The 101271-nt window shown below is 36.5% G+C and overlaps 11 protein-coding genes across 14 annotated transcripts; 4 read left to right on the top strand and 7 right to left on the bottom strand.

Annotated features, from left to right (window-relative positions):
- Positions 1-1574: 1574 nt before the first annotated feature.
- LOC112495569 (protein argonaute 5-like) lies at positions 1575-8910 on the bottom strand. The gene is made up of 22 exons (XM_052432361.1): positions 7891-8910; positions 7471-7688; positions 7234-7383; positions 6907-7040; positions 6686-6789; positions 5905-6008; positions 5426-5561; positions 5223-5339; positions 4986-5096; positions 4824-4895; positions 4306-4428; positions 4052-4202; positions 3850-3971; positions 3439-3576; positions 3224-3366; positions 3089-3151; positions 2953-3016; positions 2704-2839; positions 2493-2566; positions 2265-2359; positions 2130-2161; positions 1575-2013 (listed from the first exon to the last, which is right to left on the bottom strand). The coding sequence occupies exons 1-22, from the start codon at positions 8353-8355 to the stop codon at positions 1838-1840; spliced, it is 2928 nt and encodes a 975-aa protein (XP_052288321.1). The 5' UTR covers positions 8356-8910; the 3' UTR covers positions 1575-1837.
- An 11363-nt stretch (positions 8911-20273) lies between these two features.
- Positions 20274-24097, top strand: LOC102630970 (uncharacterized). The gene is made up of 4 exons (XM_006484877.4): positions 20274-20792; positions 21385-22368; positions 23185-23232; positions 23350-24097. Exons 1-4 carry the CDS (start codon positions 20592-20594, stop codon positions 23767-23769), a joined length of 1653 nt encoding a protein of 550 aa, XP_006484940.1. The 5' UTR covers positions 20274-20591; the 3' UTR covers positions 23770-24097.
- A 668-nt stretch (positions 24098-24765) lies between these two features.
- Positions 24766-28572, bottom strand: LOC102631272 (uncharacterized). Of its 2 annotated transcripts, XR_371276.4 has the most exons (5): positions 28099-28572; positions 26955-27920; positions 26113-26160; positions 25300-25956; positions 24766-24961 (listed from the first exon to the last, which is right to left on the bottom strand). XR_371276.4 is itself a non-coding variant. In XM_006484878.4 (4 exons), exons 1-4 carry the CDS (start codon positions 28297-28299, stop codon positions 25537-25539), a joined length of 1635 nt encoding a protein of 544 aa, XP_006484941.1. In that variant the 5' UTR covers positions 28300-28572; the 3' UTR covers positions 25072-25536. The 2 variants fall into 2 exon arrangements, 1 of the variants encoding a protein (XP_006484941.1); XM_006484878.4 differs by lacking the exon at positions 24766-24961 and having other exon boundaries at positions 25072-25956.
- A 482-nt stretch (positions 28573-29054) lies between these two features.
- On the bottom strand, positions 29055-37295 carry LOC102606894 (magnesium transporter MRS2-11, chloroplastic). 2 transcript variants are annotated; one of them, XM_006484879.4, is made up of 14 exons: positions 36811-37291; positions 35922-35994; positions 35633-35703; positions 35174-35259; positions 34967-35057; positions 34538-34606; positions 33362-33442; positions 33110-33275; positions 32953-32998; positions 31198-31278; positions 30615-30697; positions 29879-29922; positions 29648-29766; positions 29055-29558 (listed from the first exon to the last, which is right to left on the bottom strand). In XM_006484879.4, exons 1-13 carry the CDS (start codon positions 37132-37134, stop codon positions 29671-29673), a joined length of 1311 nt encoding a protein of 436 aa, XP_006484942.1. In that variant the 5' UTR covers positions 37135-37291; the 3' UTR covers positions 29055-29558; positions 29648-29670. The 2 variants fall into 2 exon arrangements, 1 of the variants encoding a protein (XP_006484942.1); XR_008051296.1 differs by lacking the exon at positions 29055-29558 and having other exon boundaries at positions 29711-29766; positions 29879-29949; positions 36811-37295.
- Positions 37296-41979: 4684 nt separating this feature from the next.
- LOC102607177 (uncharacterized) lies at positions 41980-49326 on the top strand. Its single transcript, XM_025100925.2, has 11 exons — positions 41980-42161; positions 42552-42929; positions 43473-43538; positions 43683-43822; positions 44473-44599; positions 45345-45496; positions 46360-46495; positions 46970-47054; positions 47168-47430; positions 47665-47801; positions 48607-49326. The coding sequence occupies exons 1-11, from the start codon at positions 42066-42068 to the stop codon at positions 48635-48637; spliced, it is 1611 nt and encodes a 536-aa protein (XP_024956693.1). The 5' UTR covers positions 41980-42065; the 3' UTR covers positions 48638-49326.
- Positions 49327-49612: 286 nt separating this feature from the next.
- LOC102607469 (uncharacterized) lies at positions 49613-51098 on the bottom strand. The gene is made up of 3 exons (XM_006484881.4): positions 50730-51098; positions 50556-50617; positions 49613-49822 (listed from the first exon to the last, which is right to left on the bottom strand). Exons 1-3 carry the CDS (start codon positions 50959-50961, stop codon positions 49709-49711), a joined length of 408 nt encoding a protein of 135 aa, XP_006484944.1. The 5' UTR covers positions 50962-51098; the 3' UTR covers positions 49613-49708.
- Positions 51099-51731: 633 nt separating this feature from the next.
- On the bottom strand, positions 51732-53705 carry LOC102607758 (GDSL esterase/lipase At5g22810). Its single transcript, XM_006484882.3, has 5 exons — positions 53384-53705; positions 53163-53293; positions 52835-53068; positions 52456-52711; positions 51732-52357 (listed from the first exon to the last, which is right to left on the bottom strand). The coding sequence occupies exons 1-5, from the start codon at positions 53622-53624 to the stop codon at positions 52164-52166; spliced, it is 1056 nt and encodes a 351-aa protein (XP_006484945.1). The 5' UTR covers positions 53625-53705; the 3' UTR covers positions 51732-52163.
- A 1316-nt stretch (positions 53706-55021) lies between these two features.
- LOC102608065 (putative phospholipid:diacylglycerol acyltransferase 2) lies at positions 55022-60008 on the bottom strand. 2 transcript variants are annotated; one of them, XM_006484884.4, is made up of 6 exons: positions 58999-60008; positions 58409-58631; positions 57639-57922; positions 56988-57318; positions 55966-56231; positions 55022-55875 (listed from the first exon to the last, which is right to left on the bottom strand). In XM_006484884.4, exons 1-6 carry the CDS (start codon positions 59475-59477, stop codon positions 55392-55394), a joined length of 2067 nt encoding a protein of 688 aa, XP_006484947.1. In that variant the 5' UTR covers positions 59478-60008; the 3' UTR covers positions 55022-55391. The 2 variants fall into 2 exon arrangements, with proteins under 2 accessions (XP_006484947.1, XP_006484946.1); XM_006484883.4 differs by having other exon boundaries at positions 55966-56234; positions 58999-60007.
- Positions 60009-68432: 8424 nt separating this feature from the next.
- On the top strand, positions 68433-78727 carry LOC102608542 (uncharacterized). The gene is made up of 14 exons (XM_052432799.1): positions 68433-69637; positions 69736-69900; positions 70013-70185; positions 70501-70711; positions 70798-71035; positions 71341-71491; positions 71587-71889; positions 75562-76690; positions 76813-76947; positions 77078-77253; positions 77374-77584; positions 77688-77925; positions 78047-78197; positions 78297-78727. The coding sequence occupies exons 1-14, from the start codon at positions 68527-68529 to the stop codon at positions 78609-78611; spliced, it is 4707 nt and encodes a 1568-aa protein (XP_052288759.1). The 5' UTR covers positions 68433-68526; the 3' UTR covers positions 78612-78727.
- A 5661-nt stretch (positions 78728-84388) lies between these two features.
- LOC127899417 (uncharacterized) lies at positions 84389-85069 on the bottom strand. Its single transcript, XM_052432798.1, has 2 exons — positions 85000-85069; positions 84389-84756 (listed from the first exon to the last, which is right to left on the bottom strand). The coding sequence occupies exons 1-2, from the start codon at positions 85067-85069 to the stop codon at positions 84389-84391; spliced, it is 438 nt and encodes a 145-aa protein (XP_052288758.1).
- Positions 85070-87790: 2721 nt separating this feature from the next.
- On the top strand, positions 87791-88558 carry LOC102618356 (uncharacterized). Its single transcript, XM_006485081.4, has 2 exons — positions 87791-88076; positions 88189-88558. The coding sequence occupies exons 1-2, from the start codon at positions 87791-87793 to the stop codon at positions 88488-88490; spliced, it is 588 nt and encodes a 195-aa protein (XP_006485144.1). The 3' UTR covers positions 88491-88558.
- Positions 88559-101271: the final 12713 nt, after the last annotated feature.

Genomic DNA, 101271 nt, shown 5'->3' with positions numbered 1-101271 from the left:
CTTTTTGTCTTCTTAACCGTAAAAGGGAATAAATTGATGTTTCATATTTTTGAGGTAAATAGTAAATTGTCATTGTAGTAAACTGAAATTTAACCTTCTGCAAATGTACTTATAATTTTCACCCGCTTTAAGCTTTGGTTTAGTTCTATTTACATTTAACTGTTGGACAGTATGATCTCGCACTAAAGATTACTGAGATGCTTTTGGAAAGGGATCACTCCGAGCTGCTGGCGTTGTTGGATTCACCCTAGTCGTTGGCGGCTAAAGTGGACGAAGCAACGGAATTGCTTTAACTCTCAAAAAGCAAAGAAAGTAATTCAGAAGCCACCGTCCAGGAGTAGAGCTGGCAAAATTTGACACGACCTGATTATCCGACACGAACACGAAATAAATAAATGGGTATGGGTAGTTAAATTTAACACGATTATTAAATGGGTCGGATCCGGATCAACACGATTTTTTTCCGTGTCGGGTTAGAGTTAAAATTCTTGACCCATTTAGCCGATCAATGATCCGATTATATTTTCTATTTTAAAATAATTTACATATTATTATTATTAAAACTCAAATATTAGAGATGATTTTTTTTATTCTTTAAAAGGGTGAATATAAATACAGTGTTGTATTTATAAAATTTTAAATACATTTAGAGTTTCAATAGTGTAAATGTGTAAAAATTGATAGACATGTATATTTTATAATATTATATATATATAATTAAAACCTTAATAGTGTAAATGTGTAATATATTGGTAGATATGTATATTTTATAATATCGATAAATTATGTATTTATGTATGTATGTATGTACATACATACATATATATGATAGAATGTAAATATTTGATGTAACTTTTGTTCAATATATAAATATTAAACGGGTTATTGGGTAACCCGATTATTTTTCCGTGTCGGGTTTGGGTCTCAATATTTTGACACGATTATTAAATAGGTCGGGTTTGGGTCGACTTAAATTTAACACGACACGAAGCTGACACGACACGAACACGACCCGATGACCCATTTTGCCAGCTCTATCCAGGAGGAATAAGGTGTAATTGAAGGAAAAAAAAGGAAGCACACACAGTTCAATACCCTTATGGACTGCGTAATTGTATTTGAATTCAATTCTTTCGTTCGTGCAATATTTGCTCATCTATTTAAACATCTTAATTAAAACAAATACATGTCCCCAACTGTATACATGCACCATTCGCCCAGTCAAACAATTGAGGCAAACTTTAATTTCCTTCCACCGCCCTATTTTTTAATTATAATTTATTATTTTAATTAACTAATTCTCAAAAATCACAAAACTCTTTGATTAATTAATTTAACAATGATCAAAATCTAAATTAATTTCTCTCTGTTTCAATTTTTTTCTTTTTTATCCTTTCTCCTTAATCAACTTTAAATTTTATTTTTGCTTTTTAGATGATTAATATTGTGCCTTTCATCTTGTTCAAAATTAAAATCTCAAATATATTTTTAGAATAAAAACGTTAATGTAAAAAAGAGTGTAATGAGAAAATCAGCGGATCCAAATAACCCTACCCTATAGTAAAACATCAGCATAAACAAAAACCAAAAAACCCTTTCTTTCCAAATACGTGTGGAGTTGTTTTGCATTTAAATTGACAAGGCATTAACTGGGAGAACATGCGGCTCATATCTTTAAGCTGAGGATAAGTAGTTTCTACTCTAGATGTCGAATTTGAAACTACTCCCAAAATAACAGTACGGTCCAAAAATGCAAAACGCTGGTTCTCCGTCTACCAAAATACGTCAAGCCTTTATGAAAACCATGACATAAGAGATAAAAGGCTGAAGACTACTTTCAGCAATAAAACATTACATCTTTCACATTATCCTTGATGACAGGAAGTGGCCGGATAGCCAAATTCCTCTCTGCCGTGCTCCTGTTCCCATCTGTGGATCCACCAGCAGATGTTTCATCCTCGATATAATAACGAGCCCGAAAAGCTGCTAAATATGCATAATATGCAGGAGGCACTGCCATGTGAAATCAACCAATAAAAATTAAAAAATAATCAATGCTTGCCAGAGTAATAAATAATTCGTTGATTGAAAAAGTTTTTAGGAAAACAACGGAAGTACAAGGATCAGACCTATGGAAACGGATCGAGTACACCTTGCGTACCTGAAAATGGGCCATGAGTCAAAACTTACAGAATAACCATTCCAAAGATAATTCTTCAACAATGCAATATTAAATCCAGTTATAGAGAAGGTAAACATATTACGTGTAACACAAGTTATTTGTTAACACTTGTAGGCCATCTGCAGTAAAACGGTTCTCATCATACAATACATGGTAGCGAGTTGGTCGACTGGTTCCCTGGAATAAACACCTTAGTAAGTCCAACGCATTTAAAAATTATAGGTGGAAAAAAAAAAGAAGTGTACAATGTTCATTGAGAGTAAGTTTAGATGGATAAAATTTGGATTGAAAGAGCAAACTTATTTTTTACCTGAATTCCTGCATGACTGTTGAGGTAAAAATCGAATTCTGTAGGATGACAAATTTCAGTATCAACAACGGTTCCTAATACAAGGACATCCCAAAAACAATCGTCAGAGACAAGGTTAGGCAACAACATGGTTCCCACTTCCCAGCTACTGTGAATATTCAAAAGAAGCAAATAGAATATAAAGATTAATAATACAAAGCAAACTTGGAACCTGGCAAAATATTTCCACTCCTATCTGTCAGATCGCATCTGTTGTGCTCAGCAGGAAAAAGGCGAGTACGACACCTTTTCTGTACAACAACAAACGTAACTGGTGGTGCGTATCCCTCCTCAAGTGAGGCACAGGCCTGGAAATAAATCAATTTAGCAAGTTGCAACAAAAGCCATCATAAAGGCATTAACTGAAGCTAGATTTTGAAAATCTCCAAATCATTTGAACTTCAGGACTTATCAGCATTACCTGTCGGATAGCATTCATTTCATGGAGCAAAACCTGACTGAACTGCCTTTCACCAACACCATCACTGGCACATAAATGAAACAACATCAGTAACATTCTACAAAACAAACAGTTTAACATTGAAAACAGCAATTACCGGTAGAAAATAATCCTGTGAGGTTTAAAGTTGGTTGATCTTCTGAAGGCAATTAACAGTTCCCTGTAAAAGACAAACGGAAGCATAAGTTTCTCTTAATTAAGGCACCTGATATGTACTTCCATGTCTACTAACCTGATCATTCCTCCATGAACTAAACCCCACTGAGGATCTTGAATAGATTTATAGAGATCTTGGATAATTTCCTCATGGGGTGCCTGAGCAGAGACAAGCCCTCTGTACTTGGCTACTTCTGGCCAATCCATTGAGGCCACCACCTGTCTCAGTCAATTCAATCTTTAAACAGAGTGAGTTACTAGAAAGCAGAAACAGGATATGAGTGTACATACAGCCGCTATTGAAGGACTAGTCCCGCCCCATGGTTGTGGATGGGTGACATCTGCACCGAATATAATTGTGGGTCTATCAGTTACAAGAGGAATTCTTTTCTGAACAGCATCAACAAGCACAGTGTTTCGTCCCCCAACCTGATATAATTACAAATAGCAAACTGAATCTCCAGTACCAAGGAAGCAAACCTATCAATTTTTACAAGAAATCTTGGCACTCTCAAATTAAAAAAAAAAATTCTTGAACATCAAAATTTAATTTTTTGAAAAAAAAATCACAGTAATTCCAGCAAATCAAGACTGAAATTCAATTGCAAAAAAATCATCTCCTACATGTTTTCCAAATAACCCTTGTATTTGTAAATATTAACCATGATAATGAACAGGCAAAAAAATGGGGGCAAACCAAACCTTCACATTGATTTTAAGAGCCACATTTTCAAAATACTGCATATTGAGCCTTGATGCCTGCCTAGGCTGACAGCATTGTGAAACAATCCCAAGTTCCGTTTCACAAACTCGCTTAATTCTTCCTGCGAGCAGAAAGCCGATAATGTTGAAAAAAACCAAAGCTGATATAAAAGTTTAATCATGGATTAAATTTATCACTCACCATATGATCCGCTAACATCAGGTAAAATAATTATCAACAGCTGAAGCTGTTTCCCTTGCTGTGTAGTCCGATTGTGAACGTCTACAAGAGCCTTCTCAATTTGATTTGGGTTGGATGAACTTATGGGAATGACAGGCTGCGGGTTAAATACCTGGCATGATAAACACAGACCCCCCAAAAGAAAAAAGTCGGTTCAGAGAGGCCATTAACCTGAATCGCTAACATGAATTGCAAAATAAATAACATTACCATACCATTCCCTTGCTATTACACATGTCTACCAACCCCTGACAAAACTGGAATGGCACGTCCCGATTCAAACGCGTGGAGAAGTTCACACAAGTCCAAACTTCCACCCTCCCACCATTGAACATTTTCTGTAAAACCAAAATTACACAAAATAATTCATTGTGAAAAAATAAAAGCCTCTCGTTCAGAAGGCAAAGTGGACTGAGCTGAACACCAAGCACATACAATCCAAATACCTAAGTGAATATCAAATACAATGCTCTTCAAGGACGAAAAAGTATATAACCATATACAAATTACAGCCTGCTAAAATGAAAAAAAAAAAAAAATTCAAAAGTTATGGTTGCAAAAGAAATGCAGCACAACCACATTGCATCAAATGCAGCAAATCAACTTCCAATCCATCCTAACTATCAGTCAGTACACATCCCTCAACCAATTTAAACAAATGGTAACTGTTTCCTTATGCTCTTCCTAAGCACAAATCACCAACTATGGAATAAAATAACAATCGGTAATTCACCTTGTTAATCATGTTCCATTGCCCAAAACCAGGATTCACGCTTGCTTCTTGGCCAGTTTCATGATATTTAAGCTGCAGCATTTCAAGAGGTAAAGTTAATCATACAGAGATTGGAAGTTCCATAATGCTCTTACAGGGGAAAAAAAAAGGACACTTAATTACCATTGGAGCAGGTAGGATTCGAGCATCAACTGATGTAAGATCATCAGCCACTTGAATTCCAAACTCTTTGTTGACAAGAGTATCTTCATTGTAAGCATTTGCCCTAGCCATCTGCAGAAGAATGTCAAACCCAGAAGCAAGAATGAGAAACTCCCTTTGTTCACAAGAAGATAGTTCGTAGATTAATCATCCAAAAAAGATCCACCACAGATGTAAGAAATTTTGACGACGCTCTACCATCCTTATATAGTCTTCACGCTCCCGAGGACGCTGACAAGTTGCTTGCAAAAGAGCAGTTACTTGTCTTTCATTTAATCTTTGAGTATATCTCTGTCCTGCGACAATCCTAGAAAGCTGTAAACAAAAATATTTTATAAACAAGTCTTAAATAAATTATTTTCCAGACACGAAAAATGAAAGTAGTCTTTTGATCATAGAACCTCCATTGGCAAATAAATAGGCCTCGCTTCACTTCCAGCTAGAAGGGCAGGCAATGACGTGAATTGAAGCGCAATATTATATCTTTCACGAAAATATTGAATCACCGACATACTTGTTGCACTGCCATCAGTAAACCTAGCAAATACAATCAAAGGGAAGATATAACATGAATGCCTAATATAACATGGAGGGAGAGAAACATCACTGTTACAGACAATATCAAGTGACCATCGCACTACATAGAAGCCAACTACCATCACATATCAGATTTTAGAAATTGATTTGAGGCACATCTGCCAAAAATTTTACCAAGTAAGTTCATCAATCATACATAAAATACAACATCAAGAATCGGCTAACATAAACAAATCGACTAACATAAACACAACCAAACCACCATGTTACATTATCACACTATGTCACCACAATTGGACAAATTTTTTATACTTGTATATAAGTTAATCACACACACACATACGCTAGTTGGCTCATGGGTTGGCTGGATATTCCGGTGATCCTGTGACTATTGCTAGTCTCCAAATGCGTGAGCACCACCTTTATTCCCTTCAATTCCTTTTTCACCTAAAAGTCAAGAATTAAACAATCATTAATAACATTGAGCACATGTCTCTATCCCATTCCCAACAATAATTTTGAAAATAATTAATGGGCGGTTGTCAATTAACAGCCAAAATAGATCAAAACTAAAAATTTTACAGATAGTTCAAAAGATTGCTAAAATATGTAACAAAATGATAAGAGGTTGACTAAGATAACTGCACAATTGCAAATGAATGCATGGAAAATTCTTAAAACCACCATTTCAAGGTCTCATTTCATTATTATCAGAATTATAGGCCAAATTATACACCAGTATTGTAAATTGATCATCAAACCACATCCTATTCGCCGTACACTTGGGAGCTCATTCTATTTTGATTTGAATGCCCAAGAACAACACACTACTCAGTACCCTCCAGCTCAGCCACAAATCAAGAAATTACCCTATCCAAAATTTGCAAGAAATTTTAAATTTTAAACTACTAATTACTTGCAATAAATTATATACACAACATCTAAAACATTACTGAACTGTTTGCCCAACAAATCTGTGGTCATTCTTTGAAAAGGCTCTTATTACAAATATATTACGGGGCGGCAGATCTCAATTAAACCTTTTAACCGCCCAATAGATAGCTCATTAAATTGATACTAAATTAATTACAACCAGGACATCATGAAAGAAGACTAGACAATACCTTCAGACGCACTTGATCAGAAAGAGGACGTGATAAGTTTCTGCAATAATTCTGAACAAACTCAGTAACTAGAATTGGCTCATAAAAGGAGCGGGCTGAAACATCTGCAACAGCAAATGCAAATATTTATGTAGCAACGTTGCACCTAAAAAAGAAAAATCAAGCTTGCATAATATAAAAGATAAGCAGCATCGAATTATATAAAATATAATGAGAAATACCAATATTAAGAGATAGCCCCATCTGGGTTAGGCGAAGACTCTGAAAATATCCACGCCAATATTCAACGCCATCACCAAGCTGACCAATTGGTCCATGATCTGTAGGGAAAAATGACCTCCCCACAACAGTATGCCTGATGCAGAAGTTCCTCATTTCATTAATGAACCATTCTAAAACTCGAATTGTTCAAGACACAAAATAGAAAATAATAAAATTGTCCCTCAGAAATCAGTTGCATGAACAAGCAAATGCTGGCATGGGCGGGAACATCCTATATCATACATACGAAAAGTGAAACTTTTATTAACACAGTTAAGGTTAAATACTTCTCTGACGAAGCTGCACTGAGAATAACCCCAAGCACTTGTATAACATCGTACGGAGCTTCAAAATGCCTACGGCCTAAGAACTGCTGTAGAGTGTAAAGATCAGGCTTCGACGCCAATCTGATAACCACCCTAAACTGACGCTCCCTTCTGCACAAGAAATCACTCAACACATTAAACCAAGAAAACTCACAATCAACATATTCAAGAAATACACGTGATAAAAGCACGAGATACATCGGCCTGGTAGATGAGCTGGGACGAGGATCACTATCAGGTAACTCGATAATGAACTCCTTCGATTGAAAAGGCAGTGGCCCTGCTGTGTAAATGCTCTTCATACCATCATAGGCAGGTATTCGTCCACCCAAGTCAGTTAGCCGATATAAATTAATCAGCTGAGAAATAATTTGTCTGTTGATTTTTTTTGACGTCACCCAGGGAGTAATTGAAACCTTAAAAAATAAATAAATAAATAAGCTAAAGAATAAACATATTTTTAAAATATCAACAAAACCCCGACACCTTCGAATTCGACGCTCACGAATGGTGAATCTTAAATAAAAATAAAAATTGACAAAAAAAATGAAAAATAAAAAATAAAAACAGTCAAAACGTTTTCAAAAGTAACAAAATTAAAATTAAAAATAGACTTACATCATAGTGATGAATGTCTTTCTCGGCAAGTTGCACCATAAAGTGATTTGCTCGGACAACGCATTTTCTGCCAACAGTTCCGAATCCCGGCCTCACCGGAAGTCTTACCGCCAGCGACGACGAAGGCGGAAGTGTAGCCGCTGCTGGTGCCGCCAATGTCAGTTTCTGCTCCGTTTCTTCGACAAGAGTAGAGACTGAAGACGAAGAAGAAGCAGAAGCAGAAGCAGAAACAGACGGAGACGAAGGAGCCGGCTCCGTCGAAGTCGAAGCGGTGTGCGGTGAGGACGGGGCTGCACCGGAGCCGGAATGCGATCCACGACCAGCACCCCCACGTTGACCTTGACGACCTCGGCCGCGTGGTCTAGCGGCTCCGCCTCCACCCCGCTGGAATGAGGGTGCCGGTGCCTGAGTCGGCTGGTCACGGCGAGAATCCGGCCTACGACCACCGCCACCACGTCGAGACATTGTCGAAAACAAAAGGGTAAAATGAAAGAGAAAACTTTGAGGAACCAAAGTGATGGTCACACAAAAAAAGCGAGAGCGATGACTTGAGGAGAAACAGGGGACAAGGAGACAGAAGAGGAGAGGAAGTGTAATGGAAATAGAAAAATGCTGAGCGCAGAGAAAGGTGAGAGAAAGGTGGGAGAAATTATAATGAAGAAAAAGGAAGAAAAAAAGCGAACAATTTTTTTTTTTTTCCTCTACACCAAACACTACTCGACTCTTTATTCTAATGACGTGTAAATGTAACTGCAAAAATAAACATCAGACGATTGGAGGACAGTGGATGTAATCAGAGTGAAAGAACAGAGGGCGATTGGAATTTGGAACGAGTGAAAATTTCCAAGAGCGCACGTTGAACCAGCAGCCTTTTATTCCCGACTGACTCTAGCTGTGCGGGAATTCTACAGATACGGCTTTTAAAAGACTTGATACGCGTCGAAATGCCCCGGCGAGTAACTCATTTCTCTCGCAGGTACTCCTCTGGGTCTGGGCGCGCATGACGACAAATCAAATCATTAGCTTTTGGGCGGCGCTTTTCCTAAAAATGGAGGTCACCGAGCTGAAGGTGCCCCAGCCATGTCGTTTTGCGGTCCACCTGTGGACCCCATTTACGCAAGATAAAGCCTTTAATTGAAAATAGAAAGTGTTTGTTGTTAAACAAACACACAATAAAACAGTGAGATAACAAATTATATGTTAGCTAATTTAAAAAATAGTGTAAACTAGGAATTGGAAACACTAAATGAAGAACAGAAGAGGCAGAAACTGAATCGAAATAAAAAAAATTGAAACCCGAGGCCTGCACAAACACAGTCTCCTTAAAACAGATTTACCACCTTTACGGAGTGCTTAAGGTTTGCTAGGTATCTGTTTCCCAGGATGCAACGGGTACGATTTTCCAGTCAAGCACAGGCTGGAAATTCCGACGAACCACAACCAGCGAACTCGATCAAAGAAAAACGAAGAAGGATGAAGGGAAAACAAATGTGGTTTGTGCTCGTTTTTGCAAGTGGAAAAAACAGAAGTGAAGGTGCCTTTTTATACTCAAGGGAGGATGTAACAGCTTTTGTATTGAATTTTCGAATTCAATACATTTTAATTATTTTGTTATAACAGCCAAATCAATTTAATAAATTGATTTCAAAATTGAATTCAAACAAAACGTGAATAACAGCTAAATAATTGTAAAAGCTGTTACCAATGCTTTGAATTCACATGAACTGTTACAATAAAAAATTCAAAAGGAATTAAAAACGTGCCTAGCTTGCATGGATGATTTTGGGCTGACATTCGTGTACGCAGGACGCGCGGGCGCACACGAGTTCAACTAAATTGGGCTTGGATTCGCACCCCCCCTGCGCACGCGCGTGTGGAGAGAGCCTCTATCCTCATAATTCTTACTCATGCATGGTTAAGTGTTTATATTTAAACACTAATTCCTAGGCTTCTTTTTCCCATGTGGGATAAGACTCATTTCCTTTTAAATTTCCAACTTCAAGGGTGAACTTTGAGAGACAATTTCTCATTCACCCAAGCACCATTTTGAGAAAATAAAATTATACTATTGAAGTATTAACGGAGTAGAATCCGAACCTCACAATATTTTCCACTTTCGTTAAGTGGGACCCACTCAAAATGTGCTCTCAAAATAGCATGTTATGCTATTTTTCCAACAATCCCCCATATGAATGAAAATTGGCAGTAAAACAAGAAAACCGCTAAATTTTGACGTCAAAACCATTTTTGACTCTTAATGATCGAGTTTATTGGATTGATACCTAGCATAGGATAGGTAGGTGTTATCCTTTGAACCTTCCATTGTAATAGTATAATTACTTTACTAGTTGATCAGTAGACGCGATGTCTTTGAACTGTTCTGCCATTAGTGTAAACGATCATATACTACACATAGGTATTTCTCCTAACACTGTTGAGTTCTCATGATTATGTTCGTTTTGGCCTTGAACATCTGCCTGGTTCTGCAAGAGTTTCTAAGAGCTGAACCCTTTATAGCTCTCTTTGAAGCGGCCCCACTTCTCTCTCACCTAGGTGATATCTTAATTAAGAGTAACCCGCATTACTCCGCTCGAATTTTCGACGCATAAGAATCATTAAGAGCCTAGCTCAACCTTATTCCCCACGGGCATCACTGTTTCATCATAGGAATGGTTAATGAGGTAATCCTCTCAAGAGAATGACCCCCACAGTGATCTATCTTTAGTCTTTAACAAATAGGTTGTCCAATTGAACCTAGATCTTGGGATTTCCAGTCTACTAGGTTTGGTTTTCCTTCGTTATTGACTAATCAATCTATAGGTTTTAATCCCATCCCCCTCGATGATTTTTCTACTAGCTCTCTATTTAACCCTTTGGTTAGCGGATCCGCTATGTTATCCTTTGACCTTACATAGTCAATTGAAATAACTCCAGTAGAAATAAGTTGTCTAATGGTATTATGTCTACGACGTATGTGTCTAGACTTACCATTATACATATTGCTTTGTGCCCTACCGATAGCTGATTGACTATCGCAATGTATGCAAATCGTAGGCACAGGCTTTGGCCATTTTGGAATACCTTCTAAAAAATTGCGTAGCCATTCTGCTTCTTCACCACATTTATCTAATGCAATAAATTCAGATTCCATTGTAGATCTAGCAATTACTGTCTGTTTAGAAGATCTCCATGATACAGTTGCACCTGCTAGTGTAAACACATAGCCGCTAGTAGATTTTGAATCTTTTACATCTGATATCCAGTTAGCATCACTAAATCCTTCTAATACTTCTGGATACCTAGTATAGTGCAGTCCATAATTACGAGTATATCGAAGATACCTAAGTACTCTTACGATAGCTTTCCAGTGATCAGTTCCCGGATTACTCGTATATCTACTAAGTTTGCTTACTGTATAAGCTAGGTCTGGTCTGGTACAACTTGTTAAATACATCAGACTACCTATTATTCTAGCATATTCAACTTGAGAAATACCCTCTCCTCTATTTTTCGATAGATGAATACTAGTATCTAATGGAGTTTTAGACATAATATTATCTTCTTTATTAAATTTCCCAAGAATTTTATCTACATAATGTGTTTGACTTAAAATAAGTCCATTAGAAGCCCTTGAGATTTTAATTCCCAAAATGACATCTGCAAGACCCATGTCTTTCATGTCAAACTTAGACTTCAACATATTCTTGGTAGATTTAATCATGTCATCATTACTTCCAATAATGAGCATGTCATCAACATATAAACATAAAATGACATAGCCATTTTCTGTTTCTTTGACATAAACACATTTGTCACATTCATTGATCTTAAAGCCACTTGTGATCATCGTATGATCAAATTTCTCATGCCATTGTTTCGGTGCTTGTTTCAAGCCATATAATGACTTAACTAATTTACAAACTTTCTTTTCTTGTCCTGGAGCTATAAAACCTTCAGGTTGCTCCATGTAGATTTCTTCATCTAAATCTCCATTTAGAAAAGCTGTCTTTACATCCATTTGATGTATTTCGAGATTGCGCAAAGTTGCAATTGCTATTATCATCCGTATGGAATTTATTCTCGTAACAGGAGAATAAGTATCAAAATAATCAAGACCTTCTCGTTGCCTATAACCTTTAATTACAAGCCTAGCCTTGTACTTATCGATTGATCCATCGGCTTTCATTTTCCTTTTGAAAATCCACTTATACCCCAAAGGTTTACATCCTGGAGGAAGATCTACTAGCTCCCAAGTATGATTTTGTAAAATGGATTCAACTTCACTGTTAATGGCTTCTTTCCATAAAGTGCCTTCCGCTGAAGTTACAGCTTCTTTGAAGCTTTGAGGTTCATTTTCTAGCAAATATGTCAGAAAGTCTGGACCAAAAGACTTTTCTATTCTAGCTCTTTTGCTACGTCTAACCTCAATTTCTTGTTCTTCTTCTTCTGGTGCTTGATCATTTCCTTTATTTTCAAGTGTTGTTTCATGAAATTGTTCAAATTCTCTCAATTCCACTCTAGAATTGCAAGGAAACACATGTTCGAAAAACGATGCATTTCTTGATTCTATTATTGTATTTTTATGGACATCTGGAATTTTAGACTCATGCACCAAAAATCGATATGCATTACTATTTTGTGCATAACCAATGAAAATGCAGTCAACAGTTTTTGGTCCTATTTTCACTTTTTTATTTAAAGGAACCACTACTTTAGCAAGACACCCCCACACTCGTAAGAATTTATATAAAGGTGATCTACCTTTCCATAGCTCATACGGGGTTTTATCTTCTTGCTTTCGGGGTATCTTATTTAATAAATAATTAGCCGACAAAACAGCTTCTCCCCACATATTCTGGGGTAACCCAGAACTTATCAACATTGCATTCATCATTTCCTTTAAGGTTCGATTCTTTCGTTCTGCAATCCCATTAGATTGAGGTGAATATGGAGCCGTGACTTGATGTATGATTCCACTTTGTTCACATAGTGACATAAACGGAACAACATACTCACCACCACGGTCACTCCTTAATTCTTTAATTTTTCTATTAAGTTGATTCTCAACTTCATTTTTGTAAAGAATAAATTTATCCAAAGCTTCATCTTTACTTTTCAATAAATATACATAGCAATATTTTGTGCAATCATCTATAAAGGTAATAAAATATTTATTACCACCTCTTGTTTGAATGGATTTAAAGTCACAAATATCACTATGTATTAATTCAAGTGGTTCGGTGTTTCTTTGAATTATTTGAAAAGATGACCTAGTTAGTTTTGCCTCAACACAAGTTTCACACTTATGTTTCAAATCAATTTGGAAATTGGGAATATGCTTCATGTTAATTAATTTACGCAAAGAATTAAAATTAACATGTCCTAATCTACCATGCCAAAGATTAGAAGACTCAAGCAAATAAGCAGAAGAAGTAGCTTTATTATTAATTGTTGGTTTCAGAGTCATTACATTGAGCTTAAATAGCCCATCATTAACATAACCCTTTCCCACATACATCCCATTTTTAGACAAAACTACCCTATCTGACTCAAACACCATTCGAAAACCATGTTTGTTCAGCAGCGATCCAGACACCAAGTTCTTCCGAATTTCTGGCACATAAAGCACATTGTTCAGAGTCAGTTCTTTCCCAGACGTCATCTTCAAAATCACCTTCCTTTGACCCTCAATCTCAGACGTAGCCGAATTCCCCATGAATAGCTTCTCTCCGTTGCTAACTGCTTCAAATGAAGTGAACAATACTTTGTCCGAGCAAACATGTCTAGTTGCTCCTGTATCTATCCACCATTCTCTTGGATTAGAGCCAACCAGATTCACTTCTGAAACCACTGCAGAGAGGTTTATGTCTGAAACATGTTGAGTGATGTTTTCCACCACATTCGCCTCTCGCTTCTTTTTAGGCAATCTACAATCTGAAGCCTTGTGACCCATCTTATCACAATTATAACATTTTCCTTGAAACTTTGTTTGTTTCTTGGAAATTCCTCCTTTTGGGCCCAATTTTTTATTTTTATTTTTAGGTCCATGTTCAACGAAATTTGCCTTTGCCATAGAAATAGCCCCTCTTTTTTCTGCATTTCTGTTGTCTTCCTCAATTCTGAGTTTAACAACTAGCCCTTCAATATTCATCTCCTTTCGTTTATGCTTCAAATAGCTCTTGAAATCTTTCCAAGCAGGAGGCAACTTTTCAATAATTGCGGCAACTTGAAAAGTTTCACTTAGATGCATCCCTTCCGCAAGGATTTCAGATAATATAATTTGAAGTTCTTGTACTTGACTTATTACAGTTTTAGAATCCACCATTTTATAATCTAGGAAGCGACCAACAACAAACTTTTTGGTACCCGCATCCTCGGTTTTATATTTCCGATCTAAGGATTCCCATAGCTCTTTGGCTGTTTTCTTTCCTATGTATACGTTATACAAGGAGTCACTAAGACCATTCATTACATAATTTTTACACAAAAAATCCGAATGGTGCCATGCATCAATTGCACTTGCAACTTGAATATCCGTTTCACCCTCTTTGGGCTTAGGAGCATCCTCGGTCAAGAACCTCGCAAGGTTCAATGTGGTCAAGTAAAAGAACATCTTTTGCTGCCACCGTTTGAAATTCTGGCCATTGAATTTTTCAGGCCTTTCCGCATGATTAACAGGAATTGCCACAGAGGCTGGTTCCTTGACAACAGTGGGTGCAGCGACAGGGACATACGGAATGTCATCAACTGTATCAGTTGCCATCTCAATGTCAGTAGGATCTGTTTTAAGATTGTTAAACAAACACACAATAAAACAGTGAGATAACAAATTATATGTTAGCTAATTTAAACAATAGTGTAAACTAGGAATCGGAAACACTAAATGAAGAACAGAAGAGGCAGAAACTGAATCGAAATAAAAAAAATTGAAACCCGAGGCCTGCACAAACACAGTCTCCTTAAAACAGATTTACCACCTTTACGGAGTGCTTAAGGTTTGCTAGGTATCTGTTTCCCAGGATGCAACGGGTACGATTTTCCAGTCAAGCACAGGCTGGAAATTCCGACGAACCACAACCAGCGAACTCGATCAAAGAAAAACGAAGAAGGATGAAGGGAAAACAAATGTGGTTTGTGCTCGTTTTTGCAAGTGGAAAAAACAGAAGTGAAGGTGCCTTTTTATACTCAAGGGAGGATGTAACAGCTTTTGTATTGAATTTTCGAATTCAATACATTTTAATTATTTTGTTATAACAGCCAAATCAATTTAATAAATTGATTTCAAAATTGAATTCAAACAAAACGTGAATAACAGCTAAATAATTGTAAAAGCTGTTACCAATGCTTTGAATTCACATGAACTGTTACAATAAAAAATTCAAAAGGAATTAAAAACGTGCCTAGCTTGCATGGATGATTTTGGGCTGACATTCGTGTACGCAGGACGCGCGGGCGCACACGAGTTCAACTAAATTGGGCTTGGATTCGCACCCCCCCTGCGCACGCGCGTGTGGAGAGAGCCTCTATCCTCATAATTCTTACTCATGCATGGTTAAGTGTTTATATTTAAACACTAATTCCTAGGCTTCTTTTTCCTATGTGGGATAAGACTCATTTCCTTTTAAATTTCCAACTTCAAGGGTGAACTTTGAGAGACAATTTCTCATTCACCCAAGCACCATTTTGAGAAAATAAAATTATACTATTGAAGTATTAACGGAGTAGAATCCGAACCTCACAATATTTTCCACTTTCGTTAAGTGGGACCCACTCAAAATGTGCTCTCAAAATAGCATGTTATGCTATTTTTCCAACATTTGTCTGGTCAGTATCCATTACTTTATATTTTTTTAAGAAATTAAAAGACTTCAGTGGAGTCTACGAGGAGTGCGGAAGCAGGCCTTTTGCACGTAAGCGATAGAGAAACAGTAAGGAACCGTACAACGGCGGTTCCTTTGAAATGGCAAATGACGCGAAAGCCAACACGAACCCTCTTCTTCAAGTGCACGTGTCCAGCGAAAAAGGGCTTCATCGGCATACAACATTAATAATTAATAAAGAAAAAAACTGGGCGGCACCGCAGAAAGCTTAGCGTCTGTGGGAGGAACGGCGGAATAGCACGTTGTAGATGATTCCAAGTATACTCATGATGTCATCATGCAAACAACTTCTGAACGAAGGGGCTTTCCGCTTCGTGGTATTGACTATTCACCGTCAATGTTTTGGTTTTTTATTGTTTCCTTGGTGGGGCCCGCAAGGATACCAAATCCTTTTGACTCAGGATTTTAAGGATAAATGGATTAAATGTGTGGGACCACTTCCAAGAGTCTAGAAATGCTGCAGCGGATATGAGGGCGTACTGTACTTAATGATCGGGGTGGAAAATTTTGAGAAAAACACAAGGGATTGAGCTAAAATTTAGTTCATGTCCGCGTAAACTTAAAATCTAGCCTTCTCAAAATTCACTGTTTATAACACACGGTGTCATTTTTATATATTAATATCTCACCGAACTAGAATTTTGGTTCCGCCATTATTTATGTTGTATAAATGACAATATATATATATATATATGTGTGTGTGTGTTGAGCAATTTTTTAATCAGGGATTCCTAACTTTAATAAAATAAGAGATTAGTTAAAAGATAAAATAAATACATACTCTAATACATTATATTTTGTCATGTAGTATATTAAAATTAAATTTTTTTTATCTATTAGTTAATTCTTGACTTTATTAAAGTCATAGATTCCTAATTAAAAAACTACTATATATATATAAAGTAAAAGTTTAGCTGTGTTATCTTCGTATAGATATATTAACAATATCAATTCTATTTTGGTGTTATTTTCGTATGATTTAAGTATCAGTATTCAGTAAAAATTGAACAAAAAATTAGCAAAAATCCTAAAGTAAACATGACTCTCTTGTTTTGTAAGAATTAGTCGAGTAATTTTTAAATAAATTTATTTAACTGACCATTCAAAATTAAATCCTGAATAAGATAGAAGTCAAAAATTTAATTTTAACTTTATCCACTTATATCTCAAAGAAAAGAAAGAGCTCTCTCCAAAATTTACGTAAAGAGTACATATTGACATTGTTAGTGATCAATCTCTTTTATAGATTAAAATGATATGGAAACACCTGGTCACCCTACATTCTAAATGACACAAAAAAGTAAGCTAAGCATCTTCTTCCTTTTATACCTTCTTTTCCCCCCTCTTTCCTTAACAATCTTTTCTTTATACTTTACCTTTCATTATTATGTAATATTTAATTACGCCAGGATCTTTAGTTTAAACTGTTAAATGATGAAATGTCAAATTGAGCCTTTTTTTTGTTTTTTTTCCCGTCAATCGATAATTTGCATGTGGCATTAGGCTCTTTAAACGTCATGCTGGTATGTAGGTCGCAGAGCGCGTTGATACTTGATAGGACCTGTATTTACTTAATTGCGTAGTTTAAAAGCAATTAGAGTTGGACTTGATGTGCAATTATCAACAAATCTTTAATTATTATCCCATACAAAGTAAGGTATGTAATTAATGCAACTAATTCTTTTTCCTTTTTATTTATTTGTATCAACTTCTTAATTTTTTTTATTTTTAAATAAATGCATAAAATTTCAATTAAGCCACGTAATAAGTGATTTAAAATTTGATCAACAAAGGCAAAAGCTAGTTTCGCTCATCCCTATGTGAGTGAGTGCAAGTTTATGAAGGTGTGAAAAGAGAGAAAGACAACTACAACATCGAGGAACGCACAAAGAACCTGCTTCGCTTTATTCATTTTCACAATCGAAAGTGCGTCGTCTTGCTTACATTTTGGTAGGAATCTTACCAATGTTCTGGTCAACACTTTATTTGTTTGTTTAAGGTGGAATGTTCATTACAAAAATAAATAAATAATAATAAATAAAATAGTGGAAGCAAGGGAAAGAAAAAAAATAATTTTATTAGTAATATTATGTATACATAATTCAAATATGTAATGTGTCTTAAATGACATGACATATGACTTGTTATTAACTAATAGATGGTGTAAGATTGTTATTACATTATGCCATAAGCGTTGATTGGTGGCACATTACTTGCCTACAAATTATGAGTATACGATCAGGTTAGGTAAGCAGCTAATTAAGTGCTCATTTAGATATTATATTTTAAGTTAAGTACATGTTTAGTCGATGTATTTAGATATTATAATATGTTATATTATTGTCCTTATTTTTGTTTTTCTTTGACAATAATACCTTGCAATAATCTTGGAGATATTAATGTAAAAATATTAATTCATTATTTTGTTATTAATTATGTTACACCCCTTTCTCTAACATTTTATTTGTTTTTACAATAATACTCTTGTAATAATATATTAATGACAAGGAATATCTTAATTTATCGAATCAACCATAAAATTAAAGTAATAATAATTTAAAAATAAAATGAATAATATTATTTAGTAATTTAAATATATTAAATTATCATAATAAAAAAAATATTATTGTAACAATACAATAATAAGATTTAAATATATTAATTTATTGAATTAACCATAAAAGTAGAATAATAATAATTTAAAAAAATAATAGCATTATTATTATTTTACTTTTTTATGGTTAATATGATAAATTGATAGATATTCATTGTTATTAATGTATTATTACAAGCGTACTATTGTCAAAACAAATAAAATGATAATTAACAACAAAAACATTTTTAGACATATTTTAAAATATAGAAATTAAACGAATACTCACCATCAAAAGTTCGAATCTTTTGCCTTCACATCATAATTTTCTTTATTTCTTCGCCCTACTACTATTATTATTATTTTCTTATTTCCTTTTTGGAAAGAAGAGCGACAACAATTCTTAATAACGAAGCATATGAAGACTTGTATTCAAAAGACCAAGCTTCCAACTTAATTGTTTTTTGGTCAAGACTCTGTCATTTTGTTTGCATTTGAAAGTGAATCGAATAAGAAAATAAATTGTTATTTTTTTCTTTTTGAAAAGAAAGTTACCGAAACTTTCCGAGTCAAACATAAAAAGACTCGTAACAAGTGGGGTTATTTACATTTTAATAAAATTTGATGTGACTAAAACGTTTCAAATGTAATTTATTATTAAAGATGGTTTAATATTACTCAATAAAATGTGATATCTCTTGACACCCATATAAATTATCCATTGAATGTACTTATTCACAATTTTAGATCCAACCCAATATTTGAATGGATTAATATGAATTTATCCATTTTAAAAGACACAAGCTTTTATGTAAAACAACCTTGGAACTGATGATGGGGAATTTTTCATTTATTATTATATTTTGGAAGATGAGAATTTCTTATTACTAAGAGGTTGATAAGTTTGTTTTGAATGTTTGGAGATATTCTTTAAAGAATGAACGATAAATGGATAAAAGAATGTGATAGTATAGAAAAATAATCTCCTTTGAAAGATGTTATAAAGAACTTCTCAAACAAAGAACAAAGCTGGCATATCTCTTCGTAAAATTGATGATGGGCACCTAATTTACAATGTAATGTTTATGAATAATGTTGCATTTCCGTAGTTAATTTGTCTTGTAAATTACATGAAAGTTGATGTACAGCGCATTGTCAGAGGGTGTAAGATTCTCACAATAATGATAAAATTTAAAGTCCACGTCAACTAAAGATGCGTTTGGGATTGAGGTGTAATAACTTTTAAATTACAGTTATTGTGGAAAAAAATTATAATTATGAAACAAAAGTTAGTAATATATAGTAAATATAAATTTTAAATAATAATGTTGACGAAATTATTAAAAATATAATAAATTTTTTATGATACAAGTGAAAAAACACATCATAGTTTCAAAGATACAGCAGCTAGTGTCTACCAAACACTTTCGTGCTGTAACTTTTAAGGTACAACTACCCAACCTCAATCCCCAATGCATTTTAATCCTTATACAAATTGTTTTTCTTGTATCCTTAAGACCATAAGTATATTATTGATCTTCTCAGTAAAAGAAATGAGAAAAAAGAAAGCACAGTATTAATTAATCTCGTGACATCAATCGAAAATTTGCAATGGGCTGAAAGCCTGAGATCAGAGCATCCGTGGTATATACAGTTGAGCCCACGCCTAATTCCGAATGCAGTCAGTGTAAACTCTAACTACACACCACAACTTGCATTTGCCGGGGGTGCACTAACTCGGATTGAGTCTAAGTAGTAACTCAGTGAAAACTCAATGAAAGGATGGGCAATGACGACAGAGTGGCTGTCCTGTGGCTGGCTCCATCTCCAAAATCATCACGCTGAATCGCATGATAGATGATCCATTACCAATGGCCCCACTCATCCCGAGCAAAAAAAACCATCTCGATCGCGCCTGTAAGCGCGTGAGTTACACCCTTCAGCTGCCACTCGCCACGTGTACTCAATTATTTTTGCTTGATTTACTTTAATTTCCCGGCGAAGACTTGAGATACACTCTCAATCAAAAACCCTAATTCCTCAATTTTCCCCCACTACCACCAACCCATCAACCACCCAAATCAACTTCCATCAAAGCTTGTCTAGTTCAAGATTCAATCCGAGTCGTCTTTAATTCTTTTGCTTTGTTAGAAATCTGAAGAAATATTTTGATCTTTATCTTGTTCTTGAAGAAGCCGCCAAAGAGACCATATTTTGTGTATAAACTAATGGCGGAGGATAAGCATGGGGATCCAAGTGAGTTGAGTGATTATACGTCAGAGGATGAGGGAACCGAGGATTACAGGAGAGGAGGTTACCATGCGGTGCGTATTGGTGATACTTTCAAGAATGGTCGATATGTTGTTCAGAGCAAGCTTGGCTGGGGCCATTTCTCTACTGTTTGGCTCACTTGGGACACTCAAACTTCTGTAAGTTTCTTTCTTTTTTTTAATGGGAAATGTTTATTTTAGTTACTTTTAAGTTGAAGAAATTGGATGTGAGTTGATGGAGCATTTTGAGGTTCCATACATATGTATTATTGCTGTTACCATTTTTTTTTTTAGCTTCTTGTGATTAGAAGGCAATGGGAGGTTGACTTAAATTTCAGTTTAGTTGGTTAGAAAGTTGAGGAAATGGCAAGAAATGAAAATAATATTAGGGATTTATTTGGTTAAAGATAGAATTTATTTGGTATTGTATTAGTTTGTTAAATTTAATCTCTCAAGAGTTCTTTGTTGTTTGGTTGTTAAGAAAAATTGAGAAAGGCAAGGGAGAAAGGAAGTTTCTTTCTTTGGTTGTTTATCATTCATCATGCTTGATAATTTAGAGGTATATGTCTATGGGTATATAAATAAGTCTTTGCTACTTTAAGTTTGTTTGATTTGCTTTTTCTTGAAATTAGCTTTGAAGGTGCTTTATATATGTGATTTTTTCAGTTTGGATGTTGAAAGTTATATTAGGTCCTTCTGTCAATTTAAACTGTTCGACTCATTAGCATCATGAGACATTCATTGTTCGCAGCATTATGTAGCTTTGAAAGTCCAGAAGAGTGCTCAGCACTACACTGAGGCAGCCATGGACGAGATAAAGATCCTCAAGCAGATCGCTGATGGAGACCCAGATGATAAAAAGTGTGTGGTGAAGCTTTTAGATCACTTTAAGCATTCAGGGCCCAATGGGCAGCACGTTTGTATGGTTTTTGAGTACTTGGGAGATAATCTTTTGACGCTTATTAAGTATACTGATTATCGAGGGGTTCCTTTACACACGGTCAAAGAAATTTGTTACTATATTTTAGTGGGTTTGGATTATTTGCATCGCGAGCTTTCAATTATTCACACTGATTTGAAGCCAGAGAATGTATTGCTCTTGTCAAAAATTGATCCATCTAAAGATGCCCGCAAATCAGGTGTTCCCCTCATCCTTCCTACCAAAACGGATAAAGTTGTGACAGAATCTAGTGCTTCAAAAGAGAATAAGAGTCTTTATGGGGATCTGACCAAGAACCAAAAAAAGAAGGTAAAAAAGAAGGCCAAGAAGGCTGCTCAGGGTTGTGCAGGGACTGAAGCATTCGATGAAAGTGAAGCAGACTCCAAACCATCTAGTCCTGATAATTTTAGTGTCGATACAATACCAAATGGGGTTTCTGTTGAAGAACGGCAGAATGATTCTGTGGTTAACAATGAATCATCCAGGGATAATGAAGTAAAAAATACTAGCCAAGGAGTTAAGGGTCATAGAAGGCCAAGCCGTGCCACGAGGAAAAATCTTTTGGCCGCGGTTGATGTGCAGTGTAAATTGGTTGATTTTGGAAATGCTTGTTGGACACACAAACAATTTACAAATGACATTCAGACCAGGCAGTATAGGTGTCCTGAGGTTCTTCTTGGATCTAAATACTCCACTTCAGCAGATCTATGGTCCTTTGCTTGCATATGCTTTGAGCTGGCGACAGGTGACGTTCTTTTTGATCCTCACAGTGGTGACAATTATGATAAGGATGAGGTTCGTCTAATACTGTTTGTGTCACATAATTTGATTTTTTTTTTTAAAATCAACTCATCTGAGGTGAATTTGTTATCTTCAATCAGTTAATTTTAACTCCTAATAGTGATTAAACATTTGTGACTTTTCATTTGTGCGAAATTTGGTGCATTTAACAAGAAATTGTTGAGATTTGTGATATTATTTTTACCTTAGTGATTGTTGGGATGGTCTCAGAGTGGCAGTTTGGTTTCATCTGTAGTTCAGCTAAGGTATATCAAGCGTCCTATGGTCCAAAAAATGCATAACATGACTGTCAAGGGAATATCTATTTAAAACTTTTCTCCTCTCTTACCAAATATGTTTGTTGTGTTGCATATTTACTAGAGTAACTGGAACAGTGTGATGCGAAAATCTATATCATGAGATGCCTGATTTTGTAATTTTCAAGAAATTTTCAGGAAGAATTTCAATTCCTATGAGTATGGGTTACTCTCAAAGCTTACTTCAAGTTGCTTACATCTTTGCCCTTGTCAAGCTTTATGATTTTTTTTTTTTGGGCATTAGATATACCTTTGGATTTTTTAGTGGTCAATCTATTTCTATCAGTTTAATCAGTAGAGACAAGTGCATCTATTATTTCTTGCATAACATTCTTTTTTGGTCAAATATTGAACAGCAATGATTAATCCTCTTCTCATCTATAATTTCTGATGATGTTACATATTGTCAATGATTGGTCATGCATGGTTAGTAGTCAGCTAGCGCGATTAACTGTTTTGCAATTTGTTTTACTTTCTCTTCCTTTACTGTCTTTGACTTTCTGGTTTTGTGCAGGATCACTTGGCACTGATGATGGAGCTTCTCGGGATGATGCCACGCAAGGTGAGATTTGTCTGTGTGCTTGTCATGAGTAACAATTTGGAAAATATGTGCTTTTATACCATTTGCCATCTATATATTCATCTCTCCACAAGAATCTTAACAAAATGCTGTCTTCAGATTGCATTGGGTGGTCGCTATTCCCGTGATTTCTTCAACAGACATGGGGACTTGAGGCACATCCGTCGTCTACGTTTTTGGCCTATGAATAAGGTCCTTGTAGAGAAGTACGACTTTAATGAGCGAGATGCAAAGGACATGGCTGACTTCCTTGTTCCAATACTTGATTTCGTTCCTGAAAAGAGACCAACAGCGGCCCAATGTCTCAGTCATCCATGGATGAGTGCAGGACCTCGACTGCGTGAGCCTTCTATGGCTGCTGGTGAGCCACGGGAGACAGAAGGCAGTATACCTGAAAGAAAGAGGAGGGAGCAGGAGGAGAGGGAGGCTATGGAAGTGGGAGTGGGGAATATGGCCATTAATGGGGCTTCAAAGTTATCAAGCGACCAGGAAGCTGCTGCATTAAAGCTTCCCAAGTAGACATTCAGGTTGTGTTTCTCACAAGTTCCTCCAGTTGTCTTTATATTCTTCTCTCACATGATCTTTTGCCAAAATGTTGCTTGCAATATTTGTGCAAAATGCGAAGACTAATGTAATGCCATGGGATTGTGGTATTTTGAAATTGGCGAGTGGCAAAAGTTGAAGTTTGTTTCAAGTAACATGTACATGTCTCAAGCATAGTCTCAAACTATGTTGAACAGATTATTTTATTGTATTGTGTACAATCTAAAGAGTTTCTATTGGGGGTTCCATGTATGAAACTTATTAATTAGGATTTATTTGGAACACAGTTTCACATTTGATTGGATTTATTTCTTGTTTATTTTTCTTCGGTTATAACAGAGCTGGTTTTTGTAGCATCATTCATCTTGCAAGTTAGGCAATTTAGCATATATTTCTTAGTCGTTAGTCTTCAAAGCTTTATCCTTTAGGAAGCATGTATACCTTAACGCTTCACTTATTAGGAATATTGATGGTTCGTTCTCAAACCCAAGAATCACAGGTGAATGTGACAATTCAAGTTAACTACACATGGTAGCTGAAAATATTACCACAGTTCTCCACTACACTGCAATTAGTCTTTTTGTCTGCTAGGGCTAAATTTAGAGCATGGTCTGAAAAACCTAATCATGAAGTAATTATTTACATCTTAACAGTGCTTACAAGTAAATTACCTGTCATTTCTTGAGCTTCAATAGCATTAATTTTTTATGCGAATTCGCCCATCAGGCCTGTGATCATGCCTTCAAATGCAGTTTGCCTCATAAAAGGGGAGGCACCTCTCAATCTAGTGGGATAGAATGATTTTTTTCCCCCCTCTTTTTTCGGAAAAAAAAAATCATTGCATGTCTTAATATTTAAAGAGCATGATTTTTTTCCCCTCTTTTTTCGGAAAAAAAAAAATCATTGCATGTCTTAATATTTAAAGAACACTTTCTAAAACCATTGGTTCAAATCTAATAAAGTCTTGATGTCAAAAGAAATAAAATTAATTCAGCCCGACCAAAAAATTATTTCTGACTACAGCCCTGCAACCATATATACTATTCTCAATGTGCATGCCAAGATATTCTTCATTTTGAAAAGTAGTGTTATTTCTTCCAAAAATACATCAAGCTTTCAGAAAAAGGAACCTCCAGGATTTGAGCGCAAAACCAGCAGAGATGAACATCTGATTGGAGGGGAAAAAAAAGAAAGAAAGAAAGAAAGAGCATCAAAGGCAACAGCGATAATGAGATTAACTACCTAGGTTGAAGGGACAAGAATACTGCGAACATTCAGTTACGGTAAGGAATGTCAAGAAACAAATCCAATAGTATGTAAAAATGTATCTCATAATAAATCCTAATCTAAGTTTAATATATGAAAATCCCTCAAGAGGCAGCTTCTAACTTGTACAAAAAAATTATATTAAACTTGGTCTGCCGAACAATGCTAGAGGCTACAATTAAGAAATGTACAGTTACTTTGAGCAACCTTGAGTGGTATATTACCAGAAAAGGAGCTTACTTTGAGCAAATTTAAGTGGTACCTTATCAGAAAAGGTACTAACAGATTGCCACACCTCTACACCAACAACAAACGTTCTTAGATTGCAACCCCACAGCATGTAGTATGAATCTTCATTGAATGTGAAAACCAACTTCCCTCCAAAAATTGCAAGCAAGAATTGGCAAAGAGTAAATGACAGGAGTTAAAGAACTGAAAAGCTTGTGATAAACACTCCACCCGAACAAGTGACTCTACTTATTTTGGAGGTCTTAGAGTAGCAGCTGCATTGTCTCTAGAAGGCTTTGAAACCCCGTCAATTGCTATATTTCCCACTCGCGCCTCCATTGCCTCCCTCTCATCCTTTTCTCTCCTATTTTTATCAGAAATACTCCCTCCTGTGTCCTGCGGCTGAGTAGCAGCCATAGAAGGCTCAAGCAGCCGAGGACCTACATTGATCCATGGATGAGTAAGACATTGGGCTGCTGTTGGTCTTTTTTCAGGGACAAAGTCAAGAATTGGAACAAGGAAGTCGGCCATGTCATTTGCATCTTTCTCACTGAAGTCGTACTTCTCTGTAAGCACCTTATTAAGAGGCCAAAAACGCAGACGACGGATATGCCTTAAATCTCCATGTCTATTGAAGAAATCTCGGGAATAGCGACCACCGAAAGCAATCTGAGGAAAGTATTTGTCAAGAGACTTGATGGAGGGATGAATGTATGGGTTTTGTTGAAAGCAGTCAAAATGTTAAATATTGTTGCTATGAAAATAACAGTATAGGATCAAGTGTTGCCAGGTTATTACTCTCGACAAGCAGATGTACAATCTTACCTTGCGAGGCATCATCCCTAGAAGCTCCATCATCAGTGCCAAGTGATCCTGCAAGCAAAGACCAGGAAGTTAAAAAGAGAAAAGGAAGAAGAAAGAAAACCAATAGCTAACATAGTTTATACCAATAGCTGTCTAAACTTTGTTTTTGCTGCTTGAACTGAAACAAATTAGATTAAACGATCAAAACAAATTAGATTAAACGATCAAAGTTGACTCAGAAATCCAAAGAAAAATCTATCCAAATAAAGAGCAAACAGTACCAAAATCATAGTACTCTAATAAATAAAAGGTTCTAAATTTACATCACAAAAGCAACCTGAATTAAGCTCTGACAGTCTCTTGAACATTTCCCATGTAAGAATTTGATAATTTCTAGTCGACTGGGCTTGAAAGATTCATAGAAATTGGAAAATATCTTACCACAATCCCTTTCCCAAAATTTCTTGTCAACTCCAAAAATAGCAATCTCATGGCATAGATTCTCTCCACTAAAATCGTTTCAGTCATTCTAATTAATTTTACATATGTGACACTAAATGGAATCACTGGGAGAGACATGTAAGTTTTAAATTCCCTCAAATAATTCTGTTTCAGAATGAATCCTATCAACCATAGGACATATGATTAAACTTGGCCAAAATATAAATCAAAGCCCATATTTTAAGACCAGGCCCAACAAATCAAGTAGAGCTGTTTTGCAAAATCCAACAATATTAAATTAAATACCTTAAATTCTCACGAGAGAGAAAGTCACAAATGTTTACCTATTATCAGGTGTTATAATTAATTGACAAAAATAACAAAGCACCAGATACATGCGGCAAGAAATAATGAAGACAGACCTCATCCCTATCATAATTGTCACCACTGTGAGGATCAAAAAGAACATCGCCTGTGGCCAGCTCAAAGCATATGCAAGCAAATGACCATAGATCAGCTGGAGTGGAGTACTTAGATCCGAGAAGAACCTCGGGACACCTATACTGCCGCGTCTGAATGTCGTTCGTAAATTGTTTGTATGTCCAACAAGCATTTCCAAAATCAACCAATTTGCACTTTAGATCAACTGCTGCCAAAAGCTCTTTTCTTCTGGAGCGGCTTGGCCTTTTACAATCTTTATTAATTCCTTCATTAGAAGTAGCTTCATTTTTTATCAAGGAACCATTCTGTTGGTCTTCAACAGAGTCCCCATTCGGTTCTGCATCAACACTGGTGTGATCGGGACTAGATGGCTTGGAGTCTGACTCATTTTCCTCACACGCTTCATTAGATGAACAACCCTGAGCTGCTTTCTTAGCTTTCTTTTTAATCTTCTTCTTTTGATTCTTGGTTAGATCCCCATGAAAAATCTTACTCTCTTTTGAAACACCGGGATCAAGCACAAGTTTATCTTTTTTGGTAAGAAGCATAGGAGGAGGGCCTGATTTGCGGGGATCTTTAGATGGATCAATCATTGACATGAGCAATACATTCTCTGGTTTCAAATCAGTGTGAATAATCGAAAGCTCACGATGCAAATGATCTAAACCCACCAAAATATGAAAACAAATTTCTTTGACCATGTGTAAAGGAACCCCACGATAATCTGCATACTTAATGAGCGTCAGAAGATTCTCTCCCAAGTACTCGAAAACCATACACACATGCTGCCCATTCGGCCCTGAATGCTTAAAGTGATCTAAAAGCTTCACAACACACTTTTTATCATCTGGGTCTCCCTCAGCTATCTGTTTGAGGATCTTTATCTCATCCAAAGCTGCCTCAGTGTAGTGCTGAGCACTCTTCTGGACTTTCAAAGCTACATAATGCTACAAGCAATGAATTTCTCATAAATGTTAAAGCATTGAACAGCATCAATTAATAAGAAGGGCCTAATTCAATTTTTGGCATTGAACCTAAAAAATCACAAGCACCTTCAATAACAACAATAATATTAATTAGAATAAAAAAGCAACATTTCTCATCAACAACACCCCCCCAACTTACAGAAGTTTGAGTATCCCAAGCGAGCCAAACGGTGGAGAAATGGCCCCAGCCAAGCTTGCTTTGAACTACATAGCGACCATTCTTGAAAGTATCACCAATACGCACTGCATGGTACCCTCCTCTCCTGTAATCCTCCGTTCCCTCATCCTCTGACGTGTAATCACTTACATCACTTCGATCTCCATTACTATCTTCCGCCATTACTCATATGCCAAAATGAGAGTGTTTTTGCTTTCTTTTTTTTGGTTGAATTATCAGATAAAGGTCGATTTTTTATCGATCTTCAGCTGTTTTTGATTGAGTTTGAATTTTATTTTCTTCTAAATTCTCACGATATAGAAAAATTAAAGACTTTCGAGATTAATCTTTTTGGGCAGTTGATTGATTGGTGTACTAGTGGCGGAGGAAATGAGGATTTAGGGTTCTTGAGAGAGGGGTACTCGCCGGAAAAATTAAGCAGCAGCGCAATTTATAAACATGTGGCGGGGAGTGGGAGCCAGCGGTGTATCTCACGTTCTCAGAAGCGCGTGAGACATTTTCGTTTTCAAAAGGCGGCCCTTGTTATCAAGTGACCACGGAAGTCAGTGAAATCAACTTTGGAGCCACTATTTGTGTTTGGTTGTACTCTCCTGTACTCGGTTCCTTTTAACTTAACATAAATCGAGTTGCCTCGTCGCACGTAGCCATCAGGAAAGTGGCTCCAATGCAATTTATGAACTTATAATTTTTTTAATTACCAAATTTAAATCCTCTTTAGATTATGAGTTAATTTCGGATTTTTATTGTAAAATAATTATCTTTAAATCAATTTCATTATTTTTTAAAATCTCAACTTATCTCTTATTATTGTTAAGAGGCAAAAAGATAAAATTTATCAATCCACTCCTATTTTTATTTCTCTTTTAAACAAAAATAAAAAATAACGTGAAAAAAAAAGTAATTCGAAGATAGCGAGAGAAGTGATCTGAAATTTACCCTTAAAATATGAACGAAATGATACTAAAGAAACAAACTCCTTATAAGTTATACACGAAGCAGATTGCTATGGCTTCAACATCGCATGCGGATTTGCATGTTTGGTTTCCAGTTTCTAACAACTGCTTAAAAAGTGAAAAAAAAAAAAAATGGGGGCTTAAAAAGTGAAAAAAAAATGGGGGCAAAAATTATCCCTTAGCAACAATTTTGAAAGATGGCTAATACGCCCAAATCATCCGAACTTGTTGTGCATACACAATCATACAGAGGCGTCCAAAGTTGATGAATTTGTTGATGCAAAATTCAATAGCTGCCACTGCCGCAAGCTTATTCGAGCAATTGAAGAGCTACTTAATGCATACACACAGCTCGCCAAAAACAATCGAATTGAATTCATGGCCTGAAACACTTTGTTACGGAACCTTGTAAATGTCACCCGGTTAGTTAGACGATAACATTTCTTCTATCACTAGTATGAGTATCACCTGAAAAATGAATGGGAGAATAGATACCGATGGATGGTCATAATAGTTTTATGGGAAATTATTGTCCCAAAAGTTAAAAATGTCATTACCTAAACTTGAATAATGATCTCCATTACAGAATTTTCCTAGCCCTCAGATACCAATACGTGAGGCAAAATGCCATCACTGCCCCAACAATTATGCCGGCTGTTGTCAACCAAAAAGCAAACTGCAATCAAGTCAAACGAGAAGATGACGTGGTCAGATAATAATCATCTGAAAATAGCATATGAACAATATACTACAGAAGTATTAAGTAATTAACTCGTAAAAAAAAGTACCACGTGTTCTTCAAGATACGACTTCAAGTTCATGCCAAATATACCTGCGACCAGGGAGTTAAGTCATGACACTGGTTCAAGAATGATAGTAATCAGAACACAAGCATCAACTGATCAATAAGAACAATTTATTCCCAATTTTCAAACTACAGGTCTTGCATTATTCATAAAATTAAAACTCCAGGTCACCGTTTCCTTGGCCTTCAACTGAAGCTAAATTATAACATTATTAAACAGGAATATCTATTTTATTGTCATCATTCTGTTTGACTACCGGTCAATGAATGATTGATTGATTAGCAATGAGAGAAAGATAGCAAAATATTGTTTATAAAACATTCTGCTTGGTAGGATTTCAACGTAAAGTCCCTGATACCTGTTTATAATACAAGTGAGTTTCAGGCCCTTGTCATATCCAACTAATCCAAGAATACAGTATTCAGTTATTGAATTAAGCAACTTGCTTCAAAGTTACCAAGGTGGCTTACATCATCTTAACAGATGTCTATATACTATTAGTTCTATATGCTTGTTGCAGCTCCAACTCTGAAGTGCTATATTATGTAACACAACAATTTATGGGCTTTCACATTGATCAAAACGTATGGTGAGTTAAGACAGCCATATGAGGAGCAATATGTACAATATGGTGGCACACATAATAAATCATTATGCACCAATTAATTCACAGATTATAACACAGTTTGTAGCATACTTTCTTTAAAAAAGGACACACCTGCTATTAGGGCACCAACTGCAACACAAAAGGCCCCAACCTGGAGAAGTAATTCTACTCTGCTAACCTCAAGCCTCCGAGAGCTGATAATTAAAAGCAACCCAACCCCTCTTTATCAGTAAGAAGAAATGAGTACCACAAGAAGCGAGGGAAGATTTAATACTAGAAATAAACATGTTGAGCTATTGCCACAGAGCCCTGACTAGTGATGGGAACGCAAAGGCTTCTGTATAATATAGGCTTTTGTTTTTTATCGTTCTATTTTGGTGGGTGATATGTTGCTAATCTCCAAAAGGCTCTAATGAAATGCAACACATGATTTTATAGAGCCTTCTATGTAATATATTTTCAAATTCCAGGAACTTTCTACCAGATTCCATTTTCAGTTAAAAAATTCAAAGCTAACAAGTAATCAGAGCATGCCCTTGGGTAGGAAAAGGGTGATGCTTTGTATTTCACAAATGCTGATGTCTGAGACAAACTTTCATACTAGTTGCATAAGGTTATTTTGACACCACATCCAAAACAGAAATCATAAAGCTAATAAAGCAAACAATTAAAGAAACTCAAACATCATCCAGACCTTAGATTTACAGCAATAGAATCTTCCATTTCTTTAGCAGAATCAAGAAGCCTTTCTGACTGTCCATGACAAGATTCACATCTGCAAATGACATAAAGTAGTGTAGTTAGTTTCTATATGAAAGGAAATATGATTCTCACCAGCATGTAATACAGTGTCACTGTTGTCATAAAAGTTATAAACATGACAAGCAAACTCAAAACACCAAGCAAGGTTCACCTATTCTTTTAAGCTGAATCAAATTATGAGAAAGAAATACTTTCTTGTTGAACTTGTAAATACCTAATTGGTAAACTGTTTATGTCTTAGAACGAACAACTTTAGAAAACAACAGCTAGTGACACTAGCAAAGTTTCATTGGGTATTAATAATTATTGGGTACTAACGTAGGCATACTTCTATCAAAAGTTGGAAACTATTTAGCTGTTGCAGTTATAAATATTCCCAAACTCCCATATTCTTTTCCGGGGCCGGGTTCCATCTCTGCAGAAAAGTTAGTATGAATGATTAGGACAAAATGACCAACATTTAAATGCTCCAACATGGATTCTTATTGTTCCAGCTTTTTATTCGGGCAGAAAAATTAAGTTGATTACTGGAGCTAAGAAGAGAGGACACAAAATAGAGTAAAACTTGCCATGATATAATTGTCTTTTGACAATTATTCATTCACTTTCTAAAATATAAAATTCTCCAGGATTCTTTTTGGACAAGATATTATTTGGTATCTTGCCTTCAGATGAGCCTTCTTTCTATACTTTCATAATATGATGAAAAGCTTCTCAAAATCCATGTGCCCATTGCTTTGAACATAACTATTTGGACATTCTGATTTCTGACTATTCAATTAAACACTTGACATGGTGCTACATAGGACATTGCTTACTTATACTTATTTCTAGGAAATGTAAATTCTAGCACTCAAAACTCTGAATTGGGAGACAGAGGCTTTTCAGTCACAAATGTCATCAACGCTCTTTCTTAACTTGTACAAGCCAATTTTCAGACGCACATGTAAAGTGTCCAATTTTCACTTATCACGAGTATTACATCGAACTAAAACTTTCTGTCATTCTTTGCAAAGCAGTTGGACATGGTTCATATGTCAACTCAACAAACAATGATTTGTGTATCCCACCGTCAACATTGTGTAGAATTTGGTATGGATACCTAAACTCTAGTAGGCACAGTGCCCAACATGTTAAGCTATTAAGAGGGATTTCTCCATGACCATGACAGCAGATAGTTGTCCTGCAAATTTAGGATTTCTCTTTTGAGGATTACATAAAGTATTGAAAGAGATCTTTCATAAAGCATCACTGTTCTCCATAACTAGAAGAGATTTGTGAAGCACTAATCACCACAATTCTACATCTTGAATTCCTACTCAATAAATGTTCTCATAAATGAAATATCACCATTTCATAAAATCCACAACAGTTGTTAACAATATCCACATAAATAAAACAAGGAAGCAATATATTTAGTAACTTTATCCCATATGGTTAAATTTTAACAAGACAGTTGTTAAGCTTTACTAGTGGTCATAAAATAATCATCTTGCTGCAAATTGGTGCTATCGAACCCAAAAATGATGCAAATTACTTATCTCCTGATTTGATATCTATATAACAAACTGAGAAACAAGGTTGCAAAGTTATAGAAAAAAAAGCACAAATATGCACACAAGAGAAGAAAATATAGAAAAACGAGGACAAATATGCTTTGCATGCAGAAGAAAACTAAGAAAACAACCTTTGAAGATAGTTTTCCAAAAGCATCTCGATTTCTTCCTCCTCTTCTGCAAATGTAATAGTTGGACGTATTAGAATCATATATCAATGAATTGTATATGCATTTACACAAGACCAGCTACAAATATCGTGAACAAAGAAACCTTTGCAGAACATACCCTCAGCAATCTGCTTTTCCAAGGGAACAGAGCATTCCACATCATCGTTCCCTCTTCTCAGAGTGCAGTTCTTACCCATAATACAAATACGTCGTATTTCATGTGGATCCTCCAAAAGATCAAGAAGCATTTGCCGGAGAGCCCCTGCCCTTGAACTCAGTTCAACCTAAAATGAAAGCAATAGATAAAGACTGTATTTTTCAAAATGCAACTCAAGTCATTTTTCAAGCTTCGGTACAAACAGTATCATACCAAGGTTTGCTTGCTTATACGAAGTTGCTCCAATATATCAGCGGTCAAACGGTTGGGCAACACCTCAAGTAGACCTTGAACCTGAAGCAAAAAGATACGAAAAATACAACAAATGGAAAAATAAGTTCGTAATTTCTGAAATTAGCATACACACTAAAGTAATAAACTGATGAACAATAGATATAAACCAGAAGAAATTATCAATTGGTTAGCATTTATCAAAATAGAAGTGAGAAATTTATTTGTACAACTACCAAATAATAGCAGAAAGAAGTGACAACAGAGCTAACATATTAGGACGGAAGCATATCAAGCTTATCTGAAATCAAATTTGAGGTGCAACAAGATAATCAAAATAATGTATAAATCTTCAGAGGGATAGAATTACCATTGTCAAATCAATCATCAAGTACCCTTTTAATATACAGTCTAATCTATTGTTTTGGAGATTAACAAGTTTCAATGAATTAGATTCACAATAACCATGAAATTCAAGCTTTTACAAATAGAGAAACATTTTTTTAACTCATCTAATTTGGTAGTCAACTTTGATTTTTCTTTCCTCCTCTTGGTGTCTTTCCAGATCTATGACATTTCTCCGGGGGGAAAAAAAAGGAAGGAGACTTTTCACCAAGATCAGTAACCAAAGGATGTGTTTCAACTGTTATCCACATAAACAAATTCATACATGAAGTGCCCTTAGTTTATTTATTTATTTTTGAGTTGTAGCCTAATGGCAATCCAGTAACCCATCCCCCCCCATCCATGTGAGTGAGGTTCAAACCCCAGACCTCTTGTTTCCACTCAAGAGATTTTAGCAACTGAACTAGGTGGCACCCACTGAAATGCCCTTAGTTAATTTACACTAAACATGCAAGATCTTTTGATGATTAGACGCCTTCTCCTTCAGAAGAAAAAATATTAATGCATAACTGGATCCATATATTTCCTATCACTGGTACATTAAAAATTCTTAAATGTAATTTCCACAAGTCAAAGAGATCTTCTAGGATACTAACTTGAGGCAGATATAGTGCAGTTAAAATGTCCAAGACATTGGAAATGACAGCTTCAGTTAAAGTTTTGCTTGTTTTGTAACAAGTCCTGATAAACCCAAAAGCAAAGCCACAAACAGGAGAAAAACAAAATAAATACTCACTATGCTCTCATACTCACACGAGGTTCTATATGCATTAGTCTCTGCTCCAGACGCTGGACTCGTGAAAGTAATGCTGCTTCAACAGCCTGAATCATCATGCCACAAGTTCAAAGTAAACAAAGGGAATGAAAATAAATGGCATAATACAAGTGCATAGCTTATGCTAGTGACATTGTTTAATTGCAAGTTCCACTTTTAATTGACATGTAAAAGCATTTCCCTTTCCTAAATCTTTTCAATCTATTCAACTCCTATGCTTTGGCTCCCATGATTGCTCTCTATTACAGGAAAACTAGGTTTTAAGCATCAATTTTTATAGGACAATATCTATTCTAGTAGTCTCCATTAAGAGCTTGATGCTGTTGAAATAAGCCAACATTTGAAGAAAATATTAAGTTAGGCATGGAAACATTAAGTATAAACAAAGATCAAAGTGACAAACTAACCTCAATCATAAATGGCATACATGGACTACCATTCAAGTTTCTGGGATTCAATCGAGGCAACAGAGTGTCTATAAAAGCTTTTCCTCCTTTACTAAAAATGATCAATCAGGCACTAAGTTCAGTAATTTTCACACCAGAAATATATAAGAACTGAAATAGCACAACTAAACAATGAGATGTTTGTGCTGCGCAAGAAGATAAACTTACCGATTGTAGTCAAATATAAAGACACGCTCCTGCATTGTTATTGCTCTCAGTGAGCCCAAATTTAGCAGAATGGCATGCTCACGGACCTATGATACAAGTCACGTAATAAATTGTAAACATACCACATACCACAAACAACTGAAGAATATTTTTTGAATATTAATGTTAATCGTGTCATTACAGTACAAAAATTCATGGGAAAAAAAATGAAGTAAGCAAGTTTAAAACCGAAAGGTACAACTAATGAAAAATGCTAAAGCCTTGTTACAGCATCCAATGTCCAATCTTTAGCTAACATTTAAAGTTAGTTGAAGCATTCAAAAAGGACGACACTTATTTTTGGTATTCTTCTCAAAAGGCATATCATGTCTAAATCCTAGTAATAAAACAAATAAAAGAAGGAAAAAAGTAACATAATATGAACTTCCCACAAATAACAAAGATAAGTTGATATAATACCAGCAAGGATGGCATGGAATTTGTCAAAAACAACGATGGATCAATGCTTCTGATATCTCTTGGACGAAGACCTGGCAATGGGAAAGATTCATAAGAAAAGGTCAGTTTAAAATAATATGTACCTGCATGCACAAACCAAACCCAAATACATCATTCTTGCAGGTAATGTGATTTTCATATAGATATATCCTCATTTAGTTTACATACATTAACATTTGCTTTAATGATTCTTTTAACAAACCAAGCAAAAAGGAACATTAACAAAGTTTTCGAGGAGCATTTTATTTACCACTTGACTTCAACAACTGACGTCTGTTTATCTTCCTAGTAGAAACCACCCCATTTGACTTCACTTCCACCACCTTTAAATAAGATAAAGAAAAATATGAAAAAAATGACGAAGAACCATGCATATAAATCAAAAAACCATTAATTGCTCAAGTGCCAGATCAAAATCAAAGCAAATATAATAAATAGCTAGAGCAAAACAAAGACTCTCAACTAACTTTGTTAAAAGTACGAGGATCATTCATACTTAGTACGTTACCTCTAATCTTATTTTTATTTTTCTATCTTTGTGATTGTGAGACAGTAGTTAATTGCCAAAAAGCCAAATTAACAACCTTATCTTAATTTCTCTCACACCTTTAGAATCAAAACAGTTTCTGGAAAATGGAATTAAATTAATTATGACACATTGTCTCAGCAGAGAAAATAAGACTTCAAGTGCTTTCGTACCTCTAATAGTACTTTCTGAACAATCACATGTCAAGCGCTTCCCCGATAAGCACTCCAACTGTTTTAAATCCTTTAAATAAGTCCTCTATGTTTAAGCCGAACACTACGATAGTGCATCTAAAAGTGCTTTTGGCGCAGACAAAAGCTTGCTCAAACAGGTGAAGGCACTAACTAATTAATTTTAAAGGGTTTGGCCCATATATATGTTTTTTTAACTAACTAGAAGTGCCGTTCGGACAAGCGTTTGATATGTACTAATAGTGCTTATAATGTAGGGGAAGAAAAAAAAAAAAAAAAAAGAGTGCTTTTCGAAGAAGCACTTGAAAAGTGCTTTCCAGAAAGTTTTTGCAAAGTGCTTTGCATGAAGCATAATTTACTAAACACACTCTATTAAAAGCGTCCTGAAAATTTTTCAGAATTAAAAAAAAAAAAAAAAAAACCTCATAAACCGGCTCTCGAATTCCGAGAGATAAAGAATCACTGGACGAGGAAGCAGTCCTCTGCGGCCGCTTCACATGCACCTTCGTATCCTCCCTCACTTCATCAACCGCCTCCGATTCGCTCAACCGATCCTCATCCGTTGATTCTGTCAAACACTTCACTTTGGACGAAACCTTTACTATAATCGGAAACAGAGAAGCATTTCTCAACTTCTGTGAACAAGGCCACGGTTGTGACGGCGAGCTGAAGAGAAGATAATTAGCTGACATTGACCGAGATTGAACGGCAAATTGAAGGATTTTAGGCGATGGAACTGAGGCCATGTTTGCTCGCCAGCTCTGTTCATGGAATTGTACCAGCTCAGATTTATAGCGATAAAACTATTAGTACTTGTTCAGCTTTCGGATATCGTTAAATACTTGAACTTGAGTTCTTTTATTAATTTTTCAATTGTAGAGCAAGTAGTTGACAGTTAATTTTTGTGGCCTATAACTGGTTTGGTAATGTTGTCCTTTCGTGTAATTTTCACACTCGTGATATTCCTTTCTTTATTGGTGGCGGGGGTAGGCTTTCAAACGTAGCGTTTTGACACATGGCAAATGCTTTGTAGTTAACTAAATTCTAATTTTTTTTTTTTTATATCTTTATTTATTGGCTAGCTCTACACTTTTATTGCAGCACACATTCTCTAAGTGAGGTAGATAAAAATAAGTGGAAATTTTCAGATGAGAAGGGAGTCAGTCACCCTCTCCGGTCGTCGTCCTTTATTTTTCCTTTTCTATTATTTTGTTACTCATCAATGCCTTTCTTAGGCCTCTCGATGGTGGTGCGTGAAAGTTTTGTCATTAACATTTTGTTGTTATAGTTTGTATATTATTATTAGGGCACTGTAGGTATTTTTCTTCTTTTTAACAATTTCAATGAGGATATGTCTCCATTAGATTTAATCGCCATTAACCTAAAATAATCTTTGTACATTTCTTCAACAGTCAACTAATTATAAAGAATTCAAATCTCACGCACACACATGTATATATAGATATATTTATGTATGCATGGATACACATTCTCTTTCATCATTAAATCCTTTGTTGCTTCTTTTATCAAAGCCAACACGGTCTCTTAGTTAGCTGAATTTGTGGCTGCAAAACCAAGTAATTTCATCGAAGAAAATGGGGCTGCTTTTGATGCAGAGAATTTGTCAATGGTCGAATACAACCATAGCCCTTCAAAACTTCCCCTTGTACTCAACACTAATGGTAATGGGGTAACCAAAAGAAAAGGAGAATTTGACAATGGAGCAAGTCTCTTTCTTAGAGTCGAGGTTGTAGATAAGAAAGTTAGTACAAATTTATTCATGTGAGAATTTTGAAGACGATGCCGATTAATGAATAATTTGATCTTTTCGAGGGGTAAATTGAAGAATCACACGCCCAAACTAATAGAAAATAACAAATGTTTGGACATAGTTTGACTTAAGGTGGGTTTGGATGGGAGGAGAGAATAGAGGAGAGGAAAGTAATTTAAATTCTCTTTTTATTTTTATTGTTTGGTTTGATAAAATATATAAGAATTTAATTTCCATTATAATTTAATATACATCATAATGTAGAATTTGAATTCCACACCAAGTAATGAAGAATTTAAATTCCTCTTATGTTAGAAACTAAAGTTTCCAAAATTACCCTTAGACTTTTCAACTTGTTTTATGTCATTAATAATTATTATTTATAATTTTATTTATTGATTTAATATTATAAATGGATCACTGCAAGAAAATCGCCGGACTATAGCCCGAAAGTTGCCGAACTACCGTTGGAAAGTTGCCGGGCCACCCTCGGACGTTGCCGGAAAGTCATCGGACCACGCCGGACGTAGCCGAAATGTTGCCAGACCATCGCCAAACGTTGCCAAACTTCGCGGACCACCGCCGGACTTCACCGGAAAGTTGCCGGACATTAGCCGGAAAGTATCTGGACCTTCACCGCTGGCCACCGGACCGTCATTATATATATATATATATATATTAATTACTAATATAAATAGTTAAATATTTAAGGTAAAGGGTAAATTAGTCTAAAGAAAAAAATTATAATTCCTTTCCTTATTAAATTTTATATCAAACCAAACAACAAAATCTAATTTCACTACTTTTCTCCATTCCTTTCTTCTCTCTTCCTTTCCATTCCACTCTTTAAGTTATAATCCCCGCGTTATCAATAAAAGTGTAAAATCTAGAGGGTCACACATGTAAGTTCAAACTCTTCATATGCATAAAAAGAAAGTAGCATATATATATAAAATGCAAAGCAATTCCTTTATTTTAGACAGAAATGAAATTATTTTATTATTGAAAGAAGTTTTAGCTCCATGAAAATTAAGGATGGGCAAATCGGTTTCGGTTTGAACTTCTTGGGTTTTGATTTGGGTTACAAGCTATTCAATTTGAAGAATTCAATTATTTTCTCAAAATTGAACTAAATTTGTTACGAACCAAACTAAACTAAAGAAGAAGAAGATAACCCTAAAATTCATACGAATTTATTTTTATTTTCTTGGAAATTTTTTGAGTTTTTTAGTTAACTCAATCAAGTTGAATATTCGATTCAGAACCATATCGATTTTGTGTTTTAAACCCAAATAATTTCAAAGGATTAATCCAAATTGAACTAAATCTAAAATAAGTTTCTATTTTGGTTTAGTATGGGTTAATCCGATCTTAATGCCCACTCCTAATGAATATTGTACTATTTTTTTAAAATTAGATTTGTACTTTTTTTTTTTGAAATTAGATTTATACTTTTTTTTTGAAATTAGATTACTTCTATATAAATTATGTTCATTTTTAAAATTCTACCTTTATTATTATATGTATTACAAGTTATAAGAGATCAATCAACTTTGCAGCTTAATAAGAGAATCTGCATTCAAAAAGTTGAGGGGCATTGGTAACCTGCATCCTAAAAGTTGAGGGCTGAAGGTTTGAGTCCTACCACTAAGAAAAAGTTAATATTAAGATTTAGGTGGCGTTTGTTTTTTTTTTTTTTTTGAAATCTAAATAAACCTGAATTAGTCTGAATTCTGAATAGATCTGAATGTCTGAATCTAAATAATATGTTTATTTTTTCATCTGAATCTCGGAAAATAAGTATTAAGTTGTTTTTTTTTCAATTTAAAAGGCTGAAAATATGTACTTTTACATTTGTATCCTTATTAAATTTGAATGTCAAATAAATAATATATTAAATACCACAATATTTTAACATTTATAAGTAAAACTATATTCAAGTGAATACATAATTATTTTAGAATTTTAATATATAAAATACCATAAATTTCAAATTTTATCGTATATAATATAAGAAAGAAAAAATAGGGATATTTTTATGTGGGGTAAATGTCTATGGGTGAGTTTTGGGATAGACATGAAAAATAAATTATAAAGCATGAATATTTTTTATATTAGCAAGTAATTGACTTAATTGAGATTTCTCCATTAAGTAAAAAGTCAAAAAAATTGGCTTATTTTATTAAGTCAAAATTATCTAAAAAATTTCATTAAGTTATAAAAACAAATGCCTCTAATTAAGTTAATTAATTAAGTTAAGTCACTTTAAGTCATTAAGTTAAAAAAAAAAACGCCACCTTAGTTTCTCTTCTACTAATAAGTATGAATAATTAAAACTTTGATTTTCCTGGTGTTAATAGGTAGGGTAAGACGGGAGAATTCAAGAATAAAATGGAAAAAGTTACAAGAGAGGAACCTAAGCAAATTCAAGAAAAACGAGGGATATCCTGGTAATTTTGGAGACTACATCAACTTACTAAGTACTTAGAAAAGGCCGAGCATTTTGTAAGAGAGAAAATGGGTTTTTTTAATTTAAATATACTGCATTTGCCCTAACTATCAAATGTATATCCTATTACATACATGTGCCTTCATAAGACGGAGAAAGTAAAATTTATCCTTAAAAAAATTATTTATCTACATTTTCTTCTTCTCACCATTTATTTCTTACGATTTCCTCTTTTCACCATTTTCTTCCTCTCTTATGAGTTATGATTTCATCTCTTGCCTCCAATACAAAGTTTTTTTATAAATATAAACTCTTCAAAAGGTACATTATAAAGAGGTGGATAATGTATATTTGAAAGGTAAACATTTTGTATGCTTAGGGTTTGATTTGATTTCATTACAAGTATATTTGCTGATGATTTATGAGTTTAATCATACATTATTCATTTTTGTGCTTACACATCCACACACACTATTGCACAAAATATAGGGATTTAAAGCATTAATTTAAGTTATGAGCAACTGAAAATCATTTCAAGAAAAAGTCGAGTATTTAATCGAGCAAGAAGTGAAGTAAGGGAGTTCAATAAGTCAAGTATCTAGTCGAACGGGAAGTTAAGTAAGGAAGTGAAATAAGTTTAGTCAGTTATGATGTAAGTCGAGAAATATGTCGAGTAAGAGTAAGTTTAGTAGTAAACTATCCTTGACTCTTTATTTGACTTAATTAAAGGAAATTTTTTATTCAATTTAAGTCGAGTGTTCTCAAATAATTATCAGACTTTCGAGAAAAGTTAAGAATTTTTGCTGATTGAATACTTATATAAGATTAAATAAATGTTGAGTATCCCCAACTTTTTACTCGACTTAATTAAAAGGGATCTCTTCATTTCAATTTAAGTTGAATATTCTCCACTAATTACCAGACTTTCATGAAAAGTCAATAATTTTCACTAAATGAATACTTGGCAAGTTTAATTTAAGGTCGAGTATTCTCGACTCTTTACTCGACTTGCATAAAAAAGTTTAGAATTCTCCAAATAATTTTTTATTTTAATTGAAGTCAAGTATTTTTAATTATTTATTTTACTAACATGAAAAAGTTGAGAATTTATATTGAATTATTAATTGTGCATGGTTCGGTTGAAGTCGAGTATTCTCAACTCTTTACCCGACTTCGAGGATATGGGTTCAATTTTATGAGGATTTAATTAAAGTTATTTTTGTACTTTCTTTGATTTTTTAAATATGTATGTGTAAAATTAAAAAAAGTGTTATAATTTAAGGCATATATTGAGTATTTTGGAGGAAATGAGGTATATCCACGTAATTCTCCCGAGAGAAAATTTGGCTTGTGTTGGGGGGGGGGGTAATTCATTAAACAGAGGAATATTTTTTCGAAGTTAAGAGGGAAACCAATCCAATACTTCGATTGACGCTCCATATTTCTCTTTAAAAGGCATGGCGACTATGACGTTCGAAGATAAAGAAGAAGAAGAAGAAGCAGGAGAAGACCATCATGGACCTTCACATCATCCCCCTGCACCGCCTGATGAGGTTTCAATTAACTGCTCTGATTTCACCCGATTGTTTTCCTTTTTCGTTACTGTCTGCGAACTACTATACACAATCACTTTTTTCCATTTTAGTGTCTTGAGATCTATGGTTTTAGTGTGCTTGTTGTTTTACTATTAGCTATGATTGATAGATTATGGTTATTGATGCTTTTACGGAAGAATTTGTTAGTCCAATTCGACGTTTATGTGGCAGAAATAAACTGGCTGTATTGAGCCCCTTTTTTTTTGGGAGGGGGGGGGGGGCTGGGGGGAATTGGAAATATATAGTTGAAATGTATGTATTTAGGCTTCAAAGGAATTTTTGGCAGTGTTGTTGAATGATTCAGATGCTAATGCAATAGCTTTCAATTTTTTCTTTTTTATTTTTCAGTTATTTGACATTGCGACATCTGTTGATCCGAGTTACATCATCTCGTTGATTCGGAAACTTCTTCCAAATGTGAAGAATGACCACAACTTTTGTGGTGCTGATGGTGACAGTGCCCCAAATGAGGGGTCGAAAATTGATCTAATGGGAGAAAGTGCAAGCTCTTCACCGAAAGATAGAGTTCGAGGTTCCCCTGATCATAATTCTGAGGCCATGGATGTTGTCAATGGCTTTGAAAAATCTTCCTATCAAGATGGAGATGATGAAAATTTGTGCCGTAAAGTTGAACAGCCTGGTGTATCAGCTGGAGAAGAAGTTTGGGAAGAGTATGGTTGTGTTTTGTGGGATCTTGCTGCAAGCAGAAATCATGCAGAACTCATGGTATTTGGGTTAACGTTATGTATACTTTTTATTAATGTTTCATATGGTTCATTTTGATCTTAATTGCACATCAAGTAACAATGACTATATTTCTATGATATAGGAGATTTTAAAATAAGTTGGATGTAGAAAATAAAATTCAGACTTCACAGAACTAATTAGTTGCAGTACAATACAACTATAGCTTCTCCAGAACCTTCGGAATCTTTGATTCCTGCTTTGAACCATCCAAAAATGAGTGGTTGTCATTTTTTCTTTTCGAAAAGAAATTGATAATCTATATTAAATTTTTTTGCTGCATGCTACTTCATCATTTTGGTGTATGCCCAACTTCCTGTCTACTATTGACTTGTGCATGCACCTGAAAGTCATTAATATTTCAGATATGAGCCACTAGAAAGAATAACATTTGCTTGGAGGAAAAATGATGTTGGATGAAGCTGACTTCGAAGCTGTAGTTGTTGTTAATTCTGGCTATAAGATGCCCCTTGCATCTATTGTTACCACAACCTGCATATATAATTTATTTGCTGGACTATGTAGGTGGAAAACTTAGTCCTCGAAGTGCTTTTGGCAAACCTTATGATTCCCCAAACTGTTCGTGTAGCGGTATGACACACTTTCCTTTTATCTCTTGAAATACTTCTGCACAATAAGTAAAATAATTCTTTATGTACTCATTTATTTTTACTATTTAAATGCTTTAAGTAATTGATTGTTGCATGATATGCTTTTCGTTCTTTTTTGATCCAGGAGATTATCCTCGGAATTATTGGAAACCTAGCGTGCCACGAAGTTCTCATGCAACGTATTGTCTCTACACAAGGACTGATTGAGATAATTGTGGACCAGCTGTTTTTAGATGATACCCAATGCCTGATTGAAGCCTGCCGGTAATGTATGAGTTTTAAACTGTTGATTCCTTCCAACCTTTGGAAATGTGAATTTTTAGTGTCACATTTTTGTATCCTACTTATTGATAATGCTTGCAGATAAACACATATTATTTTTTGTTATTCATATTGGAGTTATACCTATTTTCCATTTCTGCCCTGTTGAATGTGTACCTTACAGCCAGCTTGCCTTTCTTGCATGCTGTTTTTTCCTGCCATTGCTTCCTAGGGTCTTATTTTTGTTGCTTTTGAGGATGAGATTTCCTAGTCAGTCTTTTCTTTGTTTCCTCTTTCTACTGGATGCAAGATGGACCAGTTAAATCTGGATGTTGAAATATCTAGTCACATATGCTTCTCTTGGGCCATAAATGTACATGCCACAATCAAAAGGATATGGCATTTTTTTCTTCTTCTTTTGCATTGCATTTTCTTTTTCATTTTCATCCTGTTCCCTAGGAAGAGGCAGTGTGGCTCACCTATCTAATGTTCCATTCTTATTTGTTTAGTTTCATGGTGATTGTGCCTTGATCATGAACTTGATGGTGACATTTTCTATCAGATGCATGTCACCATCACAGTGGTTCGCTCTTGTATTTTACTCTACATGTCCAATGTTGCATAGTTCTCTGACAAATGCTTTTCCGATACAGGCTGCTAACTTTGTGTCTTCAAGGCAGTGAATGTATTATTTGGGCAGAGAAATTGCAATCTGAACATATCTTACAACGTGTTTTATGGATTGCAGAGAATACTTTAAATCCGCAGCTTATAGAAAAGGTGACAAATGAGCTTTTGTGCTGTATTTTCTTATGTGTGATATTCTGGTAAAGTATCAAAATTTATATATGCATACAAATACAACAGAAACACGAAAAGCATGTATGTGTGTATGTGCGCGCGCGCAACTTTTCTTTAGTTATCCTTGTCTTGTTACTAAAACCTTAAAGTTTCACATATTCTGATATGTAGTAGCATTTATGTTGATTTTGTGTTGATGTTTGCTTCACATGATTTTCCTTTTTTTTTTTTTTTGCTTTTGACGTGAAATTATGTCCCTAATATTGCATCCTTTTGATTGGAAATCCCCAATTTTAAGAAAAGATTTCCCAATAGAAATTTTGACTCCAGAAATAGGTAATAAGGAAGACTTCTAAATGGAACTTTTGACTTTTGTATAGATAAGATTAGAGAAATTATTCACAACATAGAAAATTAAGTTCTATCTAAATGCCAAATGCAGCAAATTACAAAGATTTTATTTTTTTTGTTGTGTGTGGGGGGGGGGGGGGGTTTGCTTCAAAATTAAGCTTGACTGAATCAAATGTTATGGTTAGTAGCTCATTGGCATTAATAACTCATATTTTGTTCTTTTATTATCAATACCAAAGATGGTTAAACAAACTCATTACATGTTAGAAAATATTGTTGCTTCAGACTCTATACTGTATTTATTTTTCCAGGTGGAATTGTTGTTTCACTTTTATTCTTGTCCCAAATTAAAGTACTTTTGTATGTTGAACAGAATGTTGGGCTGTTATTGGCCATTTTAGAGAGTCGGCCAGAAGTTGCACGTTCTCTTCACCCACCTTTGATGAAGCTGGGTTTACCGAGTGTTTTGATTGATCTATTAGCCTTTGAAATGAACAAACTACTGCACGAAAGAATACCCGAAAGGTATAAGCTTACTTCAATTCTAGTAAAATTGTTTGTAGATAATTTCAATGTTACAACATAATTGAAGATATTTGCTTTTTTTTTTTTGGGGTATATCTGATTTTTGTTTGTAAAATTATTCCACTCTACCATATTTTTCTTTTTGTGTTTACAATGTTGACATGAGCTTGCATTTTGCCTTCCATCGTCATTTGAGTAGAAATGATTTAATTGATGCTTATGTTTGGATTGACATTAAAATGTCACTAGTTGAGGTCAAAACTGATGTTAGAAAACCTTTATGTTATGTTGACTTCATACGTCTGGTTTGCATATAAAGTTTTAGCATAAAGATCCTACAGTTTACTGCCAAAAGAACAAAGTCATTATGGATGTGAAATTTCAGCTAGAACAATTCATTATGTACTGAAAAGGGTCAGTGCTTGTCAAAAAGGTTTTAGTGAAATAACCTGACCATCAGTTGATTTGATGATCCTAAACTCTCTTACATAGCATACTCTCAAATCCTTATACACAGATGTTTGGTGGTTTTGGACTTCGAATTTTGAGATAGATTGATAATCAAATGCCTTAGGTTCATGGATTGATCCAGTGGCTGGTATGTGAATATTTTTTAGAGTTGTGTCTTGCTTCTGCCACTTATGTTATATGACGCAGAAAATTAACATCATAGGAATTGATCATATGAGTTTTATGAGTTCATGCTTCCATATGCAATTGATAACCATGTGTTTTTGCTGCCTTTGCCCCACTGGGAATTGATAACCATATGTCAAGTTCTAAAAATTTATTTTTCATTCTAGAAACTATTAATTACTTGTAAGATCTTTTTCATAAGATGCTTTATTTATCTGTATTTTTAGGTACCCTGCTCTTGAGGTCATTCTTCGTTCTATTGAAGCCCTTTCTGTTTTAGACAGTTATTCTCAAGAAATCACTTTAAATAAGAAACTTCTTCAATTAGTTTGTGACCTGATCAAATTCCCTGATAAAGTTGAGGTACGTAGTAGCTTGCTGAGAAATGGAAATGCTGTGGTACAAAGTGCATATGTTGTGCTGTTTCATTTTTTGTTTCTAATTTCTAATAGTGCATTATTTGTCGAGTTACTCAAAATCTTAATTGGTAGATAACTGGTCGACAAGTCCAGTGGTTTGGCCTTCTTGGGTGAAATGGGTTGAGGTGCATGTTTTTTTCTTTTCCCTTTTTTGTTGTTGTTTTGGGGGGGGATTATTTAAAAAAAAAAAACTGATAACTGAGTACCATAACAATGTAGATGCTAGAAAGTTCTGAAGAAGCAATATTTTTAATATGATAAGTAAACTGAACAAAAATAGCAAACTGCTAGTCTGATAGACAGAATTATGCTACGCCTATGGTTAATGGTCCTGCTGCTTCTTTTGTTTTTGGCATTGACAAATAAGCTAGGATGGTAATCAACCAACCACAAACATTGATGGTAACATTTTCTGCAGGTTGCCAATTCTTGTGTTACTGCTGTAGTTGTACTGGCTAATATTTTGTCTGACATAGATGATTTAACTTCAGAAATATCACAGGGTAAGTTGTTTCTGCACTTAATAGTAAAATTACTAATCAGTGATCTTTTGCATACGTGTATCATAGTTTTCAAATTTCTACTACAAGTAGAGTGAGCCTTTGTACCTGTCCAGATCTGCCTTTCATACAGGGTCTGCTCGAGATGATTCCTTTTGCGTCAGATGATCTGGAAGCACGGAGTGCACTCTGGAGCATTGTTGCGAGGATATTGGTAAAAGTTCAGGAAGATGAGATGAGACAGTCAAGCTTGCATCAGTATGTATCAGTTTTAGTGAGTTCTTCGGATATGATTGAAGATGATCTTCTTGATCACCAATTAGATGAGACTAGTCACCGTATCCCTTGCGGCTTTAAAAGAAGTGCTAGAGTGACAGCTGTATCCTCTCTTACGTGTTAGTTTATCCAGTAACGATGCTCTAAACATGGTTATGAAAGTTGAAACCTTGGCATATCTCGCATTTTATTTTATTTTCAAAACTTGAATCTTATTACTTCAAAAGATGGTAGGAAACAAGAAGTTGACTTACCTCGAATTGGTTAGGTTAATATAGTTTTTCTTTCTAAGGACCATCTATTGCCATGTTTTTGTATCCCTTTACCTTTGCAACAGATTATAAGAATAATCAGTATCATAAATAAGTGGACTACTTCAAAGGATTGTGTTGAAGAAAATAATTCAATGGAAGATCATCTTGCAGATGATACAAATGTTGGCAGATTGTTGGATTGCTGTCATAAGTATATTGAGTAAGATCCTTTTCTGAATAGATGTGCTTCAAAAGTCTTTAAATGATGTGCGTCATTCAACAGCATTTTATTTTTCCTCTTCATGAATATTTTTCTCTTAATTAATGTCCTTGTAGTTTTGGAATATGGATATTGCTATTTTTTACTATTTTTGAGTCAGGTATTTACCAAGATCTGGCTTGGATTTGCTTATTCCTGTCGTAATACAGTCTGGATGTCTGGGCTTTTCTTGACTCAGCAAGTCTGGATGTCTGGGCTTTTCTTGACTCAGCAAATCATGGGTTTAGCCATTTAGTTAGCCCCTTATGGGCAATAGAAGATTTATTCATGGAAACTAGGAGAGTTTTTGCATAGTTGAATAACTATTTAAACTAAGTTATTTTACTAGCAATGCCTGCACTAGTGATGTCTTCTTTTTCTTACTTTCAGTGTTGAAGTCTTTTCAGTGTAATTTGTATAACCGAGATGCCTTTAGCAGAGGTTTTAGAAAAAATGCTCATCTATTTTTATTTGTTTTAAAGATTTGATTATTTGGAAACTTGAAGTTTTAGGGTTGGTTTACTTGGTAAAAGTATACGACTTATTTTAGAGTGGATTTGGCTTTCTTTTTCAATCAGGACTAGGCTATATACTAGGTAGGCATTATGTTTTGCCTACGAAGAGCACAGAATAATTGTGAAAATAACAGGATTCTGAATTGTTCTCTCTGTACTCTCTATATTATATTTTCTGTTCCAATTCTTTCTCCTTTCGCACTCTCCTCTTTTCATGTCTTAATTCTGTTTTTTTTCTTTCGTTGTAACAGATCAGTTGGTAGATCATATTCCGGAGATTGATTCGGCATCAGTTGTTATATACTGATGCTGAGTATACTCGTAAAATAAAAATCTCTCACGCATTTCACAATCTGAAATCACAGCTGAGAGTAGAAGAGAGCATTGCTGTCAGAAATGTATAATCTGTGGATATTAAGGGTGACCTTATTTATGTCTCTTGCACCATTGATGGGTTTTGGAGTCCATGCACAATATTTGAATGACTGTAGCCAAGTGCAAATTGAAGACAGTTTGATGATCTTTGTGGCAGCTGGAAGAGAATATTTTGTGCAACATGTTTTGATGCTTGATGTGTACTGATTTTTGTGCGTTTTTGCAGAAAAGAAAAAAGGGTGGGATAGAGGTGGTGGCAAGATATGTTCAGCTTATGAATTCTTCTCCTGGTTATTTTTACTTGGAAGTCTAGCAGGAAGTTACATATAGTCAGAACAGGCGAGTGAGGTGATGGCAGTAATTTTAGCATGTGCAAATTTTGTAATGTATGGAAAGAAGATAGCTGTATGTGAACAATTAGATATTTCAATTTGATAGACTTAGGGATATTGAATACATTTAATCTCGTTCAGATTAATTTAAAATCATCGTCTCACTTGTAATATGAATTAGCTTCGGCAGCGCGCATCTAGTTTTGATAGAATAATGTAGAAGGTGAAAAACAAGGACTGGAATCATGATCTTTTTGATAAAAACTCTGCTCATCTGCTTGGCTCTTCAGTTGCTTGTTGACCAGGTTATTCTATCCGAAGCCAAAATTGGTAACTTTTGAGAAGAATTTTTGGACTTCTCTCTATCAGAGATGTAGGGTTCATCCATCAGGTAGATCTTGTTAATACATGGTGTATATTTTCAAGTTATGCTCTTTCTTGTAAACCTATGATTAATGTCAATAGAGAATAATATAATTGCAAACAGAACTTTGATCAAAATTTGAAATGAGCATGATGAAAAGATTTACAAAAGAAATACAAAGAATAGTGAGAGGAACTATTTAGTAGGCATTTTCATTTACTAAAATTTGTGGAGTTGGGTACAAACAGATGATGCAGAAGTGAATGAACTCTAAAGTTGAAGTTACACAAAATCTTCAATGAGAGGTTGATAGAACAGCTTGTAAGCCTCCATAACTTCAAGGTACCACATTGCTTCTCTATCAGGGAATGCTGAAAGATCAACAATCTTGTGTACCTGAAGTTACAAAACAATCAGTACTGGTTAATCTCACTTCAATCAATTCACGCATGCATGATAAATGTACATTAACGAGTATGTTTCAAAGAGTTGATCTGTTATTCAAATAGTAAAATGGCCAGGGTGGACCGATAGTGAGTCGGTGCAGGAGTTTGAGTTATTAAAAAAAAAAATTAGAAAAATGAATCGAACCAAATCTAATCGATGTAGTGAAAGTTGAAGCGATCTAAACCTGTGAATCGATTATGATTCAATTAGACATTTGTTTTTTTTTTTTTTTTATTTTATTTCCAATCAATTTAGGACTAGTTTGTTTTTGTAAGTTATATTTGATTTTTAAAAATTCATATTTGAATAGAAAATGTATATTTTTGTGATTTTTATTTAAATGAAAAAAATTGAATAAGAAGTAGGTATTATATCATAAAATATCTCTATTGCATATATTTATTTTTTAAACTATAAGACGTAATTTCTTTATTTGTTTCGACTTTTAAAAATATAAATATCAAATAATTATATTTAAAGAATTTTTTATTGACATAAAAAAGTCACTTATATTTAAATATTAAAAAATAAAATTATATCCTATTCAAATTTAGAAAATAAAGGCTACTTTTTTTTTCCCCCTTCTAATCCACCCTAGTTCAAATTAAACCGAACCAAAACTAATATCGAATTTCAAACCAAAATTAATCGAAAAAATGTGAGGTGAGATGTGGGAATTTACCTTAATAACAGGGATGTCATCTGTACGGATAACAAACCCGCCAACCACCATCACATACATCCCTGCAATACGGAAACCAAAATTTGCTAAAATGCGCCGCCACTCTCTTTCACAAAATTCAAGAATGCGCATGTCATTATTATTTTGTTTTACAAAAATCAAAAAAGAAAACACCTGTGTTCCATCGACGGATTCGGAAGTCGCCGGAGAGATATATCTGAACGACGCCGGTGCCATCGTCGAGAAGCAGCCTGCCGTCATCGTCCGGTGGCGAGACCAAAACGCCCTGCAGCCAGACTCTTTGAAAGAGAATGCCGCCGAGAGTGACGGCGTTTTGTGAAGGAGACTCGCGAGCGTCCTTCAATTGGACGCATAGCAGCTTCAGTGCTGCTAGACTGTAATCCATTTTTCAAAATTATCTTCCCTCTTTCTGTCCCAATCAGTAAGATTATAAATTTTAAAGACAATTAGACAAGTTTTTAAAGTTAGGGCGGGCGGGTGGCTCTGTATGTTCGAACTTGTTTTTCAAAATGAAAATGTCACAGGGGAAATGTTTTTAAGCAATAATCTAAAAATGAAAATAACCAATTCAAATTTGTAAGATATAATTTATTTTTTATATCTAAATATGAATAATATAAATATAAACTCTTAGATAATTTTTTTTTACAAAAATTATGTGGCATGATTAAATTACTTGAATTAAAAATTCATTATTCTACATAATTTGTTTTGATTATTTTGTGTTTTTATTCAACTAATAAATTAATATTAAATTAAATTATATAAAATAAATTTGTATAAAAGTTTATAACTATATTATCACTCTTAAATTATTTATTTCTTTTGCAATTACATTATACTTTATAAAGTCTTCTAAATTCTCAATGATTAAGACGAGAAGCCGAGAAAGTGCTCACCACTTAATATAAATTTTAATTTTAAAAATAATTATATAACAAGATTAAGGAAATTTATGCAGTAATCATTTACAATTCTTTGAAAAATAATTGGTTGTTTTTCATTTTTCATTGAAAGATTTTAAGAAAATCATGTTAAACAAGTTTTATTTTTTTATTTTTTTATTTTGGAATGGAACAAGGTGTAATATAATAGAAACATATGCTGACATGTCAATTGTAAACTGACTAATCAAATCTTATTGATAGACAAAATTACATCACCATAAACAAATAAATAAAGAGGTAGCATCGGCATTCTTATATAGCAACATACTCGTATACTTCAGAAATTAAAACAGCAGATATAGTAGATTACGGGTGCGTTTGGGATTGAGGTGCCGTAGCTTTTAAACTACAGCTGTTGTGAAAAAAAACTGTAATTATGAAACAAAAGTTAATAATATATAGTAAATATAAATTTTAAATAATAATTTTGATAAAATTATTAAAGATATAATAAATTTTATATTTTACAAGTGAAAAATCATATCAACATAACTTAAAAGCTACAGCAGCTAGTGTTTACCAAACACTTTAGTGCTGTAGCTTTTAAGCTACAGCTGCCCAATCTTAATCCCAAACGCACCCTACGAATTACAAATCACAAATATAAAATTTGAATCTCGCATTTAATAATTTTATGCATTCAAGAAATAAGAGATATGCCGCTGCTGAGCAAATCATCCGCCAAAATCTTGTTAGCAGCCTCAGTTGGATGAAAGCCGTCCCAGAACACGTATTCCGAAGCATTAGCACATGTTCCAATCGATTTCTTGTTGCACAAGATTGAAGTTTCCAGCAGCCCGGTACCGCAACAAGCCCTTCGCGCCTCAACAAACCCTGCAACACTCAAATTGGACATCAAATGAGATCACATCCCTCGAAAAAGTTTTAATGGAAACTTATGATTGTAATGAAATGCGACAATTTATTGTTACCATTTTCAGAAGGCTTCGTGACAAGGTCATGAAGTGGTTGATAAATGTCTAGGACTACCAAGTTGAGGCCAGAAAGCTTGTTCACCAAGCTTTGAGATGTGGCATTCAGCTTGTTGTTGAATGAAACTGCATCGCCATTTATCTTATCCACGCACTCATTGCTATCGGAGCCAAAAACTGTGATGGTTGCTGGCAGACAGCCTAGTGGTGGCAACGTTGACACTCCAATCTTCCTCACTCCTAGCCCGTACAGTTTCTGTCGCAAAACATAATTTTCGCTATGCTCTATTAATCATTCTCTAATGCAGGCACTGGCGTGTTTTAAAATATAGATTTGAGATTAAATAGCAAAGTAATGGAGATTTTGAGAAGGAGAGACCTGAACAAAAGCTGAAAAGGATTCTATGAGAATGTCCGAAAATTGATCAGGCGTGTAGACTTTGTAAAGGAGGGGATTAATGTAATAATTCTGAATAAAGTCACTGCTTCCAGAGCTAACAAGACAAAGTCCGCCAGATATGATTGATGAAGCATTGGTTTTTCCTGCAATGCCTTCCAATTTTCTTTGATAATCTTTGAAGTGCTCAAGCTGCTGACTCAATGGGATTGCATGCTACAAGCACCAAAATCAGAAGAACATAATAAAAAAAACTATATATAGAGAGAAAAAGGGAGAGATTTCGGATATGATTGTAACTTGTTCTTACATATAGCTTTGCTGTGGTTTCATAGTAACCAGAGGCACCAGAAGCAAAGTTGGCACCAATCAATAGGTTTTTTCCTTTGGCTTCTTCACTAAGATAAGCCGGTGGATATGAAGTGAAGCCTATGTTTTCAGCTGTTTTTGACAAAATAAGAAGTGCAAGCACCATTAGAGAATCAAAAAATGAGATGGGTTGCAAAGAAAAGATCGTCAACAATAGTGTACCGGTGAAGTCCGCGGCTAGCTTTCCGTTGCAGAACCTCCCAGTTGGTTTGTGATGAACAAAGTCTCTGCCATAAGGACGAAAGTTTGCTTTAACAATTGTGTAAATGTAGTTGTTGTTGCCTGCATCAACAACAGAGTCCCCAAATATGAACATTGCAGGAACTAGAGGCTGCCCATTAATCACATAAAGCTCTAAGCAAAGAAAAAGGAATGTGGCCAGCAAAGAATTTGATAAGCCCATAATTTTAATTCACTAAGTTCTCAGCTTGGAAGCGAGTTGAAATTTTAAGTGCACTACAATTTCAAAAGACCTACTGATCTTGAGCTTATATAGATTTGTGAGTAGGCCTTGAATGACTCTAATGTGTACACATATTTATAATGTCAACATCTTATGGAAAATGAAAGAGGACTAAATTATAATGATAGTGACTGGTAATATGAGTTATTATGATACCAAAGTGTGACATATCAAAGTAAATTTCGGACTTGATTAGAAGAAAATGCTTTCAAGATGTCATTGTCTGTCTAACTTCACCTCTCATTCAAGTTATGATTCATGTTGATTTGTGCCAAAATATTTGCAAATAATTCACCTGAAGAGCAAAGATAATACAAGGTGAGTTATACCTAAAGGCTATAGAAAACCAGATGTGAGCTGGAGTACAGATTATTTTGCACAACAATGTAATTAAGAAAATCTATACACAAAAAAATTGGCAGTGGTTTCAACTAAATTAAAGTGGCGTGGCGTGTCTTATTGAGGTACATTTTTAGCTGTTCTAGCTTGCAAGACACCTTCCTCAAGACTCTTTTAAAATACCTGTGGCACTTGAATTTAGACATCTATAGCAGCTGACCCTTTCATTTTTGACCTGTGTGCCCCTATTTACTAATGCTGCAGTTCTTCAATCACTATCAAATTCTTTTGCTGGTTTATAAATACTCTAGCTGTAATTTCTATGTGGAAATCCAAAATTGCCCTGCATTGCTTGCATATGGAAAAGTATTTCCACTTGGGCAAAGAAGTCTATTCATTCTTTGATTGGAAAATTTTGTATGTGCCCTTAATTACTTCTCTTGGGGGCAAGAAATTAGTGTAATTTCTTGTTTTTTTGGGCTTAAATCTTGTGAGATTTGGTGGATCTCAAATTCTTCTTTGGCTACTTTAAGCTAATTGATGTCCCCTTAATCCCAATTTAATCTTACAACTATTTCTAAGCATGAATGATGATGGTATTAGGTTTGCCCAATTCAATAAGGTATCAGGGGTCGCTATTAAATAATCATTTATACTTATATATATATTCAGCGTTTGATCTTAATTAAGATATTGGACATGATGATCCCTCCACACTCTTCGCCACGTAACAAAGATGATGTTGAAAAAAAAAATTATGTATATCGACTTTCATATTCTTAGTTGTGCAATGGGGAAAATTGTCCACATGAGAAAAATGCTTGGGTGGGCTCTATAAGGAAGCCCAATAACCCATTGGGCCTTCCGAGCCTTGCTTCATACCTGTTGAGTCTGGCATAAGATTCAGGTTGATGTGAACTTGTGATGTTGCCCTCACAAGAGGGAAGCTCATTGACAACGACAATTATCCCTATGCAACTTAGAAAGGCAACTGCATGGAATATTAATCAAAAACTTTTTTGGCAAAATGAAAGGATTATAAATTAATATTATTTATTACAAACTGAGAACATTGCAAACTTTAGATGAGAAATAGGATATGGGTAGCTCAAATTATGTCAGCCTCTTTATTCTGGTATCCCATATCATACTCAACTAGAGTTACTATTTTCACTTGCTCATGCCATTCTTCTTTACACCCTCCCATTTATTTTTTTCACATAACCAAGCCTTTTTCAGTGGCATGGTGGTTAGTTGTAGTTACTTGTCAAGGGAGTCCAATTCTTGCACCTGTACTCTATTGTTAGTTCTCCTCTCTCACTCTCTTCCGCTGTTTTCGCCTCCGGTTATCAAACATCTCCAACGTAGTCACAGTCTAAGATTTATTCTCTCAGACATTCTTAAGATATCTGAGTAAATCCGGTCACCTCCAATCTCAGAACCGGATGCTCCAGCAGCAACTCGCAGAACATCTTCAATTAAAGCAACATTACCCATAATGTCAACATGTGCTCCGCTTTCTAGACCTCTTCCCTCAAGGAGGCTTGCCGGTGGCTTGTGCTGATACTCTCGGATGAATGTAACAGTGCCAGATGGGTTGAACCTGGTTCTTCCTCTCCATCCTTTAGCACACATGAAGCCAGCACTTAGAACTGGCACGCTCTCGTCTCCATCGACAAAGTAGACTCCACCTTTCAAGCGGCTATTCTGATCTCCATCTGCAGAGGTATCTATCCGAAATGGAATGCTCTTGCACTTATCATTAGGTGAGAGCTTGTAAACATATGATCTTTCAGTTGGAATACCAACACCGTATAAGCAATATATTTCCATGTCCGGGGCATCAGGCAACCTGATACAGGGGGTCAATTTTGCTTCATTAGCTATCTCTCTCATAACTAATGAAAATTGGTCAAATGAATTAAAAGGTTTTCACACTTACTTTGTTTCAAGGGGATTGGACCAGTACTTGTAATGCTCATATTTGGGATCATCAAGATTGTCTGCTATACCATGAGAGAAATGAGTCTCGGCTCGTTGCATTGTTTTTGGAGCCACAAATCGGAGTAGATCAAGAATAGTTTTTGATGTGTAAACTTTATTTTCTGCAATTTTCCTGAAGCTTTCCCTATCCATCTCGTCATATTCAGTCCAAACCCCTCTACATGATGAGTTCACAGTTTCGGTGGCACTTCCATGCAAAAGCTCCTGCTCATGAATGATATTCAGTTTCAAGGTAAAAAGCCACAAAGGAAGAACAAGGCACTTAAATGTTGATAATTGATAAAAAAATTTCCTTAAGTAAGGCTAATAAGCTTACAACAGAACATATGGCTATAACTGCCACACCATCATTTTCTATTATGTTATGCTCTAACCATAAAACTTCCTAGGTCAGAGGTGTCTCCAAGAACAATTTATCATTGCTCCCCGATTACATAGTTGAAGCCAATACCATGAAAAGGCCATACAGGGGATATTAGATGAGGATAAAAGCTACTAGGTTGCTAGACCTAAGTTGTGTTTCACAAGTACTTGAACAACTAAGTTGCTCTACTGAGTCAGTCAATGCAATGATGGTCTCCCAAACTACAAGTAAATGACAAAAAAAGAAAAAAAGAAGGATTTATTATTGTTACTGAAACCAAAGATCTACTGCACATATCTAAATTCCTCAGTAATTCAAAATTTAGATATTAATAATTGTCTGTGTGACTCCTGCACAGGGAAAATCGAACCAAGCTTTGCTACTAATATAAAATGATAGAAACACTCGGTGAACTATCAGTTAAGTCTAACAATTTCTATTGCTTACATAATTCATGACTAAGCATTGCAACCTTTTACAGCGTAAGTTGGTTCACTAGATAAATAAAAGTTTGGTTCAACTAAATCCCAAGTCCTAAATCCAAACAGCTGGGGCTGACTATGAGGAAAAATAGAAAAAAAGAGAAAATATGGTACCTTTGAATTAAGGATAGGGATCTGTGATGACGGTAATTGCGATTCCTCCTTTCCAAAAGAGATTATCCTTCCATACTTCTCTGTCTCTTTTATTTGGAAGCCTCTCATTGCATCAGTATAGTTGTCATTTGGAGAGCACTGAAAGTTTCCTTTCTTTACCAGTTGGCAGGCATGCCCTTCCTCTGGAGACCAATCCAAGTCACCCCAGATGGTCTCTCCACCTTTAGGCAACAATGACACGACGGAATCCCATGTTCGAGACACACGCAGGACATGTTCTAGTGTTTGAAGCCCAAGAATCTCAGAATCCAAAAGACCAGGTGCCATAGCTCTATAGGGCCATACGAAAGAGTCAACTTCATAATGCATTCTAAGTTCACCTACTTTCTAATTCACATAGAACAATTTTTATCCGATCTTATGACAGAATATTCATTGTGACCTCTAGTACGAGCCCTGTTCCCTATAAATAATATAAAGTCCTCGTATTTCAATATAATGTAATTTCCATTTTTTTTTTTTTTTGGCCTTAACGCCTATAACTATTTAATGATTTAATTGATGTTCACATCATAATCTAACAGGGAAATGACAATATCTCAGAATCAATTTTCAAAGATAAAATGCTGAGGGTAAGTTGCAAGGACTAACCTGAGATAAGCAACATCTTTGCCCTCGGCTGAGAAAATGCTACTAACTGCCTTTGGAACACCCAGAAATGCAGGACCAATGTTCACGACTGATTTTATGTGCTTGGCACACCAACCTGGACCACCACCGCCTCCCATGGGAGGAGGTGTTTCAACCCATTTAAGGAAGTGTAGAAAATAGATAACCCCCATGGAATGGGGCACCACCACTACTTTCTTATAGCCGTTTGTTACATACAAAAGCTCAATTTTACTCTTCAATCTACTAAGAGCTTGGTCCCGAATCTGCTTGTTGATTAGAACATATTAGTGGAAAATCATTTGAAAATCATTACATCAATGTATCTATGCTTTGTACTTCATAAAAATGGCCATGGCATCTCAGTAACAAATATGCATTGTGAAAACTATATGGTATACTAGAGGAAGGCATGAAGATCTATCTTTTTTTCCTTGGCAGTTAAAAGCCAGAAAGAGTCATAAAACCAGCAGTCATTAAGAAAAAAGAAGTATTCTTTAGAGAAAAAAGAAAAAAAAAAAGGGGAGGCTTTAGAATTCTAGAAAATATGATTCGTTGAAATCTTTGAAATGGGGGAATTTAGATGGAGTATTGATACTCGGTCCCATCCAAAAGTTTATCCCTTCTCCATAATGGCTTTTTCTCTCAATATCATTTGAGACTATCACTAAATGAACACGATCAATCATGCTGCAATAATTCTACATTAAGAGACAGAGGAGCATTAAAGCAGAGTGTTCACTCTTTTATACCTCTGTATTCTGGAATGATAGCCGCCAATCATATGAAGCCATATACAAATTCTTCCCCTCGTATCCAATCTTTGCCAAATTTTCAATAAGAACGGCCCATACAAAATACCCAGGAGCAAAATAGTCAGCTGCAACCAGCCCTGGAACTGCACGAACTCGAATCCCTGGTGGATCAAGACCGGTCTCATGGTGCAATGATAAGTGCTCCAACCAACACAAAGGCCTGCAAATACCCACACAACTCCGACATCAATTTACAAAACCAAACACATTTTTTGAAGTATTAAGTCAACAAAAATCTCAATCCAAATACCCCAAAATGACAGCACAGAACCCACATGATTTCACAAATTCAACACAAATCCAAAACCATGTCATTGACAAAAGTTGACATCACCCATTCAATGCAAAGGCCAAATACAACTTGCAAAATCACCAAACGAGTCATATTACGTATCCAACACGATAAAAAATCTTTAAAAATTGACATAAATGCAATTACGCTGTACAACAGAAAGTCCTAAACGCCTGCACAACTCTCATAAATTGACAGACAGATATATGTGATTCAATTATGAAATTTCAATAACCTTTTGAATATTTCAGTGAAGCTACCACCCCAAAGCCGCTTGCGAAACAAGCCTTCAGAACAAGGCCTGCCTTCCCAAAGCTCTAGCCCACCAGTCACAATGCCAGGCACCAAAACCACAGGATGCAGAGCAGTCAAGCCGTCGCGCTTAAGCCTCACTCCGGGCGATTCAGGGACCTGAAAGCCAGGCATTGTGGCCGGAAAACAATGATACAGAAAGAATAAAAGCCACCAAGTTGTGCATAAATACCCAATTGCCCAACAACAAGAATCTATGCACCTCCACTTTCTTTGCTGTTTCTTAGGGTACTTTTTCTTCTGATCATCAACTTCTAATAAGTCCTGAGCAGGTAAAAAAACATTAGCATCCTCTTCTTTCTTGTCAAGTTTTTGTTTTTGATCAACTTTTGAGAATTCAAAAGATTGAAGCTTCAGAGGCACTGCATAACATAACTTCCTAAACCTTAGAATTGAAGCCATTGGTTGATCAAAATGAATTTCAAATTCAACTCAAAATTCAAGAACAATAAAAACAACCCATTAAGGGAAAGTTAAATAAAAAAAGAAAAGAAATTAACTTTAAAAGTTGCCTTAAAAAGAGTAAGATCAACGTTTGAAGGGAAAATGAGAGCGAGCTAGCAAGAGGGTTGCTGCAAATGATTATATATAGAAGACAAGAGAAGAGAGTTATGGGTGGAGTTGGTGATGGTGATGGTGATGATAGCCGTTACAAAAAGTGAAACCACGTGGTGAAGAAGACGAAGATAAGGGGCGCATGTGTGTGCATGCAGAGCAAGAAACAAACACACACATACACAGAGACACAGAGAGAGACCCTTGATTGCGAAAGAGTACAGAGAAATATTTATAGCTTTCTTTTTTTCATTTTCCTTTTTAATTGTGGTTCAGTAACTCATGATCAAAGAGACGAAACCGAGTGTAATGTGTAAACACATTACATAAGTTAGCAACCAACTTGTGCTGTTGCTGTTGGGAGAGACAGTTGTCCTGTTCTTTACATGCATGACCTCCCCCATCAGCACACAACTTTGCTAAATCCCAGCGTTTCCGGTGAAAGTCTTGAATTTATTTTCCGATATTGACGGAAATAGCCCAAAAATTGGGTAACTTTACAAAATGGTCCATCCTTCTTCTTCTTCTTCTTCTTTTTTTTTTTTAATTTTACTTTTGCAAAAAGGAATTAGAAGAAATGTAGTAGGACAATTATGCCCTCAGGAATGATGGCAGGCTAATCGTGTTGGTAGACAAGTGATCGATACTGGTAGACACCGTGCCATTAGGGATGGTAAAATTCAAACCCAAATCTAGATCCAACATCGACATTTTGGGATCCGCATCTATTTTTGGATGTGGGTAATATCCATATGGATTTTGAGTATCTCAATCTTCACATTTAAAATATTTATTTGTAAATTTATAATACTTTAACTATATAAAAAACCAATACTAAACAAATCTAAAATAATCTAAAATAATGTTTATGCGTATCTAGGTGTATTATAATATTATGTTTAATGTGTTTTTAGCTTAGGGTTTGTGTTTTCTTATATAATTTGTATTATTTTATTTTATTTATTAAAAATATATATGCAGATTCATATATTTAATTTTTCAGATACAAGTGGATCCGGATCCACATCCGCATTTGGATCCTCTAAATCTTTGGGGATGCTAGTCGGATTCAGATTTGTTTGCCATCTCTACATGCCATCATACTTTAAGGGTATTATCGCTTAAAATATTTTCTTTTGCAACAAAAATAAAAACAATTTTTTTAAGTTGTGTATTCTTTGAATTTCCGATTTAGGGGTTTTATTTTAATTTTTTTTTTATTGCTCTGGCTTTCACATGTCTCTTTTATTATTTTTATGCACTTTAAGCCTTTCACGTTTCTCTTAGACTCTCTTAGAACTTGAAAGAATGGAAATTCTATCAATTATATCATGGTACACATTCTTTTATATCATATTTTATTTTCTTGTTAAAAAAAAAAATGTGTATGTCAATATTAGGTCAACCTTGGCCCTTGAGGCTCCGTAAATTGGAAAATACCCACGTAACCATTCTGTTATTAATTATTAATTGTAAATTTGTTGTTATCGATCACAATTTTTATTACAATCCTCAAAAAAATCATTATGTTTACGAACTTGTTGCTTGTGACTATAAATTATAAACTTAAAAGAAATAAAAACTTTCTAAACTTTATTGGCTCCATCCAATAAGCTTTTATTTTTTATTCTTATTTGTCACAAATTTTGTTGCTACATTTTTCAAGTTTCCCCGAATTATTTATTACACTTTTCAATTTTAGATATCGTTTTAGAGAATTGCACGTATCATGGTATTTTACTTTAATCTTTATTATCTTGTTATAATAGAAACTTTTTTTTTCCTTATTTTTCATTTTTTCTCATCATTTTGTCAATTAGTAAATGGAAATAAGAAAACAAATTATTTTCTTGCTATTTACAGAGCCTAAAACGCTGTCAGGACTGTGACGCACAATGCAGGATAATGGAAATTTTTTCTTTACTTCCAAGGAGAATATGTCATGTGTGTAAGCAAGTACATCAATTTTCCATAAAAAGCGGGTGATCAATTATTTTATGAAAGATTGTTATTTTATATAATCATATAAAATACATGATTCTTTCACGGCCGTTTGATGAAAATCTAACGATTATAAAAATATAAAATAATAAAATTATATTATTTTTATAATTTTTAAATTTTTATTTAACAATTATAAAAAAAATTTTACGTGATCATATAAAATAACTAAAGCCTATTTCATGTATTCAGGGCAAAGAGAGTCGGACATGTGGCTACCATTGAGAGAGAGAGAGAGCACAAAATAGAGAGATACAGAATCCAAAGGTGAAGGGGATAGGGATGGCAATGGGCACCGCCCGCAGCGGGTTTGCTATTACCAAACCCAAACCCGCACAAAATTTAAATTACCAAACCCACCCGCAACTCGCAGCAGATTTTAATGTTTTTACAAAAACCCACCCGCAGCGGGTTTTAACAATTACCAAACCCGCAATGGTATCCGGCGGATTTTTTGCGGGTTTCCGTATTTAAAATCACAAATGTTTAATATATAAATTTATAATAATAACCTTAAATTCCATATAACATACTCAATTTTATATTTAAATAATGTAAATGAAAAATTAAAATTTCCACATCAATTCAACACAAATTCTCAAATTTAAGTATAAATTACACAAATCCATTTAAAAAACACAAACTAGTATCTAAAAATAATAATTACATTTCATATTATCATTTAAAACAAGCTCCAAGAGAAGATATTCATTTCATTCACCACCATAAGCACCCATCCAACACAATGCCTATAATAATAATTAAGATTAATATTTTCAAATACTAATTCGAAGGAAAATGCCTTTAGTTTTCTTTAGATTATGACTTTAGAATATGATATAGGCCACATACACACATACACAACTTTGAGCCTTTGGCTATTTGGTAATTTAATTAATGACATTATTTTCTTTATATATTTTTAGATTAAAATTAAATTAAAAATATTTAAAAAAAATATTGCGGGTTTGGTGGATATCCATGCGGGTATCCACCGGATATAAGGTTAATACCAAACCCACCCGCATCCATGTGCGGGTTTTAATTTATAATACTAAACCCACCGCAACGGGTAAAATTACCCGCAACGAACGAATTTTGACGGATAAATTTGGACGAATTTGCGGGTTTGCGAATTTACGGGTACAATTGCCATCCCTATAAAGGGATGACAGTGCAAATTATACAACGCAATCCCAACTCAAAAATCATCGGAAAAGCTGGCAAATTGCACACATTACAAAAAACACACTTACCCAAGTTGTCTCTTCACGACTGGACCTCAAAATCTACCGAACTTTTTGTCGTAAGAAGGAAAGAAGAAAAAAAGTACATTCTATTATTATTAAACGGACACATGCCTGCAAGGTACAAACAAATATTCATTTACTTCGTCAAAATTTAGGTACTCATGCTATAAAATAACTATGAATTAATATTTGATAAATTAATAATATTTATTATATAATAAATTCACATAATTTTAGGATAATACATTAAATTAATAATTTTAATAAAATAATAAGATAATAATTTTTTTAAAAAAACTTATATAATTTTGTCGCCTTATTCAAATCACAAATTAATAATTTACTGAAATTATAAATGTAGTTGACTATGATATTTTAATTGAATAAAATATGACTCTATTATCACTTATTTACATAAAATATGACTATATTATTACTTATTCGTTTCTTAAAATTTAAATCTAATTGGATCTCAATCTCTTTTTTTTTTTCTTAACACCTAGAAGCTCCGCAGTTGACTTCTCGAATTGTAATAGGAAATTATGAAGTGTCGTTGATATATGTTAATTGAATTATAAATAACTCTGTAAATTAATAAATTATAAATTATTGATTATTTAATTTCTCTTTTAATTAATAGATTTTATATGGTCTTGCCCTGTTAATTTGTAGAGGCTCTACTTGTATATATAATTCACTAACGGACAACACTTCTTTTTTTTTACGAATGATTATTCATTTATTTACTGTATATATTAAAAGGAACGACGTCGCACACTTTATGTAACGCATTTGTATATAGAAGTTAATTTCATAACCTTTCATATTTGAACTGTATAATGTGCCATTACGATTAATCACAATGTTGTTAATGTTGAAAGCTAAAACATTACTTACTACAATATGATAATAATGGACTTGACTAGCTTACAGAATCTGTAAGCTACACACTGCAGCATCAGCCGTTGGATGTGGTTGGATGTGGAGTGAGAAACTAAACAATAGAAGATCGGATGGTGGGATGACGGGAGATGTTTGTTACAGAATCTGTACCATAGACAGGTCCGATAATAATATGTACATGCATATGTGTACAGATATATGTATAAAGTGTGTGCATATAGAGGGCACAACGTTTAAGAAGATGTGGGAGTATAATGATATTCTTTCTTTCTTTCTTTGTACTGTGATGCTGTCATCGTCTGCTTCCTGGGCTAAAAGGGCGGGGGAATCAGAATCTGCAGAAGCATCAGCATCAGCTAGGTTTTTGATGGAGATTTTGATGGGGATGTGTTGTATTATTATTATTGTTATTATTTACACTGAAATACACATCCTGCATTTTTATTTTTATTAATAATTGAGAGATGAATCTCTTCATTTTTTTGTGTATTAAATCATCTGTTATTTAAAAATTATATTGAGCTCTGATTAATTCATATTCGAATCGGATATTAAAATGATAAAATTCTTCTAACAAATATTTTAACGTAACAACATTTTCAAACTTTAAACTGAAAATTTTAATTATAATAGAATAACTCTATATCAACTTATCTACGAACTCATTGATTTAAAAAGAGGGGTGCAATTCAAAGACTTTCCAAGTGATCACTCGTCTTAATACTGCTCCCGTCGTCGAAGCACCCTTCTTCATTGAACCAATGTAAGAGAGCAACGGCCCCTCTTTGGCCGAGTGGCAGGGCAGTGGGCATGTGTTTAATAATTGTTACGCTTTTTAGTTTTTCCATTTATGTAAAAGACAAAATGAATGAAGCGTACATATCAATTGGAATTGAGTGATGGTTTCTTGCTACCCGCTCGTACTTTTCATTCCTAAATTTATTATGACTTGTGGGACTTTGCACATTGAATTCGCAGAACCAATTGACAATTAATATCGAGGATTTATGTAGATCGTACATGTCATTGTCGTGTTTGGGTTATAATTAAAACATGATTAAGGACTGAACGATCGAGCAAAAGATGTGCACATGACAGTTCCATTTTCTAATTGATTCAAAATCTTTTATTGATAAATTTATATGAATCATTTTGAACGAGGGTTTTTGTCAAAAGAAGAAAACAAAATTTGGAATTTTTTTTATGATGATACGATTTGATTAAGATTCTTTCGGCATAATTAAATTCTAGAGATTTCTCTCACAACTCACAAGTCCATCATACGAAGTGGGTCTCCTTAACTATAAAGCTCATATTGGAACCAAGAATCTTGGGTTTATTTATTTAAATATTTTAAGATTAATACACGTGTAAACATGTTACTAATAAGATTCACATTCACTTTACATTGCCCTTGCCTTTTGATGCCTTTAAAGAGATTATGATTTTCTAGATGACTACTCATTTGTTTTAATTTTATAATAAACAAAATTGTTAGAAATCGAATCGTCAATATTATAGTAATCAAATCCTGACCAACGCGGGATTAATAATAATAATAATAATAAACATCTCTAGAAAATCTTCTATTAAGGATTGTTTTAAAGCAAAATGCTCCCTTGTTATCAATCATTGCAACTTCCTAGCGAGAAGAAAATAATTACCATGTGAAAAAAAAAAAAAATATCGAAGTTAGTGCATTAAGTCTAAATCTAACTTGCCATCATTCAGGAGTTTACTACAAGAGTAGTTATTTAAACATCTTTCACTAATAGGTGGCATATGGCATAACATATTTGTTATGTAATAAATAAATAAACCATCATTTACCAGATGATAAGTTATTAAAAAGGCTTATTTTGCAGCGTGCAAGTATATCATCATCAACATTTGGGTCCGCAAGATGGAGACCATGTGTGCAAAAATTGTTATGCTTCCAAAAGTGGCCTATAATAATATACGCAATAAGGACGCATCAGGATGCAGGAATATGGTGGATGAAAATGACTATTCTTGAGAAAAATAAAATTAAAATTGAAGCAGCAGCCGTCACAATTGAGTTGGACATTCTCCTTGAAAAAATGACGGGGACAAATTAAGCCAGAATTGATGATAAATTCAAGTCATTGCAATTGCAGCCTTTTTTTTTTTTTTTTTTAAAGAAAAATTTAATTGGGTGGGCACGCTTTATGTCCTTGAAGCTTTAAATTCTTTTATTTTTTAATGGAGCTTCCCATGCTGCATGGCTCAAAGCTCTCTTTAGTCTTTATTGCAATAAGCCAATAAATAATAACAAACAAAGAGGCTTTGCAAATTGCAACGGCAAGCCAACTGTATTGTGTCATTTCATTTATTGATATATATATATAACTTTTAGTTTGATGCAATGCATCCAATGGACTTTCATAATTGCCCATTGGCCCAAGTTTTGGATTGTTGAACAGAATATAAAGATATAATTTTTTTTTTGCAAGAATAAAAAAAAATTGGACTTTCAGTTTGGTCCAATGCATCCAATGGACTTTCATAATTGCCCACTGGCCCAAGATTTGGCTGTTGAAGGAATGACTTTTTGTCAAAGAAATTCTAAAAAGCCCAACCTGACACAACCTAGCAGAAAATCGAAGATAGACTATTTGGTTTAATCCCTAATAAATGAGAACATTCCTCCCTCTTGTAAAATGTGAGTAAATTTCACGGTTATTAGTGGAGGTGCGTGAGTTATGCTCCATAAGTGTTTGGATTATATTATTATTGTATAGCTATATAGTGACATAGGATATTTATGTAAGATGAGTAGGATATTTTTTAAGGTCATAACTTAATTTACAAGAGTTTGTTTAAGACATATAATATATTGTTTTGAAACTTGCGGCGAGATGAATCTAGTACAATAAGGCTATATGTATCGGCCCCATGGTTTAGCAAAAAAAATTATTTCTTTCATGGTCATTTTGCAAGTTTTAGTTTATTTTATTTTTTTTCTATTGCTTTCATGATTTTTATCTTTATTTTTTAGACATCGAATTTGAGTGTTATTTATTTTGTTTTCTTATTTCCATTAGTAAAATTTTATTGTGTAATAATATTTCGAGTTTGCTTAATTTGGTAAATTCACGTTATTTATGGTTAGTCTAGAAGGACATTAAAATCTTAGTTTTCAAACTTTTAGAGATTTTTTTTTTGAAAATGATTCAAATTTTCTTTATTTCGTAAACAAAATAGGGTTTTTTATATTCTAAACTTTTGCTATTTGTTGCAAATTTATATATATTTAATCTAATAACTAGAATTTACATTTTTTTTTAATTTTTACCTTTTTACTAATTTTTCTAAGCATTCAAATTAAGTCAAGAACTTGAATGAAACAAAATGTAATTAGGAAGGATTTATGTGATGCTTCTTTAAATATCTTTTTTTTTCTTTAATAAAACAAGGACTAAAGTAGTGACAATAACCCTTTTTGAATATTTCTTAAATGGATTAGAATCTTAATTAGTCCGATAACTACTTCTGTGTTAAGAGGAAAATTATCTGGTTTGATCAAGTCTTTCTTAACTACTTCTGAGGTGCATTTACACGCATTAAACATGTTATCCTTTTAAGATGACTACGGCTAGCAGACTCAGAGAAAAAAGGGGATGGATAATAAATGAACGCACTCGAATGAAATTCAACACGGGCTCAAAAGACTGCAATATTACCTTCAACATGCACATAAATTTAATTTTTTTTTATTTAATAAAACAATACTGATATTTGTAGCCCGAAATATGTCATCAGTTTAACCAAATGTCAATCAAAACATTATTTTTCTTCATGAAAAGTCACCTAGGCGATAGAAGAAAATCTTAGTTCTTAGGCAATGGTCGCATCGCCTATCATCTTCTTAACATGCAATGTGTGTGTCCCTATCAGGAGTACATAAGATTTTTTTTGGGCAACGAAATGAACCTATACGTTAATAGTATACATAGGGTGTGTTTGGTTATAGTATTAAGGGGGTATTATAACACTGTTCACATTAACATAATACCAAACCTATGTTTGGAACAAAATTACAAGAGATTAGGGTGGGAGGCTAATGCGTCAACTGACGCATTAGCTTTGTTTTTTATTTTTTTATTTTGCTTTTAACTTTTGCTTTTTGCTTTATTATTATTATTATAATATTAAAATAATAAATAAATATAGTTTTTAATTTAATATAATATTTTTATTTTATTTATTTTTACATTATAATTATTAATATAAATTAATAAATAAATAATTTATCATTCAATAATAGTATATTTTTTATTTTTACATTATAATTTATTAATAAATTTATAACTTATTATAACTAATAAAAATATTTAAATATGAATAAATTTGAATAATATTAATTTAAAATTAATAATAATATAAATAATAACATAAAATATTAATGCAATTTAAATATATTAATATAATATAAAACATTAATATAATATAATATTTAATTTAAATTAATTAAAAAAATAATACAGTACAGTGTAGCACCAAACATTGTATAACATTATTATAATACAGTGCTAATACAATACAACATAATACAATACACTAACATTAAAATAATACAATACAGCATAATACAATGCAGTGTGCCAAACGCACCCATAAGAACTTAATGAACTGTGAAACTTGTGTTTATTTAATTTCTCTTAGTGTGCATTCATTTCCATTCCCATCGAAGTGGTAATTAAGAAGCTTAAGCCTCTCAAATGGCATCCATAATTATCAGCATCATCTTCCACATGTTGTTCTATTCAGAACTTCATCCCGCGAAAGCAAAACCGTGGATCAGGGTCGGTTACTTGTATTCAGGCGAAGTGTCCGCCATTTCGCGCATAAATTATGATCTCTTCACTCACCTTATTTGCTCTTACGCTGATATCAATTCCACCACTTACCAGCTATCTTTATCATCACCGTTTGATGGAAATCAAATATTCCCCAAATTTATGGACGCTGTGAAACAAAAGAACCCATCAATCACTACACTTCTCTCCATTGGACGAGGAATATATACAAACAATTCTATATATTCTTCAATGGTAAGAAATTCTTCTCACAGAAAATCTTTCATCGACTCTTCAATAAGAATAGCTAGGCTTTATGGCTTTCAGGGCCTAGATTTTGCTTGGACAGCTCCTAACACAAGCACCGATATGCTCAATATGGGCATACTCTTTGACGAGTGGCGAGCTGCTGCCACACAATTAGAGGCAAAAAGCTCTAGCCGCCAGCAATCCCAGCTGATCTTGACCGCAGGGTTTCATTATTCACCACCAGACAATTCGTACCTTGTGAATTCGATGCAACGAAACTTGAATTGGGTTCATGTTGTTACTTCTAACTACTACGAGCCTATATCAACAAACTTCACTGCGGCACATGCAGCTCTGTATGGCTCAAGTAGCGGCGGCTATGCTAGAAGTACCGATCAGGTTTTAAAGGCATGGATTGAGAGAGGGTTATCGGCTGATAAGTTGGTTTTGTGTTTGCCTTTCTACGGCTATGCATGGACGCTTGTGAAACCTGAAGACAATGGTATTGGAGCAGCAGCAACAGGGCCAGCTTTGAGTAATGGTGGCTTTGTGACCTATAGGGATATCAAGAATCACATCAAGACCTATGGTCCTAATGTTCAAGTTATGTACAATTCAACTTATGTGATGAATTACTTCTCCACTGGGACGGTTTGGTTTGGTTTTGATGATGTGGAGGCTGTTAGAGCTAAGATCGCCTATGCCAAAGAGAAGAGATTGCTTGGTTACTTTGTGTTGCGAATTCCTTTTGATGATCATAATTGGGAGCTTTCTCAAGCTGCAGGTACTTCTATATGCAATAATTGTTCTCTCTGATTAATAATGATTGTTACGGCATCTCTTGCTAGTTACTATTAATTTGTGAACTATGCATATTTCCAGCACAAAAAGACAGGACTACTTCTGCTTCAGCTGACAAAGATGAACATAGTAATAACCGGCGTCTGTCCTTGGTACTCATTTCGACTGCAGCGGGAGCTTTGACTCTCCTTCTAGGCTTTTGTGCATATAAATACAACAGGATGAAAAGGCTCAAGTTAATTGAAGGTAACAATTTTCAGCTATCAATTATAACTATGTATTTCATTCATATATATGTAACTGAGACTGACATTTAATTAATTATCTAATATTTACTCTTGGTTGATGTTCGGAACAGAGGGCTCTGCTAAAGCATCAAACAAGAGAGGAAATAATGAAGCAGAAGCTGGAGACTTTAACAGAAATGTTCCTAACCTCAGAGTATATAATTTTGCTGATATTGAGGTGGCCACCGAGGGATTTTCAGTTAGAAATAAGCTTGGGGAAGGTGGATATGGTCCTGTTTACAAGGTAACGCGCGCGCGCGCACAAAATCCACAGTAAAATTCAGAGGCCCAAAACATATAGTTTAAAATCTATACATTAGAGATGAGACGTCTAACCTCACACTAGAGAGATATAACTACTTCTACTAATATTTAGGAATATGTCTCTACCCATATCCATATTTTGTGAGAGGAGATTTATGCGTCCATGGGGACTTAAAGGACTTAAAAAATGGTGCCCTCAACTTTGGAGGGTAACATATTGTTAGGCTAACATTTCTCAGCTTATTTAATTAGTGAAAGCTTTATATGAACATGGTTTTTTTTTTTTGGGATGCAGGGTGTATTACCCTGCGGAAATGTGATAGCAGTGAAGAAACTTTCAAAAACATCCACACAAGGATTTGAGGAGTTCAAGAATGAGGTTATGCTTACTGCCAAACTCCAACATGTAAATCTTATCAGAGTTTTAGGTTTTTGCATTGATAGTGAGGAACGGATGCTGGTCTACGAGTACATGCCAAACAAAAGCTTGGATTGCTACCTTTTTGGTTTGTTCTGAAATCAAGTTAATATTAATCGTGTATAAAATTCATTTGCATAAAACTTATTGTCTAAAACTATATATTTGTTGTAGATCCCATCAGAAGACTTATTTTGGATTGGAAAAAACGTGTTCATATAATTGAAGGGATAACTCAAGGGCTTTTATACCTCCAGGAATATTCAAGACTGACTATTATTCATCGAGACTTGAAAGCTAGTAATATTTTGTTAGGTGAAGCTATGAAACCTAAAATTTCAGATTTTGGTTTGGCTAGGATTTTTGCAAAAGAGAGTCTCGAAGCGAATACAGAACAAGTTGTGGGAACAATGTAAGTATATTACACCTAAATGATGTCCTTTACTCAAGCTTCTGTTTGTTATATGCGTTTGTATGAATATGAGGACCAAGCTAACACAGAATTTTAATACATATATGATGTGTTTACTTGATATGCCTATGTGTATATACATGTGTGCGCGCGCGCACACACACATATATATATAAAGAATTCAGCTCTTTAATAAAATGCATAATGGACTTTTACCACAATTTAAAATGGGTTTTACAAATTTATTAAATTGTGAAATCCCTTATTTATATATACTTACTTATTGTTGGTTATTTTGAATGCAGCGGCTATATTCCTCCTGAGTACGCCAGACAAGGTGTATACTCTACCAAATCAGACGTTTTTAGTTTCGGAGTTTTACTTCTACAAATTATAAGTGGAAAGAGGCTTTCAATGTTATGTGGCATCAATGAAAATTTAAGCATTCTAGAGCACGTAAGTTTCTTCGGCTGTAGTAACCCTGAGTACACATATGCGCACTTAATTAAGAAGTATAAATTATGTAACAAAATGGTACTTGATAATTTCAGGCATATGAGTTGTGGAAAGGTGGCAAAGGCGTGGAGTTTGTGGATTCATCACTAGATGATACAAATTCCCCTTGTAAATTAATGAGATGTCTGGAAATAGCTTTGTTGTGTGTCCAGGAGAATCCAAACGATAGACCTTCAATGTTACAAGTTTCCTCAATGCTCAAGAATGAAACCACAAATAGAAATACTCCCAAGAAGCCTGCTTTCTCAAAACAAGTTGATGAAATTGGCATTGAACTATTATCTACAACACAATTGGAAAAATGTTCGGCTTGTGATTTATCATTTTCGGAAGTGGTAGCTAGATGAATGTTAATGTACACTAATTTTGGAGCCACTTTTAGAACCATGTACACAGTTTTTATTCAGTGCACACTTTGTTTTTAAACCCTTGTGCATGCGATCCTAAAATTCTTGTAGCACTCGAAATCAATCTCTCTTAATCGGTTAATCCTGTATATTATGTGCTATCAATATTAATATTAAACTGTTAAAAACGCAGGTCCGACAAAAAATTATAAAATTTTTTAGAATTTTACGTACTTAGAATGTATACATAATAAATTCACTTTAATTAATTAAGTAAAATGAAAAACAATTGTAAATTAATAGAATTAAACAAATTCTAGCTAGGAAATGATAGCACATTCTATATTTCAATAACCAGTGAAACTTTGACTTTGTGAAATGATAGTTTTTAAATATTTGGCCGAATGATTTTTAAGTAACATTATTTAACTGACCATTAATTTGAGTTTGGATTTTGAAGGAGTCAAAGGGCTAAAAAATGAATTTGTACTTTACCAACTCCATACATTTTAAGAAAGTATATAGAAAAGAACATTTATTTGTTCAATAATTATTTGATTTTCTCATTAAAGTAAAATATATGCTACAAATTTGGTGAAACCAAATCCCACCAAGTATACGAGAGTGGTACTAGATCGGCAATCATACGCGCGTCATTTGTTTCTAAGTAAACATTGAGTAAAACGTATGTTTGTATAGACTTTTATAATAAAATGGGAGGGTGGACTCGACGGGAAATTAAATTACACAAGGAAAAGGTATATGAGTCTTAATTTAAATTTTTTTATAAAAATTACAATATTATTGAATCTTACCATCAAGAAGTAACTAAGGCTGTGTTTACTTTCTGGAGTAGGAGTAAAGAGTGTAGATTCCTCACACTCCAGTATTTACTTCAATAATTTAAGAAAGGATTGGGAATTTCATTTCGTGGACCCCATCCATTTTTGGAGTGAGGAGTGGGAGTGGGAATTCACTCCCACCTCTCCATTTTCTATCATTTTTCTTTCTTAATTTAATATTTAATATTTAATATTTAATAAAATAAAATAAATAATATTATATTTATTTGAATAATATTATTATATTTAACTAAATAATAATTTTCATTAATTCTAAGTTAAAATTACTTAAAAATAATATTATTATATTAATAGAGAATTAATAAATATTACTATATGCTATCTTCATTTATATTCTAATAAAATATTAATTTTGTACTAAATAATATTATATTATTGTTTTATATAATAATAAATTTAATATAATTACATTTAAATTTACTAAAATAAAATAATGTTTCATTTTGTATTTACCCTTCTTTTTTACCCTCCTTTTATTAAATTTACTATAATTATATTTAATAAATATTTAAATAATATTATTATATTTAACTAAATAATAATTTGGTTTGATTTTAAGTTTAAATTACTTAAAAATAATATTATTATATAGATAGAGAATTAATAATATTACTATATACCGTCTTTATTTGAAAATATAATATGATTATATTTATTTAAACATAATAGTATTATATTTATTTAATATTAATAATTAATACTAATAAATAGTTTATTCTAAGAAAATATTAATTTCATACTATGTTAATAGTAAAAATGTTTAATTTATATTGCCCTTATCAATAATTTTTAATTTATATAATTAAAATTATAAAAAATTGTGATGTACATAATTAAGAATATTAATAATTATTATAAATTTACAAATATAATAAAATACATGTTTATTCATTAAATATATTTTTTATTAACTTTGTAATTAAAAACTATAATTCTTTAAATAAGGATAAAATTGTAATTTGAAACTATTTACTCCCAATTCAAGACAAAGTAAACACATAAATTGGATTCTAATCTTCATTCCATACTTTTATTCTAGTGTAAGTAAACAACATATTCCCACTCACACTTCACACTCCTAATCCTACGATTCACATTCCTCAGAATTCCCACTCCAATTCAAAAAGTAAACGCTACCTAAGTGTATTTCTTAATGACAATCACTTTATTAAGTTGATAGCTTAATTAAGGCAACACTCAATTCAATAACAAGCTGTAATTTAATAAAGTGAGGTCAACTCGATATTTTATATAGTATGTCATGAGTAAGGAGGAGTTTAAGCTAGAAATCGAGCTCATGAGTGAGGACGGGTTTGATTTTCGCAAGATTTTGCGTTTTGTGCACATTGATCATGGACTGAATCAACTTAGAAAATATTTTCACAAGATTTTGCCTTCCAACTGCATGGATGGAGTCATAGAGGAATAATGACTTTGCTTCAGAAACACGTCGAAGACTCCGAGTTCATTTAAATACCAACAAACTCAATACAAAAGAACGAGTCTCCAACTTCAGAAGTCAAGCTAAGCGGAGGTAAAAAGTCATAGCTTAATTTAAGAACTTCAATCTTATCACTTATTATCATGAAAAAAAGACAAAGCTAAAAGATCAACTTGGACGTGATAAAGTGATAGAAAAAGTATGTCACATTGGCTAAGATTAATTATTAAGTTAGGTTGGAAGGTATTATAGGGTCCCTCATCCGTAACTTGATTTTGATATCGTATAAAAACTTATGGACTAAGCTCATAAGTTGAAAGTTGACTCAAGTTTGTATTATTAGTGCAATAACTAATCTCAATCGGTATAAGATAATTTCTCCATTACATTTTGTGTGTGTACATATATATTGTCATGACTCAACCCAGATCTGACAAGATATTGTCCGTTTTGAGCCATAATAAGACCCGCAGGGTTTTGTTCCTGAGGCGCCCAGACACCTCAAAACATGTCTTGCCAATTAAAGTGTGGATCACCCCTTATAAACTTAACATCTCTTCCGTGTTTTGCCGATGTGGGATTTGCCTAACGTATTACATACACCCCTTGTGGGATTTGCCTAGGGTGCCCCTTAGGGACTTAGCGTCCTCGCTGAGGTTTGCCCCATTATCGCTCAAGAGGACACGCAGAGCCGCTCTGATACCATAATGTAATAATGTCATGACCCAACCTAAACCTAATAAGATATTGTTCGTTTTGCGCCTTAAGAAGGCCTGGACAAGTTTGTTTTTGGGGGTCCCATACACCCTAAAATGTGTCTTCCGCTTTGGGCATTCTTAAGGCCAGCATAGGTTTGTTTATGGGGCGCCCATATACCTCAAAACGTGTCTTCTGCTTTAGACCTTTAGAAGGCTCGCACAGGTTTGTTTCTGGGGCACCCATACACCCAAAAATGTGTCTTGCCAATTAAAGTGTGGTCACCCTTTATAAACCCATAATCTCTCTCGTGTTTTGCCTATGTGGGATTTGTTTAGGGTGTTACATTCACCCCCCTTGGGGACTCAGCGAGCGAGGACGTTTGTCCCACCATCGCTCAAGAGGACACGTGAAGCCGCTCTGATTTGCTGAAGTTTGCCCCACCATCGCTCAAGAGGACACACAGAGTCGCTCTGATACTATAGTGTCATGATCTAACCCAAACATGACAGGATATTATCCGCTTTACGGTTTTTTTCTGGGGTGCCCATACCCCCCAAAATGCGTCTTGCCAATTAAGGTGTGAATCACCCCTTATAAATCCAGCATCTCTCCCATATTTTACCGATGTGGGATTTGCCTAGGATATTACATATATAATCACATACTAGGTATGCCTCCAACAGCCAGGTTCCCACAATGGCATCCAAAATTATCGTTCTTGTCCTTCACATTTGTATATTTTCAGAATCGCTTCCTACAAGAGCACAAACTTTAATCAGAGCTGGTTACTGGGATTCAGGCGATGAGTTCTTCATTTCAGATGTAAATTCTGCTCTCTTCACTCACCTTATGTGTGGTTTTGCTGATGTCAACTCAACTTCCTACGAGCTCTCTTTATCACCTTCTGATGAAAAACAATTCTCCAACTTCACAGACACTGTAAAAAAAAAGAACCCATCAATCACTACACTTCTTTCCATCGGAGGAGGAAAGAATCCAAACTATTCAACTTATTCTTCCATGGCGAGCAATCCTTCTTCCAGGAAATCCTTCATTGACTCCTCAATAAAAATAGCAAGACTTTATGGCTTTCAAGGCTTAGATCTATCATGGTCTTGGGCAAACACAAGTTGGGATAATTACAATATTGGTATTCTCTTTAAAGAGTGGCGAGCTGCCGTAGCTTTAGAAGCAAGAAATAACTCGAGCCAATCACAGTTGATTTTGACGGCAAGGGTCGCTTATTCACCATACTCAACAATAGGAGCTTATTCAATCGACTCGATAAGACAATACTTGAATTGGGTTCATGTTATCACTGCTGAATACTCAAGACCTATGTGGACAAATCATACTAGTGCTCCTGCGGCTCTGTATGACCCAAATAGTGTCTTTAATACTGAATACGGAATCACGGCATGGACCGATGAAGGATTATCGGCTGACAAGTTGGTTTTGGGTTTGCCTTGCTATGGCTATGCGTGGACGCTTGTGAAACCTGAGGACAATGGTATTGGTGCAGCAGCAACAGGACCAGCTTTGAGTGATATCGGCTTTGTGACTTATAAGGAAATCAAGAATTACATCAAGAGCTATGGTCCTAATGTTCCAGTTATGTACAATTCAACTTATGTGATGAATTACTGCTCGATTGGGAAGATTTGGTTTGGTTTTGATGATGTCGAGGCCGTTAGAATGAAGGTTGCATATGCTAAGGAGAAGAAGTTACGTGGTTACTTTGTGTGGAAAGTTGCCTATGATCATGATTGGATGCTTTCTCAAGCTGCAGGTAAGCAATAGAATTCCGCACTCACTGCAATGCGTTTGACCACTTTTCTGGATAATGACTTGAATTAAGATCTTTATTTCAGCATCAATGGTTAACCAACGCAAAGTGATTTGACTTTTCAGCTGAAGGGGATGACAAGAATGGTAAAAAAAAGCGACTATTATGGGTAGTTGTTTTGCCTACAACTGCAGCTTGTATTCTTCTACTAGGTTTTTGGCTATATTACTACTGCTGGATGAAAACCCTCAAATTAAAAGGTAACTTCTTCTACACGGGTTTAGGATTATTTTTACTTCTATTCTATTTAGCGCAGTTGAAGAAGTGGGCAATTTACTTAAATTAGCTTTTTTCTTTTTTCTTTTCCTTGGTTGATATTAATTGGGATAGTAATTGACTCAGCCAAGTCATCAAAGGACGGAGCAAACAGTCAAGCACATGCTGGAGATTTTAACAGCAATGATCCTGATCTTAGAGAATATAGCTTGGCTGATATTGAGGTGGCCACGGATAGATTTTCAATTGAAAATAAGCTCGGGGAGGGTGGATATGGCCCTGTTTACAAGGTTATATATCGATTGCTTGGCTATCTCTCATCTTATTAATTAATTAGCGAAATACACACACATATGTATATGAACATTGCATTTTTTTTTTCCTCTTTCATGTTTTGGGGGTGTTTGTAGGGTGTATTACCTGGTGGACAGGTAATAGCAGTGAAGAAACTCTCAAAGACATCCAAACAAGGATTTGAGGAGTTCAAGAATGAGGTTATGCTTACTGCAAAACTCCAACATGTAAATCTTATTAGGATTTTAGGTTTTTGCATTGACAGAGAAGAACAAATGCTGATCTACGAGTACATGCCAAAACGAAGCTTGGACTATTTCCTTTTTGGTATGTGCTTCTGCTTAATTCTTAATTTATGTGCCTCCATTTGCTTTCTCATCTCCAAATGCTAGTGCTACTGACCGTCCAATTATACTTATATTTGATGTAGATCCCATCCGAAGGTTTATTTTGGATTGGAAAAAACGCATTCATATCATTCAAGGAATAACTCAAGGGCTTCTTTATCTTCAAGAATATTCTAGATTAACAATTATTCATCGAGATTTGAAAGCCAGTAATGTTTTATTGGATGAAAATATGAAGCCTAAAATATCAGATTTTGGCTTAGCTAGAATTTTTGTGAAAGACGACGTTGAAGCAAACACCAGTCGAATTGTTGGAACACAGTAAGTGTACATACGTCTATTTTTCGACTTGTCTTTAATACTATTGTTGAGCCTTTACCAATCAGCTTAACCTTTTAGGTCAAACAATTTCACTGATATTTGTAATTACTTGGTACAACAGTGGCTATATCCCTCCTGAGTATGTGACGAGAGGCATCTACTCCACCAAATCTGATGTCTACAGTTTTGGGGTTTTACTTTTGCAAATTATAAGTGGAAGAAGATTGTTCGTTCAATCTGGCCAGAATGAAAATTCAAGCCTTGTACAGTATGTAAGTTTCTTCATAACCCCCTTTATAATGCACACTGGATCAAAACTTTATAGTGCTAATTAATTGAATGTAACTCAATAAAATATTCGATATTTACAGGCTTATGAGCTGTGGAAAGATGGGAAAGGCATGGGGTTAATGGATACATCACTAGATGATACGCATTCCTCGTGGAAATTGCTAACATGTCTGCAAATAGCTCTGTTGTGTGTTCAGGAGAACCCAGACGATAGACCTTCTATGCTGGAAGTTTCTTCGATGCTCGAAAATGAGAGCACGGCTGATATAATGACTCCAAAGAAGCCTGCAACTTTCTCAAAGCAAGCTTACGAAGATGAACAAAGGAAAGCCACGATTGGATTGGAAATTTGTTCAAGTAATGATGTAACAATTTCACAATTGGTTGGTAGATGAACAATTGATCTACGCTATAGCTCTTGGCAAGCTGCTAGTGACTACTGTAGTTGTTTAATTTGCCAATTGAGTAATAAATGACTCTCTTGAGGCTGTACTGGTAAGCAGTTTGTATTGGATTTGGATCAATTAATGTAATGTAATATCACTAACTACATCTATAGACTTTTAAGAGTTTGTAAAAAATCAAGGACAACGTATTGACTATTCCACACACCAACTTTGTGAGATTTTTTTTTTTCTTTTTCTTCTAAATTGTGTTTTCACATAATGATAAGGTTAATATTAACCAGTTTGAAAAGGATTAAAATTTTAATTATTTCTTGAATGAATCAAGGTTCTTTCATATTCTAAACTTTTACTAGTTTTAAATTTATACATTTAATCTAATAATTAGTTAAAGAATGCTGATAGACTCATCGAATGGACTCCGATTTCTCAAACAAAGCTTATGAAGACGAACAAAATAAAGCCACGATTGGATCGGAAGTATGTTCAAGTAATGATGTAACAATTTCACAATTGGTTGGTAGATGAACAATTGGTCTATACTAGCTCGCTAGTGACTGCTGCAGTTGTTTAATTTGCCTACTGAAAAAATAAATGGCTCTCTTGATGCTGTACTAGTAAGCAGTTTGTATTGGATTTGGATCAATTAATGTTCTATAAACTCTTCAAGAATTTGTAATTTCATTGATATCATTTTCGTAATTCTTAGGGATCATTTATTAATTTTGAGTGTGGCTATGACATCTTTCGATCACATTGAAAGCTGGAATATATCATTTATGTGGTTTGAAAAACGATACCAGTTTTCCAGTTTCAAGGGAATTAGCTTTCAAGACTCAACACAAGAATATTGTATATTGCCATCCTTTTTAATTTCCCAAAAAGTTAACGAATTACTATATTTCCTAATTAAGATGATAATAAGAGGGGAAAAAAATTGTTATCAGTAACTAAAAATATGAATAAGGTTTGCTTTTGGTCTAATGCTTCGGTTTTACTTCCATACAATGCGAATTGGACCATGTGTTGCTCATATTCTTCTTCCGAGTAGAATATACATGGTGAATTCGATTTCTTCATTTGGACTAGAGACTATAGACCGCGTAGAGAAATCCAAGATGCCCTCTGTGTAACTAGAAAACTAGAAAATAGGCCACAAAATTGAAATATGATCTAGTTCGACACTTTACATTTAGTGGCACTATCACGAATTGAATATCATAAGGGCTACGTTCAATTTGGAAAGAAAAAAAATTCAACAAATAATATGTACCAAAATCTAAATTTATTAAAATATTTCCTTCAATGAATTTATAGTAACCTCGATGTGTTTTCATGTGTTAAAAATTCAAGGATAACCTCTTTATCAACACTATAATATAAGAGTTAATATTTTCCTAGGACATAACCTTAATTCTTTTATCTAAGAGAAATCACTAAATAAATTAAAGAAGTGATAATTAATTAAGAAAACTTATCTAAATATTTAGAGCTAAATAATTAGATCAGTAAATTAAATAGTAAGCTTCTACAGACAATTTAATTTTTTAGAGATAAAAGAGCAGTGACGTGTGAAGAATCAAAGAAAAAAGAAGTGAAGAATTACAGAAGAAAAATGTCGAGTATAATACGTGTGCTAACTGTTAAGCTAAAGACATAAAACATTCTTTTAACATGTATTTTTTTTTTTATATTTTTAAAATTTAAGAGAGGTAGTTTTGGTGTTTCAAAAGCGTAATGGGGTAATGTTTAAAATTCACATAAAAAGTTTCGAAGAGCCCTTGTTGGACATGACATAGCACTAGTTATATCTATGAGACGAGAGGAACTTATATGGGGCAGGTATACTGTGGTTCGCCTAACCACAAAAGGCCTGCCAGTTAGCAGATCACATGGAGTTCCAACAGTGGGACCTATAAAATAAATGCTGGATAATTAATTATTTGACAATTATTTATAACTAAATTTCTTCTTTAAAATTCTCATTTCTACTTTTATTTTACTTAAAGCATAAACTTGAATAAATGTGATCTCAGGGTTCTTACTCATGGAATATGTGGATTTAGTTTGAAGGTTTTATTAAATCATCAGGTTGTAGTATGAATTTGAAATTTCAATTATTCATACAATTTTAACAAGAAAATTCCTATCAACAATAAAGAAAACCAAAGTAAAGTAAAGTAAAGAAAACAGGAGTAAAGCTACATTTCATACAACTCAAATTAACAAATCAAAGAAAATATAGGTAAATAAAAGATTCAAGAGGCCTATAATGATCAACATAAAGATAAACCAGTCGACTTAATTGTTTAATATTCTAAGTATAACCACAAAGAATAAAATCAACGTAAAGATAAATGAGTCGACTTGAATTTTAATGTTCTAATTATAATCATAAATAATAACCATCTATTAATTTTTTGACAGTCATTTATAATTAAATTTATACCATTGTAAAACAGTGATAAATGCAATTTACAACATTGTAGACTCTTTTCAAATTTAAATTCCAGAACTGAAGCTGATTATATATATATATAGACATACTGAAAGAGTGTTGGTTATTTTCAAATGTAGAGGTTATATTCCTCCTAAATACACTCATAGAGGTGTTTACTCTACCGAATCAGACATTTTTAGCTTTGAAGTCTTACATTTACGAATGATAACTGGGAAAAGTCTTTTGATGTTATGTGGCATCAATGAAAATTTAAGTCTTCTAGAGCATGTAAGTTTCTTTGGCTATAGTAACCCTGTGTGTGTGTGTCTATATATATATGCACGTAACTAAGTAGTATAAAATATGTAGCAAGATAATACTTAATAATTTCAGGCATATGAGTTGTGGAAATGTGGCAAGGGCATGGAGTTTGTGGATTCATCACGAGATGATACAAATTTCACTTGTAAATTAATGAGACGTCTGGATATAGCTTTGTTGTGTGTCCAGGAGAATCCAAATGATAGACCTTCAACGTTGGAAGTTTCGTCAATGCTCAAGAATGAAACCACAAATATAAATTCTCCCAAGAAGCCTGCTTTCTCAAAACAAGTTGACGAAATTGGGATTGAACTATTATCTAAAATACAGTTGGAAATGTGTTCGACTTCTGATATCATTTTCGGAAGTGATAGCTTAGATGGATATTAAGTACACTAATTATGGAGCCATTTATACAACCAGTTTTTATTTCGTCATAAAAATGCACCTTCGTTTAGTGTAATTAAATGCACACTTTGTTTTTAAACCCTTGCGCATGCAATCCTAAAAATCTTGTAGCACTCGAAATCAATCTCTTTTAATCCTATATACTATGTGCTCTCAATATTTATACTAAACTGTTAGAAATGCAGGTGTGACAAAAAATTATAAAAAATTTAGTACAATTCAATTCAGCACTGGATTTTAAAATTTTACATAAATAGCATTTATACATAATAAATTCACTTTAATTAATTAAATAAAATAAAAAATGATTGAAACTTAATAGAACTAAACAAATTTTTAGCTAGGAAATGATAGCACACTCTACAATTCAATAATCAAAGAAACTTTGACTTTGTGAAATTATAGTTTTTACAATATTTGGCTGAATGGTTTTAAGTAGCAATATTTAACAGACCACTAATTTGCGTTTGAATATGGAAGAGTCAAAGGGCTAAAAAATCAATTTGTACTTTACTCCATACGTTTTAAGAAAGTGCATAAAAAAGAAAAATTATTTGTTCAAACATTATTTGATTTTCTCATCAAAGTAAAATATTGGCTACAAATTTGGAGGAGCCAAATCCCACCCAGTAAACAAGAGTGGTACTAAATCAGCAAATCATTTGTTTCTACGTAAACATCGAGTAAAACGTACATTTGTATAGACTTTTATACTAAAATGGAGGGTCGTCTTGACTTGAATCTAAATCACATAAGGAAATAAGCGTATGGGACAATTTCCCCCAATTAAAATCACAATACTACTTAATCTTACTATCAGAACGCTTTCTATTGTGACACTGTTACTACCCCTGCTTTAAACAGGAAAATGCTCTCATTTTATACAGAAAATTACAGAACTTGAAATCATTTCTGAGGGAGTTAGTTCTATAGGCCATAGAGGTCGATAACAATGTGTTTGTGAGTTTGTTTTTTCCTTTTCTTTTCTTTTCTTTTTTTCTTCACTATTCTCTTGCCATGATGTTTAAGGGTTGAATTTAAATTGAGTAATGCTATGCTTATCATTTCTAGAAGTTTAAGGGTTGAATTTTGAAATTGTAAGAATTATAAATTTTTTTATTAATTTAATTTAAATTTAGTATATTAATTCACTTTTAATTTATAAGATTGGTAAAATACAATGAATTTTAATTGATTAAAATGTATGTTTATCAAATTGTATATACACTTTATGAATTGATAAATTATTAATATAGATTAATCAATACTTCTTTTAAATTAATAAATTTTATATGATAGAAAATTATTAATTTATAAAAATTTTACTGTACTTAAAATTCTTTTTCGCCAAACTAAACTATTAACCTTTAGATAGAAAAAAAAAAACCATTTTTACTACAGTAGTATGCAAGGAAGGGAAGCATCTGCGTCAGAACAGCCTTTTGGGCACCGTTGATTTTACATAACAAAACAAAGTCAGCTTTCATCATCCACCGTCCAAACCCACATCAATTTCAATCACTTCCCCTAATTGATCATTCTTCTTTATGTTATTTCTTAATTTCTATAATTATCAGAAACCTTAAACACTTGAAGTAGCTTAATAGAGAAACGGAGGATGTCAGTGTCGTCTTCACCATTACCGGTTAGCTTTTTATACATGGGATTGTCTATTTATTTCTTTATTTTTGTTTTTGATTGAAAAAAGTTTTGTTTTTGTTTTGGGTTATTATCATTTCAATATTTTAAAAATTGACAAATATCAAATGACTACAAAAAGTATTGTTCCCTATTATTTTCCTACTATATCTTTACAAAAAATATCATTTTACTACTTTTCCGATAGATTTCCTCTTCCGCTTCCCCCCAACAAAAAAAAATTCTACTCGTAGACAATGACATGGCTTCAGAAACACATCCAAGACGCCGAGGTAATTTAAGTACCAACGAAGCCAATACAAAAGGAAGAGTCTCCAGCTTCAGAAGTCAAGCTAAGTGGAGGCAAACGCCGTAGCTTAATTTAAGAACTTCAAGCCGATCGTCATTGAACGAAGACAACCTTTTCCTTGTATGACTCCCATCCATGCAACTTGAAGGCAAGGAGATTCAACTTCCTCGACTTTTGTTTCCTATGTTGATTCGGTCCATGATCAACGTTATATGAGTTGAAGATTGCCTAAATCTAACTCGTCCCCACTCGTGAGCGAAAGTTGTAGCTCATATATCTTTATAAAAAATCGAATTGACCTAATTTTATTAAAGGAAAAATATCCACTGTCCACCTGATTTTATCCACTTTTTTAAAAATACACAAATCTTAATTTTTTTAGCTGTGCTCCACCTGAACTTATAATTTTTTTCACATTTCCACTTCCGTCTGCAAACCGTCAATAAAACTAACAGAATTTTATCTAAATTATTTTTTAACCTCGAAAATAGAAAATTACATATTTACCCTAAATAAACGCCAAAATATTAACTTTATGAGTATTGTAGCCGTTGCCGTTTGTGGGTGGAGATAAAAATAAAGAGTATGTGTGTATGTTCTTATTATAGAGGTGGATGAGAAGTCCTCCCAATCCAAGACAAGAGAGAGAAGTTAAAAGTTACCTAGTTGTGCTTGTGAAATTGCTTCAGAGAAGTCAGCTTCAGGATCGGTATCTGAATCTGGGTCAGTATCATCAAATCGGTTATCCTTAGACATAACGAAATCATGAATGGCTTTAAAGTGCTCACGGTCAAAATTGGGTGGAAAGAAATCAGTATGAGTTTGAGTTTGGGAATTAGGAAAAGTCCTTGATCGCACAATTATCTTTTTGTACTCATCAAGCAATGAATCCCATTTCCTCCGGCATTGATTCGCAATGCGCGGCACATCCAATTCCTCCGGCATTAATTGGCCTCGAATTTGTTCTGTAACTACGACACTGCTCCTCCCTGAATTATGCATATGTTCTCCAAATCCTCCTACATTTTTGTCTCAATAACAACAGAGAAAATGAAATTTTAAAATGAGAAAGAAAACAAACGGCAAGATGAACAGTTAGCGCAAATAAACAAACGGCAAGATTGTCCACCACCCACAAACTAAAGCAGAGATATCGAGGTGGGTCGCGAACTAGACGGTGAAATCAAAACAATTTAACGGCGATTTAACTGCTGTCAGCAGGTTCCTTCCGTTCGAATTCCAACCATCGCCCAATCCCATACCCTCACCACCAACTTTAACGAACCCCACTTGTGAACGCATGTGTCGCGTCCCCGAACTGCCGCCTTCCATTGCTTGTGCCTTCAGCACAGCAGCAAATGCTCATTCAGTTTGCCGCACCTGCATCTCTCAAGACGTCCGTAACTCGCAAAGCTCTCCCTACTTCAGCGAACACAGTACGTTAACGTTGACATCTCTCTCAACGTTAAACCGCCGTTAAATTGTCTCCAAAAACCGCGGCCTCGATCCTTCCGTCATCGAGTCTTTCCCTATCTCGTCTACTCTGCGGTGAAGGATCTGAAAATCGGGAAAGGTGCTCTGGAATGTGCCGTGTGGTTAAGCGAGTTTGAGGATGACGAAACGCTGCGTTTACTTCCAAAATGTGATCACGTGTTCCATCCTCATTGCATCGATGTCCGGTTAGCCTCTCACATGACATGCCCGGTTTGTAGGGCCAACCTTACTCCAGAATCAAACGAAAAGGTTAAATTACAGATCTTAAACGACGTTGTTTTTGAAGCCCAAGTGAAATTATTATTTTATTCTTATGACGTCAGCAATGTCTTGACGGTTTGTAAACGGAAGTGGAAATGTGAAAAAAAATATAAGTTTAAGTGTAGCATAGCAAAAAAAAATTAAGATTTGTGTATTTTTAAAAAAATTGATAAAATCAGGTGGACGGTGGATATTTTCCCTTTATTAAATTGTGATTCATACTCTTGCGTTATATGAGTTGAAGATTGCCTTAATCTTATATTATTAACTTAGTAACTAATCTTAACTAAGGTGGGATATTTTTCCTATCATTCCATCAAATGCACGCTGATATTTTAATCTGGTAATATAAGCGCATTTGTCCATAACCTGACTCTGATACTGTTTATAAACTTCCGAACTTAACTCGTGGGTTGAGGGTTGCTTAAAACATATATTATTTAGGCCCATAACTAATCTCGGTCAATATAGGATAATTTGTGTGTGTGTGTATAAAAACACATACAGACTGGGCATGTTTGAGGCAGCTGGCTTTCTAAAATGGCATCCAAAATTTTCATTTATGTCCTCCAGATTTTATATTTTCAGAATCGCTTCCTGCAAAAGAAAAAACTTTAATCAGAGCTAGTATTTGGGATCCAGCCCTGGCTTCCCCATTTTAGATATAAATAATGTGCTCTCTTCACTCACCTTATTTGTGGTTTCGCTTATGTCGATCCAACGTCCTACAAACTTTCTTTGTCATCTTCTGATGAGGAACAATTCTCCAACTTCACACACACTATGAAAACAAAGAACCCAACAATCACTACCCTTCTTTCCATCGGAGGAGGAAATGCAGATTATTCAACTTATTCTTCCAGCGAGCAATTCTTCATTTACGAAATCCTTTATTTGCATTTCTCATTTCTAAATGCTAATGCTACAGACCGTCCAACTATACTTATATTTGATGTAGATCCCATCCGAAGGTTTATTTTGGATTGGAAAAAATGCATTCATATCATTTAAGGAATTACTCAAGGGCTTTTCTATCTTCAAGAATATTCTAGATTAATAGTTATTCATTAAGACTTGAAAGCTAGTAACATTTTGTTGGATGAAGATTTGAAACCAAAAATATCAGATTTTGACTTCGTTAGAATTTTTGTGAAAGATGATCTTGAAGCAAACACAAATCGAATTGTTGGAACACAGTAAGTATATATATGTCTATTTTCTTCGACTTATCTTTAATACTATTGTTAAACATTTACCAATCAACTTAATCTTTTAGGTCAAACAATTTCAATGACGTTTGTAATTACTCGGTACCACAATGGCTACATCCCTCCTGGGTATGTAGAAGAGGCATCTACTCTACTAAATATGATGTCTACAGTTTTGAGATTTTACTTTTGCAAATTATAAATGGAAGGAGATTTTTTATTTAATATGGTCATAATGAAAATTTAAGCCTTGTACACTATGTAAGTTTCTTTATAACCCCCTTTATAATGCACAATTGGTCAAAACTTTATAGTGCTATTTAATTGAATGTAACTCAATAACATATTTGATGTTTTCAGTCCTACAAGTTGTGGAAGGATGGGAAAGGCATAAAGTTAATGGATCCATCACTAGATGATGCGCATTCCTCATGGAAATTATTGACATGTCTGCAAATAGCTTTGTTATGTGTTCAGGAGAACCCAAACGGTAGACCTTCTATGCTGGAAGTTTATTCGATGCTCAAAAACGAGAACACAGCCGATATAATGACTCCAAAGAAGCTTGAAACTTTCTCAAAGAAAGCTTATGAAGATGAACAATTGATCTATGCTAGCTCTTGGCAAGCTGCTAGTGACTGCTGCAGTTGCTTAATTTGCCTACTGAAAAATAAATGGCTCTCTTGAGGCTGTACTAGTAAGCAGTTTGTATTGGATTTGGATCAATTAATGTTCTACAAACTCTTAAGAGTTTGTAATTTCATTGATATCAGTTTCGTAACTCTTAGGGATCATTTATTAATTTCGAATGTAGCTATGAGATCTTTAGATCACATTAAAAGCTTGGATACGTCTTTATGTGTTTTGAAATACGATACCAGTTTTCCTGTTTCAAAAGAATTAGCTTTCAAGGTCATCGACACAATATTATTGTATATTGCCATCATTTTTCGCAAACAGTTAAACGAATTACTATTTTTCTTAATTAAGATGATAATAAGAGGGGAAATTTTTTCTTATCAATAACTAAAAATATAAATAACGTGTGCTTTTTGTGTAATGCTTCGGTTTTACTTCTATGCAATCCGAAATGGACTATGTGTTGCTCATATATATTAAGCAGCTGTTGAAAGTGGGCAACTGTCAAGCGGCAGAGGCAGCGACGGTGGTGATTCAACATCCGGGGAACAAGATCGAGAGGATTTACTGGTCTGTTAGCGCTAATGAGATTATGAATTCAAATCCAGGACATTACGTGGCGCTTCTGGCGACTTCACCGACGTTGAAGTCGGAGAATGGCTTGCCAGTTAAGCAGCTCTTAAGGCCAGACGATACTTTGTTGATCGGAAGGGTTTATCGCCTCATCAGTTTTGAAGGTAACATAAAATAAAATAAAATAAAATAAAATAAAATAAATCCCAAGCCAGCCGATCGACATAACTAAGTTTTTTATATTTTTCGTTTTTTCTTTTTCAATCTCTTCGGCAGATGTGTTGAAGGAATTTGCTGCAAAGAAGTGCATGAAACTGGGGAGATTACTGAAGGAGAGAGGAGGGCTTGAAGTTGATGAAATGAAGAGCAAAAACTCTAGTGACCGGAATCCTGCTCCGAATCCGAACCCGAACTCAAAATCTGAGAAGTGCAGTTTTGTTAAGGTACGTAAGAGAGTTACAACAGTTTTAGGGTTAGACCCCAAACCTAAACCTAACCTAATAATATTGATCGTGAAATGGGGAGGCCTGTGTCGTCTGCACTGTGTGTTAACTGTTAATTCGTCACGGGGAAATTAACTAATTAATTAAAATATTACTGCTGCTTTATAATATATCTAATTTTTAGCTCGGTTTTTGAGAGAAATGTGAGTCTAGTGGTGGGATTGGGATTGGAGAAATTTTATAATGGACTATGTGTTGCTCATTCCACTTTCAACAGCTGCTTTTTGTGTAAACACTAATGCACATTGTTTGGGAGGGATACTATTTGGGACAAATGCGTCGAAGGGACCAGGAATGACGAGCAGACATCTGATGGCGGAGTTCTGCGAACCGGTGTGTTCCGTTAAAGCCTGGCGCGTGGAAGAACAGGAGCAGAAACATCCTGCTTGTCCACGATGTTGTCGTCCGCGAGGCCAATTCCTATAAAAGGCATGAGGCCATTCCGGCTAGAGATCGAGAGGCGAGGAGACCCGGTCGACGGCAGTTGGCAAGACGTGCTCTCCAGCACGAGAATCTAGGCACAACAGCCACGCTTTCCCCAGATCCGCGACGTAACACGCAAGATCTCACAGAGCCATGACAGCCACACTTTCCCCAGAACCGTGGCGTAACACGCAAGGTCTCACAGAGCCGTGGCAGCCACGCTTTCCCCTGAACCGTGGCGTAACACGCTAGATCCCATGTTTTGCCCATAACGCAGCAGTTGGAGTCCCATACCGTCTCGAAAAGAGCGGAAGACTGAGATTCAGAGGAAGCCTATAAAAAGGTAGCCAACGAAGGTAAAAGGGTTGGCATTCTTGAGAAAAGGGGAGAAAACCACAAGAAACGCCATAAGACCTGTGGCAAGCTTTTCCCGAACCTTCATATCTGACTTGAGCGTCGGAGGGTTTGCGCCGGGAAAACAACCGGCGTACTCTGACTTATCTGTGTACGCAGGGACCTCTGGAGAAGAAGCCTGGCGAGGAGACCTCCTGGTCGTGACGAAGTTGATCGAGCAGAGATCCTGATCGTAGAACGAGGAGAACCGGAATCTCGCATCAACATTTTGGCGCCGTCTGTGGGGATCCAGAGCAAAAAGCTTCTGTCGATAGCAAGAAGAGGGGTGGAGTAAGCGAAAGGCAATGGAGATAGGAGGAAGTAGCGCACAAGGGGGTGACATAAGGCTTAACGATTCCGTGACGCTGAGGGAGGTAATCAGCGAAGCACGGGAAAAAGTCATGTTCGACCGGATGGAGCGAATGGAAAAGCAGATGGAAACCTTGACAACCATCCTGCATGAGCTGCGGAACGAGCGAAGGGTAACCCAAGAGGGAAGGGTGAGAGGCGGTGGAGCGGCACCAGGTACCGATAGTGCGGAGAGAAGTCAAACCGCTGGGAGATTCGGTGGTGAGAGAGGTAACGTACCTCTGCGGGGAGAATTTCATAGAGAAAGAGAGCAGTCCCCGGTAAGACAGACTTGTGACGGGGGCGACGGGGTGGTGAATGCAGAGGAAACAGAACTGAGGCAACACTTACATGATGTAGAGCGAGAGCGGGATCAAGCTGCAGCGCGCGACCCTGGTCGCGCAGGACAGCTGGAGGAGGAAGTGCGAAGGCTAGCGCAAATAATTGATGACATGCAAGGGAGGAACAGAGCCCCTGGTTGGAGGATAATGCTGGACGGGGAGTCACCGCTCGCAGCAGAGATCATGAGGGCAGTTATTCCGAGAGATTTCCGCCTCCCCGACCTCAGATACTCGGGAAGAACTGACCCGCTGATGCACATGGAGCGCTTCAACGACATAACGGGGGTACAGGGATTATCTCCATCCCAAAGGTGCAGGGTGTTCCCACTATCCCTTGAGGGACGTGCACGAGAATGGTACAGGAAACTTCCTCGGGGCAGCATAAAAACCTTCGAGCAGATGTGCCAGGAATTCGCAGAGCAGTTTAGTGGGGCAATGTCACCGGAAGATGACATGATGGAGCTGAAGAGCATGAAACAGGGGGAGCAAGAAACCCTTCGGGAATTCATCAAGAGGTTTCATCGGGCTGTCCTCGACTTGGGAGCCTTCAACCACCCTCAGGCGTTAAGGGGACTGAAAGAAGGGGTGAAGATAGGAAGGCTGTGGTACAATTTGAGAAGCCCAGCTATTCAAACGTATGCAGCCGCATACGAACATGCTAAAAGAGACATCGAGATTGAGGAGGAGAAGGCTGCACGGATCAAGACAGACCAGTTGGAAGGGTTAGGGAGGAAAGAGAAGAAAGCATTACCAACTAATGGGCCGATCAGGAGGAGGGACCACCAGATCTCCGGTAGTGGAGCAGGAGGTAGGGTAATTGCTTACCAGCCTCATCAGAGGCCGCCACAGTATCAGCGCAGCAGGGCGCCACCTCCTCGTTCCCCAGCTAGGGAGCCTTGGAGAAGACATGATCCGGCATCCGGCGATCTTCATCAACATTCCCACGGTAGCAGGACGAGCAGACTAGAAGCACTCCCACCGCCCCCAACTCACAGTGGGGCAAACAGAGAAAGAGCAGTGCATCTGGTCGACCAGAACCAGGACTATGGGCGGTACACTCCCTTGAAGATGCCCCTGGATGAGGTGTACGAGGCCATAAAGGGTCGAGGGCTGCTGCACCTCCCTACACCAATAACAAAGCTACCCAACAGGAGGGATAGAGGACGTTATTGTAAGTTCCATGGCACCCATGGCCATACCACAGCAGAGTGTAGAGATCTCAAGACCCAGGTCGAAGATTTGGTGAGAAATCGGTACCTGGACGAGTTTATGGATGGGACTTTCCCGATGGTGGCCACAACGGATGAAGGGGAGCAGAGTGAAGGAATCTTGAGACGCGAGCCGCCCGCAGCGAGGGTGATAGCTGGGGGCCCAACGTTGGCCGGAGATTCGAACAGATCGAGAAAAAATTATGCCAGATACGCCATGACCAGTAAAGAGATACTCTTCAACACCCCAGCAGCCAAACGAGCAAGGGTCAGGCAAGTGCCAATCATGTGGACGGATGAGGATGAGGAAGGGATTCTATACCCCCACGAGGACGCTTTAGTCATCAAGGCTACGATCGCTAGCAAGAAGTTTGACCGGATACTGGTTGATACGGGGAGCTCAGTTGATGTGCTATTTAAATCAACTTTGGAAGAAATGGGAATAGCCGACCGGAAGTTGGAATACACCAACACCTCCTTGAAGGGGTTCGGAGGAGGGAAGCTGGTCCCTCTGGGCGTGGTCGAACTGCCTATCACAATCGGGGGCCCCCCGACAGAAAGAACAATGATACTGGACTTCGTCGTAGTGGACGAGGAAGGTCCTTACCAGATGATCCTAGGTCGGCCATTTTTAAGGATGAGCAAAGCGGTGCTGTCCAACCATTATCTGGCTCTGAAGTACCGGGTGAATGGGGTAGTCGGAGTGGTACGAGGAGACCAGAGGATCGCAAGAAGCTGCTACTCCTCGGCAGCAAGGGAGGCGATGCAGATAACATCCCTCGATACCCGAGTGGAAAACAAGACTGGCAGACAAGAACCCGTAGAGGATCTGGAAACAGTAAGCATGGGACCAGAGAACCCGGGAAAGACGATCAGAATCGGGTCGAGACTTGAGGGAGAGCAAAAGCAGGAGTTGGTGAAATGCTTACAGGCTCACGCCGACGTGTTTGCCTGGACACATGAGGACATGCCAGGGATTGACCCAGAGGTAGCATGTCATAGGCTGGCAATAAAGAAAGGTGCTCGGGCAGTAAGGCAGAAGAGGAGGTGCTTCAACCAGGAGAGGTATGAGGCTGTAAATGATGAGGTGGAGAAGCTTCTGAGAGCAGGGTTCATTCGGGAAGTCAATTACCCAGAGTGGATATCAAATGTGGTGTTGGTAAAGAAGGCAAACGGCAAGTGGAGGATGTGTGTGGATTTCACAGACCTCAATAAGGCGTGCCCAAAAGACAGCTTCCCTTTACCAAAGATCGATCAGCTAGTAGATTCAACGGCTGGACATGGTCTGCTTAGTTTCATGGACGCATTCTCGGGATACAACCAGATCCCCATGTACGAGCCGGATGAGGAGAGCACGGCTTTCATCACTAACCAAGGTCTGTTCTGTTACAGGGTGATGCCATTCGGTCTCAAGAATGCTGGGGCCACCTATCAAAGGCTGGTGAATAAAGTCTTTAAGCCCTTGATCGGGAAAACCATGGAGGTGTACGTGGACGACATGATCACCAAGTCCAAAATCCCGAAGGAACATGTCAGACATCTCGAGGAGACGTTCGAGCTTTTGAGGAAGTATAAGATGAAGCTCAACCCGGAGAAGTGTGCTTTTGGGGTCGAGTCAGGGAAATTCCTGGGATTCATGGTGAGCCATAGGGGGATTGAAGCAAATCCCGAGAAGATCCAGGCGATTGTGCAAATGACGTCTCCTCGAAACCTGAAGGAGATGCAGAGCCTCACGGGGAGGCTGGCGGCGTTGAGCAGATTCATATCCAAGGCTACAGATAAGTGTCAGCCATTCTTTCAAGTGATAAGGAGGGGAAAGAAAACGGAATGGACCCCAGAATGCGAGGAAGCCTTCCGGAACTTGAAGCATTACTTGCAGCAAGCTCCGCTACTGTCCACACCGAGGGATGGGGACAAGTTGAATCTGTATTTGGCGGTATTTGATCGGGCCGCCAGTTCCGTTCTAGTGAGAGAGGAAGAAGGAATTCAGTATCCGGTATACTACACCAGCAAGGCCCTGCTCGACGCTGAGACCAGATACCCAACGATGGAGAAATGGACACTGGCCCTTGTGGTTGCTGCTCGGAAGTTGAGGCCGTACTTTCAAGCATTCCCGGTCTCGGTAATAACCAACCAGCCATTGCGTCAAATTCTGCACAAGCCAGATGCCTCTGGTCGGCTCGTCAAATGGGCTGTAGAGCTGAGCGAATTCGACATAGACTATAAACCCCGCGCGGCGATAAAGGCCCAGGCAATGGCCGATTTCGTAGCTGAGTTCGCGGAGCCCGAAGTATGCTTGGGTCAGCAAGATGCAGATATAGGCAACGACGAAACTCAAGTATGGCAGATATCTGTGGATGGGTCATCAGGAGAGCGGGGTTCAGGAGCAGGGATTGTCCTGGAAGGCCCAGAGGGGGAGGAGATCTCTTATGCTGTAAAGTTGGAATTTGCAGCCACAAATAACCAGGCAGAATATGAAGCCTTGATAGCAGGGCTGGAATTGGATAGGGCCGTGAAAGCGGACAGAGTTAAGATCAGAACCGATTCCCAGCTGGTTGCGAATCATGTCAGTGAAAGATTCCAACCAAGAGAGGAGAAGATGGAACAGTACCTAAGGATAGTCAGGCAGATGATGGGGAAGTTCGAAGCAGTGGAGGTGATACAAATCCCCAGGGAGCAGAATAGTCGAGCAGACATTTTGGCTAGGATGGCAGCCGTCGCCGACCCAAAAATGCCAAAGTCGGTCCCCCTAGAAGTGAAGTCTCGCCCGAGTATCGAGCAAAATTTGGGGGTGTTGCGGATAGAACAAAAAAGCTCGTGGAGGGACCCGATAGTTTCATACCTTAGAGACGGGGTCTTACCACCAGATAAGCTACGGGCTCGGAAGATTAGAGCTCAGGCCTCGAGATACACGATGATCGATGGGGTACTGTATCGACGAGGATATACATTACCGTTCCTTCGGTGTTTGGACGATGACGACGCGGATTACGTGCTGAGGGAAGTGCATGAAGGAATTTGCGGAAATCATTCTGGCGGGAGGTCCCTGGCCCACAAGGTTCTAAGGCAGGGATATTTCTGGCCGACGATGCACCAGGATGCGCAAAGGAAGACCAGGAGCTGTGCAAGCTGCCAGAGTTTTGCAAATTTCTCTAACCAACCACCAGAGAAGCTCACCTCCATGGCCTCCCCTTGGCCATTCGCTCAATGGGGAATTGATCTGATTGGCCCATTGCCAAAGGGACGAGGAGCAGCAACACATGCGATAGTCGCTATAGATTACTTCACGAAGTGGATAGAGGTAGAAGCCCTTAGCAGGATCACAGAGAAGAAAACAACAGACTTCGTGTGGAGAAACCTGGTCTGTCGATACGGGATCCCATATGCCTTGGTAACGGATAATGGCAGGCAGTTCGATAATCACAGCTTCAGGGATTTCTGCCAGAACCTCGGGATAGAGCTGAAGTATTGCTCGCCTGCTCACCCTCAATCGAATGGACAAGTAGAAGCAGCCAACAAGACAGTCAAGAGGCTTCTGAAAACCAGGCTCGGAGCAAAAAAGGGTGCGTGGGTTGACGAGCTGTCAGGTGTGCTATGGGCATACAGAACAACCCACAAAACCGCAACGGGGGAGACACCGTTCGCTTTGGCTTTCGGACATGAAGCGGTCGTGCCGGCTGAGGTAGGAACGACCACACACCGGACAGATCATTTCAATGAACAGGAGAACGACGAGCAGATATGTTTGAATCTTGATCTGCTAATGGAGAGGAGGAAACAAGCAGCCGAGCGATCAGTCACTTACCAACAGAGGGTTGCTCGGTATTATAACCAGAAGGTGAACATACGGCAATTCAGGGTCGGAGACTGGGTACTGAGAAGAGTGAATCAGAGCACCAAAGATTCGACTCAAGGAGTGCTGGGACCGAATTGGGAAGGGCCGTATAGAGTCAAGCAGATAGCGGGGCCCGGAGCTTACAAGCTGGTTCGCGCGGACGGCCACGAAGTGAAACGCCCATGGAACGCAGCACACCTCCGAAAATACTTCCAGTAAGACTTGCTCACATTTTAAAGCAATTTCTGCTCATGCTGTCTATCTTTTATTTTTATGTTTTATGTCCGAACAATTTCATGTAAGTCAAATCCTGCCATTAATGTAACGTCGACGAATTTTATTCGCTTGAAACCGAAAAAAGTCCTAAGGCATGCAAAGGCTCGCCAAGTCTCAGAGCCTGTCTTATGGCGAGACAGAAGCCAAGCGTGCCAGGATCTGCTCGGCCACGAGAAGGCAGCAGAATCCAAATCGTTTGAAGAAAATCCTAAGGCATGCAAAGGCTCGCCAAGTCTCAGAGCCTGTCTTATGGCGAGACAGAAGCCAAGCATGCCAGGATCTGCTCGGCCACGAGAAGGCAGCAGAATCCAAATCGTTTGAAGAAAATCTTAAGGCATGCAAAGGCTCGCCAAGTCTCAGAGCCTGTCTTATGGCGAGACAGAAGCCAAGCATGCCAGGATCTGCTCGGCCACGAGAAGGCAGCAGAATCCAAATCGTTTGAAGAAAATCCTGAGGCATGCAAAGGCTCGCCAAGTCTCAGAGCCTGTCTTATGGCGAGACAGAAGCCAAGCATGCCAGGATCTGCTCGGCCACGAGAAGGCAGCAGAATCCAAATCGTTTGAAGAAAATCCTGAGGCATGCAAAGGCTCGCCAAGTCTCAGAGCCTGTCTTATGGCGAGACAGAAGCCAAGCATGCCAGGATCTGCTCGGCCACGAGAAGGCAGCAGAATCCAAATCGTTTGAAGAAAATCCTAAGGCATGCAAAGGCTCGCCAAGTCTCAGAGCCTGTCTTATGGCGAGACAGAAGCCAAGCATGCCAGGATCTGCTCGGCCACGAGAAGGCAGCAGAATCCAAATCGTTTGAAGAAAATCCTAAGGCATGCAAAGGCTCGCCAAGTCTCAGAGCCTGTCTTATGGCGAGACAGAAGCCAAGCATGCCAGGATCTGCTCGGCCACGAGAAGGCAGCAGAATCCAAATCGTTTGAAGAAAATCCTAAGGCATGCAAAGGCTCGCCAAGTCTCAGAGCCTGTCTTATGGCGAGACAGAAGCCAAGCGTGCCAGGATCTGCTCGGCCACGAGAAGGCAGCAGAATCCAAATCGTTTGAAGAAAATCCTAAGGCATGCAAAGGCTCGCCAAGTCTCAGAGCCTGTCTTATGGCGAGACAGAAGCCAAGCATGCCAGGATCTGCTCGGCCACGAGAAGGCAGCAGAATCCAAATCGTTTGAAGAAAATCCTAAGGCATGCAAAGGCTCGCCAAGTCTCAGAGCCTGTCTTATGGCGAGACAGAAGCCAAGCATGCCAGGATCTGCTCGGCCACGAGAAGGCAGCAGAATCCAAATCGTTTGAAGAAAATCCTGAGGCATGCAAAGGCTCGCCAAGTCTCAGAGCCTGTCTTATGGCGAGACAGAAGCCAAGCGTGCCAGGATCTGCTCGGCCACGAGAAGGCAGCAGAATCCAAATCGTTTGAAGAAAATCCTGAGGCATGCAAAGGCTCGCCAAGTCTCAGAGCCTGTCTTATGGCGAGACAGAAGCCAAGCATGCCAGGATCTGCTCGGCCACGAGAAGGCAGCAGAATCCAAATCGTTTGAAGAAAATCCTAAGGCATGCAAAGGCTCGCCAAGTCTCAGAGCCTGTCTTATGGCGAGACAGAAGCCAAGCATGCCAGGATCTGCTCGGCCACGAGAAGGCAGCAGAATCCAAATCGTTTGAAGAAAATCCTAAGGCATGCAAAGGCTCGCCAAGTCTCAGAGCCTGTCTTATGGCGAGACAGAAGCCAAGCATGCCAGGATCTGCTCGGCCACGAGAAGGCAGCAGAATCCAAATCGTTTGAAGAAAATCCTGAGGCATGCAAAGGCTCGCCAAGTCTCAGAGCCTGTCTTATGGCGAGACAGAAGCCAAGCATGCCAGGATCTGCTCGGCCACGAGAAGGCAGCAGAATCCAAATCGTTTGAAGAAAATCCTAAGGCATGCAAAGGCTCGCCAAGTCTCAGAGCCTGTCTTATGGCGAGACAGAAGCCAAGCATGCCAGGATCTGCTCGGCCACGAGAAGGCAGCAGAATCCAAATCGTTTGAAGAAAATCCTGAGGCATGCAAAGGCTCGCCAAGTCTCAGAGCCTGTCTTATGGCGAGACAGAAGCCAAGCGTGCCAGGATCTGCTCGGCCACGAGAAGGCAGCAGAATCCAAATCGTTTGAAGAAAATCCTAAGGCATGCAAAGGCTCGCCAAGTCTCAGAGCCTGTCTTATGGCGAGACAGAAGCCAAGCATGCCAGGATCTGCTCGGCCACGAGAAGGCAGCAGAATCCAAATCGTTTGAAGAAAATCCTAAGGCATGCAAAGGCTCGCCAAGTCTCAGAGCCTGTCTTATGGCGAGACAGAAGCCAAGCATGCCAGGATCTGCTCGGCCACGAGAAGGCAGCAGAATCCAAATCGTTTGAAGAAAATCCTGAGGCATGCAAAGGCTCGCCAAGTCTCAGAGCCTGTCTTATGGCGAGACAGAAGCCAAGCGTGCCAGGATCTGCTCGGCCACGAGAAGGCAGCAGAATCCAAATCGTTTGAAGAAAATCCTAAGGCATGCAAAGGCTCGCCAAGTCTCAGAGCCTGTCTTATGGCGAGACAGAAGCCAAGCATGCCAGGATCTGCTCGGCCACGAGAAGGCAGCAGAATCCAAATCGTTTGAAGAAAATCCTAAGGCATGCAAAGGCTCGCCAAGTCTCAGAGCCTGTCTTATGGCGAGACAGAAGCCAAGCATGCCAGGATCTGCTCGGCCACGAGAAGGCAGCAGAATCCAAATCGTTTGAAGAAAATCCTAAGGCATGCAAAGGCTCGCCAAGTCTCAGAGCCTGTCTTATGGCGAGACAGAAGCCAAGCATGCCAGGATCTGCTCGGCCACGAGAAGGCAGCAGAATCCAAATCGTTTGAAGAAAATCCTGAGGCATGCAAAGGCTCGCCAAGTCTCAGAGCCTGTCTTATGGCGAGACAGAAGCCAAGCATGCCAGGATCTGCTCGGCCACGAGAAGGCAGCAGAATCCAAATCGTTTGAAGAAAATCCTAAGGCATGCAAAGGCTCGCCAAGTCTCAGAGCCTGTCTTATGGCGAGACAGAAGCCAAGCATGCCAGGATCTGCTCGGCCACGAGAAGGCAGCAGAATCCAAATCGTTTGAAGAAAATCCTAAGGCATGCAAAGGCTCGTCAAGTTTCAGAGCCTGTCTTATGGCGAGACAGAAGCCAAGCATGCCAGGATCTGCTCGGCCACGAGAAGGCAGCAGAATCCAAATCGTTTGAAGAAAATCCTAAGGCATGCAAAGGCTCGCCAAGTCTCAGAGCCTGTCTTATGGCGAGACAGAAGCCAAGCATGCCAGGATCTGCTCGGCCACGAGAAGGCAGCAGAATCCAAATCGTTTGAAGAAAATCCTAAGGCATGCAAAGGCTCGCCAAGTCTCAGAGCCTGTCTTATGGCGAGACAGAAGCCAAGCATGCCAGGATCTGCTCGGCCACGAGAAGGCAGCAGAATCCAAATCGTTTGAAGAAAATCCTGAGGCATGCAAAGGCTCGCCAAGTCTCAGAGCCTGTCTTATGGCGAGACAGAAGCCAAGCGTGCCAGGATCTGCTCGGCCACGAGAAGGCAGCAGAATCCAAATCGTTTGAAGAAAATCCTAAGGCATGCAAAGGCTCGCCAAGTCTCAGAGCCTGTCTTATGGCGAGACAGAAGCCAAGCATGCCAGGATCTGCTCGGCCACGAGAAGGCAGCAGAATCCAAATCGTTTGAAGAAAATCCTGAGGCATGCAAAGGCTCGCCAAGTCTCAGAGCCTGTCTTATGGCGAGACAGAAGCCAAGCATGCCAGGATCTGCTCGGCCACGAGAAGGCAGCAGAATCCAAATCGTTTGAAGAAAATCCTAAGGCATGCAAAGGCTCGCCAAGTCTCAGAGCCTGTCTTATGGCGAGACAGAAGCCAAGCATGCCAGGATCTGCTCGGCCACGAGAAGGCAGCAGAATCCAAATCGTTTGAAGAAAATCCTGAGGCATGCAAAGGCTCGCCAAGTCTCAGAGCCTGTCTTATGGCGAGACAGAAGCCAAGCGTGCCAGGATCTGCTCGGCCACGAGAAGGCAGCAGAATCCAAATCGTTTGAAGAAAATCCTAAGGCATGCAAAGGCTCGCCAAGTCTCAGAGCCTGTCTTATGGCGAGACAGAAGCCAAGCATGCCAGGATCTGCTCGGCCACGAGAAGGCAGCAGAATCCAAATCGTTTGAAGAAAATCCTAAGGCATGCAAAGGCTCGCCAAGTCTCAGAGCCTGTCTTATGGCGAGACAGAAGCCAAGCATGCCAGGATCTGCTCGGCCACGAGAAGGCAGCAGAATCCAAATCGTTTGAAGAAAATACTGAGGCATGCAAAGGCTCGCCAAGTCTCAGAGCCTGTCTTATGGCGAGACAGAAGCCAAGCGTGCCAGGATCTGCTCGGCCACGAGAAGGCAGCAGAATCCAAATCGTTTGAAGAAAATCCTAAGGCATGCAAAGGCTCGCCAAGTCTCAGAGCCTGTCTTATGGCGAGACAGAAGCCAAGCATGCCAGGATCTGCTCGGCCACGAGAAGGCAGCAGAATCCAAATCGTTTGAAGAAAATCCTAAGGCATGCAAAGGCTCGCCAAGTCTCAGAGCCTGTCTTATGGCGAGACAGAAGCCAAGCATGCCAGGATCTGCTCGGCCACGAGAAGGCAGCAGAATCCAAATCGTTTGAAGAAAATCCTAAGGCATGCAAAGGCTCGCCAAGTCTCAGAGCCTGTCTTATGGCGAGACAGAAGCCAAGCATGCCAGGATCTGCTCGGCCACGAGAAGGCAGCAGAATCCAAATCGTTTGAAGAAAATCCTGAGGCATGCAAAGGCTCGCCAAGTCTCAGAGCCTGTCTTATGGCGAGACAGAAGCCAAGAATGCCAGGATCTGCTCGGCCACGAGAAGGCAGCAGAATCCAAATCGTTTGAAGAAAATCCTAAGGCATGCAAAGGCTCGCCAAGTCTCAGAGCCTGTCTTATGGCGAGACAGAAGCCAAGCATGCCAGGATCTGCTCGGCCACGAGAAGGCAGCAGAATCCAAATCGTTTGAAGAAAATCCTAAGGCATGCAAAGGCTCGTCAAGTCTCAGAGCCTGTCTTATGGCGAGACAGAAGCCAAGCATGCCAGGATCTGCTCGGCCACGAGAAGGCAGCAGAATCTAAATCGTTTGAAGAAAATCCTAAGGCATGCAAAGGCTCGCCAAGTCTCAGAGCCTGTCTTATGGCGAGACAGAAGCCAAGCATGCCAGGATCTGCTCGGCCACGAGAAGGCAGCAGAATCCAAATCGTTTGAAGAAAATCCTAAGGCATGCAAAGGCTCGCCAAGTCTCAGAGCCTGTCTTATGGCGAGACAGAAGCCAAGCATGCCAGGATCTGCTCGGCCACGAGAAGGCAGCAGAATCCAAATCGTTTGAAGAAAATCCTGAGGCATGCAAAGGCTCGCCAAGTCTCAGAGCCTGTCTTATGGCGAGACAGAAGCCAAGCGTGCCAGGATCTGCTCGGCCACGAGAAGGCAGCAGAATCCAAATCGTTTGAAGAAAATCCTAAGGCATGCAAAGGCTCGCCAAGTCTCAGAGCCTGTCTTATGGCGAGACAGAAGCCAAGCATGCCAGGATCTGCTCGGCCACGAGAAGGCAGCAGAGTCCAAATCGTTTGAAGAAAACCCAAGGCACGCAAAGGCTCACCGAGTCTCAAAGCCTGTCTTATGGCGAGACAGAAGCCAAGCGTGCCAGGATCTGCTCGGCCACGAGAAGGCAGCAGAATCCCAATCCTCGAAAAACCCAAGGCACGCAAAGGCTCACCGAGTCTCAAAGCCTGTCTTATGGCGAGACAGAAGCCAAGCATGACGGGATCTGCTCGACCGCGTAAAGGCGAGCAGAATCCCGAACATCGGAAAATTTTCTAAGGCAGGTGGTGAAACTATATACCAAGCCATAGCCAGCTCGACCAGACGAGGACGAGCAGGCTCTCGTAATTACCACACAAGAGAGTAATCAAAAACATTTCTATTAATTTGTTAATAATTAACAAAGCAGATAATCTT

This window comes from Citrus sinensis, chromosome 8 (assembly GCF_022201045.2).
Source record: "Citrus sinensis cultivar Valencia sweet orange chromosome 8, DVS_A1.0, whole genome shotgun sequence".
Taxonomy (NCBI): domain Eukaryota; kingdom Viridiplantae; phylum Streptophyta; class Magnoliopsida; order Sapindales; family Rutaceae; genus Citrus; species Citrus sinensis.
Note: the sequence above shows the minus strand (reverse complement) of the source record. Positions and strands in the feature narration are given on the sequence as shown.

Bases quoted from the DNA above. Each gene is read 5' to 3' on its own strand.
- LOC112495569 (XM_052432361.1), bottom strand. From the start codon at position 8,355: ATGTCTCGACGTGGTGGCGGTGGTCGTAGGCCGGATTCTCGCCGTGAC. The intron at 7,689-7,890 runs GTAAGTCTATTT...TTATTTTTTAAG, and splicing joins AAGACATTCATCACTATGAT to GTTTCAATTACTCCCTGGGT. The intron at 6,009-6,685 runs GTATTGTCTAGT...CTTGACTTTTAG, and splicing joins CTGATCAAGTGCGTCTGAAG to GTGAAAAAGGAATTGAAGGG.
- LOC102630970 (XM_006484877.4), top strand. From the start codon at position 20,592: ATGGCGGAGGATAAGCATGGGGATCCAAGTGAGTTGAGTGATTATACG. The intron at 22,369-23,184 runs GTTCGTCTAATA...GGTTTTGTGCAG, and splicing joins ACAATTATGATAAGGATGAG to GATCACTTGGCACTGATGAT. The intron at 23,233-23,349 runs GTGAGATTTGTC...TGCTGTCTTCAG, and splicing joins TCGGGATGATGCCACGCAAG to ATTGCATTGGGTGGTCGCTA.
- LOC102631272 (XM_006484878.4), bottom strand. From the start codon at position 28,299: ATGGCGGAAGATAGTAATGGAGATCGAAGTGATGTAAGTGATTACACG. The intron at 26,161-26,954 runs GTCTGTCTTCAT...CTTTGCTTGCAG, and splicing joins ACAATTATGATAGGGATGAG to GATCACTTGGCACTGATGAT. The intron at 25,957-26,112 runs GTAAGATTGTAC...TACTTTCCTCAG, and splicing joins TAGGGATGATGCCTCGCAAG to ATTGCTTTCGGTGGTCGCTA.
- LOC102606894 (XM_006484879.4), bottom strand. From the start codon at position 37,134: ATGGCCTCAGTTCCATCGCCTAAAATCCTTCAATTTGCCGTTCAATCT. The intron at 31,279-32,952 runs GTTGTTTTCTTA...TGTCATTTGCAG, and splicing joins TTGGAAAACTATCTTCAAAG to ATGTGAATCTTGTCATGGAC. The intron at 29,923-30,614 runs GTGTGTCCTTTT...CCCTGGTCGCAG, and splicing joins AGTTGGTGCCCTAATAGCAG to GTATATTTGGCATGAACTTG.
- LOC102607177 (XM_025100925.2), top strand. From the start codon at position 42,066: ATGGCGACTATGACGTTCGAAGATAAAGAAGAAGAAGAAGAAGCAGGA. The intron at 46,496-46,969 runs GTACGTAGTAGC...CATTTTCTGCAG, and splicing joins AATTCCCTGATAAAGTTGAG to GTTGCCAATTCTTGTGTTAC. The intron at 47,055-47,167 runs GTAAGTTGTTTC...GTACCTGTCCAG, and splicing joins AACTTCAGAAATATCACAGG to ATCTGCCTTTCATACAGGGT.
- LOC102607469 (XM_006484881.4), bottom strand. From the start codon at position 50,961: ATGGATTACAGTCTAGCAGCACTGAAGCTGCTATGCGTCCAATTGAAG. The intron at 50,618-50,729 runs GTGTTTTCTTTT...TCCGTATTGCAG, and splicing joins AATCCGTCGATGGAACACAG to GGATGTATGTGATGGTGGTT. The intron at 49,823-50,555 runs GTAAATTCCCAC...TTGTAACTTCAG, and splicing joins ATGACATCCCTGTTATTAAG to GTACACAAGATTGTTGATCT.
- LOC102607758 (XM_006484882.3), bottom strand. From the start codon at position 53,624: ATGGGCTTATCAAATTCTTTGCTGGCCACATTCCTTTTTCTTTGCTTA. The intron at 53,294-53,383 runs GTACACTATTGT...TGTCAAAAACAG, and splicing joins GCTAGCCGCGGACTTCACCG to CTGAAAACATAGGCTTCACT. The intron at 52,358-52,455 runs GTAACAATAAAT...TGAGTGTTGCAG, and splicing joins CACGAAGCCTTCTGAAAATG to GGTTTGTTGAGGCGCGAAGG.
- LOC102608065 (XM_006484883.4), bottom strand. From the start codon at position 59,477: ATGGCTTCAATTCTAAGGTTTAGGAAGTTATGTTATGCAGTGCCTCTG. The intron at 57,319-57,638 runs GTTAGTCCTTGC...ATGGCCCTATAG, and splicing joins AAAGATGTTGCTTATCTCAG to AGCTATGGCACCTGGTCTTT. The intron at 56,235-56,987 runs GTACCATATTTT...ATCATTCATGAG, and splicing joins TCCCTATCCTTAATTCAAAG to CAGGAGCTTTTGCATGGAAG.
- LOC102608542 (XM_052432799.1), top strand. From the start codon at position 68,527: ATGGCATCCATAATTATCAGCATCATCTTCCACATGTTGTTCTATTCA. The intron at 69,638-69,735 runs GTACTTCTATAT...GCATATTTCCAG, and splicing joins GGAGCTTTCTCAAGCTGCAG to CACAAAAAGACAGGACTACT. The intron at 76,948-77,077 runs GTAACTTCTTCT...TAATTGGGATAG, and splicing joins GAAAACCCTCAAATTAAAAG to TAATTGACTCAGCCAAGTCA.
- LOC127899417 (XM_052432798.1), bottom strand. From the start codon at position 85,069: ATGGAAGGCGGCAGTTCGGGGACGCGACACATGCGTTCACAAGTGGGG. The intron at 84,757-84,999 runs GTATGGGATTGG...ACAAAAATGTAG, and splicing joins CGTTAAAGTTGGTGGTGAGG to GAGGATTTGGAGAACATATG.
- LOC102618356 (XM_006485081.4), top strand. From the start codon at position 87,791: ATGGACTATGTGTTGCTCATATATATTAAGCAGCTGTTGAAAGTGGGC. The intron at 88,077-88,188 runs GTAACATAAAAT...TCTCTTCGGCAG, and splicing joins TCGCCTCATCAGTTTTGAAG to ATGTGTTGAAGGAATTTGCT.